Source organism: Arabidopsis lyrata (assembly GCF_000004255.2).
Source record: "Arabidopsis lyrata subsp. lyrata unplaced genomic scaffold ARALYscaffold_2, whole genome shotgun sequence".
NCBI classification, from domain to species: domain Eukaryota; kingdom Viridiplantae; phylum Streptophyta; class Magnoliopsida; order Brassicales; family Brassicaceae; genus Arabidopsis; species Arabidopsis lyrata.
The window spans coordinates 4,325,906-4,469,231 of NW_003302554.1; the positions used below are offsets into that span (position 1 = coordinate 4,325,906).

Below are 143,326 nucleotides of genomic sequence, written 5' to 3' on the forward strand. Positions count from 1 at the left end.
CTCACCGGGAGAGTCGCAGCCTTGAACCGATTCATCTCGCGGTCCACTGACAAATGCCTTGCTTTCTACGATACTCTGCGCAGGAACAAGAAATTCGAATGGACCGATCGCTGCGAAGAAGCTTTCCAGGAACTGAAGAAGTATTTGGCTAATCCACCGGTGTTAGCAAAACCAGTCCCGGGCGAGCCATTATTCCTGTACATCGCAGTCTCTGATACGGCTATAAGTGGAGTCATAGTCAGGGAAGACAGAGGGGAGCAGAAGCTGATATTTTATGTCTCGCAAACTTTCACCGACGCGGAAACACGCTACCCGCAAACTGAAAAGCTCGCCCTCGCCGTAGTAATGTCAGCTCGGAAGCTACGGCCATATTTCCAGTCTCACTCAATTGTTGTCATGGCGCCCGTATCACTCCGAACCATCCTGCACAGTCCGAGCCGATCCGGACGCTTGGCCAAATGGGCAGTAGAACTCAGCGAGTATGACATCGAATACAGAAACAAAAAATGCGCGAAATCTCAAGTCCTGGCCGATTTCATCATCGAGCTGCCAACAGAGAACGTCCGAGAAGGGTCACCCAACGCTGTTTGGATCCTCCACGTCGTCGGCTCATCCTCAAAACAAGGTTCTGGCGTCGGAATCCGCCTCGCATCACCAGAGGGTGAAATCCTTGAACAATCCTTTCGGCTAAATTTCGACGCGACTAACAACGTGGCTGAGTACGAAGCGCTGATAGCAAGACTTAAGCTGGCTCGGGGACTTAAGATCAACAAGCTGCGAGCCTTTTGCGACTCCCAGCTCGTGGCTAATCAATTCAATGGGGAATACGCGGCTCGCGACGAACGAATGGAAGCGTATCTTACTCTCACGCAAGACTTGGCGAAACAGTTCGGAGAATTTGAGTTAACCAGAATCCCACGAGGTGAGAACACATCGGCCGATGCCTTAGCGGCTCTAGCTTCAACCTCCAACCCAAATCTGAAGAGGATCATACCGGTTGAGTTCATCGAAAAGCCGAGCATAGAAGATAATAGTAAGGATCAAGTTCTAACAGCTCGGGAGACAGAAGAACCGGAAGAAATGGACATCGAACAGCTAGACCAGCAAACTACGGACGCAACCGAGCCCGAATACGGAAGCGACGCCAAATGGATCGGAGCCATCCGAAGCTACATCGCCGATGGAGAAGTTCCTACTGAAAAGTGGGCAGCTCGGAAGCTTAAGGCCGAAGCGGCTCGGTATACTCTGATCGACGGAGAGCTCTTTAAATGGCGATTTTCTGGCCCCCTCCTTATCTGTGTCAAAGGAAATGAAGCTCGGAGAGTCATGGAAGAAGTACACGGCGGATCATGCGGAAACCATTCTGGCGGGAGAGCCCTGGCTATAAAGATCAAACGCCACGGATATTTTTGGCCGACGATGGTCAAAGACTGCGAGAAATTTTCTCAATGATGTGATAAATGCCAGAGGCACGCACCAACCATTCATCAACCCGCCGAGCTCCTCTCTTCTATAACTTCGCCTTATCCATTCATGCGATGGTCCATGGACATCATCGGACCTCTGCACAACTCCAAGCAGAAGAAACTCGTCCTCGTACTGACAGACTATTTCTCCAAATGGATCGAGGCGGACTCTTACGCCAGCATCAAAGATGCGCAGGTCGAGAACTTCGTCTGGAAGAACATCATATGCCGCCATGGGATACCTTACGAGATCGTTACAGATAACGGATCACAGTTTATTTCGTCTTGGTTCGAAGGATTCTGCGAGAAATGGGGAATTCGCCTCAGCAAGTCTACGCCTCGGTACCCTCAGGGAAACGGTCAAGCCGAAGCAGCCAACAAGACGATTCTCGACGGAATAAAAAAGCGTCTTGACGCGAAGAAAGGCCGCTGGGCGACGAATTGGAAGGAGTATTATGGTCGCACAGAACCACGCCGCGGCGGACCACGGGAGAAACACCTTTCGCCCTTGTCTACGGCACGGAATGTGTGATTCCCACCGAAGCCGAGATTCCGGGACTGAGAAGACGTTTTCTCCCCGAGCAGGAAAATTCCAACACTCAGATGATGCTGGACGAGCTGGACTTAATTGACGAGAGAAGAGATTCAGCTTTGATCCGTATGCAGAACTATCAGAATGCAACGGCTCAGTACTACAATTCTCACGTGAAGCATCGCCGCTTCCACGAAGGAGAGTTCGTACTGCGCAAAGTTTTCCAGAATACCGCCGAGCAGAACGCAGGTAAGCTCGGTACGAATTGGGAGGGACCTTACACGATCGCAAAGGTAATCCGTCCCGGCGTCTACGAACTCATCAACATGAACGGCAAAGCGGTACCTAGATCCTGGAACGTAATGCATCTAAGGAAATATTACCGCTAAAAGCCTAAGGTACGCATGTACTTGAACTACGGGGTGGCTTGATCCCTGAAAAGGGTACGTAGGCAGCTCGTCCTCGGACGAGTTCAGCTACCCCCCTAATTAAAAAAGGGGGGAGTGGGTCCGTATACTTATATACTCCCACTAAAATTTTCAAATTCTCTAAGTTTTTACCCTTCGGGTTATCAATCTTATCCACCTCGGAGATTTTAACGGTCATCTTATCGACCTATAAAGCTAAAAGTTCGTTCGGACGATGGCCACGTCCTCGGACAGAAAAAGCTCTTTTCACCGCCTCGGTTACAGCGCGCTATATAAACAGTCGAGACGATTCGGTCGGAGATATCCTGCCATAAAGAAATTGTCTTCAGAAAACCCAGTTGACTTCGACACTGGTACCCCAGTTCGCTTCTAAGCACTGGCTTCGACTATATCAGCTCGGGTCGCAACCGATAAAGATTAGTCCTACTTAACCAAAACCCAGTTATCCTAACACTGGTGCACGATTCATTTCACTTTCGGCTCAAAAGTTAAGACATTTGGATTTAACTTCTCAACGAGCAATTCTTAAACCCGGTTAACTTAACACCGGTGCATGATTCTTTTTGCTCTCGGCTCAAAAGATAAATCCAGATATTTGACATTAGTTTTGGATTCAGTTCGGAAAAATTTTTAAGAAAAATACTTGACATAATATTCAAGGGATAAAGCCGTCCAAGCATGTCTTACAAAAAAGAGAATAAAAAGACATCTCGGGATCAGATCGAGTCTTGGGTAACCGGCGAAACTTGAGCTACCTCGGTACCTCGGTTCGAACCAGACTGGTCGGCAACGCCTATCGCAGCCGCGGCACCTTCGATCGAACGGTTCCCAAAGCTATCGTCGACAGAGTCCGGGGAAACCGGAGGAAGCTTCAAGTCCTCTCGCAGCTCGGTCCCGAGACAGACGTACTCATCCTCGGCGTCCCCATACTCAGCCGTCCATTGAAGGACCTCGGCCTTCTCATCTTCTACCCTTTTCCCTTCCTCCGGCTCGGCTATCAGCTCGGCATTAGCCCGCTCTTGCACCAAGTACATGTAGCGCGTGGATACCTCCCCGAACTGGTCCATCTTCGCCTCGATAGCCCTGACCTTCTCGGCAAACTCTCTTTTGGCTGCCCTCCTTTCTCTGACAATCTCCTTCTCCCGGAGAGCCTTCTCCTCATTAAATAACCGATGGAGTCGTTCGACCTCGGCCTCAAGCTTTCTCTGAGTCCGCAGGCTATCCTCAGAAGCTTTCAATCGCTCCACCTTCTCGGCCTTGGCCAACGCCTCAGCTTCCTGTTTGGCCGCGATCGCCTCGGACAACCTAGCTTCGACCTTAGCTCGGGACGTCTCTGATCTCTCACGGGCCAGCTCGGACTTCCGAGCTCTAGAATCATAGGCCCGAACCATAGAATTCATCGAACGGAAGGCCTGAAATAGAACGAGAATCATTAGCAAGCAAATATGGAAACGATAGTAAAATAGGTCAAGAACAGATCGTTGATACCTTCAGGAATCCGGCAGCGGTTTCACGGTAGTTTTGAGCCTCCAACAAGGCATCGGGAGTAGACAGTGGCGGACCCGAGCAAGAAGCGACAAAGTTCGCCGAAGCAATCTTGTCCTTGTACACTGGAGTTTCGCTACGACTCCTTTTCTCCTTCCTAGAAACTCCCGAGCCATCACCTCGGGGTCTTTTTCCCCTAGTTTTGGATTTCGCCTCGGCGGCTGGAGCAGCAACGACCAGAATCCCTACCACCTCGGGGACGTCGGTCGTAGGGGAGATGTGCCCGGCCACCTCGGGAACGATCGAAACCATATCCCGAGCTTCATCAGTTGCCTCGGCACCAATAACGACCTCAGGGTTGGCCTCGGGAGGAGTAGGAGGTCTGAAGTTTGCCTCCAAAACGGCTTTTTCCTTAGCCGCCTTCTTTTCAGCAGCCTTCCTGGCTCTCAGAGATTGCGCAGCTCTTTGCATTTCAATGAGGTGATCTAGACGGTGGTCGGATGATTCTGAAGAAGACTGGCAGGGAGCTCCGTGCAACAAACGCAAGGCTCTCTCGATTCTTTCCTGGGAGAAGTGTTTTGTCCAATCGCACTTCCGAGCAATTAGTTCGTCGTGGAGATCTAGAAAACCTTCAGGAATGTCTTCGAGAAACGACGGGTTCCGATCTGCATGAACAAGAAAAACGGTCAGTAAAAAGGTTAAAGCAAAACAAGAGAGCAAATACGGCTTTGGGCGTAGTACCGATTTGTCTCCACTTTCCAACAACTTTCCCTAAGTAGTCCTCGTGGACGCTATACTCATTCAAGGCTACGGAGAAGAAATGGTCGGTGTATTTCTCATCCTTGCTCGGGAAACCACCGATAACCCTCCTATTTGGCCTCGGAGATATGTAAAATCTCTCAACAGGGCCCGGTATGCGCCGGATCTCTAGGAGATTCCTTAAGTGGCTCAGGTCGACAAGATTGACCGTCTCAATACTTCGGACTAAAATCCCCACTAGATGCCGCAAGCCTCGGGTCGTTATCTGGGATAAAGCAATCTTGTACGACCACAAAAACGCCAAAATCGGCCTCAGGATTGGAAGCCAAAGGTAGCAATGATAGAAGAACCCCTCGTAAAGGGTAAAAAACCCCTCGGGTGGATCATCGGCTCGCTCATTTGGAGTTGGAAGTCTCAGTTCAACCCCCTCGCTAAAACCAAATCGAGCCTTGAGATCCCGAAGGGAATCCTCCGTGCATAAAGTAGAACCCTGGGGATCAGGTTTCCTAGCTTTCTTGGCTCGTTTTCTCTTCTGTTGACCCTTGGCTGCTTGGACTTTAGCTTGGAGCAACCTAGCCGCCTCGTCAGAATCGTAGTGAACCTCCTCGGCCTTAATAGGAAGTAGAGGCGCCTCGGGGGCATTTCGCCAGCACGATACTTCAACTTCACCAGCTGCCGGTGGATGGATCCTCCTTCTACTCAAAATCGCCTCGAGATCATCAGGCATATCCTGATCCCGAGCCACATTTGCAATCGCGTCTTCCCGAACGATGAAACGGCTCGGGTCTTCTTCCCGTGAAGCCGACTCTGCATCACTACCATGGTACAACACGATCTGATGGTCCGTGGTATCCGCCTCGGGGTCGTTCGAAGAACTCTAGACCATCTTTCTCTTGTAGACGGGGAGATGAGTGTCACCTCGGGGCGAGTCGCTGGAATCAGAGAGAGACATTTTTTGGCTCGGGAGAATGAAGAAGTTGATCGGAGGAACAAAGTTTGACAGATCGGAGGAATCAACCTAGATCTAATGACGGTGGCGCTATGACGGAAGTATTAACGGAAAAAGTAGAAAATGTAAGAACTCAAGATCAGAGAGAAGAGAACGAACCTTGAAAATTTTCCTTTGCAATTGCGAAATGAAAAAATGAATCGGAGGCTTAACATTTATAGAGATTTGGGGCGCGTCGGGTACGAACGAGCCAAATAAAACACATCGTATCCGCGTCTGAGGCGCGTCGGGCACAAACGAAGTGAGTAGGATACTTCGCATCCGCACGAATCTCGGGAATCAGCGAAAGGACCTTTCCACTTCTCGAGAAGGAATCCCAACCGTCACATGCCAAGAGAAGATGAAACGACAGAGGAATTCGAATCGCCAAAAACTTTAAAGGGACCGAAATGTTCAAAGTAAACGGCTCGGCCTAATTGTCATAAAGCTCGTCACGCTTGGTTCTCCAAACTAACGAGCTGGGGGTCTAACTGTTGGGGTCGGATTCCACCCTTTGGCGCCGAGCCAGACTTAGAACACTTCGGGAGTCTTTCAGTGATCACCTCGGGGCATCGCATCATTCACCTCGGGATATCCATCTAATCGATTTAGTATACCCGAGCCCATCGCCTCGGGGATACTTTAACAAGACGTTTCAAGCATCCGAGCCCATCGCCTCGGGGATACCCTAAACAAGATGTCTCAAGCACCCGAGCCCAATTGCCTCGGGGGTACCCGAGCCTGGTCGCCTCGAGAGTTTCTGAGCCCATCGCCTCGGGGACACCCGAAGAAGCCATCCTAGAGTGCCCGAGCCAGTCCTTCCTGTGTACCAGAGCCGATTGCACAAGTTTCTCCGAGGTGAAGTCTTCATCATCGCCCGAGGTAAAGACTTAGTAAATATTCGCTTTCAAAGTACCATTTCCAAGCAGGGTACCATTTCCGAACAAGAAGGATCATTTCCGATATACCCGGAAATGATAAGAGAGAATTTAGAAGGATCGATTCAAATCAGGAAATCTCCCAAAGATTCCGAAAAATAAGGAAACTATCCTAATCCGCGATATTCTGAGCCGACTTCAAGATAAATGGAAATCTTCCGAGAATATCGCTGGAGAGGCGGTTTATCACCTATATATAAAGAGACTCAAGGCTCAAGCAAAGGACAAGGAATATCGCTCTAGAATTTACACTACGCAAAGCTCTCACAGCACAAACATCTTTTTCCTTTTACGATGAAACTCTTGTACGATCAAAGTCATCTTTTTCTTAATAATATCAAGAACACCATCTTTGGTTACAATCGTTTCTGTTGTTCTTTGAGAATTCACGATTATCGTATCCCTAAAATAAAACCCTAGACAAATCTTGATTGTGTTAGTTTCGACTTCCACACATATCTACTGAAAAATACCCGTTACAGAGACCGCTGGATTTACATTCGTACCTGAAGCCATCGAAGAACTGAAGACAATATTTACACTCGAAAATATCCCCCGGCATATCCTGAATCTGTAGATCAAGCTTGTGATTGTGCAGAATATTACGTTTTTTCCGAGGAAGAGTAGCACAAACTTTATGAAGGAAAAACTTGCATTGCACACATTTGAAGAATGTATCAGAATTGATGGGAAAAACACAAGCGTGGCACCTTTCATAATCGACAGCATTGTCATCACCAAGTCTTAGATTATGTTCATGACTGAAATGAATGATTTCTTTTTCATTAACTACCTTGTATGGATCTTCAATTTCTTCCTCTTCAGGCTCATCTTCTAGTTCTTCTCCCTCCCACACATCGTTCCTTGTTGCACACTTTGAATGAACAGCATAATTAGGACAACGCTTGCAAGAGAAAGCTCCATTGGTCCAGTCTATCTGTTTGCGACAAACTCCGCATTCCCAATCACCGTGACCGAGATGATACGTTCGAGAAATGCGGTGGTCATGACGATTGATGTTTATGACTCTGGGCAAATCGACACAATCTTTGTGTAGCATGAAATCACATTCAAGACAAACGTAAGGATTACGATCACCAACCATCCCACATGCGTTACAAGTGAAAGAGTCCTTTCTCGCCATGAGGGTGAATGTATGGTTGTGGCTCTTTGATTTAAAAATAGTAAGTGGTGGGGGATATATCCAACATCTTAAATCTATGCTGATATTACATAAGGAACAATGATACATCACATCATCAAGTGGGCTGCGACAAAAATGACATTTACCATCTGTATAGTCAATTGTCTCGGCCAAGACTTTCTTGAGAGGGTGTTTGGAGTGACACGGGTGGTTGATGATGTCTGGCTGGATGATGCATTCGAAATGTGCGTGGAATTTGCAGATTTTACAGTAAATGGCGGTGCCTTCCGTGTCACCGCATCCATCGCATGGAAGGTACTCATGGCGGTCTCCACCTCCAGTATGCATCAGCCACCAGGAAACTAACGGATGACTGCAGGATATCTTCACTCTAGGTCTACGAGATAGTTCTAACATAGTGGGTTTGGGATCGGTTTTATATTTGTTGGGTGGAAAAACTGAATACCAAAAAGCACAAGTTTGTATTTTTCTGACTTGGTAACTCGGACTCCTTTATGTATTTGAGTTATACACGAATCATGTAACGAGTGACCTGATACCAGGTCATATACATAATACTACTTTAGTATCAACCAATTTGTATTGATTGATACTCATTGACCTTACCGACACAACCAGCTCATCGTGACACATCTCAATACAGTTAACTGTTTAATAGACCATACTTTCAATTTTAATATGATCGCCGTTAGCTGCCCCTATATAAAACTATCAAATTTTAAAGAAGAAAGAATAACCAGATACAGCTACACTAATAAAAAACAGGTAATGTAAATTGTAGATCAATTTTTTATAGAAGAACATGACTTGAATGTTATTAGTTCGGATCATAGGATCATTGATGTACGAGTTAAGCTTGGATCACAACATTTTTTTGTTTCTTGTGTCTATGGTGATCCTGCTACTCATTTAAGACAAGGAGTATGGAATAGTTTAATTGATATTGGAGTTTCTAGAGATGATCCTTGGTTGGTGTTGGGAGATTTGAATGAAATTCTTAATAACACAGAAAAACTTGGTGGACCAGCACGGGCGGAATCATCATTCTTTCCTTTTCGGAATATGATAAATGATTGTCGTCTACGGGAGGTTCCAAGTATTGGTAATAAGTTCTCATGGGCTGGAGATCGCAATAATCAATGGGTACAATGTTGTTTGGATAGAGCACTTGGAAATGAAGCTTGGTTTCACCTTTTCCCACGGGTTCAAGCTGAATTCCTAGAGCGTATCGGGTCAGATCACCGTCCTTTATTTCTCCGATTTGTGAGTGAAAATATTTCTAGAACGGGCCGGTTTATGTTTGATAAAAGATGGACGTCTAAACCGGACCTCTTAAATATAATAAAAGAAGGATGGAATAAGGAAGGCAATGTAGGCCAGAACGATGTTTTGCATCGCATCTCCGAATGTAGGAAGCTCATCTCGAAATGGAAACGCAACTCTTCTCAAAACTCTAAGGACAAAATTAAACACCTCCGGAATCAGTTAGATAACGAAGGTATGAAGCTGCAACCCCATCACGGTTTAATGCGATCGCTTAAGTGGAGTTTAGCTGAGGCTTACAGGGAAGAAGAGTTGTATTGGAAACTTCGTAGTAAGGAAAAATGGCTGCGGGATGGTGACCGGAACACAAAATTTTTCCATGGAAGTGTTCAAAGAAGACGAGTACAGAACCGGATTCTCTCCTTATTTGATGACAATGATACGGAGCAGTTCACGGAGGGATCAAAAGGAGAGATAGCGGTTGAGTATTTTAGGAAAATGTTCGCAAGCTCTAACCCGGCTCTTATTTTGGAAGCCTTGGATGGCATGACACCAAGAGTTACGGAGAGTATGAACAGAGATTTAACCAAACCGGTGACAAGTGAAGAAATCAAGAAAGCAGTATTTAGTATTAGAGGTGACAGTACTCCTGGGGCGGATGGCATGTCAGCTCATTTTTATCAAACATATTGGGACATTGTTGGCCCGCAAGTGGTTGAAGAGGTGCAACAATTTTTTCAATCTGGTATACTTCCATCTGAATGGAACTTTACACAGATTTGTTTGATCCCAAAAAAGGTTAATCCTTCAAGAATGACTGATTTACGGCCTATAAGCTTATGTTCGGTGATTTATAAGATTGTATCGAAGGTTTTATGTGCGCGCCTTAAGGTTTTTCTACCTAGTTTAATCTCAGCAACTCAAGGCGCCTTTGTCTCTGGAAGACTCATCTCTGATAATATCCTACTAGCCCACGAAATGGTCCATGCGTTGAAAACAAATGCACATTGTGACGAGGATTTCATAGCCATCAAAACCGATATGTCAAAGGCTTATGATAGAGTAGAATGGAATTTCTTAGAAGAGTTGCTTCTCCGGCTTGGATTTAATATTACCTGGATACAATGGATAATGAGCTGCGTTAAATCGGTCTCCTATTCGGTACTCCTCAATGGCTCCTCTTATGGTTTTATTAAACCAGAAAGAGGTATCCGTCAGGGAGACCCGCTTTCACCATTTCTTTTCATTCTATGTGCTGAAGCGTTAGTACATATAATGAATAAGTCTGAACTTGAAGGCCGATTAACAGGAATGCGTCTAACACCAAGCTGCCCGTCGATACAACACCTTCTATTTGCGGATGACAGTTTGTTTCTTTGCCAAGCTACCTTCAAAGAATGCTCTGAATTTAAGCGTTGTCTCTTACTCTACGAAAAAGCATCAGGGCAAATGATCAATTTTAATAAATCTGCTATAACGTTTGGGAGGAAGCTTGACCCATATATGAAGCAGCTCATACGTGATTTTACCGGTATTGAGCAGGAAGGTGGTACTGGTAAATACTTAGGTCTCCCGGAATGCTTTAGTGGATCAAAGAGCGCACTCCTTGGGTATATTAGTGATCGCTTGAAATCAAGATTGAGCGGATGGTATGAGAAAACTCTTTCATTGGGAGGGAAGGAAGTTCTTATTAAATATGTGGCTTTAGCATTACCGGTCTATGCTATGTCTTGTTTTCGATTGACTAAGTATCAATGTCAGCAAATTACAAGTGCGATGTCAAGCTTTTGGTGGAATGCGAGTGAAGACAAACATAAGATGCATTGGGTTTCTTGGGAAAAAATCTGCAAGTCTAAGACAAATGGTGGCTTGGGGTTTAGAGATATAGGTCGTTTTAACCAAGCCCTCCTAGCGAAGCAAGCTTGGCGCCTCCTTGATGACCCGCAGTCACTGCTCTCTAGAGTATACAAGGCTAAATATTTCTCGAATAAGAGTTTCTTGGAAGCTAAGATTGGCTATAGACCCTCTTATGCATGGAGAAGTATTTTATTCGGCCGAGAACTTCTTGAAAGAGGTCTTATGAAGACCATTGGAGATGGCCAGAACACAAGCGTGTGGGTAGATAAATGGATCTTAGACACTTTTCCTAGAAGACCGATAAACAAAGATCTAATGATGGATTTGAATCTTAAGGTATCTTCCTTGATAACAACACAAGGTGAATGGAATGTTCTAAGGCTTGCGGAACTGTTTCCTCCCGATGATGTCACCCACATTAGATCATTCCCTCCAGAGGTTAGTGTACCGGATAGATGTGTATGGGCTTACACAAAGAATGGCAAGTATTCAGTCAAGAGTGGTAATTGGGTTCTAACAAGGGAAGCAAGTTTACTGGAGATTGTAACGGCGGACGCTCAAGCCATTAATAAGACCAAAGAAAGAGTCTGGAAGATTGCCACTGCTCCAAAAATTAGATTATTTCTCTGGAGAGCATTATCTGGTGCTTTGGCAATTGCAGATTGTTTGCGAACTCATGGCGTTGCTGTTAACCCGGGCTGCCAACTTTGTGGAAATGGGAATGAAACAATTTCTCATGTCTTGTTTGATTGCACCTTGGCTCAAAATGTCTGGCTCATCACAGGCCTTCCTAGGTGGTCACAGGGCTCGACGTTTTCCATTCATGAACAGGTTGAGTATATTTTAAATCTAATGGAAAAACAAGATATCGATAGAGAGTTGAGAGAGGCTATTCCCTGGTTGGTTTGGGAGATTTGGAAGGCGAGAAACTCCACCTTATATGCGGAAAAGACAAATTCTCCACATTTTGTAGTAGCCAAGGCTTTGGAGGAAGCAAAGGAATGGTTGCAGCAACAAGCTCTCTCTCAACAGGAACACTCTCAAAGTTTGCAGCGACAAGTTATTGGTGAAAGATTCTGGACTAAGCCGGCGACAGGTAAGCTTAAATGTAATCTACATTCCTCATGGCTCACGGATTCATTCCACATAGGAGGAGCTTGGATCCTACGAAATCATGAGGGTGATGCAGTCTTTCACGCTCGGGATGCTTTTCTCCCAATGGTGAATCGATTAGCTGCGGAACTTCAAATTATACTTTGGTGTCTTCGGAGTTTAAAGGAGCTGCGGATTGTTTCTTGTGAAGTATGGTCAGACAGTCGTGCGGCCATTGATGCGTTAACTTCTCCGGAAGCGTATCCTAAATATCGTTCTCAAATCATCAAAATTCAACAAGTAATACGGGTGATGGGGGAGGTTAGTTTTCACCTCTCTTCACCGAAAGCCAACTCTTTGGCCAAGGATATTGCTTGTAGTGTTACTCGAGAAGGACGATTCACATCGTATTTAGCACGCGGCGGTCCGGCTTGGTTACATAATCGGATTGAAAGTGAACGGCGAGGTCGAAGATGAGTCTAGTTTATTACGTCTTCCCCTGTTTTTGTTGCTTTCCCCTGTTTCATTTTACTCTGCTTTTGTAAACTCTGGTTTTGCATTTTATTAAAGACGACAAAAAAAAAAAAAAAACATGACTTGAATCTTTCCATTACGATTTTATTTATAATTGGTTATACAAAAAACTCATCTATTTCACAAAAAAAAAACGGTGATTCCTTTTTTTTTCTTAATTTTGTAAGAGTTATTTTCTAACTTAATTGTACGGTTGACAACCAGGGAAATCAAGTAGTATCCAAATGGCATCTTTTTACACATGTTCATCCCGCAAATTTTGGTGGAGTTTGCTCATGATTCGAGTTTCCTTTCATAGATAGCAAATTAAGTTCATGAGTGTTGCGGTTTGCCTTCTTCAATAAGAAGATGGATCATAGCTTCGACAACTTTGTTGTGGACAATACCTGATTTCTGAAAACAGTCAAACACACAAACGTGAAGAGAGATTAGGCATGAGCTACTTCACCATGTGGATCCAACAAAGGAATAAACATGCAACCTCGGGTTTTCGGATGAGATCCTTGAAAACGGAATGCAGGGTTAACCGGAGCTCTTTTAGCAGAACCGCGGTTTGAGCTGGTGCTGTTAACTTTAACCACCCACCAATGGTGACTGATCCACTCAGTGCCGTGCCTTATGCCTAGTAAAACAGGCAATTGCTAAGGCCACATCAAAAAACAAATATTTGAAGGCCAGATTTTGTTCAAAATTGTGCCTATGTATTTAGATTGATATGATATATGTAGGTTATACCCTTTAATATATGCATGACAAGTAGGGGTGTCAAAATGATTTAAAACTGATGGATCAATCCAAACCAATCCAACTCATGGATCTAATGAGTTGGAAATTTGGATATTAATGGATTAATGGATTGAATGGGTTTAATGAGTTTCATGAGTTGGATTGAAATGGTTTGGTTAAAATGGATTAATAGGTTATCCATAACCAAACCAATAAAAATTAAATAATTGAATATCAAATATGTAAACCAAATATAACCGAATTGAATAGTTAAACCGATTTTAGTAAACCGAAACAAACATAATTTTCTTAAATCGCTTAACCTTCAATCTCTCTCGGCGTCAAATCTCTCACTGTCGATCTCTCTCAATCTTATGGTTTCACCGGCAAATCCATCGACAACGTTAAACGACGAAGCCAACAACGCAGTTCACCGGCAAAGCCACTGACACTCGAATCTCTCATCGCCACTCATGGAGTCTTTGGTCGTCGTTTTGGGACATCGTGTCGAACTGTCGATTGCATTAGTGTAACCGTGTTGTAAGCGTAAACCTTTTTTTGTGATCAATTTATGAACCAATGATCATAGATACAAGTATTTCGATGGCATTAATAATGACAATTTCGACTACACTCTATGACGGAATTTCACTATGGTAAGTGATAATCAAATTAGTTGATGATGTTGATGACGATGACGATGACGATGACGATGACGATGACGATGAAGATGACGATGACGATGACGATGACGACGACGATGATGACGACGACGACGACGATGGCGACGATGACGATGACGACGACGACGACGACGATGATGATGGTGGTGAATTGATGACGATGGAGTGATGAAGATGATGATGGAGTGATGATGATGATGGTGGTGGTAACATGATAGTTACTAATTATCAATTAATTAGGATTTGAATTATAAGAAAACTATGTTATGGATCAACTCATTAAATCCATTAATCCATTCATTTAAATGAGTTATGGGTTAATCCAAACCATTTGCTAAATGAATTGGATTGATTCATTAACCATTAAACACTAAATCAATATGGATATGGGTTGGTTTGGTTTGGTTTAACTAACTTGACACTCCTAATGACAAGTAAAGTTTTGTAATGACAGGAGATGTTTAATAGTTTAACTATCATAGTTATAGTGAGGAAATTGGTTAGAAATTAGAAGATATGAATTTTGAAAATTAAAAATAACAAAAACAAACAAAAAATTCGTGTTTTTAGTTTCTATAGTATAAGTTTTAGTTATTGTTTAGTACGTTTGAATGATATAGTTCTATAAATATTTTTTATAAACGCCACAATTTTTTGTTTTGCCTTAGGCCTCTCTAAAGCTATGCACGGCACTGGATCCACTCTGTAATAAAAGATAAGGTTTTTAAGTAAAGAGAGTATAGATTAACTATCCAACACGCATTGTATTGGAAATTAAGACCCAATGATTTTGTGTGATAATGATAGCTTTTTGATTCCTTGTTCGGGATGTTTGCTGTCAACAAGACATAATTAACAGTACCTGATGATGAACATTGACCGAGCCGCCAAAAAGTAGAATGGAGAAAGGAGAAACAACGGTTGTATCTCGCAGATATACTACTTTCTTTGTTTCAACCTACAAGAACAAGAAAGTTGATTTTATTATCTGTGATATAGAGGTTGGATGAATATGGACTTTTCTTTTGCCATCATGCCATACTGCATAACGCTGTGTTTCTTTTGTTGGCTTTGTTAAACGGTTATCCCTCTGCAATATTAGGACATAGTCCCGCGCATAATATAGCCTGTACAAATTGGAAACTGAACTCAGCTACTGACCAAATATTAACTGATTATCCACCAAAATAGACGAGTAAAGAGCCAAGGTTCATAAAAAATTCTCATACTGAATAAACAGGATTTCTATTGGGTAAACAAGTTTTACGTTAGTTTTCTCTCACATACAATCTTCTATTGAAAATAGAGATAAAGACAGATGCTTTGCAAAACCTACATCAAAGAAAAGTTCGGAGAAGTAGAACAACAGGTGTACTTTTACCTTAACAACTTCAGGTTCTTGTGAATACTGCCCTGTTCGTTTACTAGTCGCCAGCGACCAGCGACTTCGATCAGCGATTGCTTCTGTTGTTCGTTTGACAGTAGCTACGTTGTTCGTTTGGTAGTCGCTGCGACCAGTATATTTTTCTTTTTTTGATTTTTTTTAGCTTTAAAATTATTATTTAATAAAACTTAAGTTATATAATTTACATTTTTAAGAAACTAATTATTAGTTTTTTCAAAGAAGTTAATTAAATAATTCTTTAATTCAAAATTAAAATCTAAAATTTTAAATACATATTTTAAATTTTTTTAATTTTAAAATTATTATTTTATGAAAATTTTAATTTCAAAAAAACCAATGTACTTAAAATCAAGTTTATTTTATTTTTATTTAATTTATTTTACAGTATTTTGTTTTGTTTTATTTTGTTTCATTTTATTTTGAATTAAATTAATTTTAATTAAATATTTGTTTTATATAAATTTGTAGTCGCTATATTGTTCGTTTCGCAGTCGCTGGAGATCGCTGAAAATTTTAGCGACCAAAAATTTGGATCGCTGATCGCTGCGATTGGTCGCTAGATCCAGCGACTGTCAAACGAACAGTCGCTGGTTTTTTTTTTTGAATGAATGTTAAATTTATTCACACCAAAAAAATACCATTGTTTACATTAAATGCATCCTTATTTTGAAATTAATTGAAAGATTTTAAAGATGAAAAGTTGAAGCTATAACAGTTGAGTTTGCCTACCCTTGATTACCTCCGAAGTGTTCTCGTTGTGGTAAATGGGGACATGTCGAAGACACATGTGTGGCAAAGGTGCGTTCTCCTACAAAGGTAATGGCAGAGATTGAAGAAGGCGAGATAGTGGTTTTTAAATCAGAGAAGTTAACTCAAAATGTTCCAGAGACTCAAGTAGAAGAATCCCAAACCAGAGCAGCCATGGTGAATGATGATAGTCAAGTAAAGGTAGCAAATGAAACGGTAGAGCAGTCTGTTACTCTTATCAATGAGACGGTTAGAAATCAGATAGTTGATGAACACTGGTCAGTGGTCTCCCCGGGAAAGGGTTGCAGAAGTGGTGAAAAAACGCTGAATCCTTTAACTTTTGGCCAAGTGAAGATTCTTTCTTCCTCACGTTACTCTGTTCTGAATGTGGAGGAGGAAACTGTAGACAATGAAACAGGTAGTGATATGATCAAAGAGACAGACATTACAGGGACAAGATGCAGAGGCTAGTGAACAGAGTTTATTGGAGAACGATAAGTTGGGTCAGCTCCAGAAAGAGGTGGAGAATTCAAGTCATTTGAGGCCTGTTCTTCCACGTATTTCAAAAAGCTCCCACAAGGTTTTGGAAATGGGTTCTCAAAAAGTAAGGGATCGCATCCCAAACACATCGACCAAAAGAAACTCCAAAAAACCTCATTGATGACAGGGTTCTTCTGGAATGTGCGCGGTTTCAACAAGTCAAATAAACATTTAGTAGTTCGTGATTGGATTCAAAAGGACTCTCTATCTTTTGGTTGTTTAATAGAGACTCGGATGCAAGAAAATAGAGCTAGTCGAATAATTTCCTCGGTGTTTCGAGACTGGTCTTCTATGTCAAACTATGAATTCAACAGACTGGGACGAATTTGGGTGGTGTGGAAGAATAATGTTAGAATTACACCGGTTTTCAAGAGTAGTCAAGTGATTACGTGTTCTGTTTTGGCCGAAGGTAATGAGGAAGAGTTTTTTGTCTCTTTTGTTTATGCTTCAAACTTTGTAGAAGGAAGAAGAGAGTTTTGGGAAGACATTAAAAATCACCATGAGGCACCAATGTTCTGTGACAAGGCTTGGCTAATTCTTGGTGATTTTAATGAAATTCTAGATGGTGAGGAACATTCAAACTTTGAGGAAAGCCCTTTTATTCCACAGGGTATGAAAGATTTTCAAGAAACGGTTAGGCATTGTTCTCTCGTGGATATGAGTTACCATGGGCCATTATTCAGTACTTGGAGTAATAAACGAGGAGAAGGATTAGTACGAAAGAAGCTAGACAGGATCTTGGTAAATGAAAATTGGAATAGTCGGTTTCCTTCGTCGTACATCGTTTTTGAATCGGGTGGCTGCTCGGATTATCTGCGATGTAGATTTAACTTGGGTTTGAACCAGCCTCAGCCGAGAGGTCCTTTCAAATTTTCAAATGTCATTGCTACACTGCCAGAGTTTTTGCCCACAGTGCAGTCTTTTTGGGACAGTTCACCAGTTCTCTATCACTCCACCTCCGCCATGTTTCGGTTTTCAAAAAAACTCAAGGCTCTTAAGCCAATTCTCAAGTCGCCAAGTCGTAGAAATCTCAGCACTCTATCGTCTCGCGTAGCAGAAGCTTTCTCATCTTTATGTGAAAATCTGACCCGACACCTAATGCAATTAGTGAGGAGAATCAAGCCTACTTAAAATGGGATGCACTAGCAGATTTGGAAGAAGGGTTTTTGAAGCAGAAATCCAAGCTACATTGGCTGGACGTGGGGGATAAGAATAATAAATACTTTCATAATTGTGCTAAAGCAAGAGTAGCCAAGAATGCTATTCGGGAGATACAATGTTCATCGGGAAACATATGTACAAACCAAGAAAAAATAAAGGCTGAAGCAGTGAACCATTTTGAAACGTTTTTAACAGACCAAGACAAGATTTTGAGGGTTCTTCTGTGTCTCAAATTCAGGAGTTGGTAAAGTTTAGAAGTTCAAATGAGGACCATGCTAAGCTACTGAATGATGTTACGAAGGCTGAGATTCAAAAGATACTTCTCTCTATGAAAAAAAACAAAGCACCAGGTCCGGATGGATACACGGTCGAGTTTTTTAAAGAGACATGGTCAATATTGGGTAAGGATTTTGTTGTTGCGGTCCAGTCCTTCTTCTTGAAGGAATTCCTACCTAATGGAGTTAATACAACAATTCTGGCCTTAATACCAAAGAAAGATGAAGCAAGGTCTATGAAAGATTATCGCCCCATATCATGCTGCAATGTTTTGTACAAGGTAATATTGAAAATTCTCGCAAACAGATTGAAAGAAATTCTTCCTTCCTCAATTGCTCCAAACCAGTCCGCTTTCATTAAGGATTGATTAATGATGGAGAATTTATTGCTTGCTTCGGAGTTGGTTTAAACATGATGTGCGTGTCAGGTTTTAAAATCCTTAAGAACACAACGAATAAGCTGCAAGTGCACAGCGAATCAATTGTAGTACTTAGGGTATCGAATCCACAGAGAGAGAAGTAGTTCGGACAAGTCTATTAGAACAAGTAAAGCTAGAACGAAACAATAAAGAGGGGTTGTTGGTTGGTGTCACGATTGCAAGTAAAAGTAAATGAAAGCAAGTAAGTAAACGCAGGAAAATAAACGCAAGAAAACTATGAGAGACAAACGTTGGGCATCAAGGGTATCGCAGGGGGTTCAATGATCGCTATCTAAGAAATACTACTATTAGATTTGTTTACTTCCAAGTCTAGGACATACAAAACACTAAGATTCGGCTTATACTAGGTTATAGGATAAGTCAGCTAAAATCCTTATACTCCGTTACTCAACTAACGCAGGCAACGACGCATATATCAAAGCAATAAGATCAAGTTCGATTCTAGTCCATAAAGCCCTATAACTAAGTGGTGTGTGCTTGTTATAACACGATACACATTCGCAGGCCCGACGCATGACATAATCAAGTGAAGCCATGGCTTAGGGCATCAAATTAAAGGGGGCATAATTTTTAAAAAAAAATTTAGGTCTTTTATATTAGAGAAAAAAATTATAAGTTTTTTTGTGAAAAACAAATTTTTTGGTCTTTCCTTTCATTATATTTTGTGGGCATTATGCCTTTAAATTAATAGAATTTTAATTAGAGAAATTGTTAAAAATGCCCTTTTTTCAATACCCCTTTTCAAAAATGCCCCCTTTGAGAGTCCATTTTTAAGTTTGCCCTCTTTTAATTTTTAATGACCATTTTACCCTTATTTGAAACAAAATTAGGTCCACAAAATACAAAATATTTTTTGGCGGGAAAAGTGATTCCGCAATTTTCCCACCAAAACACTTGTAAAAACCTTTTAAATACCTTGTAAAATTTTCCCGTAAAAATTTTCCCGCCAAAAATTTTTTTTTGCGGGAAAAGTGATTCCGCAATTTTTTTGGCGAAATTTTTTTGGCGGGAAAAATTTACAAGGTATTTTAAAGGTTTTTACAGAGTATTTACAAGTATTTTGTAAGGTTTTACAATGTATTTAAAAGGTTTTACAAGGTACTTATAAGGTTTTATAAGGTATTTATAACTTGTAAAACCTTATAAAAAACTTGTAAAACCTTATAACTTGTAAAACTTTATAAAATAGCTTGTAAAATCTTATAATATCTTATAAATACCTTATAAATACGTTGTAAAACCTTTTAAAATACATTGTAAAACCTTATAAATACCCTGTAAAAAACCTTTAAAATACCTTGTAAATTTTTCCCGCCAAAAAAATTGCGGAATCACTTTTTCCGAAAAAAAAAAATTTTGGCGGGAAAATTTTACAAGGTATTTTAAAGGTTTTACAAGTTTTTACAAAATCAAATTTGTAATTTTATTTGTGCACATTCTCATGTTTTTCTTATATATTTGTGATATTTTTTTATTAAAAAAGGGTAATTTAGTCATTTTGTACATAAAAAGGGTATTTTTAAAAATGGACAGCCAAATGGAGCATTTTTGAAAAGGGGTATTGAAAAAGGGGCATTTTTGTGAGTCTCCCTTTTAATTAATGTGTTGTTAATGAATTTTATTAGTAAAATTTTGGTTTTAAAATAAAATAAAACCCTAAACATTTACAAAAATATTTCTTTCCATTGATTTATTTCTTTTTTTTTTTTTGTGTGTGCTTGGCTGCTAGCAAGCTTGATTTGATTAATCAAGTAAATATTTAAGTGACTAAGTTTGAAGTTAATAACTGTTTTTTATTTTAGTTTTAGTATGATTTATATTAATCTTATTTGTGATGTTAGGAATTTTTTTTTACAAAGGGCATGATTTTCTTTAGTGGCGTAGGGCATTTAAAGCCCGGTCCTGCACATTCTTGAGGTAGGTCTAGCGTATTAAACAACCTTGTGAGCAATTTAAACACTTGGGATCACGAGTTAGGACATGAATCTAACTACATGCATTAAGAAACAACTTACTTAGAAAGAATACAGTGTAAACGATCAAACAAAACCCTAAGTATCGCCACTTAAACGATCGATCATATTCCCCCCTTTGATTAACCCTTTAAACCCAACTAGAAAACTACTCTAGAATGGTTAAAGAGATCATCAAAGTTAGGTTTGATAAACTCATAAGAAAGAGAAGAATAAGAACTGAATAGGGTTTAGAGATTACTTCTTTGAATGTAAAATACAAGAGGTAAGACTTCACCTTAATAGATCTTAGAGTAGACAAGAGAAAAGAGAGAGAGAGATTTGGTGATTCTTCAAAGCTTCAAGGAAAGACGGCTGCAGCTCTTCGGCGAGGGCAGGGACGAACTATAGGGTTTCACGGCAGCTCTTAGAAGACTCTTCGAAGGCACACCTAGGTTTAGGGCTTCCAACTTGTATTTATAGGTTTTGGGAACTAAGGGTTAGGTTTAGGGGTAAAAACGTCTTTTCCCGTGGATTAGGTTAAGTGAAACTCGCGTCTCTGGACAGGGTAGAGGCCTTAGTGACCGGGGTGGAGAGTAGGAGGCAGCCCGGGCTCGGCCCTTGTGACCGGTGCGGTCTAGAAGCTCCGGAACGGTTGCATAGCTTCTGGCCGGTCTGGACATGTCTTCACTCTTCTGGTCATAACTTCTGAACGGCTCAATGAAAAGCTCTGATTCCACTTCGAGGAAAATCCTGACTTTTCTAGCTTTCCACAGCCACCGAGATATCTTGATTTAGTAACCGGAAATACCTCGAACGGATGCCATACTTCTGACGTACAGAAACTGTCTTGAAACGGGTTTTGATCGCCTTTTGGTCTTTAAAGCTCAAAAACTCTTAAAACCTTCTTGGCTCCATAAATACTTGAATAACTCCTTATTACATCTGAAATCACTCCAAATGCTCCCTAAAACATAAGAAAACAATAACAAATATGGGCGAAAATCCCATGTTATCAAAAGACTATCACAAGGTCTCTCTATCTACTCGGTGTGCTCTTAAAATAGATATCTCCAAAGCTTTTGAATCTGTGCAATGGCCTTTCTTACTCAACATTTTAAAGGCTATGAACGTTCCAGAGACATTTATTCACTGGATCGAATTATGTATTGGGACAGCCACGTTCTCAGTTCAAGTCAATGGTGAGCTTGCGGGGTTTTTTAGGAGTAAGCGGGGTTTGAGCAAGCTTGCTCTCTGTCTCCATACCTCTTTGTAATTTGTATGAATGTTCTCTCTTGTATGCTTGATAAAGCGGCGGTAGAAAGACATTCTGGCTACCATCCACGGTGTCAGAATATGAGTCCAACGCACTTATGTTTTGCGGATGACATTTTGGTATTCTCGGATGGGAAATCAAGATCTATAGAGGGCATACTAGAGGTTTTTGATAAATTTGCGACGATGTCAGGGCTGAAAATAAGCTTGGAAAAGTCGACGGGTTTTTTGGCAGGGTTATCACCACCAAATAGGGCTGCTTTGCTTCATCGTTTTCCCTTCGAAGTGGGTCCTCTATCTGTTCGCTATCTGGGGTTACCTCTACTAACAAAGTGTATGGCTGCATCTGACTACCTTTCTCTTTTGGAAAAAATAAGAGCCCATATTGCCTCTTGGACTAGTAGATTCTTATCTTTCGCTGGCCGTCTTCAATTGATTAAATCGGTCCTCTCAAGTCTCACCAATATTTGGCTTGCAGCTTTTCGGTTACCAAACTCTTGTATCCGTGAGGTGGAGAAGATATTTGCTGCGTTCTTATGGTCTGGTCCAGAGTAAATTGGGCGAAAAACCAAAGTAGCTTGGGATATAGTTTGTCGACCAAAACAAGAAGGGGGTCTGGGCATACATTCACTTAAAGTTGTGAACATGGTAGCTATGTTAAAGTTGATATGGAGGTTGGTTTCTGCAAAACATTCCTTGTGGGTTCAATGGATGCATAAAAATTTAATGAAAGGTGTTACTTTGTGGTCAGTGAAAGCAAACCCGACCTCCAGTTCATGGATGTGGCGTAAACTCTTAAAGTATAGAGAAAAGGCGAAGGGACTACATAAGATAGAGGTTAAGTCCGGTAAGCATACTTCTTTTTGGCATGATACTTGGTGTCATTTGGGGAAGCTCTATGATATCTTGGGTGTTAGAGGAGCGATAGAATCATAGGAGACGAAATCATCGTGTGAGTATTCTCAATCAAATAGAGGACCAGATTGACGTAGTTCGTTTGAATAGAAAGGAAGAAGATGATCGTTCCCTATGGAAATTTAGAGAAGATGGGTTCAAGAATAATTTCTCCTCGAAACACACTTGGAATCTAATTCGAGAACACAAACCGATCAGTGACTGGCACAAAGCAGTTTGGTTCTCATTCTCTACTCCTCGTCACTCTTTCATCACTTGGTTAGCTTACCATGATCGTTTAGCAACGGGTGAAAAACTCAGGAATTGGGATGCGGCGGCTCGAGTATGTTGTGTTTTCTGTGGAGAAACAGTGGAGACAAGAGATCATCTTTTCTTTTCTTGTCCTTACTCATCGCAAGTGTGGTCATCTCTCACAAGAGGTATTCTTCAAAACCGTTATGCAGCAAGTTGGAGCGTAGTCTCTTCTCTTTTGCTCAACACTTCTCAGCCTAAGCTACATACTTTCACATTAAGGTATGTCTTCCAATTAACTATTCATACTTTGTGGAGAGAGCGTAATGGCAGGCATCACGGCGAGACTCCTACGCCATCTACAAATCTCACAAAACTCATTGATAAGAATGTAAGGATCGCTTCAGCTCCATTCAAAGGTCAAGAACAAACGCGTACGTAGGAGGGCTACAATACTAGTTTAGTACTCGCACGCGTATCATTTAATTCTTTTTCTTCTGTTTCAATTCGTTTAAAATCTCCAGTTAGCTTTCTTTCAAAACAATCAACTCTCAAAGTTGCATTCATTGTACAAACTTTTTTTTTTGGTGAATAAATTTTTCATTCATACCCAAAAAAAAAAAAAAAAAAAAAAAGAAAACTAAGAGGGTGCCAGGGAATTGGGTCTTGTCCCAAACCAAACCCAGAGTGTGTCCTCGAACTGTGAGTTACCACGAAGCTTGAGAGTGCTTAATCTGTTTCGGACGTGGCGGTCAATGACCTACATATTGAAAGGTTGAGTTTTGTTAGAAAACCAAACATCAAGATTCTCCTTCCGTCTCCCCTAAGCAAAAAAAAAGGTTCATTCATGATCAGATTTCCTTACACGAACATGAGCTTTCTTTCTGCCCAAGCTGTATTAACATCATGGAACTTGATGGCGTTGTATCCAAAACTTGAGAACAATCAAAACACTGTTTTGATGCATGTACGATCAACGACATCAATAGTTCAGATGTTGTAAGATAAGTTACCTCGCCTTTAGGAAGATTGGTGAGCCCAATGTCGGCAAGCAAAGTGCCAAACTCTACTCTCCTGTCTCTGATATTTTTGAAAAGTCAAATATAAGACTTGAAGGATGAAGATAGAAAGATGTAAGCATTTTTTTCATTCTAGGCTATTGAGGATACTAGAGGATATTTTCCTAATCTTGTAGATATTACCAAATCTCTATTATGTATATTTACCTTTTCCTTTAGCTAGGGTTTTGAATGAGAGTTCTCTTCTCTTTGTATAAATACAAGACCTTTGAGTCTAAGGAATACAAGTCATTCATATATTCTTGAGTTTGACATGGTATCAGAGCCCGACAATCTCTTTTGAAATCTCGACAATCTTTTTCTTCTCCACGCCTCTCGGCATCTCTGTTACAAGCCTCTCGGCTTCTCTTTCTTTTCCACACCTCTCGGCATCTCTGTTACAAGCCTCTCGGCTTCTCCTTTTTCTCCACACCTCTCGGCATCTCTGTTCTTTCTTCTTTTGCTCTGTTTTCTCGGCAATCTCTTCTTAAAACAGAGCACTTACGATGGCTTTGACGACAACAAATCCGAAACACAAGACTATCTCTCCATACGACCTTACCTCTAATGATAACCCAGGGGCAGTGATCTCTCAGCCTCTGCTCACTGGTTTCAACTACGATGAATGGGCTCTTAACCTACGGATGGCCTTGAGCTCTAGGAAGAAGTTTGGCTTCCTCGATGGGAGCATATCACAACCGGCTGCGGGTTCTCCTGAGCTTGAGGATTGGACTGCAAACAACCACTTGCTTGTTGGATGGATCAAACAGACGATTGAACCAAAAATTAGATCGACGATTTCAACAAGAGAAGTAGCCAAAGATCTTTGGGACATCAACAAAAAGAGGTTCTCCATCAAAAGCGGGGCTCGACTACAACAGCTCCGCAACTCTCTGGCTAACTGCAAGCAAAACGGGTCAAGCGTGGATGATTACTTTGGCCGTCTCACGAAGTTGTGGGATGGAATCGCTGAGTGTATGAATTCGAAAAAGTGTAGCTGTGGAAAGTGTGAATGCGACCTCAATTCTGCTCGTGATAAGGAAATTGAAACTCTCCGAATTCATGATTTTCTCTCGGGCCTCGATGACTCTACTCATGGAGTTATACGTTCCCAGATTTGTGCTATAAGTCCACTCCCTGATTTGGATACCGTTTATCAAACCATTACTCAAAATGAAACGTTACGATCCAATGTGACGAATGATGTGGCTGTGATGGGTTTTGCTTCTCAGGTTTCTGGTTTGAGCTCCTCTCACAATTCAAATCCGGTCTTCACACGAGATGTCACGAAACGCAACAACAGTTTTTCCGGCCCATCTCGCTTTGGACCTGGCAACAAAGATCCATCCCGACAGTGTTCTGCTTGTGGCCGTATGGGCCATGAAGCTTCTTCATGCTTTAAGGTTGTGGGTTACCCAGAATGGTGGGGTAATCGACCACGCAACCGGAATGATACCCGGAGCTCTCCGAGTATTTCTGCTGGCCGAGGACGTGGTGGTGCTCCTCGAGCAAATCTCACGCAAATTGTGAATGCTAACTCCGCTGCTATTGGATCTTCTGAGATTACTGAGGCTGATCGACAAGGATTGTTGGGAATGACTGATGAACAATGGAAGATAGTGGAAAAAGTTATCAATGCTGGCAAAGGATCCTCTCAACTAAGTGGTAAGAGTAACGAAGTTGTTTGGTTTTTAGATACCGGAGCAACACATCACATGACAAGTCGCTTTGATCTCTTGACGGACCTTCGTGACATAGCTCCGGTCTCGGTTTCTCTTCCAGCCGGCAAAGACGCCATTGCAACGAAACAGGGGACCGTGAAATTAACCTCTAAATTGTCGATTAATAATGTTTACTTGGTCCCGGGTTTTCATATAAATTTGATCTCTTTTGGCCAGCTAGTCACCGATAAAAATCTTGTGGGACAAGTAACTGACCGACTTATGATTTTACAGGACCGCATCACGAGGACGCTGATTGGGTCGGGTGAACGAGAGGGAGAGGGGTTGTACCGGTTTCGCGGGATTGAGACAGTGGCGGCATTACAAACAAGTGTTAAAGATGATGTGGTTTTGTGGCATAATCGTCTTGGGCATCCGTCTTCTCGTGTTACTGGAATGATCCCTGATGTTCGTGGGCTTTCTAATACTAGTAGTGAGTTTTTTAAGAATTGTGATGTGTGTTTACGAGCAAAGCAAACTAGACAGTCTTTTTCCGACAGTTCTAATAATGCAAAAGCAATTTTTGATTTAATTCATGTTGATTTATGGGGACCGTATCGTACTACGGCATTTTGTGGCTCACGTTATTTTTTGACCATAGTTGATGATCACTCTCGTGCGGTCTGGCTCTATCTTCTTCTTGACAAGACGCAAGTCTCTCGATACATCCGTGAATTTTTGGCATTAATCGAGCGCCAATTTTCCAAGAAAATACGATCCATACGAAGTGATAATGGAAGTGAGTTCATGTGTCTCACGAAGTTCTTTCGAGAAGAAGGTATTATTCATGAAACTTCTTGTGTGTATACTCCGCAGCATAATGGCCGTGTTGAAAGAAAACATCGTCACATTTTGAATGTTGCTAGAGCTTTGCGATTTCAAGCTAGCTTACCGCTTGATCATTGGGGAGAATGCATACTCACTGCTGGGTACCTTATCAACCATACACCGTCTTCATTGCTTCATGGTTTAACACCGTTTGAAAAATTATATGGGCATGCTCCGTCTTATACACATTTACGGGTTTTTGGTTGTCTTGCGTATGCTCATAATATTGATCACCGAGGAGATAAATTTGCTTCAAGAAGCCGACGTTGTATTTTCTTAGGGTACCCTTACGGTAAGAAAGGATGGAAGCTCTATGACTTGGAACGAGAGATATTTTTTGTTTCTCGTGATGTCACATTTCAAGAAAATATTTTTCCGCTGTCTACTACAAATACATCTCCTCCCTCGGCTGTCAATGACCTTCCTCCTCCGATCGTTGGAGTTGTTTCCCATGATGATGTCGATGCTCCGGATTTGTCCCATGACACAGGTCGTGAAGAATGTTCCACGGTTTTGCCAACTACTCCACCGGCTCCTGAAGCTGGTACGGATCCGGTTGTCCCTAATGTTCTGAGTACGGCTACAATACTAATAGTTGAAGAGCTTGGCCAGGGAAAGAGAAAGAAAACACCAAATGTTCGCCTTGATGGTTATGTTGTTGGTTCGGCTTCAGTTTCTTCACCCTCTCTCCCTCCCTCGTCATCCACTCTTCAGCCTTCCTCAGGTTCATTATATCCTCTTTCTGATTATCTCTCATATGATAAGTTTTCTACTAAGCATCGCAGTTACTTGGCGGTTCTCTCTACTACCACCGAACCACGTTCTTTTCATGAGGCCATGAAATACGAAGTTTGGAAAAATGCTATGGGATCTGAGATTGATGCCTTGCAACGTAATCATACGTGGGATCTTGAAGAATTACCACCCGATAAGAAAGCTCTTGGCAGCAAGTGGGTTTTTACAATCAAGCTTCGTTCGGATGGTACTCTTGAAAGACATAAAGCTAGACTTGTTGTTCTCGGTAATCATCAGAAAGAGGGTATTGATTATACGGAAACATTTTGTCTGGTGGCCAAGATGACGACGGTACGTATGTTTCTCGATTATGCCTCCAAGAAAAATCATGAGGTCCATCAAATGGACGTTCACAACGCTTTTCTCCATGGTGATCTCCATGAAGAAGTCTATATGAAAATTCCACAAGGTTTTTCTTCTCCTGGTGATACGCGTGTGTGTCGTCTACGCAAGTCGTTATACGGTTTAAAACAAGCTCCTCGGTGTTGGTTTGCTAAGCTTGTGGATGCTCTTCTCAAGTATGGTTTTTCCCAAACTCGTTCGGATTACTCTCTATTTGTCTACTCCAAGAAAGGTGTCTCTCTTCGGATATTGGTTTACGTTGATGATTTGATTATTTCGGGAAATTCCCCAACGGAAATTGAGAGTTTTAAGCATTACTTATCAACTTGTTTCCACATGAAGGATTTGGGTTTCTTAAAATATTTTTTGGGTATCGAAGTGGCAAGAAGTCCTGCGGGTATTTATTTAAGTCAACAGAAATATGCAACGGAGATCGTTGCGGAAGCTGGTCTACTTGGATGTCAACCCGCAGGCTCTCCTATAGATCAGAATCATCGGTTGTCTCTTGCTACGGGTCCCGAGCTCGCGGATCCTCTGACTTATCGTCGCTTGGTTGGTCGCTTAATCTATCTTCTTGCTACACGTCCGGATCTTACTTATGCGATACATATTCTCTCTCAATTTATGAATCAACCAAGAGAAGAACATTGGCTCGCTGCTCTCAAAGTTGTACGATATCTCAAAGGGACGCTTGGTCAAGGGATTCTCCTTCGCTCCGACTCACCATTACACATTACGGGCTGGTGTGATTCCGATCTTTCTGGCTGCCCGTTGTCGCGAAGATCACTCACGGGTTGGTTTGTGCAACTTGGCTCTTCTCCGATTTCATGGAAGACTAAGAAACAAGACGTTGTTTCCATGTCTTCTGCGGAGGCTGAATACCGGGCTATGAATGAAGTTACTAAAGAGTTGAAATGGCTTAAAGAACTTCTTCAGGATCTTGGTTTTGATCATCGTGAACCCATGACTATTCAATGTGATAGTAAGCCGGCTATTCACATCAGTTCCAATCCGTTTTTTCACGAACGTACGAAACACATTGAACGTGACTGTCATTTTGTACGGGATGAAATCATTAAAGGGGTCGTCAAACCACAGCATGTTTCTACCACGGAACAGCTCGCAGATATACTCACCAAGGCTTTAGGACGCAAAGAGTTTGATGCATTCCTTCTCAAGTTGGGCATCCGGAACTTGTACGCTCCAACTTGAGGGGGGGTATTGAGGATACTAGAGGATATTTTCCTAATCTTGTAGATATTACCAAATCTCTATTATGTATATTTACCTTTTCCTTTAGCTAGGGTTTTGAATGAGAGTTCTCTTCTCTTTGTATAAATACAAGACCTTTGAGTCTAAGGAATACAAGTCATTCATATATTCTTGAGTTTGACATAGGCCCGAACGAAAAAGAAAAACTTCAACTAAGACATATATTTAAGTTATTGGACAAGAAACCAAAACAAAATAGTTTCATTTTCAATCTTTTCAGTGTTATTTTGGAAATCTTTTGTTGACAAGTTATATCATCAAAGTACAATGTACCTCATCGTCCGCATCACTGAGCTGTTCAAATGAAGTACCCTGCTTTTGATTATCAAACTTTATTAAATAAACATAAAATACACAATATTTTGAGTGTCCCGACAGAGAGATCTTCTGATCTCCAATCTTCATTTCCGGCGAGAGCTTCCGATTTCCGACTGAACTTACATGGTCTGATGCTTCAATGTTTTCTATTTGAGAAATTTGTGGAGCTGTTGTGCTCGTGTATCTCTCACAAAGAAATGCATTTGGTCCTTCTAGTAAACTCACTCGGCTGAAGGCTGATTGCAACAATGGAACAGACCAAGGATCCAAAGACGAAGAGCCAAAGGATATCTTTGAATGTCATACTTTAGCTTCATCAAGTTTGATGGCACATTCTTCTTGATCGATGGCAACAACACAATGAAAGCATCTTTTCAACATAGTTTTCATGTACCATTTTACTTCATTTGCTCATACTAATTTTTTTTTTTATCATGTCAGATGCGACTTTGCTGGTCGTTATTATCTCAACAATGTGATGGTAAAAGATGAATCAAATGAAGCATCCACGAAGAGTCTGGAAGAGAGAATATGTGAGAATCCATTGCAAAAAAAAATACTATGTGCTCTTAGCTTATCTTTTATACTGTTGAACTTATTTCGATTCTATAATATTTAATTTCTACTCTACTAAGTTTATGTGGGTTGATAACTCTCTTAAACATGCAGTAACCCCTCAAACTAATATTTAAATAGTTTCAGTAGGTGATAAATGTTTATCTAATTCTCTCACAAAAATTTTAAACAATATGGAGTAACTCAACATTTGGCCCAAGAAAAAATTTATTTCAAAAAAACATAATAAAAATTAATTGGCCCAACTAAAATTAGTTATTTATAGGTTTTGGCACCTCTATAATTTCTACATGTATAATAAGAAAGGTACTAAATTAGAAATACTTAAATTATATATAGCATATTACATGTTTAAGATGGATTACCACACTAATTTATAATTATATATTCTTATCTATTGCATTTAATGCATCTTTTTGTTTTACCAAACTTAACCCCTCCAAAACCCAACTATTTTTTACTCCCTCTGTTTCAAAATATATGATGTTTTGACTAAAAGCACATATTTTAAGAAATTAATTTTTGCTTTTAAAAACTATCATTTAATATTTAATTTAGTACAATTCAACCAGTGATATAAAAGACTGCAGAACATAAATAGTGATAAAATATCAAATGCATTTAAAAGTTATTTAAAAGTTGCATAGAAAATTGTAAACATCCTATATTTTGAAACAAACTAAAAACTCTAAAACATCCTATAAAATGAAACAGAGGGAGTAATACATATACACACAAACATCTTTTAAATATAGCTTACATTGGTTTTCCATACCATATTATTCAATAATATCATCTCTCTCAAATATAATCACATTTACATAGTCATGTCAAACTTTGTTTCCCAAACAAACACACAACCTAATGACATGAATTTTTAACTCGGAACTTTGTATGTTATCATAACCCCAGACGTACGTCCGGGTCCGATTCTAGTTGTCTTGTAATCAACCTTGTTTTAAAAAATATCAACCTATTTTTTCACAAATTAAGAAACTTTTTTAAAAATACTCGTCATCTTCCTCTAAGTTCAAATAGTGTTATAGAAAGATCTTCTAACTTTTGCATCGAAAATGTTCAACAACACTATTTGTGATACAAAAAACAATTCTATAAGGACACTTAATTTACAATCGAGGAAATATTTAGATAGTTGAGCACCGTTGATCTGAATCCACCTCCATAAAATAGTAGTTACTAAAATAAAGAGTTATTTTCTAATTTACACACAATCCGATCTTCATTTCGTGGAACAATATTAAGTTCATGAGTGTTGCGGTCTGCCTTCTTCTATAAGAAGATGGACCATAGCTTTGACGACTTCGTTATGGACTATACCTGATTTCTGAAAAACACAAGAGAGAGGAGAGTTTAGTCATGAACTACTTACTTAACCAAGTAGATCAAACAAAGGCTTAAATTTTTAACCTCGGGTTTTCGGATAAGATCTTTGAGAATGGAATGGAGGGTTAGTCGTAGCTCTTTGAACAAAACCGCGGTTTGAGCTGGTGCTGTTAGCTTTAACCACCCATCAATGGTTACTGATCCACTCTGCAATGAAAGGTAAAGTTTTAAGGTAAAGATCACACAGGACAAACCAAAGGCCAATTATAGAGTAACCAAAAAGACTCTGGCAAAGAGTCTTGAGACATAAGATCATTCAGCTCAATGACTTGTTTTCGATTGAAAAATGATTAACAGTACCTGATGATGAACATTGACTGAGCCGCCAAAAAGTAGAATGGAAAATGGAGAAACAACTGTTGTATCTTGAAGATATACCAATTTGTTTTTTTGGACCTACAAGAACAAAGAAAAGTTGAATATACTATCTGTGATTAGCTATGTTTAAAAATTTACACCATAATCTACATTCTAACAATCAAATGCAATGATATAATAAGAAGCTAAATCTGAAATTCTGAGGCACATAAGTCAGAGATATAAAAACTAAAAAGTCACCTTCTCGAGGAACACAATGAGAGGATATTGAAACGCTTTGCAGTTTTTGTTTATAGAGGTTCGATCGATATGGACTTCTCTTTTGCCATCATGCCATACTGCATAACATTCTGTTTCTTTTGCTGGCTTTGTTAAACGGTTAACTAATCCCTCTGCAATATTAGGACATAGTCCCGCGCATAAAATAGCCTGTACAAATTGGAAACTGAACTCAGGTGCTGACAAAAGATTAACTGATTATCCAAAAAACTTGATAACATTAGAGCCTAAGGTTCATAAGAAATTCTCATAGTATATAAAAAAGATTTCTTCTATTGTGCAAAACAAGTTTTACGCTTAATCTTCTCGCAGAATACAATCAGGAAGTTTACCAGACTTGAAAATACATAAACCAATTTATTATGCCATTTTGCTTTCTAGATAATGGCATTGAACTTCTAGCGCAACTAGAGATGAAAACATAGATGCTTAGTAACAACAACAAAGAAAAGTTCTGAGCAGTAGAGAAAAAGATGTAGTTTTACCTTAACAACTTCAGGTTCTTGTGAATACATATTGAAAGGTTGAGTTTTGTCAGAAAACCAAACATCAAGATTCTCCTTCCTTCTCCCCTAAGAAAAAAAAGTTCATTCATGATCAGATTTCCTTAGACAAACATGGGCTTTCTTTCTTCCCAAGCTTTATTCACATCATGGAACTTGATGATGTTGTATCAAAAAACTTAACAATCCTAACAATGTTTTGATGCATGTAAGATCAGAGACATCTGTGCTTTGTGCCAACGCCATCAATACTTCAGATGTTTTAAGATAAACTAGGGGAGGTCCCCGCGCCCAGCGCGGGGTTGTATGTTAATTAAAACCAGAATTAATAATTAATATTTAGGGTTATCAAGTTAGGGATATTTATTGAATTAATTTTGTCAAGAGTCTAATTTTTATAACGACATTAATATAGAATTATGGTAAAACGCTATAACTTTTGATATATATTATTAGTAATCAACAATTAATAGTGTTTTTGAATCACAAACAATTATTAGTGTTTATATCTTGATATATATAATAGAATTAAATAAAAAAATCTATATATTTAAACCAACAATATATTAGCAACGTCCCGACCGCCACTGTCCATGGGTTCCCATGTCCAGTCTCGGTCTTTAGGCCCATCTTCTTTGTTTTGTCGTACTCTTGATTTTATGACATATTCATGCTTACTCGTTTCTTTCATATTAGCAACGCCCCGACCGCCACTGTTCGTGGGCTCCCCACGTCCAGTTTCGGTCTTTAGGCCCATCTTCTTTGTTTTGTCGTACTCTTGATTTTATGACATATTCATGCTTACTCGTTTCTTTCATATTTGTAATGCCACGAACGCCACTGTCTGTGGGTTCCCACGTCCAGTTTCGTTCTTTGAGCACATCTTCTTGGTTTTTTAGTACTCTTGGTTTTATGACATATTCACGCTTCCTCGTTTCTTTCATATTTGTAACGCTCCGACCGCCACTGTCCGTGGGTTCCCCACGTCCAGTTTCGGACTTTAATTTGGGCCCATCTTCCTGGTTTTTGTTGTATTCTTGATTTTATGACATATTCATGCTCTTAGATTGTATGTCACTGGAGTTTTTCGTAGTTGGAAACAAATAATTGAAAAATATAATCTCTTACCATATCTCTTACCTATCAAGTAAGTCATCTTGCTCTTTGAAGTAGTTATGTACGTAAAATTTCAATGGTATAGAAACAGGCATCTCCTTTGTATATATCGTGTCATATTTATCGTCCCTATTGTAGTATCTTTGTCTCTACCTTCGCCATTGGTCGCTGCGTAACCCTTCAGTTGATCTCTTGTTTATAAAACCCATATAAAAAGTTGTAAGAGAAATATCATTTTCTTAACTGTATCGTATATGTATTTGTAGTATATTGATCTGAGATTGCAAAGATGTATGCCTATCAAGAAGCTCTTAGCAAAGTAAACACTGAAGATAGGTACTAAAAATGAGAGGGTTACAGAGAGCAAGTATCTATCCCTTAGAAACCACTATGTGCAACTGAGAATAATTCATATATGTACATACATACACATGTATACAACGTATTGAAGCTTTTAAATTTAAATATCGAATGCTACAAAACTGGAAAATTGCTTGTGGAGAAAGCAATATGAACATGGCCACATATATAACAAATAACCGATTATGCTTGTCGTAGATCATTCTCTTTCAAACCAAAAGTTTTACCTAAACAACATATCAAGTGACTCACAAGATACCAAACTGGAGAGTAATTCGGCTACAAAGAGAGATGTGTTGGCTTTGAAGAAAAAGCTAAAAATTTGAGTATTTACCAAACTGGAGAGTAATTCGGCTACAAAGAGAGATGTGTTGGCTTTGAAGAAAAAGCTATGTGATGCTCTACCTTTTATTTATGAATTTTATGCTATGAATATATGTTTTTGTTAGGGTTCAACTTCAGTCTCTGGATTAGAGACTTATATTCATCCGACAAACAATTTGATGTCACAATCAACGCTACAATTTACTTTTATAAATCCTAGGGAAGAACCGATCAAGCTAAGATCAATGGTTGTGGTTTTAGTACCGTATACTTCTCAAATATACCCGTTGAATAACGGAAATCCGCAAGACGGGGAGGAGACGAAGTCAACCTAGCTGGCAAAGGAGCTAACCCAGCTCCTTTGGTCTTATTTATGGTCATATGTATTTAGCAAAATATGGTATACAAACCGAACCAATCAACAACAAAACCTGGTTTTAAATTGTTGTATATTTCTCAAAAGTCAAAACCCATAATAACCAATGGAACAGAAGAAGCTAATGCAGAGCATACTTACGCTTGGAGTAAAGAGTGATGCAAGCTTCCATTGGCACACCCGAAAACGCATCAGAGCATGGAAAAAAACCTAAAAACCAATAAATTAAACAATAATTAAATCTTAGTGCATGGAAAACGAATCCTATACATACCAAAGTCCGAATCTCAGTGCCTTAGAATGACCTCGATACCAAAAACTTTAAGTTACTACTTCCATATATGTAATATTTTAGTTTGGAGAGAGAGATTGGCAACGAAGAGTAATTCCTGAATTTAACAGCAAAGTTTGTTATCCCTAATCTAAAGAGAGGAATACTTAAATTGTATTAACGACAAAAATTAGCCTCCTCTGAAGATTCATCCCTGAAATAAGTCATCTTTCTGACTTTGTGGCAACTGTGTTATCAAAAGTTGAGTGTTTCTTCTGAAAAAAGACATATTTGAAAATAATAAGAACATGTACCTCAACAAAATCGGGAGGTACCTCATCTTTTTACAACAAAAAGAAACATACCAAACCATTGATGATTACCTTCTCAAAAGTTGAAACCAAACTTTTTGATTATAAAAATTGATTAGTGGTGAAAATAGTGAAACCATAAATACAAAAAAAAAATCAAATTTGTACATATAAACTATAAGATCACCTGTTTATTCATTGAATTAGGTCCAAATTTTCCATACACCAGTTCACATCGTCCCCTCCATACATCCACCCTACAATAAAAAGAAAAATTAAAATTAGGTAGAAGCAAAAAAAAGTTTGAAAAAAAAGAACAAAAAAAACAAGGGTTAGTTATGATCTGAAATTGAATACCATGAGCAAGGTATTTATATTGAATAGGAGGCGGTGCATGATTTAGGGTTTCTAAATTTTTCGACGATAAATACAAAAAAAGAAAATAAAATTTACATATTTTAATAAGCAAATCACTATCATAATAATAAATATTTGTAAAACTGCCATTTATTCATTGTTATCCATGTTTATTTAAAATAATATTTACTTTTTTCCGTAAAAATATGGAATAATAACAACTATTTTAGATTTACTACTATATCTGATACTATCTTATAAAATATATTAAAATTTAAGGGAAAATTACTTTCTGTTTCAAAAATAAGGCGGAACAATAATATAATTTTTAATTTACAATAGATAGACATGCATGGTATTCATATGCGTCATGTCACGCTGATCCATATTTTTTTCCAAAACTCGATCTAATTGCTATTATGTGCAAAAATCACCGCCGTCCACGTTCATGTTCACGTTAGCACTCCATACCTTAATTCACATGTAAACCTCTCTGCCTATCTCTGACTTCAGCTCTCTCATCTTCGAGTCTCCCCAAGAAAGTTTTGACACCACACCAACATTTCATTCGTCAAAATTAAATCGAGTTTGCACAAGGTTACAACCGATTAATAGGTGGTCTTCTACCTTCTATTTACGATTTTATGCTATGAATATATGTTTTTGTCAGGGTTCAAGTCAATCTCCGGATTAGAGACTTATAATCATCCGACGAACAATACGATGGCGTGATAACCGTTTCTAAATTGGTGGGTTCTCTTTCATTGATCTACATATTATTTTTTTTGTTCGTTTTTTTTTCCAAATATTTAGATTGAAACGACGACGAACACGACGATAATACCAAAAATTTCATCTATTCCGGTACGTTTGATTTTTATTTTAATTAGTTTAACAATTAATAGCCGTTTACGATTAATTTCGGATATCTAAATCTTATTAATTTGAGTAAGATTAGAATAGTATTCTTTTATGTTTATATTAATGCTCCGATTAATAATTTTCGGATATTTGACATTATCATCTTAAATATATCAATATTATAATAAATATTTTCCTTTTCCGATTTTTTTTTTTGGTATAATTCCTTTTCCGATAAATTATGAAACAGATCTGTTTACACAAAAGGTAAAAAAAAAAAAAAAAAAAAAAAAAAAAAAAAAAAAAAAAACCATCAACCGTCTCCACTCACACGTTTCTTCATTATGATCACGAATTCACGTTCATGGAAGCTTCATCATACATTAACACTTACAAGTTTCTTCGTCGAGTTTTTATCCAAGGTTTCTTCGTCAACTCTGTATCCAAGGTAATAAATATTTGTTCTTTTCATTGGTTAGAATTATAGGGTGCAGGATAGTATTGACGTCTTAAAGACATAACATGGGCAAGATACTATGAGAAGCTTGACTATTCTGCTTCGACAGATCAACAGGTGAAATTCTATCACTAAATTATTAGATCTCTGTTATTGCTATGAATATATGCTTTATGTTAGGATTTCAAGTTTTGCCTTCGTTTAGAAGAATTATATTCACACGACGAAGAACACGATGAATTCAATTAAAGCTTCCGAACTGGTACTTCGTTGTTCCTTTTTTTTTTTTTTGGTTAATTATCATGTTTATTGTTTCCAAAATTATTTTTTCCTGGTTAATTCCGAAATTCAATTTAATTTTTCCAAAATTAATTAGATTTCATTAAGGGTAATTAAGTAATTACGTAAAATCAATGACTCAACAAGAGCCGAGAGTCCGACACGTCAGCAAAAACACTTCTCAAATATTGTTATATATAGATTACCTCGCCTTTAGGAAGATTGATGAGCCCGATGTCGGCAAGCAAAAAGCCAAACTCTACTCTCCTGTCTCTGATATTTGTGAAAAGTCAAAAACAAGAAGTATATTTAAGTTACTTGACAAGAAACCAAAATAAAACAGTTTCATTTTCAATCTTTTCAATGTTATCTTGGAAATCTTTTGTTGACAAGTTATAGTATCAAAGTACATTGTACCTTATCGTCTGCATCATTGAGCTGTTCAAAAACTTTGATTCACAGAACCTCTCTGCAGCTTTAAATCCTTGCTGGAGACATCACAAACACAAAATACACGTCAGTTTGCAGACTATTCAAGCTTATGGACTATGCAATCACCATAAGGAGGTGGCAGACAGTAAGAGGCAGCTAGTGATACCCTTTGATCACATACCTCATGCAGTATCTTCACCCATTTCTCATATGCAACCACCACAAGGAGGTGATCAGATTGTCTGTCATTGTTGTTTAAATTACTCGAACTCTCCAGCTTATCAGACAAAAGAGCAAGTTTCACGCGATCGACATTTTGCTTTTAAGAAAAAGAAGAGCAAACATAGAGTCAGTTGAAAACCCCTTGCGCAAAACAGCCAAGTTTCTGAGAAAGTAAAAACATACCTCATCTTTGGAATATACAAATGGCGATTTGCAGCTCAAGAAAGCAGCAATCGAGAGAATAGGTGATAAGGAACCAAAAATGCCACCATATAACAGCATCTGCATTATTTAAAAGGTGTAGTGATGATAAACAAAACATATGTTTGAGAGGCCACTTTTAGTACAGCAATAATGTTACTGAAACAAACCTTTCCAATCAACAAATCAACAGGAAGTTTTGCTAAATGATGTCCTAGTGGTGTCAACTCTTCGTCCCCTTCAAGAGCACCGACCTAAAAAGACAGGGTTCATAAAGAAGGCTCAGCACAGAAGACACAAAGATATACACACATAGTGGTTGAGAAAACATAAGTAGAGGGAGTTCTAAGTGTAACAAACCCTAAAGAACTATACTTAAACAATGGAAATGAGACTGACTACCCACTTCAGGACAACGGTAACACATCAACTATATGTCTCATAACTTTTGGAGGTATCAAGAACTAATAGTTTTTACAAAATAAAGACTTATATCCAATACAAGTACATTGTACCTTTTGCAACAATAAAATTGCAGAGTTTATAGCACTTTCACTCGGAGGTTCCAGAGCCTAAAAACAATAAGTGAAAAAAGAGTAAGACGAATAATAATGTTATTTCTTTTGGCAGTAAAAGTTGGTGTCACTTGCCTTGGACAGAAACGGCTTAATGTGACCCAAGCCAAGTAATTTGATATGTAAACACAACTCTACTAAAGGCACACGCAGCATCTCAGGAACCTAGACATCAAGATGACACAGGTGAGTTTAAGGGAAAATTCCAAGTGATCGAGAAACCAGCGAAGAAAACGTTTAAAAGAAAGACACCTGATAGGGACGCATGAGCTTCTCGAACCTATGACGTGTGTACAATGAAAAGCAATGTCCAGGTTTGACACGTCCAGCTCTTCCCATTCTTTGTCTTGCATTTGCTTTAGATACCCAATCTTCCACCATGCTTGACAATTTCTGATAAATATAATAATTGAGCACCAAAAGATGACATCTCAGAGACAAAACACAATAATCATGAAGCAACTATATTTCATCAATAGCGTTAATATATCCAAAGTAATTTAGAGATACAGATTATTAGATATACACAAAAAACGGACATCAATCTTATAAAACGGTTTTGCAAGGAAATGGAATTTGTAACCATAACTAAAAATTGGTGTAATGTTCACATCATTTTCAGCACAAAGGATTCAGCTTAAATGGCTAAAAAGGAAGTTTTTTTTTTTTTTGCTGCGAAATCTTTCACTTTAATTTTAACTAGAACAGTTAACAGTTTTTACTAAACATGACACTCTTATCCTTCTATCATTAAACCTATATCCACCAAGGAATTTACTAGAATTTGGAATACCTTCTGTGGATTATAGCGATTTTCCTTGTGTTTTCCACTGTCAATCACATAAACCACATCCTCAATTGTTATACTGGTCTCGGCAATATTTGTAGCTATGACAACCTGAATATGAAATACGACGCAAAAGGCGAATCAGATCGGCTTTGCAGTTATGGAAAAGATCATAATATTTTCATTCAGAGTGTATTATCAGCTTATTTAAAAGAAGATAGCTCAAGAAACTCTTATAACTATATTACCTTCCTTATGCCTTTAGGGGGGCGCAGAAACACTTTTCTCTGTTCTGTAGATGCAATAGAAGAATGTAGAGGAAGAAGCCAATCTCCACAAGGTCCACGAAAATGATAGGAAGCAGATAACCTATTGAGTAGCATGTTGATTTCTGCCATTCCCTGTTATTAACCAAACAAATGTCATGAAAAAGTGATAGATGATTAATTCTCAAAATAACACAAAAGATCTCAGTATCAACTTACAGGCAAAAACACAAGAATGGCTCCTTCCTCACAAGTGTCATCAATGTGGCATATCAACTCTTCAAGAAGCTCATAGTCAATAATATCCTCATTTAACCTTTTCTGCACAGCACTTGCAATGTATTTAACTCAAGAAAAACTAGGTGAATAAGAGAAACAGAAGCTTAAACTCGAAAGGCAAAGTACCAGATTTTTTCGCGTATGGTCACTGTAAGATTCGTAGTTACTGGAATCGTAAGACGAGTTAAGACCGTCCTCTGAAACCAAATAACTGTCTCCCCAGCCAGCCAACATAAGATTCTTTTCCCCCTACGGACGTTTACAGAACCAAGCTGCAGATATTGGTCAATGTCCTGTTATCCAAAGTTTCAACAATACATCTAAATGAAATTTTCAGTATAGCATCCAAAATATTATAATACCTCGTCTGTAATGGATGCATCAGAACTTAGAGCAGCAGGTGAATCTGAAGCCAGAAGGTACTTAGTCCTCTCATAAATGTCCTCCAGAAAGTAAGTAGTAACCGGGTGAGTTCGTCCTTGAGCAGTAATTATAGGACATTGACCAAAATATCTTGAGAACTGATGTGCATCAACAGTAGCGGACCTGAAAAGGCATCACAAGCATGAATACACACGAAAGTAGTGTTTACTTACTTTATTATATTCTGTCATCGAAAAACGAAAAAAAGCTACAAATACATACATAAGGATAACTTTCAGTTTAGGTAATGCATTATCCCAGGATTGCTTCTCAATCAAGATCTTCAAAATAATGAGAAGAAAATCACCCTGAAATGAAGTGAAAGGCATTTTCTGGTGAGATTATTCAACACTTGCAAAATGACTGTCATTCTAAGTGTGTCTATTTTGCTTAGCAATGATGCCAAAATATATTTATTTTGACATGAAATTCATTAGTGCGTTAATGAATACTCACCATAAGAGACCGCTCATGCACTTCATCGACTATAATATGTGTAACATCTTTCAAGGTCTTATCCCCCTGAAAGGTTTGCACAAACGAACAAACAGATTTATAAATGTGAGATTGCTGATTAGTTTTTGCTTATGCCCCTGCAAGTTCTGTTCAGGTATTGCATGCACAAGGGCTTACTAAGAAAATAGGGACGTACCACAAGTTTTCTCAGGAGAATTCCTGTAGTACAAAACAGCAGCCTTGTCTTGTCACTCCTGAACAAGTACACAAGGAAATAACATTACGCCCAAATTCTACCAAAACATAGATAAGAAAAGAAGAAATGTTTCCAGTCATCCATTTCAAGCCCCATAGCTATAGAAAGGCATACAAGAGGCAGACCTTGCATTTTGATGACGAACTTGATAAGCAACCAAAGAATCATCAAAGCCTGGAGGAGGTTCACAGCGCTCATCAGCAACTCTTTGAGCAACAGAGATAGCCTAAACCATATTACACAGTTACAAACAGAAACAAAAAAGTAGAAATAGTATAGAGCTAGCTAGGCTAATTGACATCACTAAGCTTTGCAGAAGTAAAAGGATTAACGAGAATTAACAGATCACACAGTTTATATCAGTATAAACCAAACAAGCATTTCCTGAAAACATGATATCTTAACACCGAGATACTCACTGCTAACACCCGAGGTTGTGTGCATATAATATTACAGTATCCACCATGCCCCGAGTCGATCATATCATCCAGTATAAATTGAGGAACCTGGAATAATGTATCAATTAGAAATGACTCAAAGCTTATAGCTGGAAGATATGCTACATAACAGGGAGTAGCTGACGAGACCAAACCTGTGTAGTCTTTCCGGAGCCTGTTTCTCCGCATACCACCAAGACATCTTTTTCTTTAAGCTTCTGCAGTATATCCTTCTTCACTTCTGATATAGGAAGAGCAGCTCTAGTTTTTAACATTTCCTACAAAATAATAATAGGATTACTAGTGAAGCTGCAGTTACCATGCCAAAAACAAAATCCTACATTCCTAAATGGAATAAGCTAACTAGTCTGTGAAGTTTTAAGCATATAACTGTAACGCGTAAAATTAGCTACATGAACTACATTGTTTACCGTCGCTAGAGCCAAACCTTATGTTCAAGCATAAACAAGAATATTATACCTTGTACTTCGGCATCTTCTTCTTGTTTTCTTGTTTTTGTTTGAGAGAAGAACATTCAGTTTCCATGGAAAAGTTTCCTGTAACATATCATACAAAAGATTACACTTCCCGCTTATGATTTTGGCAGTAAATTCCAGGGTTATATTATACAATCTGTGAAAAATTGAATCCAAGAAACATACTTTTAGCTCTATGGTTAGATTTGACAACATCCAAGTCATCGTTCTCTTTGACACAGGAGTCTACCATTGGAAGTGCATTTTGTATGCCACACGAAGAAGTGGTCAAGCTGAAATTGTCTGCCTCAAGCAAGCTTTCAACAAATTTTGCTCTTCGTTCTTCTTCTCTGGTTGGTATACCTAACGATTCCTCTGCGAAACCTCAAAGAAACTCTTTTAAGAGTGATTATAATATTGCAACCATTAAAGGTCAGAACATATGAACGATGACATCTTAAACATGTCAAAACATTTAGCAAATAATTATGCCGTACTTCATCCACTAATGTTTTTGTAGAGTTACCATGGTCTATATCACAATTCCTGAACTAGTAAGACGACTTTGTAAACTAGGTCAATCATTTGAAACTTTAATGAACATTGCTGGAATTCTCACTGCAAAATTTGTTTTCAAAAAATAAACAAAGAGCAAATTATCAAAATTACCTTGTTTCCAGATCAAAACTAGAGAGGCATAAGGTTCAGTAATTGCAAAGTGAACAGGCAAATCAGAAAATAGCTTATGGAGAGCAAATGCCGCAACTCTGTTTTGTGCATCCTGTCACACATAAGTGCACAATAATTAGCAAGCTGAATATATAGTAAGCATATAATACATGCACAGATAATTATTAGCATGCTTATTATATCAACAAATTATACATGCATTGATGATTATCTCCAATCAATAGCTTACAACTTCTTTATGGTTCATAATCAGAAGTTTCCAAAATTTTGAGCAATGTTGTTAAGCAAATTATAGTACACTATAGACCTTTCTTTCTAGGTTTCCTACAATATTTTCCTCAGAACCATCAAGGAATTAATAAACTTTAACTTTCTTGACAGAAGATATTATCCCTAATAACATTTACTCACAAGAGCCTAACTAAACACTCGTTTAGCATCTTATAATAGATTATCTAGTGTTAAAATACAGATCAAGCGAGTACCTGGATGGATTCAAAATCCTCAACTTGATGAGGAAGTTGAATAGTTACCAGACCCCCAGCTTGTCTGCTTTTACCAAATCCACTAGATTTACGCATAACACTTATGGTATATGAGAAGTTGCTTCCTTCCCCAGTTACTTTATTGAACTTTGGTGCTACCCACCCTGCCCTTTGACACAGCTGATGGAGCAAAGCCTTTGGGATCTTTTGCGCTTCACCCTGTAAAACTTTTACATGTTAAAGATATAATACAACAAAAGAAGCAAGCTATGTGACAAAGTGACTAGAACTAAGCAAGAGGAGAAGAGCCCAGAGAAAAAAAATATCAAACTTACAAAATGTAACTAGAGAAAGAAATTCTATGTCTATCGAACATTGTTAGAACTCAACTGCTTGATCATAATGTTAGCATATGTGGCAAAGTGACAAATGAAAAGCATCAAACACGTATTACTTGCAATAGTATTTTATGAGCTAAACGGTTTTTTCGCATAGGATCTTGTTGGGTGAAGAGTTACCTTCTTTCAGATACCCTTTAGTTTCGTAAGATTTTTCTCATTGCATAGTTCTCTCATAATTTCCTTCTTCTGTAATTCCAGGATTTCATGGGAAGAAGGTACATAAGGCGGAACATCTTCTACGAACAAATCACCAAGGTCCAAGCCATCTAAACTATCATTCGAGACAACTGATTCTTGCCCCGAAGAACTTAAGGAAAGAGCTTTAGGTTGAGTTTCCTCAGATTTACAGCTCCCAACAGTATTTGGATCCAAGGTCAAGTCATCAAACAGCTGAAAAAAGAAAGCATCAGCATTTACTGACTCATGAACGTCATCAGGCATGGGGAAGGTTACTTCTTTTTCTTTAGCGCCTTCACAATCTTGACGATCACGCTGAAACTCAGATTCCAATATTGCTTCTGATGGCCCTGAAAACAAACACAGATATCTCATGACATACTGCAGCAAGTCATAATCGCCAGATTGATTACTAAAACGGAATAAACTTTACCAAGAGCATTCATCTCTTGCTTGAGCTTGCAAATGGCTAGGCCTGCTTGCCTCTGTCCACTTTTATCACCCTTTCTCTTTGCTTTTATAGCATTAGATCTTTCTAAACAATAGTCTTTGGCAATCACTTCGAAAGGCCTTGGACCAGATACCTAATACAATAAGTAACAATATTGTCAAGTCTCCTAACAAATATATATCACTACAGAGGGAAACAAGCAAATTAATATTTTATCTCCAAAACTTAAGTAAAGTCTCTAACGCCAAAACATATTAATCATTAATTAATATGCTTCACACATTCAACCGACCCGAGTGATACCTTTTTCAGCACAACAACCAATTATGCTCCAAATTCAAAATCTTCAAGATACTCATAGTTTTGCCATCATTCTATAACATATAACCGCATCTACTAGGTACCCTGGTAAAGAATTGTGTTACCTTATCTCCTTCATCGTCCGAAGATTCCAATTCTTCCTAAAAATTTATTTCAAAGAGAAAATCCGTTGTGATTTTCCGCCTTGAGATAAAAGTATTAGGCTTTTGGAAAATGGTTAACGCATTCTATACTTTATTAAGTACCTCTTCCAGTCTTTTCATATACTGACGGATCCAATCAGCTTGAGATGATCGACAAGAACTAAGACTATCTTCTTCTTCATCTCGCTTGCTCTTCACTCTAACTAAAACTTCAGGCTCAGGATCCTCCTCCTTAACCTGGACTGATGATTCAGCAGATTCAGCAGACACATTCCAATCTTTCCTTGAGGTCGATATCACCGCCACAGAGCGTCCTGAAAACATCAATAGGAAGGTATATACATCATCAGTGCGCTACAAATCGCGTAGATTTCACCGAGAGAGTTACAACAACATTACCTGTGGTAGGAACGCGAGAAGCTCCGTTAGAAAAGTTCACTGGCAATTCATGACTCGGCAAGTTCAAACAGAGCCAATCAAGTGAAGTCTCAAGCGTTGCTCCATTCTTAAACAAAAACAAACACTTTGTATTACGAATCGCCTCAAAAAAACCGAGAAATGTACGGACAAATGCGAGAGTGACCCTAAGAGAGGACAGAGCGAGTTCAATCTGATCATCTAAAAACCCTTCGCAAGAGAGATTCTCGTAGAGACTATTGAGTTTCTTTCTCTTCTGAGTCACAGATAGCGACGCCATGACCGGAGAAGGAGTCCGGCGAAAGTTGAGTAAGAGCCGTCGCAAACGGTCTTCATTTTCCGGCGAAATCAAAAGCTTTGGGGATTTAGATGGTTTCTTGTGGCCTGAATTTGGTATTGAAGAAGAGATAACTTCATTGTTGCTTTGTTTCTTCGTCTGAGGTTTTTTCTTCGGAGCCATTTCTCTTCGTCTTCTCTTCCCCGATCAGCGGAAGAAGAAACTGTTCATTTTTCAATTTTCGAGTTTCTTTCTTTTTTTTTAGGGCTTTTTGTTTGGAGCCAAAATTTTAAATTGCATTTCAACTTTGCCCAAATATTATAACTATCTACAAATTTGCTATATAGTTTTAGAAATACATTATTTAACCCAATCAGAATAGGGTGTTACCCCGTTCTAAAAATCCCCGCCTACCCTGATTACTCTCCTCTTAATCACTAGGCCTATCCTCTCTTTCTCGATGAATAACTAATCCGTTAAAAAAATTAGTCAGCCGATTATTCTCCGCCTAATCCGATTAATTTTCGCCTAATCCGATTATTTTCCGTCTATTCTTACATATCCCGATTATTTTTTGATTGCAAGTATAAAACAACTCTTTTTTGTTATTTAAACATTTGAATTGGAAGTTTGTGATGTTTTACAATAATTTATGTTCAATTTTTTAATAAAAGCCATAATTTTTAATAAGAAATCATAAAAATTTGCCTTAAAATATATTTTTATGTGTTTACTATAATTTTGAAAACAATATTAGATTAATATATTTTTGAAATATTAAAATAGGCCTAAAACTAATCTTCGATTAATCCTTGATTTTAACCCGATTTTCCAATTAATCGCTAGGCCCATACCGAACGCCCGACTAGCGCCTAGCGATTTTTCAAACAAGGGGTGTTACTACTGTTATTTCCGATTATTGATGATTTTTTGACATTTTCCCAATAATATTTCAGTATTTTAGTTATTAAATTTATAAATTTATGTATATAAAGTATCAATATTTGTTTGCGATATTACATTTCTACATTTATTTAAGTTAAGAATTTTCTTGTATAATTTTAAATAACAATAATATGATATAATGTTGCTCCTTTAACAAAATTCTATATTTTTTGAAATTGCCCTTGTTCTTTTGAAACATATAGATTATATATCCTTTATATATATATATATATATATATATCTTGTTATTTAATTTCTTTTTTTAATATTTAGAAAGAGGAGTACCTATAATATTTTGAATTGTTAAGGAACCAAGCCAAAATTATTTTGAGCCATGTGACCTAGTGGTAGAGTTTAGGATGTCGAATGTTGAATGCCGCATGTTTACAAGCACGGCGAAGTGATTAATATGTAGTGATCAGTTTGCATGGCTGTGATTTGACGTCTCATTGGTTGGGACGTTGTGTCTAAACATTGTTAATGTAAATGTTGGACAAAATCGTAGTCGATTTTTAGAACATTAGAGCAAGATTATTGGTGGGACTCCATTAGGGAGTCCAAACCATATTTATAATTGTAAAAAAAATGTAAAATTTGAAATTTACACTTATTTGGTTTTCTCTAATATCTTTCCACCAATAAAACACCGCCACCTATGCGAGTCCAAAACATTACAAAAAATCCATTGTTGGATACGAGTCTATTGTTTTTTGGTATTTGTGATTAAATTTTTGGATTTTTTGGCTTTGGATACACACTTGGATATGCCGTTAAGGATGATCTTAGTATTAACTGCCCATTGAAAGTGTCCAAAGTATGACTTCGTTGAACGACCTTCATGAATTCTGTTATACATGATTAGTCGTTGAATACAATTATTTACTAACTTTTTCAAAGGACCGTAGAGTTTAGCGCTTTTTAAGACGATTTTGATTTGGTGAAGCCATCTTTATTCGTAAAAGGAAATTCACCAACAACAATGTTGATTTCAAGTTATCTTTACCAATAATTTTTAGTTACAACCATTAAAATTTGAAACATAAAAAAAAAAAAAAATTGGAAACAGAATTTAAAATATTGGGAGAAAATCCATATTTAACTATATATAGTAGGTAACGAAATCATTCTCTTTATTGTTGTTTTGACTATAAATAAGTGGAAATATATTGAAAGATTCTTTCTTTTCACCATTGACTAGAAGATTAGCTTTTATGTATGTTTGTGTTATTATATAATTATTATCCCAAGTGAAATAAAAATGTAAACAAAAGATAAGAAAATATCATACAAATGAATACCACCAAGAAAATGTTAGTTGCATTTGTTCTCACTGTTCTCTTGGTCATATCTTCTGTTCACTGCTCCGATGACACTCGTGGTACTCTCCACTTTATAATTATATCACTCTCCACTTTTTAGTTATCGACATATTCTTTTACTCTTTTTACATATATGTTTGACGATTAATGTTTAATAGGTTTTGGCATAACGGAAAAGGAAAAAAGATGCTTTACACCATATATATGTACAAGGGGAGAGCAATATTGCCAGGTGTTTTGTTCAGGATTAAGTAGTGTATTGCTGGGTAAATGTATTTCTGGTATATGTTGTTGTATTTTGAACAAAAAATAATCTAATCAAAAAGTGGTATCTTCTAAAATAAAACATCAATTGTCTTCAAAACGATTTGGATATCTATGAAAATTGTGATACAACATAAAGAAATATTGGAATCGTCATCACATGTCTTGTGGATGAAGGAATCACAAGTTTTGCAGTAGTAGCCATCATTAATAGCATCAAAACGTTCACAACAATCACCTTTCCTTAGATCATTCCAAGGCATCATAAGATGCTCGAGGATAGGTACTAACACTACTTCAAGCTTCATGGTTGTATACTTCGAGATTGGAAGAAGTAGAAGAAGAAAGAATGAAAGAAAAAAAGTTGTATCTAAATCGGGAAAAATGTCATTTAAATCATCAGTTTACCATTTTCGTTGGTTTAAAGCATGAATTGAGGACCTGGTGATTTAAATCCTCAATTTTATGTGGATCTAGTGATTTAAATCCTCAATTTTATGTTGACTTTCAACTTAATCATGAATTCTCGTTGACTAAGCTAATTAAGGCATCATTAACTGGCTAAACGGAGATGTCCTTGCATAGTTTTTGAAGAGGAAGATGAAAACCCTGTTGGTGTACAAGAAAAATTATGTGATCGCTTCGAAATGCCAGTTATGCGATGACATCTTCTAATTGATCTGTTTGGCTAGTTAACGATGTGCCTCAATTGGCTTTATCAACGAGAATTCATGATTAAAACGAAAATCAACATAAAATTAAAGATTTAAATCACCAGGTAAAGAAGAAAGTCTTTGTTAAATTGTTAACCTCAATTCTAAACGATGCTCTTGCTAGATCTAATATAATAATATACTTAGGGATAAAGGTTCGCACAGCTACGCGCGATCATGAGGAACCTTTTAAAACTTCAACAAGTAAATTTAGACGATGGAGCAATTAGATGATGATGAACCCATAGACTTAAACATGTTTGACTTTGCCGATTTTCTTTATGATCAAATTCACTCTCATGTAACATTTTTGGCAGTAATATATTTCTTACTGTCTTGTAAATTGTTATAGACAATTGAGCTCTGGGAATATCAATTGGCCTACCTAAAACTGAAAAATATTGGCTATGGAAGTCATCTTAGTATCAACATTGTGACTTATACATGTTCACCTACAAATCCTGGTGAATTACACACAATTTTCCCCACAATGTGATACTATTTCCTTTTTAAGTTCATGTGTGTTGCGGTTTGCCTTCTTCTATAAGAAGATCGACCATAGATTTGATGACTTCGTTGTGAACAATACCTGATTTCTGAAAAAATAAACAAAAGTGAAGAGTGGGGAGAGATCAGGCATGGGATTACTTCACCAAGTGGATCAAACAAAGGAATGAACATGTAACCTCGGGTTTTCGGATGAGATCTTTGAGAATGGAATGAAGGGTTAACCGGAGCTCTTTGAACAAAACCGCAGTTTGAGCTGGTGCTGCTACCTTCAACCACCCATCAATTGTGACTGATCCACTCTGTAATAAAAGATACGGTGTCAAGGTAAAGAGCAGACAAAATCAAAAATAAGCAGAACATTCCATCTTTTGTTTTGCTAACAGATATGGCTAATTGTACCTGATGATGAACATTGATTGAACCGCCAAAAAGTAGAATGGAGAAAGGAGATACAACGGTTGTATCTCGCAAATATACTTTGTTCGTTTCGACCTACAAGATGTATAATATTTACCCATGATTATATGGTTAAACAATTAACACCAGAATCTGCCTAGTAACATCAAATTGAATAACAAGTTAACAACAAACTACCATTTTTGTCCAATATCATCAAATGATAGCTAAGTCTGAAATTCTCATCTCAGGCACGTACATCAGAGGGATAAATAACAGTAAAATCAATTGCTTCAAAAATTAAAACTCAGGTTACCTTTTCAAGGAATACAAGGAAAGGGTATTGAAATGCTTTGAAGTTGCTGTTTATAGAAGATGGATGGATATGAACTTCTCTTCTGCCATCGTACCATGCCGAATAGCTCTTTGTTTGGTTTCCTTGCTTTGTCAAACTGTTAAACGCTGTCTCTGTAATTCCCTTATCATTGGCTGCAATATTAGGATATAGTCCTGCGCACAATATCGCCTGTACATATTCACAGCTTATTTCAGTTACCCACCAAATAGATAATGACATAGAACCTCTTTTACAATTGTAGTATAGATTGTTGGCAACACGAGAGCACCAGATGTACTTTTACCTTAACAACTTCAGGTTGTTGTGAATACATATTGAAAGGTTGAGTTGGGTCAGAAAACCAGACATCAAGATTCTCCTTTTTTCTCCCCGAAAACTATGATAACAAAATGAGATTCCTGATCAGATTTCATAAAAAAACCTACAGCCTTCTTTCTACCCAAACTTACAAATATGATGGACCTCATTGAGCTGTATCGTAAACTTGAGAACTATCATTACTATGTTCTGGTAAGATCAGACTCATGCGTGCTTTATGCATATGCAAAATGTTTCAGATGGGGTTAGATAAGTTACCTCTCCTGTTTTAGGAAGATTGATGAGCCCGATATCGGCAAGTAATGTGCCAAATTGTACCCTCATATCTCTGATAATTGTGACAAAACAATAATAAGATTTGAAGGATGAAGACAGAAATAGTGTAAGCATTCGTTCAGTTTAGAAAAAAATTTCAGGGACTCGTGCATAAAATGAAAAAGTTCCCACTAAGACGTAGGTTAAGTTATAACAAAAAAATCAAACAAATGACTGTTATTTTCCGTTGAGCCACTTATACAGTTTTCCCACACTTGAATATCCTTAGTCAAGCTTGCAAGGCTAAAGCATATTAAATCATGTTTAGATAAAGTTAAATGTATGGAGATCTGTTGTAGACAAGTTAAATGTACCTGATCATCCGCATCACTGAGCTGCTCAAGAACTTTGATTCACAGAACCTCTGTGCAGCGTTCATTCCTCGCTGAAGACATCACAAACACATAGAGCATGTCATTATGCCGATAAACGCTGTGCTAAAATAAATCGGACATAAACCCAGTATCAAGGGATTTCAATCCATCCATGCTTGATTCAGTTGTTCAATAAACAGCTCATTTATTATCCCTTTTATCACATACCTCCTGCAGTATCTTCACCCATTTATCGTATGCAACCATCATAAGGAGGTGATCAGATTGTCTGTCATTGTTGTTTAAATCGCTCGAGCTCCCCAGATTGTCAGACAAAAGAGCAAGTTTCACCCGGTCGACATTTTGCTTCTAAGAACATAGAGTTACTTAACAACCTCCTTGTGCAAATCAGCCAAGTTCTGGGAAAGTCAAAATGTACCTCATCTTTGGGGTATATAAACGGCGATTTGTAGCTCAAGAAAGCAGCGATCGAGAGAATAGGTGATAAGCAACCAAATATTCCACCATATAACAGCATCTGCAAATTATCAAACATGTAATCATGATGGTGGAAAGAATTATACGATGCACTCTCTGTTTACCAACATCAACAACCATGTTGAAACCTAGGCAAAATGTAGTGAGGAGAGGAATAAAACATATATATGAGAGTCAGTGACCAAGGCCTCCAACTCGGAAATTTTAGTGTAACAGTAATGTTACTAAAGCAAACCTTTCCAATTAACACATCAACAGGAAGTTTCGCTAAATGATGCCCAAGTGGTGTCAACTCTTCATCCCCTTCAACAGCACCAACCTAAAGAAGACGGGGTTCATAAGAGAGAGCTCAGAACAAAAAACTCTGAAAGGTATGCAAAACTCTCTTTACTAAGTTGATATTCCATCAATCGGAACTAAAATGAGGGGTTCAGAAAGCATAAAGTATACCCGAAGGCTACAATGTAAAGAAGATAAATCAGCCACACTGCAGGACAGCCTCAAACACATCAACTATATGTCCAAATGACAGGTTGGATGTATCAAATATGACTGATCCCAGGAACTTAGAGTTCTACAGAAAGAAAAGACTTATATCCATTACATATTACCTCGTGTAACAATGAAATCGCAGAGGTCATAGCACCTTCACTCGGAGGTTCCAAAGCCTAAAGACAGTGAGTGTAAATCAGAATCAGATGGATGATGGTGTTATTTGTTTTTTCACTAAAGATGGTGTCACTTGCCTTGGACAGAAAAGGTTTAATGTGACCCAAGCCAAGCAATTTGATTTGTAGACATAACTCTACTAATGGCATCCGCAGCATCTCAGGAACCTTAAAATAAGTGTGGAATCGATGAGTTAAATGGCTAAAACCAAGTGAACAAGTGAGCAGGAAAGGACCTATTGAAAACACCTGATAGGGACGCATTAGCTTCTCGAACCTATAGCGTGTGTACAATGAAAAGCAAATCCCAGGTTTGACACGTCCAGCCCTTCCTGTTCTTTGTCTTGCATTTGCTTGAGATATCCAATCTTCCACCATGCTCGACAATTTCTAAGATGATAAAATAATTGAAAATCAAACTGGCATCTCAGAGACAAAACACAATGATCATGAGGCAATCACGCAGAGATATACAACAATGTAATCAAAAAGAGCTTATATATATCCAGGTAGCTTTCGGTTTCAATAGGGAGAACTGAAAAGAAATTTCAAGATACAGGTTAATAGATATATCAAAATGACGGACACCAATCTTCTTAATAAACAGGTTCATAGTGAAGGGGTAATAAGCAACTAACTATAAAATGTGCATAATGTTCAATTCATATTCAGAAACAGTTATGGAGTTCAAAGGGGGAAAGAAACAAACATAAAAATGGGATATTGGTCTACAAGCATCGTCGTACAAGGAAAATGCAACTGAATTCATTAGAATTCTGAATACCTTCTGTGGATTGTAGCGATTTTCCTTGTGTTTGCCACTGTCAATCACATACACCACATCATCAATTGTTATACTGGTCTCTGCAATATTTGTAGCTGCGATAACCTAAACATAAGAGATGATGCAAAAGATAAATCAGATCAGCTTTGCAGAGGTCCATGCAGCCTTTACTGTATATTATATTCACACAATACAACTTTCAACAAAACCAATACTGATGATGTAGTCCTTTTGTTAACATGATGGCGGTACGGTAAAAAGTTGTCTCCAGAACATAATTACTTTTCGATGTTATTTATTGTCAATATCACTCGAATTCATTTGCTAGTGGGAATCAAAGGAAATAAGTAGTAGCACGAAATGAGATGAAACTCTTATAACCAAAAGAACAATGCATCAATATTCAACACACTCAACCTAGAGCGCCTAACAACTTTAGATTGATTTCCAATAGAGAACATGTAAAAGCAAGGCATTAAACTACTCATCTGCAAAAAATTGATGAAAAGTAACTCATCTCCAGGAGAGTAGACATCATAACCAGAGATAGCAATAGTGCAACAGATTATATGGATGTCACAAGAAATTACCTTCCGTATGCCTTTAGGGGGACGCAGAAACACCTTTCTCTGTTCTGTAGATGCAATAGAAGAATGTAGAGGAAGAAGCCAATCTGCAGCAGGTCCACGAAAACGATAGGAAGCAGCTATCCTATCGAGTAACATGTAAATTTCTGACACTCCCTGTTATCAACCAAATAATGTCAAGCCAAAACGATAGAGAGGATGAGCGAATCTCATTAACATAAAATATCTTAGTATCAGCTTACAGGCAAAAATATAAGAATGGCCCCTTCCTCACAAGTGTCATCAATGTGGCATATCAACTCTTCAAGAAGCTCGTAGTCAATTCTATCCTCATTTAACCTTTTCTACACAACACTCACAAGTTCTTTGGACTCAGAATAACTAAGTGAATAAGACGACCAGGATAACTAAGTGAATAAGAGGAGCAGAAGCTCAAAGTGAGCGTACCAGATTTTGTTGTGTTTGGTCACTGTATGAGTTGTAATTACTAGAAACATAAAATGGGTTAAGACAGTCCTCCGAAAGCAAATAATCGTCGCCCCAGCCAGCCAATACAAGATTCTTTTTTCCCCTACGGTCATTTACAGAACCAAGCTGCAGACATCAAAACCATTTATTAACTACACAGAATCCATAGTTTCTCCAATGCAAGCTAAATGAGAGTACAGTATATCGACAGTACACTCCAACTTTCAAAATCATATAACACACATGTGATCAAAAGGCATTCACATATTACAATCATGGAAATGCAAAGGCCATTCAATGTTAGGCCCCAAAAAAAGACGAAGATAATTTTGTACAAGTCCTTTAACGTGGACGTGTACTTACTCTGCAAATAGAATAAGATTATCCATATAAATGAAACATCCCCATGGGTAAAAAACTTTCCCAGACACAAAATCGAAAGAAAACTCATAAATCAAGAAGTACAAGTGCCTAAGCAGCTGAATCGATCTAATTTTAGTTCTGCTAATGAAGAGCTCAACTGATACAGGCCTGTAAAGTAAGTGAATGGAAGAGATCCCCAAAAAACATGGGAGACAGTTGCTGGTCAAAGTGAAGAAGGGGCTAACAGAAGTATATAGATGATGTATTTGATACGAATAATCTAATACCTTTTCTTTAATAGATGAATCAGACCTTAGCGCAGCAGGAGAATCTGGAGCAAGAAGGTAGTTAATACTCTCATAAATCTCCTCCAGGAAGTGGGTAGTGACTGGATGTGTTCGTCCTTGAGCAGTTATCACAGGACAATGGCCAAAATATCTTGAGAATAGATCAGCGTCAACAGTAGCAGACCTGAACGGGATTAGAAGCATATATTAATATGATTTTTACTTACTATTTACATCTACATTCAAAAATAAAAGCCACAGATACGTACATAAGGATAACTTTAAGTTTACGTGATGTATTATCACATGATTGCTTCTCAATCAGGGTCTTCAAAATAATGAGAAGAAAATCACCCTGAAATGGAAATAAGAAAAGTAGTTCTCACCCACAAGTTGATTTTTGAAAAAAGATTGAAAGGTAGTCTCATGTCAGATCGTTTGACGCTTGTAGAATGTGAAATAATCTAGCATTCTTTATGGAGAGAGGAGATTGGGATACTAAAAATGCTTAACATAAAAAAAAAAAAAATGTGGAAGCAAAATGACTAGCTCCATTATTATTAAGTAGAGTCAAAGAAGCCAGAAGAGGAGAAAATGTGGTGAAAAAGGTATAGACTACCGAGGATGCAAGCTTTTGGTCTTCACCATTGTAAAAGTTTAAATACATAGTGGAGCGTCACTCTAAGAGCACATTTTAGAAGTTAATGCTAAAATCCCAGTTTTCATTGCTAACAGGTTCTTGTATTCAAGTGATGCATTAGATGATGTTGTGTAGATTCTCAAACAGAACCCTTTACTGTGTATCTATTTTTCTTAACAATGATGAGCTAATGAAGACTCACCAAAAGAGACCGCTCATGCACTTCATCGACTATAATATGTGTAACATCGTTCAAGGTTTTATCCCCCTGCAACGAGCAAACGGAAAACACAATTAGAGAGAATGCTGATTATATAATCTTATAAATGTGGCGTCCTTCACTATGCTATAAAAAATAGCATTACAGTGTCTCAACAACTGGAATTGCCAATTCTTCATATTGTTCCGCAGAAAAAGAAAACTCTGATACTACTAATGATGAGCCAACTACATAAACTATTGGACTTCTAATGTCCCCCCTTAGTTAGCAGAGACTCTATTTACATAATACTTTCTGCAAGGTCGTGTTCTTTAGAAACCATAATTTCTGTAATGCAGCTATGATAGTTCACTTTTGTCCACATCACCAGAATGTTTGAGCAGCATAAAATGTTACTCTTTCTCAGTAGCATACAACACTATGACATGTAAAAAGAATTATTTGCTGGAAAGAGCTTATTGATCAAATAGAGGACTTACAGCGAGTTTCCTCAGTAGAATGCCAGTAGTACAAAACAGCAGCCTAGTCTTGTCACTCCTAAACAAAGATAAAAATATGCCAAGGTAAATTAGCTTAATTTACAACTCCAAGGAACACTATTAGTAAAAGCCCAAAAATCATAAGGCCATCATCATATTGTACTGTCAAAAATGAATATGTGACAATAACAGATGCAACCATAAACTAGTGAAGCCAAAAGAAAAAATAAACAGGCGAGATTATGACTACAAACCGATGTTATCTTTGCAATCATGTTCTGCATAGAAAGTAACAAACAATACACATAAAAATATTACAATTCCGTTTCAGCACAACATTGAAGAAAAAGAACTGTTTCTAGGTATTCATCTAACACCAATTTATCATGGAAGTCTACTACACCAGAATCAGCCTGGAGTCAGTTCAGAGAGAATTAGAAAATCCAGCAGAAATCACATCTGACATAATAGTAAGTGGAATTTTGTGATCACTAACAGTGGGCCAAGAAAAGGAACACATATGAGAAGATATTTTTTTTTTCTTTTTTTGGTCACGAAGGTATTTCAGAAAATGAAAAAAAAATGAAAAGAAAATCTACTCATTTGACAAGTGTAGGCCCAGTGTCCTAATAGTTCGGCCTTTGGTACTAAATTGCTCTTTGCTCTTCCTTAAAAAACACGCCAAACTTTTACACAGCATACTACTATACTACTTATATTTCTTGCTACAGATAGAATTCCATGATCATTTAACTTGGGTCCTTGAGGACAGTGAATGAAGCAATAGAAATGCGTATAAGCTAAATACAGTAAAATTTACTAAGCTCGTAAATCAATACAAATACAAATCTCAAAATTAAGGAGCAGACCTTGCACTTTCAAGACGAACTTGATACCCAACCAAGGAGTCATCTGAGCCTGGAGAGGATTCACAACGCTCATCAGCAACTCTTTGAGCAACAGAGATAGCCTAGACCATATTAACCAGTTACTAGAGAAGCAAAAAGTAGAAAGAAATCTGCATGGCTACACTAAATGATATCATTACTCTTTGCTGAAATAAAAGGATCAAGAAGAATTAAAGGAATCGTTGTCTACGTCAATATGAACCAAACAAGAAATCCAACCATGCCCCAAATCGATCATATCATCCAATATATTACAGTATCACATCTTAACACCGAGATACTCACCGCTATCCGCCGAGGTTGTGTGCATATGATATTACAGTATCCACCATGCCCTGAATCAATCATATCATCCAATATAAATTGGGGAACCTGGAATAATATTGCAGAGTTAGAAATAACTCAAAGCTTTAAGCTGGAAGATAAAATCAGTAATAAAAGGGCAAACAGCAAATATTGTATCAACAGTAAGTAACGGGAGTAGTTGGCGAGACCAAACCTGTGTCGTCTTTCCAGAGCCTGTTTCTCCGCATACCACCAAGACATCTTTTTCTTTCAGATGCTGGAGTATGCCATTCTTAACTTCAGATATAGGAAGAGCAGTTCTAGTTTTCAACATGTCCTGCAAAAAAATAGTAGGATTACTGTGAGAGCTGCGGTAACAAAGATTTGACAGTGCTGACAACGCAGTCCTATATTTTTTACCGGAACGAACTAACTAGTCTGGTAAGTTTTATATATATAACACTGTAAGGCATAAAATTTGCTACATGAAAAACATTCCAGAGCCAAACTTCTGTTTAAACATAAGAATACTCTACCTTGTACTTTTGCGTTCTCTTTTTGTTCTCTTGTTTTCGTTGGAGAGATAAACACTCAGCTTCTATATAAGAGTCTTCTGTAACACAGCAAACAGAGGATTAATGGATTATATATCCTGCTAATGAATTTTTGGCACTAAAATTCAGAGTTATATTATTTAAGTAACTAAATACACCACAGATACAATCTGTGGCAAACATACTTCTAGCTCTGTGGTTAGATTTGACAACACCCAAGTCATCCTTCTCTTTGACATAGGAGTCTACCAATGGAAGCGCATTGTCAATGCTACTTGACGAAGCGGTCAAACTGAAATTGTCCTCCTCAAGCAACTTATCAACAAAATTAGCTCTTCGGTCTTCTTCTGTGCTTTGTATGGTACACAACAATTCCTCTGTAACAGCTCAAAGCAACTATATTAGAGTGATTAAAATATTTCCAAACGAGAACCTATATATGATACTTTAGAATGCTCACATTAGCGATACACTAAACCTCCATTTTTATTCATGTGTTAAACTTTCAATTAATACCGATGCTCTTCTTAGCAGTCAAAATGTTTTGAACATAAATACCAAAATCATGCAAAAATAAGTGTTATAGTGTTACCACAGTTGATTTATAGTCCCGCAATTTCTGGACTAGTGAGAAAACTTTGTTTCAAATAAGACATGCCAATACTAACATAAATAGAAGGTGGTAATAAACCAGGGACATCTTACTGCAAAATTTATGGAAAAAAAAAAATAGAGACCAGGTACTGAGACAAAATAAATGATATCACCTTGTTTCCAGTTCAAAACTAGAGAGGCATAAGGCTCCGTAATTGCAAAGTGGACAGGTAAATCAGAAAATAGCTTATGAAGAGCAAATGCCGCAACTTTGTTTTGTGCATCCTGTCACACACAAGTGAAAAAGATTTTAGTACACATGATCGACATATTAATCTAGCACCAACGATTATTTCCAATCAACAGCTTACAACTTAGATAAGGTTCATAATCAGATCCAAAACTTTGAGCAACGTTGTTAACCAAATAATAGCGCGCTAAAGATTCAAACTAGCTGTCCAAATTTATTTTTCTCAGAACCTTGCAATCAAGGAATTAAACTGGAACTTTCTTTGGAGAAGATATATTCCTAACAACATTTAGTCACGAGGACCCTCACCAGATACATTTTCGCATCTTACTAAAAGAATATAAAATGTTAAAACATGGATCAAACGAGTACCTCGATGGATTCAAAGTTATCATCTTTAAGAGGAAGTTGAAGAGTTACAAGACCCCCGGCTTGTCTGTTTTTACCCCGTCCACTGGCTTTGCGCAGGATACTTACAGCATATGAGAAATTCCTTTCTTCACCGGTTACTTTATTGAACTTAGGTGCTTCCCACCCTGATCTTTGACACAATTGATGGAGAAATGCCTTTGGGATCTTTTGCGCATCACCCTATAAATTTGTATATGTTAAATAGATAGTCGAACAAAGACGCCGGCCAGTAATTAAGCTTACAGTAAAACAAACCAAGAAGAAAATGGAGCAGGGAAATAACCAAGCTTACACGTTAAAGCTAAAGAAGGAAATTCCATATCTATTACGGATAGTTAGAACTCACTTTACTCGATCATTATAGCATTTGTGACAACATGAAAAATTAAGAAGCAAGCATATGCGCAATAAATGCATTAAGCACTTTTTACTTGTAATAGCATTTTGAAAATTAAATATCCTAGAATCTTGTTTGATGAACAGTTACCTTCTTCCAGATACCATCTAGTTTCCCGAGATTTTTCTCACTGCGTAGTTCTCTCATCTTTTCCTCCTTCTGCAATTCCAGGAGTTCATGGGGTGAAATTTCAGAAGGCGGAATTTCTTCAAAGAATGTATCGCCAAGTTCCACGTCCTCTGAATCTTCATCCGATGCAACTAAATCTTGCCCCGAGGAACTTGAGGGAAGAGCTTTAGTTTGAATTTCCTCGGACTCACAGCTCCCAGCAGGATTGGCATCTAAGGTCAAGTTATCTAACTGCTGAACAGAGACATCGTCAGCATCAACTGACTCATGAAGGTTATTGGAAATGGGACACGTTGATTCTTGTTCTGTAGCACTTTCAAAAGCATGTTCACGCTGAAATTCAGATTCCAACATTGCTTCTGATAACCCTGCAAAACAAACTCAAATAGCTCATGACATGCTGCACCAAGTTAAATGATTGACTGATTGATTACTAAAGATTAAACCTAACCAAGATCAGATATCTCTTGCTTGAGCTTGCGAATTGCTAGGCCTGCTTGCTCCTGTCCTCTTTTATCACGCTTCTCCTTAGCTTTTATAGCATCTGACCTTGCCGAATAATATTCTTTGGCAATCACATCGAATGGCCTTGGACCAGATACCTAATATGATTTGTGAAATCAAGATATCAGAACAGAGAGCAACATAAAAACCAGGAAGAAAGACCAATATGGTGTTGCAAAACTAATTGATTGAAGTCTGTAGTTTCACATAATCATCATAAGCAGATGAAACAAGGTGCCACTTCTACCAAATGTTGCCACAAACACTCCGAAAATCCGAACAAAATAGCTTACTAAACTTCTGCCATGATGGATAAGCTTAATTCATGTAATTCCCTTTTCAGCAAAAAACAACAATTCATGATCCAAATTCAAGAGCTTCCAGATATGCATAGTTCTGTAAAAGTCTAAAAGTATGAGGGAATATTTACCCTTGAGCAAGATGCATGAAAGCTAACATGCAAGGACATTGCAAAAGTGTACCACATCCACATCCATGACGGAACTGGTCTCACTAAGTAGTCTACTATATTCCATTTTGTTTATATAATGGAGGAAACAAGCTGAATTACCTTCTTTCCGGGGTCAATACCATCTACCTCATCTTCCCAACATTCCAATTCTTCCTGCAAATTTAATTCAATGAGCAAACTCATCCGTGAACTGAATATTGCTTTGAATAGTGCTTCATGATTGAAGCATTTTATATGAGTACCTCTTCCTGTCTCATCATATACTGACGAATCCAATCAGCTTGAGACGATTTGCCGGAATTAAGAGTATCTTCCTCATCTTGTTTGCCCTTCACTCGAACGAAAACCGCAGGCTCCTCCTCCTCTACCTGGACTGAAGAGTCAGCAGATTCATTCCAATCATCCCGTGAGATCGATATCACACCCACAGTACCTCCTGCAACACCAATAGGAAGGTACACGCATTGATACACAACAAGTATAAGCGTCTAATGGTGCGCAACGACGTTATGCATACCTGTGGTAGGAAAGCGAGAAGCTCCAGTAGAAAACTTCACTGGCAACTCATGACTCGGCAAGTTCAAGCAAAGCCAATCAAGTGCAGCCTCAAACGTAGCTCCATCCTTAACATAAAGATACACATTGTATCAGACATTTTCAAATTGAAATCGAAACTAATAATTTCAACAAAGTCTCGAGAATGGTGAAAGAGTTATACTCTAAGAGAAGAGAGAGCGAGCTCAATCTGATCATCAACGAAACCTTCGCAAGAGAGCTTCTCATAGACATTATTGAGTTTCTTTGTCTTTTGAGCTTTGGAGAGAGAATTACTGATTGGAGCCGGAACCGAAGGACCGATGCGGCCAGAGTTGAGCAAGAGCCGCCGCAAACGATCTTCGTTCTCTGCCGAAATCTGAAGCTTAGGACCTGAAGAAGGTTTCTGATAATTTGATTTCGACGATGAAGAAGACGAAGCAGCTTTGTTGCTTTGCTTCTGAGGTTTCTTCTTCGGAGCCATTCTCTCCGTCTCTCTCGTCCGATCAAAAAAACGGAACCTGGAAGACGAAAAAGAATACAGAAATTTGGGCCTCATGGGCTTTATTCTTGAAGCCCAATTATTTTTTTTCTTTCCAAATATTGTTTTTATACTTATGGAGGTTCTCCCTTCTCTAACCAAAATTCATCAAAGAGAGAATCCGAATCAAATTTTACAATAACTCAAAACGATGTATAACAAGTTTGTACTGAACCGATTCATATCACATATGTAAATAATATTCTAACAAGTTTTGAAAATTATACTGAATTTTTCGAAATCGAATCGTTTGACAAAATTCACTAAAACATTAATGATTTAATGTATTTAATTAAATATATTCAATATTAATCAAAATTAGTTAGTTATGTTTATTTTTTGGGAAAATTAGATATAAAGGATAAATAATTAAATTATTGTCCATCTATGCATTTTATATTTATAATTGATCATATATGTTTTAATATTGGTCATATATGCTTTAATATAATTAAAATCCCATTTTGTCCCTAGTTTCTTTAAATCTTTCTAAACTATAAAAAAAATTCCAAAATTAATTAGATTTCTTTCTAAAAGCAGTTGGAAAAATATAGGGCAAAAACAATATTTATTTACTTTCCAAATTTTTTGCCTAGATAATTCCAAATCTTTTTTTGTTTGATTTTTTTTTATGGTAACATCTTCTTCGATTCTTTTGACGTCAAATTCTTCGATTTTATCTTTTGGTAGTTTTTTGGATTTTTTCAATTCTTTGGAGCTTGTATATATATGTAAAATTCTAGATTTCTTTGCATGTGTTGGATTATTGTAGACGTAAAATTTGTAGACATAATACATTTTTTAAAATTTGTAGACGTAAGATTTCTAAACTAATTAGAATACATGTTCTAAAATTTGTAGACATAATCTTAACCTTAATATTCAATTTTATCATATTTAATATTAAAATATTCAATTTCTTTATTTAAAGATTTAGTTTCCTTTTTTAAAAAAAGAAATTCTAAATTATATAGAATTTGTTTTCTATTTTTTGTAGAATAAAAAAAATATATAAGAATGTGTTTTCTAACAATTTTAGAACATGGGTAAATTTTAGAAATGATGTTCTAGTTTTTCTAGAAAAAAGAGCAAAGTATAGAATATGTATTCTAAATTTTGTAGAAATTAGCTATCTAAATACCGTAGAACAGAAATATGTTCTAAATTTCGTAGAACATGTAAAGTGCATAGAATACATTATCTAAATTTAATAGAACATAAGCAATGTGTAGAATACACATTCTAAATTCAGAATGTGTATTCTAAACTTCGTAGATCATATTTTATCTATCCAAAACTGTAACAAAAACGATATATTTTCGACATTATAAGAATCTTCATGACTTCTTTTTCATTTGCCTACAAATTGTTCTAAATTTTATTTGAAAAACTAGTTAAACCAACTACAAAGGGTAAATTAGGAATATATGGTATTTAGTCATAGAATGCATTGATCGACAATAGCTTAATTATTTATCCTTTATATCCAATTTTCCCTTATTTTTATTACAAGTTTTTTTTCTGAATCGAACCAAATCCAAGTTTTTTTTCTGAATCGAACCAAATTCAAACACTTAGTTTTGAATAAACTAATATTCTAAAATTCGAAAAATCCAAAAACCGAACCGAATTAAATATCCGAATGTCCACACTAATTAATTAATTAGGTTTAACGAAAGAATTGTTTCTATATATTGCTAGAAAAACGCTAATTTTGTCATTAAAAATAACAAATCGCCGATTCCTCTTTCTCCTACGTCTCTGATTCTTCAAGAAAAAGAAAAAGAAAAAGAAAACCCTAATTAGCTTGTGTTCTAGTTGTTTAGCCATGGAAGACGAAAGCAAGATCGTCCCCAAGTTGCCAATCCTAGGCAAGAGAAATATACTAATCACAAGTGCTTTGCCTTACGTCAACAACGTACCACATCTAGGAAACATCATTGGTTGTGTTCTAAGTGCTGATGTCTACGCTAGATATTGTCGTCTACGTGGCTATAACACAATCTACATATGTGGAACCGATGAATATGGAACTGCAACAGAGACAAAAGCTTTAGAGGAAAATTGTACACCGAAAGAGATTTGTGACAAGTACCATGCAATTCATCAAGTTTATGATTGGTTTGATATAAGTTTTGATAAGTTTGGTCGAACTTCAACTCCTGAGACAAAAGTTTGTCAAGAGATTTTCAACAAGTTGTGGGAAAACGAATGGATTTCTGAAGATACTATGAAACAACCTTATTGTGATACATGCAAGAAGTTTTTAGCTGATCGTCTTGTTGAAGGTTTTTGTCCATTTGAAAATTGTAATTATGATTCTGCTCGTGGAGATCAATGAGAAAAATGTGGAAAGGTTTTGAATCCTATCGAACTTAAAGATCCGCGGTGTAAGGTAAGCTTAGGCATGCTTCTTTCCTTTATGATTTGTGTTGGTTATTGTGAATTAATACTTTATGTTTTGATTTGTCTTACAGGTTTGTAAAACCACACCCGGGTTTCGCGACACGGACCATTTGTTTCTTGAGCTTCCCTTGCTGAAATATAAGTTGAAAAAGTATATTAAAGAGACATCTAGTAGTGGATCTTGGAGTCGGAATGCTATTCAAACGACGGATGCATCGCTTAAGGAAGTGCCTAACGATAGCGAAAAGGACGGGCTTAAGAAGAGATGCATCACAAGGGATTTAAAGTGGGGAGTTCCAGTTCCACATGAGAAATATAAGGAAAAAGTCTTCTACGTTTGGTTTGATGCTCCTATTGGTTATGTTTCGATAACTTCATGTTACACATCGGAATGGGAGAAGTGGTGGAAGAATCCTGAGAATGTTGAGCTTTATCAGTTTATGGGGAAAGATAATGTGTTTTTTCACACTGTCTTGTTTCCTTGTACGCATCTTGGAACTGGTGAAGATTGGACTATGATGAAGACAGTTAGTGTGACTGATTATTTAAATTACGAAGGCGGAAAGTTTTCGGAGAGTAAAGGTGTTGGAGTGTTTGGTAATGATGTGAAAGATACAAATATCCCTGTCGAAGTATGGAGATACTACTTGCTGACCAACAGGCCAGAGAAGTCTGATACAACATTTAAATGGGATGATTTCCAAAAGAAACTTAATCACGAGTTGCTAGCGAACCTTGGAAACTTTGTTTATCTAGTTTTGAGTTTTATAGCAAAGCCTAAAAATAAAGGAGGTTATGGGTGTATCCTGATGCTACTGATCCTGAATCTCATGATTTTACGAGATCACTTGCTGAATATGCTGGAAAATTGGTGGAGGACTATGTTAAAGTTATGGAAAAAGTTAAGCTCAAGAAAGGGCTTCATACCACAATGCTCTTATCGAATGAAGGGAACACATACTTGCAGGATACCAATTTTTGGGAACTCTACAAAAAAGATAAACCGTCTTGTGCAGTTGTTATAAGAACTGCTGCTGGTTTAGTACACCTTCTTGCACGATTGTTAGAACCTTTCATGCCATCTTTTTCTCGTGAGGTCAGTTATTTTTCGAAAACCTTGATTCTGTTTAGATTTAATAGTATGTATGTCAAGCGTGATTAGTGTTGTCTCTTGTTTTTGTAGGTATTTAAACAGCTGAATTTGCCACCACATTTTTCACTCTCCGAAGAGAAAGGAGAGGTATTACAAGCAAGTAGTCTTTGGGAGATTCTTCCTTCCAACCACAGGATTGGAACACCTCAACCATTGTTCAAGAAAATGGAAGAGGAAGAGATGAAACATTACAGAGAAAAGTTTGCTGGAAGTCAAGCTGATAGACTTGCTAGGGATCGCGAAATTACCATGGCAAGACTTGATATTCGAGTTGGTAAGATTGTGAAGGCTGAGAAACATCCTAAAGCAGATGCATTGTATGTGGAAGAGATTGATGTTGGAGAAGATCAACTTTACACTGTTGTTAGTGGACTAGTTAAGTATATACCTCTTGAGGAGATGCAGAACCGTTTGGTTTGTGTTCTTTGCAACTTGAAGCCGGCGAAAATGAGGGAGATTGTGTCACAAGGAATGGTTCTTGCCACTTCTAGTAGTGATGGTAGCAAGGTAAAGTACACAAAACTCTCTAACTTATTCGTAGTTCCATTGTTTTCATTTCGGTTATATAAAGTTTTGTTTTCTGGAAATTTTTATAGGTGGAGTTAGTTGAGCCCCCTGAATCTTCTAAGATTGGAGAGCGAGTTAAGATTCCCGGGTTTGAAGGCGAGCCAGACAATGTCTTAAACCCGAAGACGAAAATATGGGAGAAACTTGTAGTGGATCTACACACAAATGAGAATTTAGTTGCTTGCTACAAAAATTTACCCTTCACTACATCTGCAGGTGAATGCAAAGTTTCATCCATTAGCAATGGCACAATCCGATAAAAAGCTTCCTTGAGCCATAAGTCAATTCTCTATCTTTCTCTTTAAGGAGAGGACTCTGTTTTTTAATTGTCTTCTTTATTCTCTTTGGTATTTGGTTTGTGTCTTCTCTTGTTTGTGAGATTACAAAATTAGTTTAGTAATCTAATTTTTTTATCAGAGGACAATTAGTACTATTTATCCACATATTTCACTGCCTTTCTTTTGTTGACAACACATGTCACTGTCTTGATTAACAAAATTGACACTTAAGATTTAAAATTATAATTGGTCATGCAATTAGAAGTTCATACTGTCTATTAATACTAACATTGTAAAGAGATTTGGACAATACTTAAAACTGATTAAAGTAAACAAAGAGTAGTTGAGAAGTCAACTTTTAAGGAACTTGGTATGGTCTTGACTTCACCTTGACACAACGGTAATCAAGTCTCTGCCTATAATTTGCTGTAAAAGCAAAGAAACCAAGCCGATTCTACCCAACAAACCAACAATACCAATACCTTCTTCTCTCTCTACCGTTCCTCCATGGATATAGACAAGATGGAAGGAAATAACCAAGTAGAGCAGCATCATGTCGACACTTCACGTCCTTTTAGCTCGGTAAAAGAAGCTGTTGCCATATTTGGCCAACGGATTATGCTACCGGTACAAACTCATACCTTGAACTCTAAACCGGTAAGTCCTATTGCTAATCGTAGCATCAGCCAGACCGATAAACCAAGAAGTCCTATAGCTAGTCCTGGACTCAGCCAGACCGCTAAACTGGTAAGTCCTACTGCTAGTCCTAAAATCAGCCAGACTGCTAAACTGGTAAGTCCTATTGCAAGTCCTAACATCAGCCAGACTGCTTCGTCATCTTCTCCATGGAAGCAACGCTCCTTGTTGCCCTCTTCTCCTCAAGGTCCAAAAGATGAGATCATGGATGTTTTGAAGAAGCTTGAAGCCGAGATAACGGAAACAAAGACAGAGGTGAAGATGTTGAAGGAGAGAGAATCAGAGACAGAGGTGGCTTTGGCTACTTTAAATGCCGAGCTACATAAAAACATGTCAAAGATAGCGAAAGCCGAGGCTGATGCTGCAGGGAAGAGCGCGGCAGCCATGGAAAAATCAGTTAGATTCAAGGACACACAAGAGAAGGAAAATAGAGAGGACCAGAGGAGGAAAGAGCTGATGAGGAAGATGCAGAAGGAGTATCCTTCATTGGCTCAGATACTTGACAGTAACAAAGGAGACAAAGATGGGTATTTTGCAAAGACTAAGAAGACGAAGAAGAAGAAGAAACCTATCATTCCTCTGGTGGGAGATTTCTTCTTCTTCAGGAAGAAGGGGCCTGCAACTGAAATTTCTGGACCTCTTTACACCACCTCTTCCACCCTGCACTTTTAGCTGATACACCCATGATCATGTACTCTGCAAGTGTATATATATGTATATGTATATATGTATGCACATCAATATTCGTAATATCTATGTATGTATGTGTTTTTGTGTGTGTGTGCGTGTGAGTGTATTCTTTATTTGTTTGTTTGTTTGTTTCTTTGTTTGGATTTTGAGGGCAAACCATCAGCGTGTATTCTCCCCTCTCCTATAACAATTACCTGTCAACTATTAGATTGTGAATATACAATTTTACGCTACTAATAGCAAAAGGAATTGGTTTCTGGAACCAAAACACCTCCCAGGTTAGCAAAACACACAGAAAAACAAGTGATAACTATTAACAGATGAGTTCTGCAAAGATGTATTATTAAAAAAGACTTGTTTTTATTGTTCCAACGGGATTAACAACAACGAATAGGATTCAGAAAAGAGATGTAAAAATTACAACAGCAAAGAGGATGACGACTGCAGCAGAAAAGGGAAAGAAAAAAGAGAGACACACAAAGGTACCAAAACTCAGAGATTTACACCAAAGAGTCTTCTTAAAACTTGTTCAGCATATGTATCTTCCTTACCAAAGCATTTAAAGCCCGAGGTTTCTCAGGAGCTGACCCCATCTTGGAGTATCCTCATCAAAAATGTAGGTCAGAGGTGAAACTAATACCCCACTGCCTCCGACCTGGAAAAACATTGCTGAACATCAGTTTTATGTGGAACGTGGTCAGTGCAAAAGTAGAAAGAGGATCAATAAGTTCTACAATGCCAACTATGGGTGAATTCCACACAACTTATTTGTTGATTCAGAACTTGAACATCACCATTTAAAGATCAGGGTGGGAGTAAGATAAGTGAGAAAGAAATGGCAGGGATTACTAACCGCTCTCAGTTGCTTCACAGAGTCATATAGGGCCTTTTTTGGAACACAAATCACAATGGCATAGTAGTCAACCGATACTTTTCCATTTTGTGTACAGTACACCGGGCTTATTGTTGGTCCCTGCTCGTTATAGGAGAACAATCAGCGAGAACTAAAAACCTAAGGCTTACGAACTCCCACATTGAAACATTACCTGCAATCCAGACAATGATGGCTGGCTCAGCACACGCTCAGCCACTTCCTGAGCACTATTACCTCTCATGTTTGCAACAACCTGAAATAAAACTATTAGACAAAAGAAAGCAAAAGGGTTGAGTAAGGAAAAAACATCATAAGAACCAAGTGCATACAGTGAATTGACCATCCGCCTTTAGATGGGCCTCCAATCTCTCAAGAATCTCGTGTACTGTGTTTAGTGCTCCTTTTCTCTCAGTCAAAGCTCTTCTGCTTGCCACAAGTGCTGCCTGAAAGGCAAAAAGGAAATATTCAGGAATAATGGGCCGACAGATTCTAAGCAGACAGTTCATGGCTCCAAGAACTTTACATCACCTGACTTTCCAGCACAACACCTCCTTCAATTTCTTTTAAGTTGTTCTCTTTGAGTGTTGTCCCACTACTAACAAGGTCCAAAATGGCATCAGCAATCCCCATCTAATTAACAAGAACATATGAGTCAACAAATACTGATGGCAGAGTACAGTAAGACATGAAATCAGGACACTACAAGCTGACAACATTATCCTTCACAGAGCATGTAAGTTTAACACTTGTTTTCAGAAAAGAATACAAGCAACCTAATGCCAAATGTTTAAATTTTCTTTGACGATCAAGAAAACTCCTTCCACTATAGGCAATTCTAAGTTCAGACTAGACAAACAACAAAGGTTATAGATAGCAACCGTGTTGACTGATCTAACACATTAGTACACCAGATGCAACCATGAAGATGCAGAAAACTATAGTTTCACAGAAAAATTGATGTCTATCCCTATGGAAAAATCGTTGTTTGACATACAGCATAGCTTCACCTAGTGTTGAAGAAAGATTATATGGGAGTAAAATAGTGTAATCTCACCGCCGGAGCTGCCTCCAGGGCTCCGTCTGCAGTTGAAAACACCACATGCTTTATGCCGTTTTCTTTCATAAACTTAGGGCCGAGCTGCAATAACCAGTTGAATCACTCCCAAATATTATATTGAAGCTAAATGAATTCTGAGAGAAAGTAGATGGCAACGGCGCACCAAAGAAGAATCTGTTACTCATCATACATAAGTGAAGCCAGTAGCTAAGCGTAAGGGTCTCTCTACACTCCATTGGGGCATTTGTGCTAGCTCTTTCAGAGAATTTATATTCTCAAATATCCCATAATTAGGTATCTGAGACCATTTGAGATGCAATTTAGAAACCATCCACAGTAATGATATGAAGACCCTGACCACTATAGATTAGAGCATACCGCAATGGACAAGTGGCAGTCTCCAAAGTTGAGAGCTTCATGGACAATGATAAGATCTTCATTTTCCTAGAATGAACACTCAAACATCTTAATTATGATGCAAACGAGACCATCCAAAGAAAATTTACAGAATACAGTGTAAACTCTATATTCTAAACCATATAGGCTAACACACCAATAGGGCTTATTAATGTCGAAGAATCGAATAAGAGAATGGATTTTTAATCTCCACAATGAGCATAATGATAATAACCACCACATCTAACTTACATTCTGAACATGAAATCAAAACTCTTCAAGAGAAAAGTATTATGGTCATCACTTACCTGACCATATTCACTAAGTGTATCAAGACCAACGATACCTAGATCCAAATCTCCAGAGAGTAACTTCCTGACAATATCTTTTGGCCGTTGAAACCAGACTTCAGTGTTTGGTAACTGAAGGACATACACAAATACCAACATAAGTCATGGTACACAAAACCATAAAACACACTGTCGTTTTAAGTCCAACTTCGAATCCATACCTGTGGAATCTGTGCAACATATTGCCTAGGATTGACTTGTTTAACAAACAGTTGACAGTCCTTCATAAAAAAGAAATCACAAATGACAACAGTCAAAACAAGCTATGAAGCTTTGGTAACGATTCAAGAAATCGGAAAAAATGGAAAACTTTGTGTCAATAAAGTGATCATCAAACGCAAACAACACTTTATTTGCCTATGATTCAACAACACAAACCAAATCACCTATGATTATATCACTTAAAGATCCCAACTTGCTCCAATTAAATTAACCAAAACTCAACACTAAAAAGCACAACAGAGTATAGTATAAAAATAAGCACTTCTCAATCACTATACAAGCAGAGACTGAGAAGCTAAAAACTTTAAATCTGAGATTAATAATCACAATGTTAACCTTGAGAAGATCGATTGCATCGGCAGCCATACGTCCTTTACTAGGAAGACCAAGACGAATCTGGTCTCGTTCAACGACCACGGCGGCAGGAGCTGGAGCTGGAGATGAACCGTTTGTTGCGACGGAGCTTTGAACGGTGGAGACACAAGAAGTGACTAATCTGAGACATCTACGGCGAGGTACGAAGGCGGTGGAGGGAGGCGGAGATAGGAGAGGGGTTGAAGATGGGAAGGAGGAAGAAGAAGGGTATTGTTGTAAATTCGTAGGGAGAAGGAGAGACATTGTTGTGTTGTGTTGTGTTGGGTTGCGTTGCGTTGCGTTGTGTTGTGTCTTGTGGGTGGCTTTTGGTAAGTGTAAGGGTTTTTTTTTTTGGACCGGAGAAGGAATTATATTATAGGGAAAAAAACTAGTTTAACCAGAAATAAGGTTTAATTACTAAAATAACTCATAAAATATATGGGTTAATCTAGTTATTTTCTTGACCAAAATACCCTTTGTCTCATTGTTAGGAAAAAAAATAATATTAATATTACCTTTTGATTTTTTTGGAAACGTGGGTGAAATTTTTTCAAAAAAAAAAATCTGCCGTTAAAAGTCTGTGGGCGTCGTTGTGACAGATTTATTTTTCCCGACAGATTTAATAGTCTATGACAGATTTTCTGTGGCAGTTTTTTTCCTCCCACATACTTATTTGAATATGGTTACAACAGATATTTAATTTGCAGCAGATTTTTTTCCTTTGTCAAACTTATTTTATGATGACGCCTCAGACTTTCGTAATTTTGACAGTTTTATTATAATATATAGCAGATTTTTGTTTCTAGTGGTGTCAAACTTATATTTTTTTGGAAAAAAACTGTCATAATACAGCAGATTTGTTAATAAAAAATAATTAATAGTTTGACTTTTTAGTGCTCACAGATTTGTTTTACGTTATGACAGATTTTTTAATATTAACAAAAAATCTGGAATGTTATAGCAGATTTGTTTTAAAAAATTAAAATTGCTAGAATGACATATAGTCGCAATCGATATGTTTAACGTTATGACAGATTTTTTTAATGTTATGCCAGATTTATGACAGATTTTTTTAACGTTATGTTTAACGTTATGACAGATTTTTTTAATGTTAGTCGCAAGAAATCTGGTGTTTCATAGCAGATTTCTTGAATTAAAAATAAATTATTGAAATGACTTATCTAGTGACAACAGATTTTTTCATGTTATGACAGATTTTTATTTTATCATGACAGATTTGTCGATTTTATCACGACAAGATTATGTTTGGCAATTTTTTAAAAAATCTGTAAAATTAGGATACGGCAGACTTAATTTTAATGTAACAGACTTGTTAAAATTAACTGCCATATTTGATTTTTAATTAAAAAAACGAATTTAGTTTTTATTTTTAAAGGAAATGGCTGAAAGGTTAAATAGTCTTTTTACATAAAATTTGGGTTAGTCTAGTTATCCATTTGGATCGAGAGTCATTCTAGTTATTTTTGCTAAGTTTTGAGTCAAATTGGGTAAATTTAACTATATTATATAACGAATAAGACAGGCAGATTCTGACTATTAGATTCTTGATGCCATTTTAACACTCAAGTCCTGATCCATGCGTTTTTTTTTTTTTTTGGTTGTCGGGACTTTTCTTATTTTAGTGGAACCTTTATGAGAGAAAACGTGAAAAAATGAATTAAAAATTAAGGAAAAAAGGAAGTGGGTGTAGGATTTGTGCGACATTTCAAGAATGAATTGGACGGTGTTGATCGAACGAAATAATAAGTGTGGTATGTGACGGCTGGACTGGACGGACATACGAGAGTCACGAGACTAACGGTGTAGATTGAGTGGAACAAAAATTGAATGAAGAATTGAAGATGCAAAACCGTTCTCCAATCATTGAATGAAGATACCAAACCGTTCTCCAATCATTGAAACGTAAGAGAGATTAATAGTATAGTATTTGATTTCAAGATCAAAATATAAATTTACTTACCACAAAAAATCAAAAAGATCCGCGAGTTAAAGATGAAATTAACTCATATGATTCTTTCAAACAGTTTAAAAAAAAAGCAAATGAAGCACATTTTGGACCGTCATATATATTTTGGGGTTCGGTGTGTAATCTAATTGCGTGGTTAATAAAAACATGACAAAAGAAAATCTGATTGTGTCGTTTTTTCACCGCATCACAAATAGAAAAATTCTTAAATTGTGACAAAATGTAGATCGAACCGTTCAACCGACCGCATATCACGTTTTCATGTTACTTTCGTTATCGAAGAGAAAAAACTTTCTTCAAAAAGCTCACATATAGCAAGAGTGTAACTAAGAACAACGTTTATTTTTTAGGCGATGTCTCGCTCTTACGTGTGAGTTTATGTTTTGGTTTTGAAATTTTGAATATAGTTTTTCTAGTGTTTTAGCATAAGTGTGTAGAGAAACCCGGTAGTAGTACTCATTATTCATCAGAGATATAGTTTTCTATATCTTTCATCTAAATCATTGGTTTATTTCGTGTGATTATGTTATCTAACGATATTATATTTAAATCAATTTTTTTCTACAAGTATGATCTGCCGAATATGTATGTTGTTCTACATATATAGTCCTAGATGTGGCGGGGATTAATCAAGTTGGCAAGAACCATAGTCTTAACCCGAGAGCCTAATCTCCTGAAATAAGTGAAGAGAGTTTAAAAATTGTGAGAATATACTGTTAATCTGATAATGGCACTAATTAGATATTTAGGTAAAACAATAAACTCGATCCAAAGGTTAATCTCATGAGAAACGAAACCAAAAATGTTTTTTGTGAGAGTGTAAGGGTTTTCTTTTGACCGGAGAAGGAATTATATAATGAAGAAGAAAGTTCACAGCAGCCAAATATAGGACAGGAGAGACACTGATCCATGCTTTTCATATTTCTTGTTGTCGTGACTTTTATTTTTTTTTTATAGAAATTATTTTCGAAAACGTGAAAACTTAAAGACGAATGAATAAAAAACTAAGAAAAAGATGAAATTAACTCATATGGTTTAATAGATAGTGATAGACAAGTAGGGTTTGTGGAGTGGACGGTATAAGCGAGATAAGTGTGGTAGATGGGTAGGAAGTAGGAACAAAAACTGAATGAAGATAATAAATTGTGTGGATAAAATAGTTATCAAATTTTGAACTATTTTTTTTTTTTTTTTAATTAATGCTCCAAATGAGTATTTTTTTTGTTGTTGAGAATATTGTATTTATAGATGCAATTAACTCATATGATTCTTCAAAAATTTACTTCTAATTATTTTGTTTTAAAATGAAACAGTTGAACTGTCATATTTTGAAGTTTGGTATGTATACTGTGTACAGTCCAAATGTGGTTCACAAAATATGACAAGAGAAAATTTTAAATGTAATGTATTATTCTTTACTGCACCACAAATGAAATTTTTTTTGTAAACTATTACAGTGTGGATCGAACAGTCCAACAGCATCGCACCACACTTTTTCATGTTACTTTCAACATCGAAAAGAAAAGCTTTCTCCAATTTAGTCTTTCTCTACGCGTGAGTCTATGTTTTACAATTTAGTTTTGAAGTTTTGAGTTTGGTTTTACCTGATGAGTAGAACGATCTTATAGATCTCATTTGAAAACGTAAACGCCTATTTATGTAAATTGAAACTGAGAGAAATATTGTAAAAAAAAAAAGTAAAATTTTTAATTATCTCTTTGTTATTTGATGTGAGAAAAAAAAAAGAGAAATGAATTTGATATACCAATAAAAAAGAAGAAGGATGTGGAAAACAAGACCTGAATTCTCTACACCTATTGAAAGGGATGTAGGGCAGCTTGGTAGTGCGTTTGTTTTGGGTACAAATTGTCAAGGGTTCAAATCTTGTCAAATGGGATAACACCCAAAGAGAACAACTTAAAAGAAATTGAAAGAGAGATTGTGCTGCAATGTAAGGTGATGTGTAGTTCTTGGAACCCGAAGTTATTTGCTTATATAATATGTTGGTCATGACCATTATTCTTGAACACTTCCCTTTTAACTTTCAAGCATTACTTGTGGCAGGTAGAACCGTAGAAGAGCATTGACCGAGAGAAAAGGGGCACTAAACACAGTACACGAGATTCTCAAGAGATTGGTGCCCATCTGAAGGCGGATGGTCAAATCACTATAGGCACTTGGTTCATATGATTCTTTTTTCCTTTTTCATCCATTTTGCTTTCTTCTGTCTAATAATCTTATTTCATGTTGTTGCAAACATGAGGGGAAATAGTGCTAAGGACGTGTGTTAAGCCAACCATCATTGTCAGAATGGCATGTAATGTTTTGTATGGTTCTTAGGGCTTATCTTTTTAGTACCTGTTGAATGTTTATGACTTCTCTAATATTGGGCAGGGACCAACAATAACCTGTTTACTGCACACGAGATGGAAAAGTATCTGTTGACTACGATGCCATCCTAACAATGATGGCTTGCTCAACACACACTCTTCCACTCCCTCGGCACTTTTTACTCTCATGTTTGCAACAACCAGAAATGGAAATATCATTAGAAAAGAATGTGAAAAAGAAGAATAAGAAAAATCATCATAACCAAGAGCATATGTAGTGAATTGGCCATCCGCCTTCAGCTGGGCCTCCAATCTCCTGAGAATCTCATGTTACTGTGTTTGGTGCTCGCTTTCTCTCGGTCAATGATCTTCTGCTTGCCACGAGTACCGCATGAAAGAAAAAAGAAAAAAAAGTATTCAAGATTAATGGTCACCAACAGATTCTAAGCGACCCTCCAATATCTATTAAGTTGTCCTCTTTGAGTAATATCCTACTACTCAGAAGGTCCAAAACGACATCAACTATCCCAATCTAATTAACAAGAATATATGTGTCAGCAAAAACCTGCACAAAAGAGTGGCATATATTATTAAGTTCCCTGGCTCATGCAGCTTGCTCGGCTAGAAAAAACTTGCACATCACAGTCTAACAGTGAGATATGCAAGCAAGACACTATAAGCTAACGACATTATCCTCCTCAACTTAACGCAAACTATAGATTCCTTCTTTTTTTGGTTAAGAGTGTTGTTGATGATCAAAACTTTAAAATAAAGACGAATTTCTCCTCAACATATAAGCAATTTTAGTTAAGTTCAGCCTAGAATAACAACAAAGGTTTAAGGAAAACCATGCTGATCTAATCTATATTTTGATTGAAAAAAAAAAGTGTTTTCTATCTTTATAGTTTAGCCTAGTGTTGAAGAAATTAAGGCCATAATAGATTAGAGCTTACCACAATGCAAAAATGGTAACCTCCAAAGTTTAGAGCTTCATGGACAACGATAAGATCTTCATTTTCCTAGAAAGAAAACTCACACATATTTTCCTTTATTCACCATATATTCCAAGAGGACAACTTAATAGATATATATTCCTAGATGCAAACCAGGCCATCTAGACACAATTCAAAGAATGACATGGAAAACTCTATATTATGTGTCCTATAAGCTAACACAACATTATGGCTTACCCATATATATCGAATAATCAAATAACAGAATGAAAGTCAACTGTGAGTAGAACCGTTTACGACAGAGCTTTGATCGTAGGAGACGCAGGAAGTGACCAATCTCAGGCATCTCCGGTTAGGTGCCGGGAGACGGGGAGAAGGCGGTATAGAGAGATGGGAGAGGAGAGAGATGGAGGAGGAGGAAAGGCATTGTTGCAAGTTGGCGGGGAGAAGGAGAGACATTGTTGTTGTGGCTGTTGGTGAGAATGTAAGGATGCGTACATATATATATAAGGGTAAATTGCATGGCATGGCATAAGACCAAGTTTTAATTTTATGTTTTGGCAAAGTGAGAGTTGGCTTTCAAGTTTTGACAATTTAGCCAAAATCTGACCATTTTACCCCTGCCAGCGTACCGATGTACTGTTCACTGTACGATTCAGTTATGCGGTTCAATTACGTACACTGTTCCGGTTCAGTTATGCGGTTCAGTTATGCGATGTACTGTTAACTTTACGGTTCAGTTACGTACACTGTACACGGTTCAGTTATGCAGTTCAGTTATGCGATGTACTGTTCACAATTTTCTTATAATCTTTTGTTTTTTACATTTAATTTATTTATTGATTTTGTAAATCTAGTTTATATTAGCGTATTTTGAAGTCGAAAAACTAAAATACAAACTCTATAAATATTACGTATACCGTCTCCACAATAGTACATGATATAACTGAAGTACATATCCATTTTATAATCAATACTGTGTATACCATAAACTACATACACGTAAATAGAAAAAACTCAAATAAGGACATATTTCTACCAAAAATATCTTACCAATTTCATACAAGTTTTCTATGAACTCAATTAAAAAAATATTAATAATTTGTTTTCAATAAATAATTGAAATCAACTATAATCAACACACAAATTGACTCTAATGAGACTCACAAAACTCCAGCTCTGTTACGCAATTTACATAATCATATGTCAAATACGAGAAGCAGTAGAAACAAACCTCACAACTAAAGAAAAACATTGAGGAATAATATGTTTTAACGTGACACAGAGCCGTGTGTGGTTTGAAAATCTTAAACACTTGTCAGTAGATGATTCGCTTTTCCATTTTATAAATATTTATTGTTTTTATATTTTTAGTTAAAATTCTTTTTTTTTCTATCAGACCCATTTTCATATTTTTATTTCTATTTTAAATAATATTTTATTTATTATCATCGAAGACTATTCACGATTAGCAATATCATATACACATATGTGCGTAACGGTAATAATATATACGTACACGGTAGTAATGTGTACGTACACGGTAGTAATGTGTACGTACACGGTAGTAATGTGTGTGTATATATGTACGTAAATATCTAAATAATTTGTATATTTACGTTTCAAATATTTTTTAACTATAAAAACAAAACATTCAAATCATGTATGAACAACATATGAAAAAAATACAGTCATACAAATAACTGACATAATAACTTAATTTTGATGTCAAAAAATTAAATTAATGTTGTACCATGTACGCTCCAATAAATATTTTTGTGTACGTACATAGTATAAGACTTATGTGATTTAGACATTTTTAGGATGTAACTGTTTGGAGAGGTCGTATGATGCGGACATAAAACATGTTGATGGACTAGCTGAGCTATTTGCTGAAGGACTCCCTGAAGGACTCAATGAAGGAATCGCTGATGGACTCGCTGACGAACCATTCTTACACTCAAGACATCTAAGCCTCCTTTTCAACCAGAAGACTCAAGCCACGAGGTTATTTCTCCTTCTCCAAGACGTCTCCCACTTCTTTCCATAACCGGCACCAACGCATCACCACTACTTATTCCCAACGGCTAGAAGATCACATCCTCTCCAAGTTATCATTTATTTCGCATATTTGTTTCCTTGTTTTCATTTCTTGACCATTGGAGGTCTCTTTGTCTCGAGCCTATATAAGCTCTTCTTCCTTGTTCTTTTCATGCACGCAATTTTCAAGTAATAAAAGTTCAGTTTGTTTGCTTTCAAAGTTAGAGTCTTTGAGCATTTGTTTGAGTCATTTTCTTGGTTAATTGATTAGTTCTGGTTACTATTCGACTCCGTCACCACCGTTATAACACTTCCGCAAGACGTTACGCGTTGAATTCTTGAACTACCTCTTGATATAGGAAAGGAGTGACTCCGATCGTGTATCATCTAGTATCAGAGCTTAAAACGCTCCTATCTATCCAGGTTTACTCTTTCCTTTCTACAAATTTCAATTCTATTTTCAAATTCATAAACAAAAAAAAAAACCAAATAAAAATCGTTTTGTTCATTTTCTTGTTCAATTTTTATTAAATTAGAAAACCAAATAAATATTTTCCTTGCTTTTGTTTCATTTTCTTGAAGTCAAAGGTTTTGAGGTAGGGATTAGAGGGTCATTAAGGAGCATTTTCATGTCTTACTGGACTAGTGTACGTGTACATAATATATGTACACCATATTATGAATTTAATGTGAACACGGGTAGTAGATGCAATTTTATTTTGAAAAATATATTTGTCGTATAGTTGTATAAGATGTAAAAGCGAAGAACATCACAAGAAAACTTACAAAAATCGAATATACATATAAGATTTCATAACACTCTCAGATTAATGTAGTGTATGTTTATGTGTCATCTTCTAGTCGTGTACATTTTCGTTTGTAGAATGATGTACATTTTCGATTGTATGATGATGTACGTTTTTAATTTTGGATACGTCACCAATTTTGAAAAATACTTTACGTTTATCTCCTTATTACTATGTTCATCTTGTCTTATGACCGTGTACGTTTACCCTCACAAACTATCATCTGTTTGAAAATTGCGTACGTTAATCTTCAAAATAGCTTCATTCATTCATACATACATCAACTACATCATAAAAAATATAACAAAATGGATATCAACATATTAGTTTTTTAATATAACAATTCAATGTTACATTAAATGGATTCTTTCCAAGAACCGATTCTACCTATCGCGGATCGGAAGGATGATGTCATCCCACAAGATATATCGGATATGATACTGATTCCTCCATACAGTAGACGACCACCAGGGAGACCAACCACCAAAAGGATGGTGATACCATCCAGGGGTGAAAACCGGGTAAGTTTTAACATTCTAACATGTGCACTTATTTGCCTATATCTATATTTAGAGTATAAGATGCGTTGATTGTTAACTTATTGTTGTTGTCACTACAGAAAAAAAAAAGACAGAAAGACTCTTTCTGAATCAGTGTAAAAGATGTAGACAAGCAGGAGGTCATAACAAGAAGACTTGCAAAAATCCTATTTAGTTTTATGTCCTTGTTTTTTGTCACCGTGTAGACAGTGTACGTTTATGTCTGGACCATGTGTACCACATTTTTTTTCGGTGTACGTACGTTTAAAGTTTGCCATCATAAAACTATGTACGTTTCTGATATGTCTGTGTACATAAAATAATTTATCTTCTTGATTTACAAAGTTTGGAACCAAAACAAGCATTGATCGTGTAAGTAATGAAATTGGTTAAGAAGTTTTTTGTTATAACACACTAGGATCTTGATTGTGTTCGAAATCAACATTGTTTTTATATAAAAACCCAGAATATTGTTATTTCCAATTTTTTTAGTTGAAAATGCTAAATGAGGATATTTTTATGTATATAAGTGTGTAGTTAGGAATTCTTTTTGTTTTTTGTAGATATAATCATGCTTTCATTTGCATTTAATGGGGTTCTGCTGAATTTGTGATGCAGGTGGGTAATGGATATTCCCGTATTTACTATGGTGGATGAGTGGAGATTCAAAGAAGAAGAATTGAAATTTGAACCATGGGAAGGCTTGTTAATTTGGTCGTTGTGTACGTTTAATGAAACCATGACGGACACTGAATTTGTACGTACATTATGAGAGGTTTTCAGTTTGAAGTCCACCGAATGCAATCCAATAATTAGTTACTGAATGCCGGGAAAGATGTCAGTGATGATAGAAAGTAAACGCCCTCCTGTCTACATTGACAATCAAATGAGCCTGGATTCCTTCTTTTTGATTCGTGGTGGGGATCCTAGTGTCACTTTGTTTGTCTCTTTTATTACAAAGGCACTCGGGAATACTGTCCTTAGGACCGATGGTGACGATGGTGAGAGTTACCGTGTGTGTGTGAGTGCAACGACACCAAATCCCATCGTAGCGGCTTCAAATGTAGATGGAAATAATGAGGCCGTAGATGAGCAAGACGACGTTGAAGACGATAAAACAGATGAGAATGAAGAAGAGGAGGAGGACAACGAAGATGGTGCTGGGTATGATGATTATCAGGGTGATGATGGATCTATGTGGGGGGGAAGTACCCTCGATCCTACTATAGACGGTAGTGAAGGCAGTTGCGAAGATTACGATTACAACAAGTGGAACGATGTAATTGTTGAAGAATATGGAATATGGAATGTTGAGGAGGACGTCATTCTCACTCAACAAACGGTTCAACATCCAGGAGAATTCAGTCGTCTATTGGCAGAGTGTACGTACACAAGTCATCGTGTACCTGGCGAAGATAACTTGGTTGACCGTACACCAACCGAGTCTCCAAGACGTACGTGTCAACATGGTTTGTACCAATGTACGTACACAACAGAATGTGTACAAGATACATGCCGCGAAGGTAACACCGATACCAATATTAATGGTATAGACAAAGTCTCTGGGAATGATGTTATCGACCATGGTATTGGAGCTTCCCCAAGTGGGACACTGAATGATAATCGGCTAGTTACTGCACCTGGCGGAGATAACATTTCTCATTCGGGTGACCGTACACCAACCGTGACTCCAAGACGTACGTGTCAACATAGTTAGTGCCAATTTACGAGATGATGAGACACAAGTTGAACTGAGTACGACAGGTGAGACTTTGTATGTGGGGTGTGTTTTTAAGAACAGAAAAGTCATACGACAAACAATGTATAATGATAGAGTTCATTCGAGAGGTCCTAATGCGATGGTTCGCAGCGAAGAGAAAAAAAGTGGCTAGGTGTAAATCTTTAGTGACGCCTGAGGTTGATGAGCGTTTTCTCCAAGATTTGCCTGCATCGAGGAAATACGCGGTGAAGATGTCTGGACCGTGGAGTTATCAAGTTACAAGCAAGTCAGGTGATCATTGCCATGTTGTTTTGGACGAGTGTACGTGTACGTGTCTTAGGTACACAAAGTTAAGAATCCCATGTGAACACGGTCTAGCAACGAAAATAGAATTTGGAATTAATCTGAAGGTTGTTGTCGGTTGGTGCTATGGCATTCAAACGTTTTCTGATTCTTTCCAAGAACCGATTCTACCTATCGCGGATCGGAAGGATGATGTCATCCCACAAGATATATCGGATATGATACTGATTCCTCCATACAGTAGACGACCACCAGGGAGACCAACCACCAAAAGGATGGTGATACCATCCAGGGGTGAAAACTGGGTAAGTTTTAACATTCTAACATGTGCACATAGTTGCCTATATCTATGTTTAGAGTATAAGATGCGTTGTTTGTTAACTTATTGTTGTTGTCACTACTAGAAAAAAAAAACAGAAATACTCTTTCTGAATCAGTGTACAAGATGTAGACAAGCAGGTCATAACAAGAAGACTTGCAAAAATCCTATTTAGTTTTATGTCCTTGTTTTTTGTCACCGTGTAGACAGTGTACGTTTATGTCTGGACCATGTGTACTATATTTTTTGTCGGTGTACGTACGTTTAATGTTTGCCATCATATAACTATGTATGTTTCTGATATGTCTGTGTACATAAAATAATTCGATATTTTTATGAGAATTGCCCCTCCCTTGGTACAATACTTCTCTTTTCCTGATTCCATAAGCCAATCACCTCTATAAACTTTTGTTGGGAAAGAAACCCTAAAATCGCTTCCATCGCCTTTCTCTCACTACATGAATATTGATCTTTCGCAGCGTCCAAAAAACGCTATCTAACGATACTATAGCGCTTTAACAAACGCTCTATCATCGTCCGTTATAGTAGATCGAAGACATAACATAGCAGTTTTTTTCATTGCTATCATATTTTCATTAAATATAGCGTTTTTTTTTTTAATATGCAATTATATATTTTATATGGATCTGATTTTAATTTATATTTTTAAATTTTGATTTTTATTTTGAATTACGAATTCAAAAAAATCTAATTTTAATTTATAAATAGAAAAAGTAATAATTTAAAACAAAATTTAGAAAATATTTTTTATATGAGAAATAATAACTAAAATATCACAAAAAAACAAAAAAAAAACAAAAAATATCTTCTACTCTTTCTCTCCGAATCCCTTTGCCTTCTCTTCAATTCTCTGCAGATCTTCAAGTCTTTGAATACCCTTTGCCTTCTCTTCAATTCTCTGCAGAACTTAACTCTTTGAATACCTGAAAGACTTCCATATTCTCAGATTCCTCATCCTATCAATAAAACTTAGCAACATATAAATCAAAATCTGTAAATAACAAGATTTCATTGAAAAGAACTCATACAAATCAATCATCACAAAATCAGGAAAAATTGAGACACTAACCTCATCAAGGCCTTTAGGACCAAAGACTAACAAAGCGACAACACCAATAACTAAAGCCTCAGGTGCTCCAACAGCAAACAAAGACGCAAAATTCATCGTACACTTACATCTTCTCTTCTTCTCTGTACACAATTACCCAAATCTCAGAAAAGTGAACATCTTTACAAATACCCAGAAACAAAAAAGAATCAATTTTGTGAAATCGTCACCTGGGTTTGAAGATTTGGGAGAAGAACCCATGAGAGAAAACCATGAAGAGAGGTTAGGCTTCGAAGCTTGAAACTTTGTAACGGTTTCGAAGATCTGGGTTTAGAGGAAATTGAACTAAGAGAGGATCTCCTTAGTGGATATAGGATTAGGGTTTCAAAGAGGCGGAGGCGGCGGTAACTGAGATTGAACAGAGGAACGAAGGCAGCGGAAAACGGAGAGGAAAATAGAGCGATTGGGAGAGACCACAATATTGGTCCCTTCCCATGACCAGAACCTTTCAAACGGGTCACCGAACACCACCGCAATCAACCCAAGAACCCTAGAATCCAATTGATACCCACAGATCCGACCATTGAAACTCCATGGAGGACCAAAAATAAACCGATCCAAATGCCTCCGATCGAAAACCATCATTGTTGGGAAAGAAACCCTAAAATCGCCTCCATCGCCTCTCTCTCTCTCTCTCTCTCTCGTTCTTCTTCTTCGTTTCTGCGCAAAATTTTTTTTTTTTAATTCAAAACCAAACCGTAAAACAAAGAAAAAGTAACTAAACCGAAACCAACTATGCCATTTGGTTTAAGTCATTAGGGGTATTTTCGTCAGATTTTGGCTTAATTATCAAAATATGAGAACCAAATCTCACTTTGCCAAACACTGAGAGAAAATCTTTTTTTCAGCATAAACGTGAAAATTTCTTTATATATAATGTAGAAGGAAGGTCAAATAGTAATAAAAGATTATTGATGCAACTTAAACAAACATATAATGAAGAATAAAGATCGCAACAGCCCTGGTTGGCCTTTTCCCATACGTTTCATTTTTCTTTTGTCATGATATTCGTTTTTCTTCTGGTCAAGATTCTAATCTAAAAATATTGGTAAAAGAAAGAATTGTTTGTTTAACCATCGCCATGTATGATTGAGAAATGTTACTTTAAAAAAAATGTTCAAAAGGTTAATTAATAAGTAATAACAATGAAGAACTTTTTGCAACCTAAGATATCAACAGAGAAAAGCAGTTAATCAGTTGGGAGCAACAATCGCAACAACTAGTATGTGGAGATATTCAATACCATATAACTAAGTGCCTGATTGGTTGGACTTTAACTATAAAAAAATTTATGCAAGATTTTGTTGTAGCTGTGTTGGCTGTAGCTGTAACTTTTGTTGTTGTAGAAAAGTTACATCTACAGCCAACACAGCAACAACAAAAATCCTACAGCAAAATTTTTACAGTTACAGTCCAACCAATCAGGCACTTAACACATCAAAAATACGGGCACAAGATCATGAGACCGTCGTAAATGTGACATTTTCGTAAAACTTAAATAGTAGTGTTGGGCATGGATTGGGTATGATTGCGATGAGCCAGAGTATAATGATCAATGGCTTCAGGAGAGGAGTAATAGAAATAAGCATCATTTAATGGCTAATCGCTTACTCTATGACAGTTTTTAGGGATTTGAGGATGAGTCATTTGTAAAGGGGAGGGAGATTTAATAACCCAATTGCGACAAGGGATAGGCTTTTAGAACTTTCTACTGATACTGCACTAAAAACTGATTTAAGTAAACAAGAAGTAGTTGCAACTTGCAAGCCAACTTTCCAAGAGACTTAGGAAATTAAATTACTGCACTGTATACACAAATAGGAAACTTAAATAATATCTTTTGAAATCATTTTCCTTGAAAAAATTTGTTGTTTCTTTTGTTTCCTTAAGTTGTTCTTTTTTCTTCTTCAAGAAACCCAAATAGAGTTTCTAATCAAATCTATTATTAGTTTAAGTGTGTTTTCTTATTACAACAGCAGCAGAAGAAAATACAAAGGTAACAAAATTCAAGAGATTTACATTAAAGGGTCTTCTTAGAACGTGTTCAGCATATGTATCGTACGTCCTTACCAAAACATTTAAATCCCGAGGTTCCTCAGGAACTGACCCCATCTTGGAGTATCCTCATCAAAAATGTAGGTCAAAGGTGAAACCAATACCCCACTGCCTCCCACCTGCAATAACATTTATGAACATGCATGACTAGAGAACCAAGAGAGGTAACAATAGACGCGGATTTGTGAGAAAGTATATATGATTTTGAAGCAGCTTATTTATTAATCCATGACTAACCGCTCTCAGGTGCTTCACAGAGTCGTATAGAGTCTTTTTTGGTACACAAATCACGATCGCATAGTAGTCAATTGATATTTTTCCACCTCGTCTACAATAAACTGGGCTTATTGTTGGTCCCTGCTCATTATTAGAGAAGCCATAAACATTCAGCAAGAACTAATAATTGTTGGATAATTCTATTACTTGAAGAAGAAGTAATCTCTTTGTAGAAGATGCTAGAAAAGGTAAAAAAAAAAAAAGAATTACAAATGAAAGTCAAGTAGGATAAGTTTTTGTAAGATTTCCTTTTCATAATAGAACTAGGAGTAGCTAAGTTCTATATAAATAAGAGGCTTTGGAGAGTTGTTCCATAAGACTAAAACATAGATTATAGGCTTTGGAGAGTTGTTCCAAAATACCTAAGACCTTGAGAGATTAAGTTTTGAGAAGGTTCTAAATCAATAAAGAAAAGTCGTTCTTTAATCTTACAAGTTCTAGTTGAATCGTTGAATTACTTCTTAAATCATTCAGCGACTACATCAAGATAAGGTGATCTTGATTTGAATAATAAGCTAGGGCTTAAGAACCATTCCGAAACTTTACCTGCCATCCTGACAATGATGGTTGGCTCAACACACGCTCAGCCACTTCCTCAGCACTACTTCCTCTGAAGTTTGCAACAACCTGAAATGGAAATGTTAGAGAAAGAAATAAAGAGGTGAATAGGGAAAGTGCATACAGTAAATTGGCTATCCGCCTTCAGATGGGCCTCCAATCTCTCGAGAATTTCTTGTACTGTATTTAGTGCCTCTTTTCTCTTGGTCAATGCTCTTCTACTTGCCACGAGTACGGCCTGAAAGTTAAAAAGAAGTGTTCAGGAATAATATTGGTCTTGAACAAATTCTAAGCAGCTCCAAGCTAGAACTACACATCACCTTACATTGCAGCACAACACCTCCTTCTATCTCTTTTAAGTTATTCTCTTTGAGTGTCGTTCCACTACTCACAAGGTCCAAAACGACATCAGCTATTCCCATCTAATTAACAAGAACAAATGTTTCAACAAAAACTGCACAAAAGAAAGATCCCTCGTCTCTGCCACGCCACATGCATCCTAATAGTGAGATATGAAAGCAAGATCCACTACAAGCTAACAACATTATAAGCAACCATGTCCATGCATATGTTATACATATTTTGATTGAAAAAATAAAAGTGTTTTTCTTTATAGTTTAGCCTAGTATTGAAGAAAGATCATATCGCTTAAATCTCACCGCCGGAGCTGCCTCCAGAGCTCCGGATGCAGTTGAAAACGTCACATGCTTTATGCCGTTTTCTTTCATAAATTTGGGGCCAAGCTGCAAAAATCAGTGAAATAGTTCCCAAATGTTGTATTGAGAAGCTAAATTATGTATTTTATGATAAATTAAACGACAACAGCTAACCAAATGGGAAGCTGTTACTCATCATACATATGTGAAGCCAGTAGCAACGCGTAAGGGTCTCTCCTCACTCCATTGGGGCATTTGTGCTAGCTCCTTCAGAGACTTTATATTCTCAAAAATTCCATAGTTGGGTATCTGAGAACATTTGATGCAATCAGAAAATCTTTCGAGATAATGATATATATAAGGACCCCGACCAAAATAGATTATAGCATATATACCGCAATCGACAAATAGTAGCCTCCGAAGTTTAGAGCTTCATGGACAATGATAAGATCTTCATTTTCCTATAAAAAAAACAAACTAAAACATCTAAGTTATGATGCAAACTAGGCCATCTCGACACAATTCATAGAACCACAGAGAAAACTTTATATTCCAAGTCCTATAGGCTACACCCTTTAAAAATTCTATTATCTCTATTGTCAGTCAATAAAAAAAAACCATGAAGTCCATAAACTTTATATCCAAGAATCGAATATAGAATGAAAGTCAACTGTTTTTTTTATCTTCACAATGAGCAAAATGATATCAAAGCTCTTCAAGAGAGAAGTATTATGATTGCCACTTACCTGACCATATTCACGAAGTTTGTCCAGACCAACGATACCTAGATCCAAGTCTCCTGAGAGTAACTTTGTGACGATGTCTTTTGGCCGTTGGAAACAGACTTTAGTGTTTGGTAACTGGAGGACATGAAAAATTTACCAATACAAGTCTCAAAAAAAAAAAGAAAAAAAACTGTAGTTCGCTGCGAATGCGTACCTGGGGAATTTGTGCAACATATTGCCTAGGATTGACTTGTTTCACAAACAGTTGACAGTCCTTAATAGAAAAAATAACGAGGTATGAGATTACAATTTCACTATGCTTAGTTCACTCAAAGTGAGAATAACAACATTTCAGAGTAAATCTAATGCGCTTTTGGATTCAATAACCCTCCTCTTACCCAAAATCTATTGTAATTTTGTTTGCATCTTTTTTGCCAAGATTACTCTATTATAGGTATTGCCTCTGTAATATCTTTCATTTCATTTCTAATGATATTAAGATTCATAGCAAAAGAAAACAACATTCCAGAATAAAAGTATCAAATGAAACTTTGGCAACTCATTGCTCATAACTCCTAATTAAATCTATATTATTAATTGGGAATCACTCAAAACTAACAAACCTTATTTTGGTAGATTAATTAAAATGAATGCCATTAGAATTATTGAATTTAAAAAACAAAAGAAAAAAATTCAAAATATATATATATATATATATTGTTGAGCACTTTTCTTTTGGTCAAAAATATATATTCAAAAAGTATATATATTTATTTCGTTGGAGCATTAACAATACATATTCAAAAAGATTTTTTGTCTTTTCTATCCAAAACTCAAAAAAACTAAATTTTCACTATTATAATTTAATAAGATTTCCATAACAATTGACAATAATAAATTTGAAATAATAAAAATAGAAAATACAACTGTTTACGATTAAATCAAATCTTAAATTAGTTTACGAAATCATATCACAACAGTTATTATACTTGCTAAATATAACTCTAATTATAGATTTTTTTTTTTTAAATCAAGCATATAACTCAAATCTATATTTAATACTTTGATTCGTAAACATATTGTTAAGATTATAATAGTGTGTTAACCTTAAATATTGAAACTGACTTTTTGAACGAGATGGGATGAGAATTCCTAAAAAAATGTCGTATAACATATTACAATTAAAATAAAACATTGCTTGCAATCATATATTTAAAATGTTTCTTTCAATTTATCTAGCATAGCATGTGCCAAATAAAAGATTTTGGGACGGGTAAAGTTTATTTCGTGATGAAAATTTTGAAAAATTTGGGTATGTTCTAAAACATAATAGTGAAATATTGAGAAAATAAAGAAAATATGGATAAATTCAACTAATAATGTAAAAATTAAATACCTAAACAAAAATACATAATATACGGGTATTCCATCTGAATCCTAGACCTACACGATATACAATCACAAACGAATAAATTAATGCTTATGTGATTAAATGTGTGTGTTACATATGTGACCATACAGATTTTATGTCTCATGAATTGATATTTCTACTTTTTTCTCTCTCTTTTTAATTATGTAATTGTCTTTACGGTAACCAAAAACAAATCCGATTAGTTATTTTGTCTAAACCAAATTGAAATTAAACCGAATATCAAACTAATATGAGGTGTGATAATGAATGTTATACCAAATAAATACATCTACAAACATAACCCCGCACGAACGTGCGGGTCCGAATCTAGTTACCAATTAATTTTGAGTTCAATACATATTGGAGTTAAAAAATCACAAAAAAATAAGAATCATAAGAGCATATTGTAAAAGCATCGCTAACACCAAAACATACAACTAAATGAGTAACCTACTATATATTAAAGGAAAGTATTAGAGGGATTATTAGAGGGGTTTTAAACTAAACTATACAAATACAACTTATGCATATTCATATGGTTAATTTATTAATTTTAGATGATAAATATATATATATATATAGATATATACTTTATGTAGATTTTTAATATTTCAATAATTAATTTAATTATATTTATTATTTTTATGAAAAGTTATTACATACTTGTCCAATAATTATTGTGGGTGTTATATCATCTAGTTATATATAAATGTAAATTAGCCTCTTCCGAAAAAAAATTACTAAAATGTATTCATCTTTAACTAAAGAAGGATTTGAACTAAGTATAAAACAAAAGATAAATTATCCTGAGTACTTTTAACAAGTTGTGCTAGATTATACATTTATACCTATACGACAATCTTTTTGTAGACTATGTATCTCCGGTTTGGATTTCTAAACTGTCTTAGTTAATAATAAGCTGTGGACAAAAAAAAAAAAATACCCCTTGTAACATGCTAAGTACTTAAACATCTGGGATACTAAGCTGTAGAATGGTTATTACATTAACGGGATAATAATCGTATTATAACCTTGAGAAGATTGAGCGAATTGGTGGCCATGCGTCCCTTGCTAACAAGACCAAGGCGAATCTGGTCTCGCTCTACGACAACAGCTTTGGGAGCAGAACTGTTTACGACAGAGCTTTGATCATATGCGACGCAAGAAGTGACCAATCTTAAGCATATCCGGCAAGGTGCGATGGCGGAAAAGGCGGTGGTTGAGGAAGACGGAGAGAGGAGAAGGAGGGAGGAAGAACGGCATTGTAGTAAATTGGTGGGGAGAAGGAGAGACATCGTTGTTGTGGCTGTTGGTAAGAGTGTAACGATTTATTTGACCGGCGTACTAATATATAATGTAGAAGGAAGCTCGCAGCAGCCATAGTTGGGAGATCAAATAGTAATAAAAGATTATTGATGCAACTTAAACAAACATATAATGAAGAAGAAAGATCGCAACAGCCATAGTTGGCCTTTTCCCATACGTTTCATTTTTCTTTTGTCATGATATTCGTTTTTCTTCTGGTCAAGATTCTAATCTAAAAATCTTAAAAGAAAGAGTTGTTTAACCATCGCCATGTAAGATTGAGAAACGTTAAAATTTTGAAAAAGTTAATAATAATTATTAGTAACTTTTTGCAACCCAAGATCAACAAAGAAAACATGCCAATCAGGTGGGAGCAACAATTGCAACAAATATGTTGAGAGATTCAATACATTATGACGAACTATAGATGACAAGTGGAAAAAAAAACAATCATATCTTTAGTTTGTTCGTTTACTTTTGTGTTTAACTTTTAATCTTTACATACGTATGTATATATACATTCAAATATATACATTATAAGACTAAATTAGAAATCCAATTGGTTGATTGACAATAATCCACTTGATTAATGTTCAAATCCACTTGTTTGGATTTTATAAATCAATTAGTTCATCAAAGATTTCTAAATCCATTATAATGCACAACAAACCAACAATTCCACCGGTTTTTTTTTTAAGTGAACAAAAGGTAAGAGATAGGTCGTATCTTTCGTATAGAGACGAAGAGTATGAAACTATGGTGACAGCGACTAGGAATATCTAATAACTAGATAACAACCCGCACTATGTGCGGGACAAAACGATTATTAAATATATTTTAATGTATTGATGATATTAAGGCGTCTAAGTTCTATATATTAGACAAACGATAGTGTATTATTAATTATCAAGATTAGTGAAATTTTTATTTATGTATTAATATTTTATGTTTATCATGATTTATGATATATATCTTGTTATATTAATAGTTATACAAAATATTTGGTACTCCATTTTTTATTTCTTAATTATATATTTTAATTATATTTTCGTTTTAATTAATTAAGAAAAATAAAAAAGCATAAATTAATTGGAAAAAATACACATAAGTAAAACTAATGGCAAAATCTGTAAATATCCTAATAAATTAAATGTTGGGTCTTTACTTAAATAGATTGAGAAGCTTTGTGAGAACGACACATCAGCATGGCATTTTCGTTAATCACACATGAAAGTAAGGTTATTTTTTAACAATGCTTCTCAATTAATATATAAGGGATTAAAACTGATAATCCAAAAAGAAAGTGGTCCCCTTTATATAGTTTGTGGTAACAAAATTAGCTAATCTTTAACTATCAACATCAAAAACAACCAAATTAAAATATACAATAAAATAAAGAAATGAAAAAGAGGAAAAAAGGAAAAGAAAAATAAAGTGACATATATAAAAAGAAGAAGGAAAAATAAAAGGAAATTTCGTCAAAAATACCATTTTGACCAAAAAACTTACAAAAAAAATCTCTTTTCCAAAATGCCATAATTTTGAATAGTGTGGTTTGAGTTGATGAAAATTTCTCCTACATTAAACAAGTGGGAAGTTGATAGACGAGAATGGTTATTTAAAAATTATTGTCTACTAAGCTATTTGGTGGACAAGAGTTTGAAACAACATATTTCGAAAAAGGGATTTTGGTCTAATGTGCCATTTACTGTAGCAAAACTTATACAAATTACCACAAAAAGTTTTCTTTTCTCAATCTGCCATTTTTTCACTTTATGGCAGACAGACAAAGACGAAAATACCTTCAGACGAAAATATCTAAATATCAGATATTTGGTGGACAAAACTTTGTTTCGGAAAATTTTGGTAGACAAAAAATATTATCCACATTTGAAACAACAGATTGGGATGATATTTGGTGGACAACAAATATTGTCCACATTTAAAACAACAGACTTTAAAGAAATTTGGTGGACAAGAATTCAAAACGGCATATTTCAAAAATTTTGGTAGACAAGAAATGTTGTCTACATTTGAAACAATAGATTGAGAAGATATTTGGAGGACAACAAATATTGTCCACATTTGAAACAAAAAAGACTTCAAAGAAATTTGGTGGACAAGAATTCTAAACGAAATAGTTCGAAAATTTTGGTAGACAAGAAATGTTGTCTACATGTATCTTCTTCCTTCTCAGATTTAGATTCGCTTCCACTTTCCAAACCAGATTCAGACCCAGATTTTTAATCTCGCTAAATCGCCAACGATGTATTCCTAGATCGAAAACGTGATGAACTCTTATATCTAGGGAGATTGAGCTTCACTTTTTAGAGAAAAAAAGAGAGAGATAGAGAGAGATGAGAGAGAAATGAGAGGAATGGAGATTGAACAAAAAAGCTTTCTCTCTAAAGGGTAAATTGGACTTTGCAAGTTGGGTTAGAAATTGGATTGTGGCACAATTGAAAAAGATTTGTGGGCTGTGGCAATTTTGGTAAGAATTGCTACATTGTGTGGCACATTTCTTAGATTTCTCTTCGAAAAAATTTGATCGACAAGAATTGTTGTCCATATTCAATGCTACAGATTTCAGAAAAATTTAGTAAACAAAAATATCCAACTTTTTGTCCACAACAACAGATTCAAAGACATATCCATACAAAATTCATTTCAATTTCGAATTAACATACGTTAAAAAAAATACGTCATTTATCTTACAAAATAATAATGTTGCCGGAAATATTTGGAAAAATATTATCCACGGTAATTTGTAGACATAAATATTTGGTTAATTATTGTCCACGGCATGACGTGGCACTGTCGGAAGTCATGTCGTTTTGACTTTGACCGAATTAGAAAACCTTTATTTGAAGGGCAATTTGGACATTTCACATAAGAGATATGGCACTCTTGGAAAGGAAGAAGAGCTTGTTGCAATTTTGATAAATTTTGAGATAGTGGCATGGCACATTTGTTAAAAAATTTTTTTAATTTTTTAATTTTTACTTTCCATTAAAACATTAAAAAACATACATGGCCAAGAGCCCAACAGGAGCACGCAGGCCCGAAAGAAAGAAACAAGGCTGAGAAGCCCAACATGAGCAGGCCCGAAAAGACAAAAAGAAACAAGGCCAAGAAGGCCAACAAAAGCACACATGCCTGAGAAGGAAAAAAGAGACTACAGAGGAAGCAAAAAAACAGAGAACCCCCGAAGCTGAAGAGAGAGTACTTAGACCTGAAACAGCGCGAACCAAGTGACGAGGAGAGAAGATCACAGAGGTCCAGAAGATTGTAACCTAGAAAGAGGATCCAGCCGAGCTCTAACAAGCAATTGAATCTCCTTTATGATTTGAGGAGGGTTACGAAAGTTGTTAGAGTGGATCCTAAGGTTTCGTCCTCTCCAAATAAGATAAACGGAAGCTTGGAAGAGGAGTTTAATGATAAGCGAGAGATTTTTAAACGTTGAAGCTGACTTCAACCAGAGTAGAGAAGCCATAAACTGCGAAGGAGGAGTCAATCCAGCCCTAAGGGTGCAGAAACGCCAAACCTCTCCACTGAAATGACATTGAAAGAACAAATGATTATGAGTCTCATCCACAACATAGCACAAAACACATACCGAAGGAGTGTTGAGTCCCCAACTCCGGAGTCTGTCCCTTGTGTGCAATCTATTCCAAGCCACAACCCAACAAATGAAAGCGTGCTTTGGTACCCGATCCTTGAACCAAACAGACTTATGCCAAGGGAAAGGAACACCATTTGGATGAAGAGCAGGCCAAGTTTTTGCCGCAGAGAACATGTTTGAAGGAGCATGATGATCAGCCTTCCACAAATAAACATCATCATGCATACAATCAATCATACTCTCCGGATCCAGCACGGAACTTCTTAGCAAAGCAATGATCGGGTTTCTACTTCTACTAGAGGCAATCCACCAGCTTCTTCCCCTTAAAGCATCACGAACCACATCAGTCAAGGGCATACCAACCGTGAGGGGACCATTATTACCAGTCACATGGATAAGAGGACCAAGTCTCGTCCAATTATCATGCCAAAAGCTAGCTGTTTCGCCAGAACCAACATCACAAACAAGAAAATGTCTGCCAATAAGGCGGAGTTTACACAGTTTTTTCCAAATCCAACTACTAGAGGAAGATGGGGTTAGCTCCCAAAAATTTATGTGACTGATGAGATTGAGCCTAACTCACGAGACCCATAATGAACCTGCAGACGTAAACAGCAGCCAAATCAACTTTAGAGCTAAAACTTTGTTCCTATCCAAGAGTCTTTTCGGACCCAGCCCTCCGCACTCCTTCGAAGTACAAACAATATCCCAAGCAATCTTAGTCTCCCTAGCTGAATTAGGCGCCCCTTTCCAAAGAAAACCATTGCACATCTGTTCAATCTTGCTTAAACATTGATTAGTAGAAGGAAAATCGACATCCAGAAGTTGAGAGTAGAATAAATCACAGACTTTAACAACTGTAGGCGCCCAGCAAAAGAGAGATGTTTCGCAGTCCAAGAGGAGAATTTAAAATTGATTCTGTCCAGAATAGGTTGATAGTCATGCTTCTTCATCTTTTGGGCCATAAGAGAGACTCCCAAATATCTGACAGGAAGAGACCCGTGTTTTACTCCGAAAGAGTTAGACAGCGGACAGGTTCTATTAATAAAAAAAAAAACAAAAAGGTGGCCCGTACATAGATGTAGTTACGTGACATGAACCATTATTATTTTTAATTGAAAATTATTATTTAGAAGTTTATGGTCTGAAATCTATTAGGTATAAAAACATTATGAGCCTCTTTAAAAAAACAAAGTTGGTAGCCCAAAGTCTTTTAGCCTGCCCAATCCTATGGTTTATATGAATTAAGCTGATCGAATTGTATAAGTGGGATGATTGTGGTTAGTGCATGACGGGTGACACAAGTTTCTTTAATAATTCAAATAATTATTTTTCCGTTAGAATTGTTAACTAATATTACTAACTCATACAATTGTCTTTTAAAAAAAGTCAAAAAGAAAAAAAGAAAGAATGTGAACCGCATTTGATGCATTTGAAATGCATTTGAAATCGCCCTATTTTAGGTTTAGTGTGCGGCCTAAGTTTGAGCATGAAAAAATATTGTATCGTCTCACCATAAATAAAACAAAATTTTGTGAGTGAACAAAATACAGATTGATAGTCTAATAGCACCACACGGTCCACACCTCAAAGTGACTCTCAAATCACTAGATACATTGTGCACCACTCTTGTTCGGCCACGTATAAACTTAACCACTCTCTTCTCCTGTTCTCCTATACTATTTTCACATCTCTCCATGACTCAACTCGTGGTCCTTCTTGCCCGTTATTTTTTGTTTTCTGACTTGAGCGTCAAAGAGGCGTTGAAAAACACCATACCATCGTGTTTCATGACATCTTATAACACCTAATATATTTCTGAAATTATTTATTAAAAATTTTAATTATAATTTTACTTTAAATGATTAAAAAAAACAAAGACAAAATATATAAATATTTTTTGAGTACTTAATTAAAAAAGTGGTCACATGTCATAAAAAGAAAGTGTCAAATGTCATGATAATGAGATTGTTAGAAGAGAAACTTTGTTATATTATACAAGATTTACATAAGGACTAGATTATACCCAGCGGGTCGATTTTTTAACTAAAAAAATTAAAATTTAAGTTGTATTTTTAATATTGTTTATTTTGTTAAGTGCTTAAGATTGTATAATTGTATTTTGATTGTTAATTTTAGGATTTGATCCGTGATATATATACCATCTCGTACTAATATCGATCCAAACCCGTCCCATCATATAACCATGTCCCGTGAAAATAAACATCATTTTGTTATTTATCTTTTAAATAATATTTTATTTAATAGATATATAATTTGAGTCAATTTAAAAGTTTTCTTTTATAGATAAACATATATATATATATATATAAATTTTGATAGAGTTCTAATATTATTAACGTAATCGATTATAATTTATTTTTTCTTAAAAAAGTGTTTTGATTAATTTAAAACAGAAACGTAAAAATAATTTAAAAATTTTATGCAATGAATATTATTTTGAAATTTATTAAGTTTGTTAATCGTTTAAATTTTCTAAAATCTCGGTAATAGTTATAGACGATTCCTATATCATTTATTTACCCGATTTGGATACATAATTATTTAGGTAAAATTAGTTAACTTCATATAATAATTTACGAATTAATTGCGTATGACTTGAGCGTCAAAGAGGCGTCGAAAAACACCATACCATCGTGTTTCATGACATCTTATAACACCTAATATATTTCTGAAATTATTTATTAAAAATTTTAATTATAATTTTACTTTAAATGATTAAAAAAAATAAAGACAAAATATATAAATATTTTTTGAGCACTTAATTAAAAAAAGTGGTCACATGTCATAAAAAGAAAGTGTCAAATTTCATGATAATGAGATTGTTAGAAGAGAAACCTTGTTATATTATACAAGATTTACAAAACAATGATGAAAAAAACGAAAAAAAAGGAGGAAAGATTTCCTTTTCGTGAATATATAAATAATATTAATCTAAAATCCAATTCCTAATTTTTACTCCATAATACAGTATATATAATTCTCCCCTTCCTTAATTACAAAGGCTTCCTACCAAAAAAAAAAAAAAGAAAACCCTAATGGTGGAGAGAAAGCTTCCATTAGATCTGGAAGAAGAGATACTCTTTCGAGTTCCACCTCGATCTCTCCTTCGCTTCAGATCCGTTTGCAGAGAATGGAACACTCTTTTCCACAATAAGAGATTCATCAACAAAAACTTTGCTTGCGCTCGCCCAGAATTCATGTTAAAGACTTATTCCCATATTTATTCGATAAGCGTCGATCTCAACGACGATCCAACTATAAAGGTGCGTGATTTACGCTTTGATCCTTTACGCGGTCGCCATTATAATCTCGATGGTAACTTCTTCTTGTATGACTTTCATGACGGAGGCGGATGCGTGGTTTCGAACCCGTTGTTGAGACAGAATAAATGGTTTGCAAAGGCTAAGAATATATGTGGCAAGTACATGGGTTACGATGGTAGTAGACCCGAAAAGAGTTACAAGATTATTGGGATGTGGGAACGTCATTCGCTGGATGGAATTACTACGACATATTTAGTCTCCGAATTTGCAGCCAATGCTTACTGGAAGGTTACTGATCATACCAGTTTTTACGAAGAGCCAGCATTTAGGAGTGACTCGTCCGGTAATAATAGGGTCTCCCTGAATGGAAATTTGTACTGGACAGCTCATACTTATCCCGAAACTGGTCAGTATTTCATCAGAATGCTCGATTTTTCGAAAGAGATAGAAATGTGTCAAAAGACATTCTGTGTTTTACCGTGTAAGGAAAAAAAAAGTACTACACATACTCGTGTCCTCTCGATGTACAAGGGAGATCGGTTTTCAGTGTTAGAACAATCCAGAAAAACAAGAGAGATTGAGATTTGGGTGACAAAGGATAAAATTAGTAATGCGGATAATGGAGATGACGTGGTGTGGATTAAGTTCATGACGGTCTCAATACCTGACTTCCCTATGGTACTTAGTCACATGTCTACAAAATATTTCGTCGATAATAATATCTATGGAAAGAGCTTTGTTCTGTGTTGTCCAAGCAAGATACCTAAAGCAGCTTGGGTGTATATTGTGAGGGGAGATCTGTGCAAAAAGATTAAGATAGATCAAGTGCTATGTGAGTTTGAGTCCTCTGTCTATGTTCCAAGTTTGATCACCATTCCTTGAGAGACTTTCGCCTAAAGCTAGTGATCACAAGAAGATCTTTTACAAGTTTGATTTCCATTGTTGCTTTCTTGTTTTATTCATTTATTTCATAAAACTTTTGCAAGATTGATTTCCACAATTTTGTTTGGCCTACGTCGTGAGCTTGGGAAGATATTCAAAGTCGTTTCTCTGTCAGTGATTCTTGTTTATATATAGCTTACAGAGAAGAAGTTTATTTACTGAAAATCCCCAAAGCGTTGATCCAAACAGCTTAGAGAGAAGAAGAGAACACCAATATTTTGTGAAGAAAACATGGAAGACTCAAGTCAAACTGGAACACATACTGCCCACCATAGCTGCAGGTCCGGACGTACCGATGTGGAAGATAGGAGGAGAAGATGATATCAAGTCAAAGTTCTCGGCAACAAGCACCTGGAGTCAACTTAGGCATGTGAAGCCAACTCAAGTAAGGCACTGTATAGTATGGTTCTCTTAAGGATTACCACGCTACTCTTTCATTACGTGGCTAGCCATAAGGGACAGATTAGCCACTGGAGCGAGAATGCGTAGGTGGGGTTTCTCCCAACCTTGCTTATTGTGTGGTGAGCCAAATGAGACAAGGGACCATATCTTCTTTGCTTGTCCTTTCTCTTTTATGCTATGGATGGAGGTCGCAAAGCCGCTGCTAGAAAGAAGGATCTCTTGGGATTGGAGCCGTATACTCCTTTCTTTGTCACCAGCTACGTACAACCTTACGGACTATACTCTCCTACGATTGTGTTTTCAGGCAGTGATTTATCACCTATGGCGTGAACGAAATAGACGCAAAGTCATCAACGACACCACTCCTCCCATCAGTTGGCTCTAAACATCATCAAGATTAATTTCATGTCGACTCATAGGTCTTAAATATCCCACAACTTTAAAGTTTGGAGATCTAGTCTCATTTGCATCCTCTGTAAATTATCTATGGATTTGGCTCTGTTTTGCCATTTTATGGTTTTAAAAGTCACTAGGACTCTGTTTTTGTTAAAGTTCAGTTTGGTTGAGTTACTATTGTACATACCACCTTTGATTTTTTGATCTATAAATTTCACATTTCATCAGAAAAAAAAAACATGGAAGACACTTACGACTTACGAGTGTAATGCAATGAAGTGGTTCTGCTTGAGGGCATGTTCAGGGACAAGACGGTCCATGGTTTCAGTAGGGATGCAAGAGAGTTGTGTACGACACAAAGTCTCAATCAATTTATGCAACACTTTACATCAAAAGAGCTGATCAAGGACACAGATTCATATTTGCATTGTACCTTGCGGTTTTAAAATTAAAAGTGGAGGAAGTGGCCGACGAGTGTTTGGGTCTCAGACGGGTGGATACAAGCTTGTACCTATCAGAAAACGATAAGACATATTTATTAATGGCTTTAGAACTTCCGATGGTGATTCCAAACAAACTATGAAAGTATCATCAAACGTAACAAAGTCAGAGAAAACAATTGATGTGCATCTCAAATTAGGAGAATAGTGGAAGAACCTACAAACAAGATCTACTGCTTTAGGTGGCAAACATTTTTGGAATACCTGATAAGCACAAACACATGATTCTTGTGCTTGTAAGAAGATGACTAGAGAGTCAGAGTCGCAAAACAAAGGTAGTTATCACATAAGCCAAAATCTTAGCACGGAGTACAAAAACAGAAAAATAACTTAGCCCGAGCCACAGAGTTATAAAATGTCAAAACAATCGATTAATTAAGACCACAGAAATAATTCAGTACCATCCCACAGTACTATGTCATTAGGTCATGTCTCTTAGACCACACGCAGTGGTGCAATTTTAACTCGGGTGTTAGTAATAAAAAATAGAGAAATAATAAAATAGTGGGTATACAGATAACACACGGGTGTTAAAAAAAAAAAAAAAAAAAAAAAAAAAAAAAAAAAAAAGATAACACACGGGTGTTAAACAACACACATGTGTGAGTATTATTTTTATGTTTGATGTTTCATCTATCTCTCTCTCCACACAAATCTTTCTCTTTTAAAAAAAATTATAATAAATATATTGGTCACACCCAAAACTAAAGTTTCCCACCTTAGTATAGCTGACACCTTTGTTTTGTTAGCCAGTTAGCCAGAGAAATTATATATGAAGTTAAGATCAACGTTTATAAGATTTAAATGATTATGTTTTTTTTTGGTTAAAAGCTAAAATAAAGTTGTGGAAATCTCCTTAGTCCAGTGGTTTGACTTAAGATTTATTAATACTTTAACACTAGTTCTGTGGTTCGATTTTCAAAAAGCGTAATTTCTTGCAAATTAATAGTGTTCAACTTATTGGAGGTATAAAATATCACAAACAAAACCGTTCATTATGATCTTGTACGTTGCAAGGAGAAAATGAATGTCGTACAAACAAAACAGTAAGTTAGAAATCCGAGTGTTGCATGAGAGATGTGCTCATCATAATCGCATATGTTGTAAGTAGTTGAGTATCATTAGATTAAATATTTTTAATGATGTAATATACGGAAAAAAAATAAAATAAAATAAAAAAGAGAAAAAAAGATAAATTAAAAAGGTTTCCTTTTCTCGAATATTAGTTATATACTTATATAAAATTTTACTCTTTATATATATAAAAACTTCTTCTCTAGCTTCCTTTACAAAGAAAACCCTAATGGTGCCCAGAAAGCTTCCGTCAGATCTGGAAGAAGAGATACTCTTTCGAGTTCCGCCTCTATCTCTCCATTGCTACAGATCTGTTTGCAAAGAATGGAACACTCTTTTCAACAATAAGAGATTCGTCCACAAAAACTTAGCTTGCGGTCCCCAAGAATTCATGTTAAGGACACATTCCCATATTTATTCGATAAGCATCGATCTCAACGACGATCCAACTATAAAGGTGCGTGATCGCTTTGAGTTACCCGGTAACCGTTATCATCTCGAAGGGACCTACGATGGTAACTTCTTCATGTATGACTTTCATAAAGGAGGCAGCGTGGTTTCGAACCCGTTGTTGAGACAGACTAAATGGATTCCCGCGGATGAGATTATATGTAGCATGAGCATGGGTTACGATGGTAGTAGACCCGAAAAGAGTTACAGTATTATCGGTGATAATAGTTATAATACTGATCATTTGGCGGGTAAAGTTACTAGGAGATTTGCAGTCTTCGAATTTGCAACCAATGCCTGGAAGATTACTAACCATACCAGTTTTCTCAAGGAGTCACACTCAGAATTAATAGTGTCCGATAGTAACAGGGTCTCCCTGAATGGAAATTTGTACTGGACTGCTTATAATTATAACGAAACTGGTCAGTATTTCATTATAATGCTTGATTTTTCGAAAGAGATAGAAAAGAGGAGGATCTTTTGTATTCTACCGTTTAAGGGAAAAAAAAGCGTGTACTCATACTCGTGGCCTCGCGATTTACAAGGGAGATCGGTTTTCAGCATTAGAACAATGCACAATAACCAGAGAGATTGAGATTTGGGTGACAACGAATAAAATTGGTAATGGGGATGATGGAGACAATGTGGTGTGGATCAAGTTCATGACTGTCTCAATACCTAACTTCCCACTGGTTCGTCACAACATGTCTTCAAGTTACTTCGTCGATAATAATATCTATGGAAAGAGCTTCGTTATGTGTTATCTTAACGTGAAACCTAAACAAGCTTGGATCTATATTGTGAGGGGAGATGTGTGCAAAAAGATTAAGGTTGATGAAGTGCTATGTGAGTTTTTATCCTATGTTTATGTTCCTAGTTTGATCACCATTTCTTGAGAGACTTTAGCTGAAGCTAGCTAGTGTGCAAGAGGAACTTTAACAAGTTTTATTTCCATTGTTGCTTTCTTGTTTTATCTATATATACATTTTTGGATGACTTTTAGCAAATAAATCCTGAAGTTGAGAAGTATTTACAAGAGAATGCCATTGTCATTTATTGTTTAGATATGCAAAACTAAATCAAAGATATTACCTTCTAAAATCGTGGCCAACAAATCTTTTACAAAATATATAACCCCAACAATTTTTTTTATTTTGTTTCATGGATTCTGTTTTCTAAAAGAGTTTACGTAAGTGAATAATTAAACAAACGTGATATGTGATTTATTATGGTTTGGAACTTTGGCTTCTCATTTAAATTAATTCTCAAAGACAAAAATAAAACAAAATGTTATCCGACGTTCTCATTTATTAGGCGTTAAAATTAAAAGTGTTATCCAGTTTACTCCGGTTCTTTATTTTAAATAATTAAAAAAATTTCAAAGTTTCAAATATTATAAATATTTACTCTATAAAAGAAATATTATAATTGTTTAAACTTTTTAAAAAGTTAAACTTTATAAAACGTTTTAAATATTTATAATATTAAATTTTTTTGAAGTTTCAAATATCGTAAATATTTTAATTTTATAAGAATTTATAAGAATTTTAAACATTATAAATATTTAAACTTTATCAGACGTTTAAAAGTATTTATAATATTCACTCTATAAAAAGTTTATAATATTAATAATATTTGAACTCTATATAAATAAATAAAAAATCTATATATTATGGTAACCATTTAAAGCAAACTTTTAAATTGACCCAAATTATATGTTTTTAAATAAAAGTATTATCAAAAAGAAAAATAACAAAATAATGTTTAGTTTTACGGGGTAATATGGTAGAACGGGTTAAAGTCGATATTCATACGAGACGGTATATTACGGATGAAATCCAAGAATGTATATATACATTTTTGGAGTATCTTTAGCAAATAAATCATGGAGTTCCATCTAATTTACGAATTCATACAATTGACACTTATTATTTAGTTTTACAAAATAATCAAAATATTCACATAGAAAAATTATATAATTTATATGATAAAATTTTAAATATATATTAGTAGTATAAATTTGAAATCATTCAAGGAAATGTATACCACGGGTGAGATCCTAAAATTATTGGATTTTATAACAATAATAATTTATTATCTTGGATTTTATAACACTAATAATTTAGGTAACGGAATAATATAGACAGGTTTATATGGGATGACTGGTTTGGGTCGATATTAATAAATAACGGTATATCACGGATGAAATTCTAAAATTAACAATCAAAATACAATTATACAACCTTAAACACAAAACAAAACATACAATATTAACAAAACAAATACAACTTAAAATTTAAAAATTTTAGTTATACAAGTATCGACCCATGGTATACCGCGGAGTAAATTATTCAAAATTTTAAAATTGATCATACTTCGTTACTTAAAAAATGTATGTTTTCGTATCTCTATTTCAAAAATTGAAACCTAAACAATAGTAATCATACACTAAATAATACGGGAAAACGGCCTTTTTCAACCTCGACTATTTGCTGGCGAGTTTTTTCAACCCAAACTATGACCCCCAGTCGATTTCAACCCGAACCCATAAATAATACAAAATCAAAACCTAAACTAATGTAAATGAGCCGATTTCAACACGACGTGAAACAATGTTAGTTCGGAAATTAAGAGTTCTCAAAGTTATTTGATTTTATTTTCAAGGTTTGATGAATGTTGTAGAGAGAGAATTACCCAAGGTTTAGTAACCGTTAACTTCCGAACTAACACCGTTCCGCGTCGTGTTGAAATCGGCTCATTTGCATTAGTTCAGGTTTCGATTTTGAATTAATTTTGGGTTTGGGTTGAAATCGACTAGGGGTAATAGTTTGGGTTGGAAAAACCCGCCTGCAAATAGTTGAGGTTGAAAAAGGTCGTTTTCCCCTAAATAATACATAGATAGATATCTACATTTAAAAATACAAACTAATATGATATATCTTCAGTTAATCTTTTAAAAAATAACATTACATTTTTTAAAAAAATATAGTCCCGCGGTGTACCGCGGGTTAAATTCTAGTTTTGTTACTTATTATTTAATAAAACTTTTACAAGATTGATTTCCACAATTAGTTTTGGCCTTATTTGGTTAATTAATAATAGAGGTTTAATTTTGTTTAAAATCTAGTCGTGAGCATGGGAAGATATACAAAGTCGTTTATATATAGCATATCGCTCAAATTAGGAGAATACTGGAAGAATCTACAAAACAAGATCTACTGCTTCATATGGCAAACATTTTTGGAATGCCTGATACAAAAACATGATTCTTGTGATTGTAAGAAATGGACTAGAAAGACGCAAAACCAAGGAAGTTATCACATAAGCCAAATTTTTAGCACGGAGTACAAAAAACAGAAAACTAATTTAGCCCCAGCCACAGAGTTCTTAGTGAGTAGATGTATACATAACCCTCCAGACATGTTATAAGAATATCTATCATGCAAGTATCCAACCTCAAATTTTTACAGTAAAGAACAGTGTCTTATATTATGTACATACTAGTGCCTTTAAAATCCTTGTGCCAGAAAAAATAACAGTGGCATAGACCTTGCTCGATCGAAAAAGAAATCAAACAAAAGTAGCATACAGAAATGAAGTGAGAACTGTCACCAACTCCAAATCTGTACCCATTAACAGAAAAATCCTCAAAAATCACTGGAGAATGTCCAACAAACTATCAGGCCCGATTAACACTTTCGAGCTCAACAAAATATTGAGCCATGCAAAAATACAATCAATTATGTTTGAACGGTTGCAACTACTAATGGACTTTGCCTTCAAGTTTTCAATCTATCTACCAAGACAAGAGGAAGTCTCCACCCTATCAACACGAGAAACTAGGTAGCTGACACATATCATTAAAGAAACTGAATATCTTTACCAATTTTTTTGAGTGAGTACTTATGATGTTTACATAAAGAGATTCAAGAAATAATAACGATTAAATCCAGAGAATAATCACCTGATAAGTGTAGAGTTCGATATTGCTGATGCAATGTAATTAAGAGTTCTGGAAAATATGTACATATATACAAGTTTTATGAATATCAAAACAAAAATCTCCATAACATAAAATTAATAACAAACATAAGGAGAAGTAAAAAGCGATGAAAAAACAAAAATTCTATCATATAAAGTGTAATGACAAATGTGTAAAGAGATTACGACACAAGAAATACAGAGCTTCTAAAAGAAAAAGAACCAAAAACAGAGACATAAATAATACGAAGGACAAAACAAAAACAGAGCTAATTTGTAACAGAATCAAATGAAAATCTTTGTCGTTTTTCAATAAATTTGTAATAAAATTGTGGTGTATATTCGTCATTGCAAAACTTGTTAAAAACTTTTAATGAATACGATTGTTACAAAAATTATGTTGCAAGATTACTATTTTATTGTAGTGATATATATCTTTTAGTAGTTTCTTATTTATGCATGTCGATCGTATATGTAATTATGTATTACATACCAAAGTTAATTTTAGGAGAAAGTTTCATGGAGTCAAAGCGGAGATAAATATGTGGAAACTTAACATACAAACGCCATGAGAGTTTAGCCTAGCGAAAATGTGACTTCTAGTTGGCCCTAATTGTTATGTATTTAATATATACGATTGAATTTGGTTGGTCGGTCTTAGTTTGTTCTTGCAACCCATCTATATACATAAGTATTCTTATATTCAACTCTTTTTTTTTGTTTCCATTTTTATTCATTAGGTGTACCAGAAACGTTATCGTGATGACAATCCTTGATACTTAATTTATTGGAATGTGAATTATTTTCTCGAACATTGTTAATCTTTCCCTTCTTTTTTTCTTCTTCGTAATATGTGTTTATTAGTCAACTTCTATATATATTTTTGAGTGAATTAGTTCAGAGATAAAAACGGGAAATGAAATTAGGAAATCGACAATAGGGTTGGTTGTCTCCGACAACATCTAAATAAGAGTAAAAAAAAGCCTTCGTTTTGCCATTTATTACAATAATACAAGGACATATATTACAACTGCGAGTGGGGAAATAAACTTGGTTTTACACAAATTGAAAGAACAATCTGACACCTAATAAAACAATCTGACACTTAATAAATGTCCAACAGTTGAATTGACATTTACACGTCAACATATAGAACGAAGTTACGGTCATTAAATGTGACCAACTTTAGTTTGAATCTATAACAAAAACGTATAGGCGAAAATTAAAATTTTAAACCACTAACCTAATTGAGTAGATTTCTATTAATAAATTTAGCACTATATAGTTCGAGATATGACTCTATGAAAATGTATAGACATATAACTAAATTTATAGATAACTATTAATTTCTTATTTAATTGGGACATGTTTATCCAAAAAGAACACATGAGGTTTGTATTGTCCATCTCCAAAGAAATGTTGCTACAAAATTTAAGAAACGAATGCTTGTTTCACTCATTTTCAAGGATTCAATATCACTGGAAAAAATTATAACCTTATCACTTTTACACCCTAAAATTTGTAATGTTATCATTAGTTTATCTATCTAATTTTCTTTATCAATCTCCACAAATTTCTTTAAATATGTATCTATGTTTTGTAGATCTATTTGTGGAGTTCTAAAACTTGTTATAGATCCTTATTTATATCGTAAAAGTTATCTCTTCGCATGGGATTATCTCCAAGTAGATCTATGAATAGAAAGTAGAGATCTACAAAAATATGTGAAGGACTAAGAAGATCTATGAATACAAAGTAGAGATCTAAAAAATATGTGAAAGACGAAAAAGAAATAGAGATCTAAGTAGATCACATATGGGAAGACGAAGAATCAAAAGCGGAATGATTATGAAAGTGTTTGAATACATAAAAAATGGAGAAAGACACATACAAAAATAAAACCAGAGGCGCGTAGGGGCAAATAAGGGCAAAAAATGGACTAATTATTTTTGTTGTTTTGGATCCTACAACTTTTTACCGAAAATTTTATTAGACCAAAAATCTTTGTCTATCAGCTAATTATTTCTATTTTTTTCATCAAATATTCTTATCGGTATATATAATGACATGTTAAGATTTCTCAAGATTTGTTTAAACCAAGAAAGAATTTGCCTTAGGTGCGACATGTAGTTAAGTTTCCATCTTGGATGGACTAGAACATGAATTTCCCATAGATATACGGAAGGAGGCCCGGCTCAGGACTAAAGCCCGACATCACGAGGTTATTAACGTTTTAGGCATCACATCCTAGTATACAACGCTCTTTGACTGTTCCTAGTATACAAAGTTCTCCACAACAAACAAAACGGATATGAGTAAGGCTTACGACAGGGTGGAATGGATTTTCATTGAGAAAGTATTAAGAAAAATGGGTTTTTTGTGACAGATGGATTAATTGGATAATGTGGTGTATCACAACAGTCCAATATAAAGTTCTATTAAATGGACAACCAAGAGGTCTAATTATACCTGAAAGGGGATTACGACAAGGAGATCCACTCTCACCTTACTTATTCATCCTCTGCACGGAAGTGCTAATTGCAAATGCAAGCCCTCTGGTTTCACATCTGTTATTTGCGAATGATACCTTATAAGGAACAGTGTGAGGTAATTTTGGGAATTATACAAAAATATGAAGCGGTCTCAGGACAGCAGATAAACTTTTTAAAGTCATCAATTCAGTTTGGACATAAGGTAGATGATAACATCAAGGATGAAATAAAATCTACCTTGGGTATCACTACTATCGGTGGTATGGGCTCTTATCTCGGACTGCCGGAAAGTTTAGGTGGCTCCAAGACAAAAAATTTCTCTTTTGTTAGAGATAGATTACAAACAAGAATTAACGGATGGTTGGCCAAATTTTTATCGAAAGGAGGAAAAGAAGTGATGATTAAATCGGTACCTGCAGCATTACCAACGTATGTAATGTCGTGCTTCAGACTACCGAAAACAATCACTTCAAAACTCACTAGTGCGGTTGCTAACTTTTGGTGTAGTTCGAATGAGGATTCTAGAGGTATGCACTGGTTGGCCTGGAATAAATGATGTAATAGTAAATCGGACGAAGGATTAGGATGTCGGAATGTAGATGATTTTAATTCAGCCTTATTAGCAAAACAATTATGGCGGTTGATTACGGTTCCTGATTCTCTTTTCGCAAAGGTTTTCAAAGGGAGGTATTTTCGGAAAACTAACCCTTTGGAGAATATAAAATCATACTCCCCATCTTATGGGTGGCGGAATATATGTTCAGCTAGATCTCTGGTTAATAAAGGACTTATTAAAAGAGTTGGATCTGGGGCTTCTATCTCAGTTTGGGATGATCCCTGGATTCCAGCTCAATCCCCGAGACCAGCAAAAAGCAATGGGTCATTTATTGATCCATCCTTAAAAGTTATCAATCTTATAGATAGTCGGTCAAAATTTTGGAATATTGATCTCTTACAGGCGATCTTTGATCCAGAAGATGTCGCGCTAATAAGTGCCTTACCAGTGGGTGCGCCAACTAAGGAAGATACTCTGGGTTGACATTTTTACAAAAACAGGTAAATATACTGTTAAATCGGGATATCATACTTCATGGATAGAACAGTCGGAAACTAATATATCTCAAGTGGGGCCAAGCATAACAACGCTAAAAGCACATTCTTGGAAAGTGCAATGCCCACCTAAGATACGACATTTTTTGTGGCAAATTTTGACGGGTTGTGTACCGGTTACGGAGAATCTGCAGAAAAGAGGAATTGATTGTGATTTAGGATGTGCCAGATGCTGCGCATCTGAGGAAACAATTAATCAGACACTTTTCCAGTGCCACCCGGCACGACAGACTTGGGCGCTGATGAGGACATAAAATCTAATCCTATTCAAGAGGAGAAAAAGGTAATCCTTGAAGAATATATCCAAGAACACACAAAGGTATGTTCCAACAAATCGTGCATAGACAGTTTTGATGAAGAAGACGTACGGACCAAGATTGAAGAGCACAAGCCCAACCACGGTGAACTAAGCCAAGACCCTCATTTCTCCATATTCTTGACCCATCAAGGATCCACTAAGAAGCAAGAAACGGCCCATAATGGTTCAAACCTGACTAGAACCGAGATCACAAACCGGGTGGTCCAAAACTGTCCAAATTCGGCAATTTCCTTATTTGGATCACTACAGACTTACCTTTGGCGACCAGGAGACTTTTCCTATGATTTAAAGGCTCCTAATAGTGTTTTAAGGTGTACTATCAAGCATGAGATCAATTGGACCAGTCCACACCTCGACTTTCCATATTCGGCGCTAAATCAAGCAATTAATGTCGCATGGATATAAATTCTTGATTTATTCGACCAGCCTGATTTGGAGACCTTCCACACCATAAAGACAACTCCAAAACGTCACTACTTCATGCCAAAGTTGTCTAGATACAAAGAACTCTCACATTTTCCTCATTTGGCCCAAAATCGAGCATTAAAGGCCATATCAATCAGACCTTTGATTGATTTATCATTTAGTTTAATTTATTTGTATTTATGTTGATTTATTTTCTCATTTATTGTTTTAAAACATTTGTGTACGAGCCTATATAAGCTCATCTCATGTCATTGTAAAAGACACCCTTGAATTTGAAAGAAATAGAAAAACTGAGAAGTTTTCTCACCTTTAAAGCTTCGGCTTTGTTTGCTTGTCTTTTCTATTGTGTGTGATTCCCTTAGAAAGCAAGTTTGATCTTTGTCTTTGTGTGTGATTCACATAGACATTGATTCGTGTTCTTATCGCAAAGTCATTCCGCAACTTTGTGTGGCGAACTTCGATCCATTCAAGCCGTAGGCCTTGAAACCGTGTGATCAATAAGTTTGGTGTGATTCCAATCTTATATCATTTGGTATCAGAGCTAAAAGCTCCTACCTTTTATAGTTTTCAATTTCGTTTTCTTTTGTTTCATATTTAAAAAAAAAGTTCAAAAAAAAAGAAATCGTTTTTAACATTTTTTATTTTGTTTCTTTCGTTAAAAAAAAAAAAAAATCATTTTTCCTTATTTCAGTTTTCATGTTAAGACCAAAAGTTTTTCAAGGAGGATATGGACCTGAAGCATATCTATCTTGGACCGCACACATGGATAGTTGTATTTGGCACCACCGAATGCCTGAACACGAGAGACTACCACTAGTCATCAAACAATTACGAGGTGAAGCCGCATCATGGTGGAATCTAGAAGAAGAAGAACGTTGGTACTACAATGAGCCACCCATCAACACTTGGGAAGAGCTCAAGCTTTTCATGGACGAGAGGTATATACCCAGCGATTTTCCTGAAGATATCAAGGAGCGCTATGGCAGAAGGCCAATCCGCAAGCGTGCACCAAAAGTTCAACAAGAACACCCCACACGTGCACACGTCCATCACAAGCCATGTGAACAAGTTTTGAGGACAAAACTTTTTGAAGGAGGAGGGTATGATGAGGACATAAAATCTAATCCTATTCAAGAGGAGAAAAAGGTAATCCTTGAAGAATATATCCAAGAACACACAAAGGTATGTTCCAACAAATCGTGCATAGACAGTTTTGATGAAGAAGATGTACGGACCAAGATTGAAGAGCACAAGCCCAACCACGGTGAACTAAGCCAAGACCCTCATTTCTCCATATTCTTGACCCATCAAGGATCCACTAAGAAGCAAGAAACGGCCCATAATGGTTCAAACCTGACTAGAACCGAGATCACAAACCGGGTGGTCCAAAACTGTCCAAATTCGGCAATTTCCTTATTTGGATCACTACAGACTTACCTTTGGCGACCAAGAGACTTTTCCTATGATTTAAAGGCTCCTAATAGTGTTTTAAGGTGTACTATCAAGCATGAGATCAATTGGACCAGTCCACACCTCGACTTTCCATATTCGGCGCTAAATCAAGCAATTAATGTCGCATGGATATATCTTCTTGATTTATTCGACCAGCCTGATTTGGAGACCTTCCACACCATAAAGACAACTCCAAAACGTCACTACTTCATGCCAAAGTTGTCTAGATACAAAGAACTCTCACATTTTCCTCATTTGGCCCAAAATCGAGCATTAAAGGCCATATCAATCAAACCTTTGATTGATTTATCATTTAGTTTAATTTATTTGTATTTATGTTGATTTATTTTCTCATTTATTGTTTTAAAACATTTGTGTACGAGCCTATATAAGCTCATCTCATGTCATTATAAAAGACACCCTTGAATTTGAAAGAAATAGAAAAACTGAGAAGTTTTCTCACCTTTAAAGCTTCGGCTTTGTTGCTTGTCTTTTCTATTGTGTGTGATTCCCTTAGAAAGCAAGTTTGATCTTTGTCTTTGTGTGTGATTCACGTAGACATTGATTCGTGTTCTTATCGCAAAGTCATTCCGCAGCTTTGTGTGGCGAACTTCGATCCATTCAAGCCGTAGGCCTTGAAACCGTGTGATCAATAAGTTTGGTGTGATTCCAATCTTATATCAGGCGCTTTCATAGATTCCTACAGTAATGGAGAATTTCCCCACGGAATCTATTTATGTGAATTTGGATCACTTATTCTGGGGAATACCTTCGGAATTCGACTCATCAGCTTTCCCATGGATTATATGGTATATTTGGAAAGCAAGAAATGAAAAAATATTTGAAAATATAGATAATGATCCATTAGAAGTATTACGGTTAGCGGAAAAAGAGGCACAATTATGGCTTTCAGCTCAACTAGAGCTTACTAATGAAACTTAGGGCCATGTGGAAGTGGTAAATCGATATCGAGTGAGGGATGCCTAACTTAACCCGACCTACTCGGGATACCGTTGTTTTGTGGACGGATCATGGAAAGAAAGCGACAAGTTCTCCGGGACAGGATGGTTTTGTACATCATCAACTGGAGAACCGCCAACAATGGGAGCAGCGAATCTCCGTAGAAGTCTATCTCCATTACATGCAGAAGTCGAGGCCCTTCTTTGGGCAATGAAGTGTATGATTGGTGCAGATAACCAAGAGGTAGCGTTCTTTACAGACTGTTCTGACCTGGTGAAGATGGTGTCTTCCCCAACCGAATGGCCGGCATTTTCAGTCTATTTGGAGGAATTTCAGAGCGACAAAGAAGAATTTTCAAGTTTTTCTTTATCTTTAATTTTTCGTAGTGCTAATACAAAAGCGAATAATCTTGCACGACAAGTTCGTACAGAACCGCTTCATATTACGTATGTAAACAACATTCCTCAAGAATGGCTTTGATCTCTAATTAATTTTGGAAAAAAAAAAAAAAAAAAAAAACAAACTAACCATTCGAGAAGATCCGCAATTCTTACCCGAACAATCGCTCATAAACCATTAGTTTTTTTTTTTTTTTTCAACCATTAGTTATAACTTATAAGGGAATAATATCGTCTTCAATTATAATTCTCCAAATTCATTCTGAAAGAATCGATGCTGAGTTTGCATATTTAATAGTTAAAAATTTCTGCGCCGATACTACCAATGTCTCCAACCACAAAGATCATCTATAAAAAAACATCCCAAAAACATTTCGGAGAATTATATAATTGAAGATAAAATGTGTTCTCATTGTTGTTTATAATCAATTTCACGAGTTAAAATTTTTGAGGAAAACATGAGAAGAATTGCAATTAATTATGCATTTTTATTTTTTGGTTTCATTGCAAAATAAGTCCTACAAAATATACGAAACTCAACAATGAAAATAGAAAATAAATGAAGGGTCCTATCATTCCTTCTATACATTGAAAACATTCTCTACCCACGAGAGTCCATTTGGACCCAAACCTAACAATTCCTTCACACACAAATTCTTGTCTAAACAACAACACACAAACTCTCACAAAAAAAACAATCAACCAAACCGCTACAAACGCTTAAATTCAATTTCTTACCAAATTCAATGCTTCCACAAGATTAGTTTACATCACTCACTCAGAGCTATTTGAGTTCTCCTCTCTACTATCATCATCATGATCACTCTGTTGCTGCTTCTCTTGATGCTCCACCGCATTGTTCGCTTGTTCCGCATCCGCGTTTGCGTTTCCGCCTCTCGAATAAGCCGCGTTCAAAGCGGCTAACATCCCGAGATTCGAGTCTGGCATACTTAGACCTAAGTTCTGAGTCGGTTGCGGCTGAGCTAGAAACGAACCTAATTGAAGTGGACTTCCTCTGTACTGATCCATCGGAAAACTAAACCCCGTTCCCGCCATAAAATGAGTCGCTGCTCCGCCTCCGCCACCCGCTCCTCCGCCAGCAGAGTTCACAAATGGCCACATAGGAGGAGCACGGTGGCCTGCGGTGGTGGTATTGTTACTACTACTCTCCATTTGATTACCGGTCGTTGTTGGTACCGGAAGCATCCAAAAAGTATTTGCAGCACCAGACCTACTCGGCGGAGCAACCGCCCACATCGGCGCCGCCGCAGGACCCGGCGTTTCACTTTCTTTCAAAGATTTATTCTCGTTCTGTTTCCGATCATCGTTTTCTTTAGACAAATCAACCGATCTATACCGTTTCCTAGAGAAATTCTCACCTTCAGGAATTGTTTCCACCGGATCTTGATTCTGATTCTGATGATGGTGTTGTTGCTGTTGAAGATGATGATGAAACCCTAAAAGCGGCGTCGTATGAGCCGCAAACACACCGCCGCCTCCTTGTTCATCATACTGATGAGTCAATCCAAGAGCACCGTAGAGCGGCACCGATTTCGACGGCGGAGCAGAGAGAGTCGAACCGCTACTTCGTAAAGAAACACTTAAAGTAGAAAAGTTCGCCGGAATAGTTCCTGTACCTGTAGCAGCAACAATCGCTGGCTCAGCTTGTTGAAGAAGCCATTCAATAGTTTCACCATCAGATTTATGACCTAACTCTCTCGTTAACTGAAAAACCCTAGCTGCACAAAGCGCCGGCATACGAATCCGCCGTCCTCTTCCGTCGACTTTCGTGTGACGGTCTTTAGTCGACCGCTTCGTTGTAGTCGTCGTAGATGAGGTTGTTGCGAGTGTTGAGTCTTCTAATGGTGTAGATCTGGGAACGATTGAGAGAGATGCGTCAACTAGTTGTCTTGCTCCTCCTCCGGTGACGGCGGCGGTGTCGTTGTTTCGATCCATTTTCCGGTGTGAAAGAAGAGGACAAGAAGATGAGATTGAAATTAGGGTTTGGTGGAAGATGAAGAAACGGCCATGGAAGGTCTGATTGTCGCCTTCAAGTTTTGACTCTTGTCTTCTTCAGAGAGATGAGGAAAAAAAGGGTTTGATGATGAAAAAGCAGGTGGATGACTTTTCCAGCAAGAGGGAATTATTATTAAATTAAATATATATGCCGTCATTAAGATCATTGTTTTGATTATTTACGAAAATTAAAATTAGGATAGAAAATAACTTGACCTTTCACAATTTATATAAGTGTTTTTTTCCACACCAAATTCTGTTATTTTTCATTTACATTATTTTATTACAACATTATTGTTTACTAATTTTAGGCACCAATGAAAAAAAAGTTAAAAAAGATTTGTCAAGGGATTGAGAAAGAGAGATAAGCATCTTTTAGACAGTGAAGCGTGCGTATTTTTGCAGGTGGGGACAGCTCATCCCAATCCACCTCCGTATCTCCATTTCACTTTTTCTTATTGTATTTTTAGTTTGGAAAAATTAGATATAAAGGATAAATAATTAAATTATTGTCCATCTATGCATTCTATATTTATAATTGATTATATATGTTTTAATATTGGTCATATATGCTTTAATATAATTAAAATCTCATTTTGTCCCTAGTTTCTTTAAATCTTGCTAAACTATAAAAAATATTCCAAAATTAATTAGATTTCTTTCTAAAAGCAGTTGGAAAAATATAGGGCAAAAACAATATTTATTTACTTTCCAAATTTTTTGCCTAGATAATTCCAAATCTTTTTTTTGTTTGATTTTTTTTTATGGTAACATCTTCTTCGATTCTTTTGACGTCAAATTCTTCGATTTTATCCTTTGGTAGTTTTTTGGATTTTTTCAATTCTTTGGAGCTTGTATATATATGTAAAATTCTAGATTTCTTTGCATGTGTTGGATTATTGTAGACGTAAAGTTTGTAGAGATAATACATTTTTTAAAATTTGTAGACGTAAGATTTCTAAACTAATTAGAATACATGTTCTAAAATTTGTAGACATAATCTTAACCTTAATATTCAATTTTATCATATTTAATATTAAAATATTCAATTTCTTTATTTAAAGATTTAGTTTCCTTTTTTTAAAAAAGAAATTCTAAATTATATAGAATTTGTTTTCTATTTTTTGTAGAATAAAAAAAAAATATAAGAATATGTTTTCTAACAATTTTAGAACATGGGTAAATTTTAGAAATGATGTTCTAGTTTTTCTAGAAAAAAGAGCAAAGTATAGAATATGTATTCTAAATTTCGTAGAAATTAGCTATCTAAATACCGTAGAACAGAAATATGTTCTAAATTTCGTAGAACATGTAAAGTACATAGAATACATTATCTAAATTTAATAGAACATAAGCAATGTGTAGAATACACATTCTAAATTCAGAATGTGTATTCTAAACTTCGTAGATCATATTTTATTTATCCAAAACTGTAACAAAAACGATATATTTTCGACATTATAAGAATCTTCATGACTTCTTTTTCATTTGCCTACAAATTGTTCTAAATTTTATTTGAAAAACTAGTTAAACCAACTACAAAGGGTAAATTAGGAATATGTGGTATTTAGTCATAGAATGCATTGATGGACAATAGCTTAATTATTTATCCTTTATATCCAATTTTTGGGAAAATTAGATATAAAGGATAAATAATTAAATTATTGTCCATCTATGCATTCTATATTTATAATTGATCATATATGTTTTAATATTGGTCATATATGCTTTAATATAATTAAAATCCCATTTTGTCCCTAGTTTCTTTAAATCTTGCTAAACTATAAAAAAAATTCCAAAATTAATTAGATTTCTTTCTAAAAGCAGTTGGAAAAATATAGGGCAAAAACAATATTTATTTACTTTCCAAATTTTTTGCCTAGATAATTCCAAATATTTTTTTTGTTTGATTTTTTTTTATGGTAACATCTTCTTCGATTCTTTTGACGTCAAATTCTTCGATTTTATCCTTTGGTAGTTTTTAGGATTTTTTCAATTCTTTGGAGCTTGTATATATATGTAAAATTCTAGATTTCTTTGCATGTGTTGGATTATTGTAGACGTAAAATTTGTAGACATAATACATTTTTTAAAATTTGTAGACGTAAGATTTCTAAACTAATTAGAATACATGTTCTAAAATTTGTAGACATAATCTTAACCTTAATATTCAATTTTATCATATTTAATATTAAAATATTCAATTTCTTTATTTAAAGATTTAGTTTCCTTTTTTAAAAAAAGAAATTCTAAATTATATAGAATTTGTTTTCTATTTTTTGTAGAATAAAAAAAATATAAGAATGTGTTTTCTAACGATTTTAGAACATGGGTAAATTTTAGAAATGATGTTCTAGTTTTTCTAGAAAAAAGAGCAAAGTATAGAATATGTATTCTAAATTTCGTAGAAATTAGCTATCTAAATACCGTAGAACAGAAATATGTTCTAAATTTCGTAGAACATGTAAAGTGCATAGAATACATTATCTAAATTTAATTAAACATAAGCAATGTGTAGAATACACATTCTAAATTCAGAATGTGTATTCTAAACTTCGTAGATCATATTTTATTTATCCAAAACTGTAACAAAAACGATATATTTTCGACATTATAAGAATCTTCATGACTTCTTTTTCATTTGCCTACAAATTGTTCTAAATTTTATTTGAAAAACTAGTTAAACCAACTACAAAGGGTAAATTAGGAATATGTGGTATTTAGTCATAGAATGCATTGATGGACAATAGCTTAATTATTTATCCTTTATATCCAATTTTCCCTTTTAGTTTTATAAGATTTTATTAGAAGTATATTCACTAGGTGTTATTCGATGATGGATTCTAATAGATATGAAATCCAACACTAATCCTAGGTCTGGACGTTTGGGTATTCGATTCGGTTTCTAGAACCGAACCATTCGGTTCCTAGTATTTTGGTTCTGAGATTTAGAAACCATATTGGAACCAAATTAAAATCGGTTCGGTTCTGGTTCGGTTCGGGTAATAAATTTTAGAACCGAATAGGAACCAAATTGTTTCGGGTATTTTTGGAACCGAAAATCTTTATATAATAAGTGACAAGTCAATTCACAAAAAACTACAACCTTCTCTTTCTGACATGTGTCTTAAGTCTCAAATTTTAGTCTTTCAATTTTTTTTTCTAAACATAAACCTAATTATTCAAAAAGCAAAAGAGAAAAAAAATTAGAAAAAAGATGATCAATCGTTTCTTCAACTGCTTCGTTCCCATGATCTCAAAATGCTCCACTTCGCCTCTCTTTTTCAACAATAAGAGCAACAACATGATTTTCTACAAAAAAAAGCCTCCACATCTCTTCCTTTTTCAATCAGATAAAAAAAAATTGAATTTGTCGTTCCATGTTCTAATTTGAGGGTTATCATCAATCACATGTATCTTCGTCTTTGCAATTTACAATTTGTTTTCACATTTCTTGAATCTGGCTTATTTTGTTAATCGCCGTTTTTATAATCATCAAATTCTTTATTTCTCAATTTGTTCCCGTCTTAAATGATTGATTTTACTTTTGGATTTGCAGGTTTATGTTCAAGATGTTCCTAATTACGCCGTCGTTTTTTGAATCGAAATTCGTTCCGACAACTTTCAGACAGAAATCTATCACCCCAAACAGATGTTCTTATCTACAGGTACTTGAATCTCAATTAGTACCAAATAATGTGAAGCTTATTTATGACCCGAAGTGAATTACTCTGCTCAAACCTTCGATAGCAGAGCCTCCTTTTGATTTATGATCTATACAGTTTCATCCAATTCTATTTTCTTTTATTGTCAAACCAATAGTTGGTTTGTTCAACTCTATAAAGATCTATTTCTGTTACCATCCTGTCTATTAGTATGATGCTAAGATGTTAAGAGTTTAAAACTTAGCAAAGTAACAAACAACAGATATATCCTCGACGTTTTTTTTGTTGTGTTCAAATAAATTGCAAGTTTTAATTGTGGTGGTACATGTAGTAATATGAAGGTTGAAAAACATTAATAAGAGCGTAACTTTTGTCTGCATTTAGACTTTGTTTAAAACACACAACTTTTGTCTACGTGAATACTTTGTTTTGCAGAGAAAACTCTTTCTACAAGTGATGTTTGCTTGGAAAAAATGATTTATAATAACTCATCCGTTTATATTTTCATTGATGTTTTGTTTCAGGATTACAAGAAATGCTAAAATTTTTATAGCAGATCAAGATGCATTTAACAACTCAAAACATAGCCTCAATAAGAGCTTAACTACAGTGAATTCATAAACTTTGTATTTAATTGGTGGTGCCATGCTTCAAACTCAAGAACACAACACCATGGCCACGACGATGAACTATACTGACCAAAACACCACCAATTATCTGCACTCCTAAACTCTTCACGCTCTCTCAAGAACAAACCCACATTTTAAGGTATACATTAAAATTGATTTTCATTTTGTTAATATAACAACATGTGACAGAGATTTATATTTTAAGATTGAAGTGGTAAAGAAAAAAATTAGTTGGTTTATCTGTAAGTTTGATTAAAGTTTTGCCCGTACTAGTAATAATATAATCATAATGCAAAATTCAAATGCAATTATGTAAATATGCAATAAACCATCACATATTAGTCATTATACCATTACAAATCCAAAAAATAGTTGAAACTTGGAAAGTATTAGGTCAAAAGACACCCAAAGTTTTAAAGATACCATAAAACACAAGAGAGAGTTTTTTTCTGCTCTGTCTTTGAGAAAGAGTGAACAAAATAGGTTTCTAGGTTTGGGGCGCAGAAAGGAATATATAAGAGGCTAAGAGAGACTTTGGGTTAGGTTTATGGTAGGCTTTTGGGCTTGGGTAGTTAGGTTTAGGATTTGATGGGTTTGAAACTTTGGGTTATATAAATATAGGTTAACAGGCTATATTTTTCGGGTACCCGAATGGATATCGGTTTCTACCCGAACCGAACCGATACCCATGAATATTTGATTCAAGATCCAATCGATATTTTTACTAGAACCGGAACCGAACCCATCAATTTCGGTTCGGTTTGGTTCGGTTCTATGTGGATCCATATTTTTGACCAGGCCTAACTAATCCAGTGTTATTCAACTAATGATTCTAAATCTAACTTTAAAATCTGGTGTTATTGGATCTTATACTTCATTAGATTTTAATAGTTTGGTGTTATTCAGCTAAGATTTAAAATACTTCATTAAAATACAGTGTTATTCAAAACTAAAAGACTTTTAAAATCTTTGTATATTAAATTATTTGAAATGAAATCTCTTTTGAGTTTCATGAGTAAATTATTAGAATCAAAATCCAAGATATACTGCAGAGATTTCGAAATCCACACAAACAGATTCTTAAAAACAATATTAGAAATCAAATCTAAACCTTAAAGAATTGACTTTAACTCCATGATTGAATAACACCCCCTAAATAATTTTATTGTTTTTAGGGATTTGTAAAAAGTGACAACAAAATGAAAAAAGAATTAAAAATCCTTCTTTTTTTTCACTCTTTTAGCGTAGCCTTGAAATTGAAAAAGCTAATTAATTATAAGAATTAATATTTTAAATAATAAATAGTAATTGATTATATACACAAAATATCTTTGTATTGAATATAGAATGTATTTTTTAATTATTGTTCCGCTATTTTAGTCAATAAAATTATTTTATTATAGTTGTTTTTTAATACTTTTTAAATATTTTTATTCGTCAACATGGGACAACACCAAATTTCGTCGAACATTGTATTGGGATATGCAGCTGGGAGCATAACGGCAAGAGAGCTAGGGACCTCCAAGGTTCCATATGATGATGTCTGCACTGGCTCGTGTACCGCTCCCAGAAATACTTGACCCCTCGATGAGCGAAAATCCAGGTTAGGTGTGATAGCAGAAATATTGTCTCAGGTACGTAAGACTTGGATTAGATCAAGTTTATTTGACTGTTAGCTTGGATCTGCGAACAAATGGCTGAGATTTGAAGCTCTTTTTCGTGAGATATTCAAGTAGAAATGCTGGTTAGGACTTCAGCAAGATAGACTACGAGTTTGCGTCCTTTTTGATTGATGGATATGCAATGTTTTCTCGGTTCGGATTTGGCAAGTTAGGCTGCGGAGTTGTGGACCTGGGAAACAGAGTTTGGCGGATTAGTTTTAGTTGAGCTCTATTGAGTCAAAAATTCGGCATGTCAGACTGCCTGTTTGTAGACTTTTAAAAGCAAGATCATCGAGTGGATCCGCCAATTTCGAGGCATTGGGCTTGTTGGATCGCAAGATTGCGAATGAAACCACCAGATTCTCCTTGACCAGGTTCTTTGCCTGACGGAATTTATGCAGGTCATGCTGCATATTACGGACTTTTGGAAGCAAGATCATCGAGTGGATCCGCCAATTTTTAGTTATTGGGCTTGTTGTATCGCAAGATTGCGAATGATTCTGCCAAGTTCTCTTGGTTTGGACCGGCGGGTTGAGCTGCGAAGTCGCAGACCTAAGAGATGAGTTTTGACATGGTTGTTCTAGGTGTGCAGGTCATGCAGCGTATTTGCGGATTTTTGGAAGCAAGATCACCAAGTAGATCCGCCAATCGTATAGGTATTGAGCTTGTTGTATCGTAAGCTTACGAGTGAATTAATCGAATTGTAAATGCTTTTTAGTCGCGAGCTGATCAACTTTTATCTTAGTGGCATCCTTAGCGTTCTTGCTGCTCGCTCGGGGGCATGGATGTGATTGGTGGTGGTGGTGGGTTCGCTCTTGGGGGGAGCTGCCTACGTACCCTGTCAAAGGATCAAGCCTTATCATAGTTCGATTGTTTTGAGTACTCAGTAGTAATAATTTTTTGAAATGCATGACATTCCAAGATCGTAACTCTGGTACCTCGTTTATTACTTTTTCGAGCTTGTAGATGCCGTCACGGACTATCTCGGTAATCCAGTAGGGACCTTCCCAACTGGTGCTTAATTTTCCGGCGTTTAGCTCTCTCGTGTTGTTGAATACTTTTCGGAGAACAAGCTCCCCCGCACAAAATCTCCAGATTTTGATCTTGGAGTTGTAGAAGAGGGCGGCAGCTTATTGGTAATTTTGGACTCGGATCATTTCATGTCTATTTTCTTGGCGTTAAACAGGGTATTCTGCCCTTTTGATTCTCTGAATTTGAGAGCTAGATAGGCGGTTTCCTCCTCGGCTCGAGTAAAGTAGAGCGTTTTGTGGAGAACGTTATCTAAAGTGGAAGTTTACCAGACCGTGAGTTCCTCGCGGAATCTCTAGGAGAACCATAAGCCATTGCGGAGGGCTTCTAGGGCAACCTCTTCGTTTAGATTGGCGATCCTTGATTTGGTCGTTTTGAACTTTTCGATGTAGGATCACAGAGGTTCGTTCTGGAGCTGAGTTAGGTTCCATAGGTCAGCTTTGGATGTTCTGTTTACGATCAGCACCGAGTACTGTTTAAGGAATGCAGCTGCTAGTTTGTCGAAATTATCGATCGAGTTCCCTTCGAGGCTCGCGAACCATTCTAGGGCGTGACCTACAAGGTTTTCTCCGAAGAAGCGTCAGTGTCCTGCTTCGCTCTCTTCGTCGGTTAGGTATGCTCTTGTTATGGCTAGGCGAAATGCCCTCAGGTGAGCTTTCGGATCGGTCGTGCCGTCATATTCTGGAAGCAGAACTTTCCGGCATCGCGTATACGGAAGTGAGCGATTCTATCCGTGAACGGAGTTTGTCTCATTCCTTCTATTACTCGATCTATGTCAGGAGCATAGCTCACCGCCATCTGCACCTTATAGTGCATTTGGGCCATATTAGCATTGGTCTCGCAGCGTAGTTGCGGAAGGTTTTCATATCAACGATGCCCCTAGGATCGATTGTTTGTGTTTGCTTCGAGAAGTACACAGGTGGGATGCTGCGTCTCGCATTGTTAAACGGCATTTGGGAGTTTACGGAGCCGTTTTGAAGATTTCTCGTCGAGGTCCATAATTGGGTGGGACTAGAGGGGAGATCTCCAACTGGAGTTCGTAACTGTGGTAGGTTCTCGGGGGCGTGGGAAGTTGATGCGGGTGTTTGGTTCCGTAACCACGTGTACCTGGGCGGCGAGTAGCCTCGTGGTATGAGCGGTGGAGACGGTAACCTGGGAAAGGTCGGTGTGATTCGGGTCTCTGTTTCTGCGGATGGGTTTCCCAGGGAAGAGGGTGTAGGTGTAGGTCGATCGATCGTAGGTATGCGACCTGTCGATTTACGCGAGGAGTTACCTCTATTCCCATAAAGTCGAGGTGAGTTCGAGGGGTCGATTCCGAGGGGGGAGTCGTACCGCTAGGGCGGATGGAGGAGGATTTGGGGTTGCCTAAGGAAGGAGCCTCCCTGCTTCAGGTAACACGTTGGTGAGCTCGTGCTATTGCTATTCCATCCGCGCGACTAGGCTTCGGTGTAAGATTTCCTGTGTTTGGCTTCTTTCGACCAAGGTAAGGATCATTTTGAGGAGTTCGGCCAGTTCGTCGGCGGATCTTCTGGCGATTTGCTCAGTGATGCCGATCTGGTTGTGCAATGGCAGTTCGATCTGGCTGGGAGATTGCGATGTACTGCAATCTTCTCTCCCTCGACTTGCGTGGGGGAGGGGAGGAGGTTGTTCCGAGTCGGACGAGGTCGAATTTTGGGGTAAGTTCTCCGTGTTGTTTTCACGGGAGTTTGTGGTTTGGATTCCCAATGGGAGATCCGTCGGGAGGCGTTGCTCCAGGTCGATGACGTTTTAGATCAGAGCTGAGGAGCCGGATATCGTGGAATCGGAGGACATGGGATCCATTTTCGTTGTTTTGCAACGGAGGCGTTAGCTTCGGTGTCAGAAGAATCTATTTCTTCTCCACAGACGGCGCCAAAATGTGGGTGCTAAAATCCACACTCAAAATTTATTCTTAGTTTTTATGGGCAAAGAGGGCTAGATTTTTAATGATGCTTTGATAATTGAATTGCTAAAGAACGAAAGGATTTTATTGATGAAGATCAACAGATTACAATGGAAAGTATGAGAATACAAGTATTTAGAGTATTCGGTCTTAGTAGGAAATTAGGCGATGATCCTCTTTAGGTCGTCCTCCTGCTCCTATATTTCAGGTCCGTTCCGAGATTCCCTCTTGACTGGTTCTTGATCTGCTGGTAGATGCGCATGTAGTGACCCGGTCGTTGACTAGAAGTTCGACCGCGGTACGTAAATTTTGTCAGATTAATTTTGGCCTTATTTTTGTTGAATATAACTCGGGAGGTTATTTAGATATTTTTGATCGGAGAAAAAGTTGTTTACGGTCAAAATATCAAGTTTTGGATCATGCGGGTTGATTATTTACGATTCCGAGTGTGCGGTTTCATACCGTTAGCACGTTGGTGCGAACGGAGAATTTTTGGTGGTTTTGGGTGAACAAAATTGCGGAAATCTAGCCATAAAAACATGTTGGGATTATGGGGAGCATATCTCGGATTTTATGGAAAAGTGAAGATTTTGTTGTTGGGAGTTTGGGAAGCAAATCCCACATTTTAGGGAAAAAGAAGATTTTGATGTGAATCTAGATTTCGTAAATCTAGACTAGATTCGGTGTATCTTTAGATTCGGTGTATCTTCCGTAAAACGGACCGGATTCGACGGATCAACACCGTAATGCGCACGGCGATGTGTCAAACATTCGGGTGCATGATCGCCGTGTGTCGGCCATGCGAGCGCATCATCGCCGTGTGTCGGCCATGCGAGCGCATGTTCGCCGTTTGTCGGAGCAAGTGCATGGTCGCTAAGTGTCGTCCATGCGGACGCATGTCCGCCGTGTGTCGCGAAGTCTCCGCCATGTGTCGCCGGACATTCGGCACTTGTTTCGCATGCGTGGGAGGTCCTCACCTATAAATAGAGGTAGTGGCTCTTCATTTTTGGGAGAAGGAGGAGTTCCCGAAGGTGAAGAAGTTCTGCCGGAAGCCGTTTGCCGTTGTTCTGCCGTTGCCGAGAAGAATTGCCGAGAGATCTGATTAGCCGTCAAGATCTGTGAGTTCCGAAGCGTGTGTGGTGGCACACGAACTTTCTCTTCTTGATTGTTTCCTTGTTTGTTTGTTGTTATTGTCGTGGTTTGGCTCCCGTTGTTTGTGTGGTTGTTGTTTAGAGTTTTGTAATGTTCGAGTGCGCTTCCTTGTTTGTTTTGGGGGTTCAAAGAGACTGGGTCGCTCCCAAGGGCCGAACAGTTACCTGACGAGGTAACGGAGATTACCTGTCGTGGAAAGCCCATGTGGTACATCGTTTATAGACTTCGTGGTTATAAACGGACTGTTCACTTGTTTGATGGGAAGGATCGTTCACATGGCCATAAGATTTGTTGTGTTGTAGTTATTGTCTATTGCTTGCTTGTTTAGGATTGCATGTTAGATTGATTGTTCCGTCAATGGTTTTGCTTGCTTTCTTGTTAATCTATTTTCTGTTGGGGACTTTGGGGTGTTTAATTTCCGAGATTAGGCGCCGAACTAACTAAGTAATTAGTACTCACGATGCCACTATTTTGTTGCAGGTTACCTTAGTAGGAAATGCTTTAGAGGGGACATGGACTCTAGGAACCCGGTGCAGATTTTATTGCCTTTGTAAAGTTGGTTTTAGGTGGTATCAGAGCATGGTTCATGATGCTCATGGGACACAAGTTTTCAAATGTTTTAACGAGTAAATATTGAGTGGCAAAGGCAATTAAGAAACCGGTTTGTCCATGTAGGGTAGGTAGATGGGATTAGGATTGACCCTTTGTGTTGGTTGCAGATCGTGAAGTGAAAGAAGAGTGGGTGGCCGTTACCAAGCGTGGAGAGAGCTGAGAGACTTACCACAATATTTTTGGGGCGTTAAAAATGTTCAAGGGAAGAGCATGACCCAAAGTTTGTGTAAGTACTCGTTTGATCTTTCTTATGTAGCATTCAGTGGTGCATCCGTCCGGCGTGTCCAAGGATCGAGGATCCTAAGAAGCAGCGAGTGATTGTAAGTTGTGTATGCCTTTAGATTTAGAGTCCCTAAACTTTCATGACCGAAAGGTTCCGTTCCAGGTAAGTATGGGTTTTAACTTCTCGTTTTGATTGAGTGTTTTTTTGTGCTTTTGTTTATTTATTGCTTGCTTATTGTTTTAGTTGGTTAGTTAGTTGTGTAGTTAGTTATTGTTTGTTAGTCTGTTGTGAGGAGCATTACATGGTGGTGGTAGTTCCACGTATGTTTTGTTTGTTTTGGGAGGATCACACAGTCTTGTGACTCCTCTGGTTGAAGCTAAGTTTGGGAACTTATGCTGAAAAGAGTGTAGTATTTCTATACTAACTCATGGAATTCGGATTTTGGGAGCGGAGAATCTCGTGGTATAAATACCCGTGATTATTGTGAAGAAAACATTTCCGGCTAACGTGGTTGTGCTTCAAATTGTGGGATTTGAAGTGATTCTCGGCATGGATTGGCAATCCAAGTTTAAGGCAAAGATTTTCTTGTGGATGAGGTAGGATTACATTTGGAGATGAAGAGAAGAATATGATGGCTTACTACGGTTTTGATCTAGTACGAGAGCATCATATGTCTTGGCATTGTGAATGCAGAAAGAGTTGGAAGAAAGTGAAGTGTATAGGGTCTAGCTCATGGTTATTAGAGGAGATTTAGACGATACATTGAGTGTTGAGGCAATTCTGATAGTTTGAGACTATCTAGAAGTGTTTAAACCATTGGAAGGATTATCTCCATGCTGGAGTAATCAATTTTTGATTGAGCTTATGCTTGGAGTATCACCGATAGCAAAGGTGTTTATCGGACGGTAACATCAGAGTTGGTCTGCGATTTTTTTTTTAGAGTTGGAAATTCTATAATTTGCTCTTAGAACTGCTATCACATTAACAAGTGATTGTCCTGTGCGTAAGGCAGGCTTAGATCCTGTTCCTATTGGCGACAGCGATTCCTTGTTAATGGTGAAGCAGATTCATCTGTGGTTGAAGCTATGCATGTGGTAGTAGCCCATGTATGTGTTAGTCTCAAGTAAGAGAAGCCTTGGTTGGCAGAGAGAATTGTGGCAAGAGGCCATGAGTGTGTTTGGAAGTGTCATGATGATATTTCTAAATTGTTGACTGGAGTTGAAGATTGACTTGAAAGTTTTGATCAAGGAAGGATCGGCTTACTAAGTTCAACGTCATGGAAAGGAACCTACGTTGACGTACTATGGGATTAACCCTAGTTCGAGTGTGTCTACTGTGTTCGCTTTGAGAGTCAAAAAGAGTTGGAAGAAGGAGAGGCATATCTGGTTACTCTAACTGTGGTTCGGAGTGAATCAGATGATGCATTTGAAATTGAGGATATTCCAGTAGTGCGGTACTACCAGGATATTTTCAAACCGTTGGAAGGATTACCTCTACCGCGGAGTAATCCATTTACGATTAAACTTGAGCTTGGAACGGCCCCGATAGCGAAGGCACCGTATCGGATGGCGCCGGCTGAGTTAGCGGAGTTGAAGAAGCAATTGGAAGATTTGATGGAGAAAGGTTTTGTGAGATCAAGTTCTTCACCATGGGGAGCCCCTGTTTTATTTGTGAAGAAGAAGGACGGGAGTATGATGTTAGGTATTGATTATCGTGGTATCAATAACATTACTATCAAGGATAAGTATCCGCTTCCCCGGATTGATGAGTTGTTGGATCAATTGCGTGGTGCAAGTTGGTTCTCGAAGATTGATTTAGCTTCGGGCTACCATCAGATTCCGATCTTAGAGACGGATATTTTGAAGACGACGTTTAGGACTCGATACGGGCAGTATGAGTTTGTAGTAATGTTGTTTGGGCTTACTAACGCGCCGGCGGCATTTATGCGTTTAATGAATGAGGTATTCCATGATTATCTTGACAAGTTTGTCATTATATTCATAGAAGATATTCTTGTATGTTTTCAGAGTGAGGAGGAACATCGGGATCATTTGTCTAGATTGTTGGCAAGGTTGAAAGAGCAGAAGCTTTTTGCTAAACTTAGTAAATGTAGCTTCTGGAAAAGAGAAATTGGATTCCTTGGGCATCGTGTCTCGGAGAAGGGAGTGTCCGCAGATCCAGAGAAGGTTGCAGCAATTCAAGATTGGCCGCGTCCTACCACCGTAACTGAGGTACGAAGTTTTCTTGGATTGGCTAGTTATTACCGTAAATTGAAGCCTTTAACAAAGTTGACAGGGAAAGGAGTTCCTTTTGTTTAGAGTAAAGAGACCGAAGAGGCCTTTACTAAGTTGAAGGAGGCATTAACTACGGCGCCTGTACTGACTTTACCGGAGCCTGGTAAGCCATACAGTGTGTATGCTGATGCTTCTCGTGTAGGGTTGGGCTGTGTTTTGATGCAGAATCAGTAAGTTATTACTTATGCTTCTCGTCAGTTACGAAAGCATGAGGAGAACTATCCAACCCATGATTTGTAATTGGCCACAGTAATGTTTGCGCTAAGGATTTGGAGATCGTATTTGTATGGTGAAAGTGTGGAGATTTTCACGGATCATAAGAGCTTAAAGTATTTATTTACACAAGCTGATCTCAACCTTAGGCAAAGGAGATGGATGGAGTTCATCGCCGATTATGATTTGAAGATCCAATATCATCCCGACAAGGCAAATGTTGTTGCAGATGCCTTAAATCGGAAGAAAGTTGATGTAGCTGTGGGAATAGACTTGGAGTTGCTTGGTAGTGAATTCAAGAAGATTAGCTTGACAGCATTAGAAGGAGAATCTAGTGAGCCTTTGGGGATTCAAGCGGTGAATCAAGCTAATTTGCTTCATAGAATTCGAGAAGGGCAAGGTTTGAGAGAAGAAGTTCTGAAGGTGGCTCATAAGTATTTGCTTAGTATTCACCCTGGGAACAATAAGATGTACAAGGACATTCGTCAGTACTATCATTGGCCAGGAATGAAGAGGTCTGTAGCACAGTGGGTAGCTCAGTGTCAGACGTGTCAGATTGTGAAAGCTGAACATCAGAATCCTGCTGGTTTACTTCGAAATTTGCCGATTCCTGAGTGGAAGTGGGAATCTATCTCGATGGATTTCATCACTGGAATGCCAATGGCAAAGGGAAGAACGAACAATACCATTTGGGTAATTGTTGATAGGTTGACTAAGGTGGCTCACCTTATACCAGTTCAAGGAAAGGATAACACTAAATACTTAGCCGATGTTTACATGAAGAACATGGTAAAGTTGCATGGAGTGCCTGCTAATATTGTGTCAGATCGTGATCCAAGGTTTAGTGCGAAATTTTGGAGAACGCTTCAAGAGGCTTTAGGGACGAAAGTGCATATGAGTACTGCTTTTCATCCCGAGTCAGACGGTCAAACCGAGAGAACCATCCGGACTATCGAGGATATGTTAAGGATGTGTGTTTTGGAATGGTCTACGGAATGGAAGGATCATTTGCCATATGTGGAGTTTGCGTATAACAATAGTTATCACTCTAGCATTGGGATGTCTCCATTCGAGGCTATGTATGGATGACCCGGTCGCACACCGTTGTGTTGGACGGAAGTTGGTGAAAGAGGCATTGTTGGGCCAAAAGAAGTTGAGGAGATGACAGAGAAAGTCAAGTTGGCTCAGAAATGTATGAAGAAAGCCCAAGATCGGCAGAAGAGGTACGTTGATCAAAAGAGAAGAGAAGTGATCTTCGAAATCGGAGATTTTATTTATTTGAAGATAGCTGCTAAGAAGGGCAGAGATCGTTTTGGGAAAGTTGGAAAGTTGGGAGTAAGGTACATTGGACCTTATCGTGTGTGTGCACGGATCGGAGAAGTCTCATATCGCCTGTAACTTCCGGAAAATATGAAAGCGTTACATCCGGTGTTTTACGTGTCTATGTTGAGAAGACATATCCGAGATCCTAATGCGATCGAACCGGAGAGGATCGATGACCTACAGACGAATTTAACTTATCCTGAAGGACCTTTGAGAGTTCATTTTTAAGTTTGCCCTCTTTTAATTTTTAATGACCATTTTACCTTTATTTGAAACAAAATTAGGTCCACAAAATACAAAATATTTTTTTAGGGGAAAAGTGATCCCGTAATTTTCCCGCCAAAACACTTGTAAAACCCTTTAAAATACCTTGTAAATTTTTTCCGTACTAATTTTTTCCGCCAAAAAATTTTCCCGCCAAAATTTTTTTTTTGCGGGAAAAGTGATTCCGCAATTTTTTTGGCGAAATTTGGAAAAATTTTGGCGGGAAAAATTTACAAGGTATTTTAAAGGTTTTACGGAGTATTTACAAGTGTTTTGTAAGGTTTTACAATGTATTTTAAAAGGTTTTATAAGGTATTTATAACTTGTAAAACCTTATAAAAAACTTGTAAAACCTTATAACTTGTAAACCTTATAAAATAGCTTGTAAAATCTTATAATATCTTATAAATACCTTATAAATACGTTGTAAAACCTTTTAAAATACATCGTAAAACGTTATAAATACCCTGTAAAAAACCTTTAAAATACCTTGTAAAGTTTTCCCGCCAAAAATTTTCCCGCCAAAAATTTAACGCCAAAAAATTTGCGGAATCACTTTTCCCGCAAAAAAAAATTTTTGGCGGGAAAAAATTTAACGGAAAAATTTTACAAGGTTTTTTAAAGGTTACAAATTTTTACAAGTGTTTTGGCGGGAAAAATTGCGGGATCACTTTTCCCGCCAAAAAATATTTTGTATTTTTTGGACGTAATTTTGTTATATTTCCTTATATATTTGTGATATCTTTTATTAAAAGAAGGGTAATTTAGTCATTTTGTACATAAAAAGGGGTATTATTAAAAATGGACAGCCAAATGGGGCATTTTTGAAAAGGGGTATTGAAAAAGAGGCATTTTTGTGAGTCTCCCTTAAATATAGTTAAATAATTGTTTCGATTATATAAAAGAGTGATTAGGGATTTGTTTATAATTAAATATTTTTCATTTTACTTTTAGTTAGGTAGTAGATTCTGATTGCATAAAAAGGTTTACTCTTATGAGTGAACCTTATAATTATGTTCAATTTTTTTTTTTTTTTTTTTTTGTTCCATTAATTACAAGAAACTTGAAGCTCTAAAGCTTCTAGTCTTCTTCTTGTAAAACCCGTCCCGCCTCAGAGGATGGGACTGCTTATTATTCATCCGGTCTTGCCAAAACAATTCTCTCTTTAAAATTCACCAACGAATAAACTTCAAACCGTAACTTTTGAACTTACTAACCTAGAGAAAAAGGGTAAAAAAGGGGTGAGTAAAACAAGTTTACTAAGTGAGGAGATCAACTCTGCCCACTGGACATACAGTAATCACGTTTCAAACATAATCGACAACCATTACTTAGCATAGATTCAGAATGTCTATCAATCAAACAAACAACTATTCGTCTTACTCACAACAAGATATTTTACTTTCATTTTTAGTTTTAAGTATTTTACTTTAAGGCTTCACAAGCCTATAATAACTTTGGCTACTCAAGCCTATTTATGGAAGACCACGGCCCGTAGCTCGATCCTTCTCCTTATTGCTCGTCAGCAGTTAATGACCTGTATATGAACCCGTCGGTCCATTACAGTCCAACATCCTCAAGTATCTTTCCCATACTCTTTAGTTTTATATTCTCATATACATAATCATTTCTATAATTTAATATATATATATATATATATATATATATATATATATATATGTATATATTAAACTTGATATCAAATCATGTCACCAATGCATTTCACATATCATGTTACTAACAACCTAATTTTACAAAACCCGTCGGTCCGTCCAACATCCTCAAGTATTTTTCCCATACTCTTTAGTTTTATATTCTCATATACATAATCATTTCTATAATTTAATATATATATATGTATATATTAAACTTGATATCAAATCATGTCACCAATGCATTTCACATATCATGTTACTGACAACCTAATTTTACATAAATTCACACAAATCACCAAAGACAACTCGAGCCTATACTCAGCAACTATCAAAGAGTATATAAGAAAAGAAGTTACTGCATATCCGCAAATACCACCCTCACCTTAGCATAATTGTAGATGAAGAACAACTCTCTTCTCCTTTCTCTTTTAGAAGAATTACTAGCTTGCCTCAAACCGCATACTATTGAACTCCACCTTGGATTTCCATCAACCAAGAACTAAAACCCTGAGTCTTAAAGTCTCCTGCAAAGTTTAGGCTCAAAACAATCTTGTTTGTCCAACCAAACAATAATACTCGTCACCATTTACTCTAAACATATGTGCTTCCCAAACAGATGAATAAATCCATTACTAACCATTAGAATCTGAATCTCACATTGGATATGGAGCATATAGTACCGTGAAGAACTCCACCAATTTACAGCTAGATCGGACATCGTTTCGACCTCCAAACGCCGCCTTGAAGAAGCCCACTCGGAACTGCTTTTTAGGGTTTCAGATTTGATCAGCTTTAGTTGTTACTTGACCCGAAAGCAACGATCATAAATGCTTGAGTTTGAATCTGATTGACGCTCCGTCAGTTGCTATGGATTCTTGACAACGTTTTCTTTGCAGTGATGCCTTATTTGTGATCTAGTTCCTTCTGGTCCGACCAGAAGAAGCCTCACAAAACCCCAACTTGAACTGCTCCTTTTTCCTGCATCTTCTTCCTTCTTTTCTTTTGTTTAGCTTTGCCCCTGCCTAGGTCTACTCTGTTCTTCTTCATCTCAGCTTCTCCTTACTGTCACAAACCAAATCTCCCTCTCCCAATACTTCCTTCTTGTGGTGGTGATGATTTGTTCACGTCCATGACGTTGCGCCTCCATCTCCGTTTGTTCCATCTCTTCACCTCTTCTCTCTCTTTCTTAATCTTCTTTTCTCACCTCTGATCTGAACCGGCTTTGCTCCTCCACCACCATCTAGGGTCGCAACAGCCATGACATGACTACTCAGACCCGCTAATGGTTTCCACCATCTCCGCTACGTTACTTTCTCTCTGCTCACCTCATAGCTCTCTTTCTCTCAGCTTTCTTCTTCCTCTCTTCTCACTCTCCAATCTGATTTTCTTTTTCTCCACTCTTGAACAGAGCTTCTCTCATGGTTGCTTCTCTATTTATTGCAGATCTCAAGTCTCCCCGCACAAACAACGACAGATCGACTCCACACAAGGCATCAACGACAATAACACAACAACGACTCAAACTATTTCCTCACAATGATAGTGGCTGCTCAACTCTCTCTCTAAATCACGGAAGTGGTGGCTGTCTCATGACGTTGGTGCTCCGGTGACTCTTTTTCAGCTCACGACCTCTTGATAATTGGTGGCTATAGGGTTAATTGGTGACAGCTTACATATACGCATATACATGTCGTTTCGGTCTTTCATTCACATGGGCTTTAAATGGGCTATATCATAATGTATAAAAACAAAATAGCCCAATAATTTGGGAAGGTGTTACTGTTACACTTCTTTTAGACAACTCTCTCAAATTCTCAGGTACTGGTCTCTTCCTCACAAAACTCCAACTCTTGTTTTCTTTTCAGTTGTCTCCGAATCTGCTTCTTGTCCCTTCAATAGCTCATCTCTTCCTATAATCTCTTTGTGGATGTTCCTGATTTTAGCTGTAAAATTAACCTATTTTCAAGAATGGACTCTTTTAACGGTTTATAATCTGTTGAATAATTGATTCACAAAACTGATTAAGAAAGAGAAGAAAAAGAGTAAGAGATAAAGGATGACCTCTTCTCTTTTTAAGGAAGAAAAATAAACGAAAGAACTTTTCATTGAATCGGAAACATGTTATTTACATTAGGACAAAATTGGTTTATATAGAAAACAAACAGACTAGTATCATGACTTAATACATCAAACCTTAACATAATTAGAAACTTAATCATCGACCAACACTCCCCCTTAATTGAGTTTTATTATGGGTCTCACTCGTATGTCAGAATTATAGCGGAATAACTGAATAATAGTTAGCGAACAAAAATAAACTAGATTAGGTTTCACAAAAATAATTTTTAGTAGATTAATCACATTTTATTTTTGTTAGTCATATTTTCCAGCTAGTATATAGTGGACTCACTTTTCCAAAATATGAAAACTTTAAAACTTGATGAATATTGTAAATGGTACTAAAAATAGCAAAATTACATTTTTAAATTGTGAAAACGCAAATAAGTAGTATAAAATTCATTCTATATGATTCAAACTAAAACAAATTATGTTCATCAAATTCGTAACTTCAGTTTTCAACAAGCGATATTCATGTTTATTAAGAAGTAACATGATTTAAAAACTAGATTATAGAATTCCGTAATAAGATCTATATATAAATCATCCCTCACCGTATTCCAAACTTCCTTTTAAGAAACAAGGACCGTTCTCATGGAAATCGTTACAAAATTCTTATAACATGCATGTTCTCTCACAATCTTATAATCATATGTTTAAGATTATTTCATGAATTTTATAAGATTATAACATACAAACAAATTAAGCAAGAAATAATAACGTCCATGACACAGAATTTGATTCCTCTCCTATTTATCAATACTAGAAATGGACCCACGCGATGCGTGGGTTTAATAATATATACTCAATTTTGTTATAGTTTTGTAAATTACATTATTTTACATATTTTTTTATTACAATACTGTTTGAAAACTATATGTAATTCTATTGGTAAAAATGGTTATATATATAATATAAATGTTATAAGTGATAATTATATATATTTACACGTCTACTTATAATATACTACATATATTAAACGTTTTTTTTTGTATTGACTTAGTATCGTATGATTGTTCATTATATATTTTCTCTTTAAGTGCATGAATTCTTATGCATAACATTTTCTTTTATAATTCTAGAAACTCAAGTGTGATCTCTATTTTAAATCTGGTTTATCTTTTCCAAATTTATATCTTTTTTTTTTGTCATCAATTTATATCTATTGTATTTACAAACAAAAAAGAAAAGATATATATATATATATATATATAATTATATCTTATTTTTAATATATTGTCTTTCTCTTTAGAAATTTAGCTTTCTGAGAATAATTTTGTCACTCAATTCCGATATTTTTATATTCTCTTATTTTTATTTTTATTTTTTGTTTCTATCTTATTAAATTTAATGTTGTAATTGTGCTCTTTCTACCTATATTTGATATTTTTAAAATAATATTTTATAGTTTTAATAAGTGCATAGTGTTTGTATTACTATCAATTGCATTTATAAAACTTTATATTGTATTTTTGATAAGCTAAAAATTAAAAGTATACATAATTTTATTTTAGTTTTGTTTTCAATTATTATACACGATACTATCAAGCTATATTTTAACATTTTGTTTACTATAATTTATAAACTAATCAACTATTATTTTAATTAGTAATACTAATATGTCATAAGATATATCATATATCTCTAATTCACTATATATTAGTAATATGTCATAAGATTCATCACTAATATGTCATAAGATTAATCACTAATTCACTATATATCTAAAAAATGTATGTCTTTTCAACTTTCATACAATTTTTAGAAATACCCAACATATTGATTTTTAAATATGTCATGATTCATTACTATATATATTTTTAAAGCTAATAAATGTATGATCTTTCAACTTTCATACAATTTTAGAAATATCCATCATATTGATTTTTAATATATCAATTTTAAAACTGAAATGTTTATGAGTTTTTAAATATGATTTATCTTAAACATTTTCTCGCTAAAATTCAAATTATATTATTATGTATAAATTTATATTTCTTTTTTTTTTACTTATAATATTAATTCATTTGTATTATAACTTAAATATTTTTAATCATAAATAACAATAAGTAAAAATAAGTATGTATTGAATGAACATTTTAAATAAATTTTGACTTTTAATTTTTAATTAGATGCATGCTTAGGTGGATGATGATGTGGATAGCTTATATGGAGAGAAGACTCTCCCATTATATATATAGATTCAAATTATATTATTATGTATAAATTTATATTTCTTTTTTTTTTTTACTTATAATATTAATTCATTTGTATTATAACTTAAATATTTTTAATCATAAATAACAATAAGTAAAAATAAGTATGTATTGAATGAACATTTTAAATAAATTTTGACTTTTAATTTTTAATTAGATGCATGCTTAGGTGGATGATGATGTGGATAACTTATATGGAGAGAAGACTCTCCCATTATATATATAGATTATGGTAAATGGGATAATGGACCGGCTTGTTGTGGCCCAAACCCAAAAAATATCTATTAACGATGTCCTCCTAAATTAATACCAATCTATTTATGAACTTTCTACTACACTTCCACAAAATGTAGCCGTTTCAGCTCTAAAACTAAACCACAACACTGGAGATGTGTCTTTAGTCAAGTGGTTAAGTCCATTTGACTCCGCCTTCCCCATCGGAGTTCGACTCCACTAAGTCGTGTTATACACCATATAAACCCTTCAAGAGGCTTGACAAAGAGCAATGAAACAATTGTAAATGTGCATACAAGTTAAATGCAGATCTGAAGCAATCAAATCTTTTGACACTTGGGATAGTACTACAGACAATGTCATCAACTTTACATGAAGCATTCACTCCAAGGGAATGCACCATTTTACCAGTAACATAAATTACAAACAGTGGAGATCATAGTACAACTCCAGATATGAATGTTTTATTTTGTCCGGGTTCGAATATTACAAGTTGCTACGACAATCGATCACCAGATAAATGAAGTCCAGGTGTCTGATCTTCGAACTAAACCACCTCAGGCAAGCCATCTCCTGGAAGTAATATAGGTTTCCAGGTGCACTGGTGAGTTAACTTGTCAACCATAAGAAAAATAAAAGACGGGGGAGTTAAAAAACGTCTGCGGTGAGGCAGTAGATTAGGGCCTGATCTTGTTGAAACGCCAGGCCCTTAAGATCTAATGAACCAGTGGGTAGAGGGACATTTACTAAAAGTGGAATTGACCCATCACAGATACAGAGTCACGCCTACAGTTGGAATCCTTGGTGTTCAGTGAAAGACTCGAGAACTGAGAGTCGAGATCTTTGCTAGTAGCACGTCCGCGACTTGCTGATGGTTTTTGAGTTTGTTGTTGTTGCTGATACAACACTCGTAGTCTTCCAATCTCTTTTTCCAACACTTCTTGTTCCACTAGATAATAGAGAGAACTCATGAGGTATACAATCTTAAGAACCGTTGAATCTTGATAACTAGCTAATATTAACAAACTCATACTCTAGACTACAGTTTGAATCTAAAGAACCTCAAAGAAACTTTTTTCAGATGGGTGCAAGAAACTTACACTGTTTGATAAGCTTCTCCTGAGCTATAGTTTCAAGTCGCTGCTTAAGAGCTTTATTTTCCATACTCAGAATAAGATTTCTCTGGTTGAGAAAATCAAGTTCAGCTGAAACTTTGGAGCCTTCTGCCTATAGACACAAAAGGAATTCCTACTTCAGTGCTTCAGAAATTGTAATCTGATACATATTTCACTTACTCTCTCTTTAAATGTAAGATTTTTTGAGCCTTACCTGCAATGTTTGTACATTTCTTTCTAGCTCAGATATGTACTGGAGCTTACGGACCCGTGATCGTTGTGCAAATTGCCTGCAGGAAGCAGAAACTAACCATGTTATGATACAGAAAAATTAAAGTCCACAATTACTAATCATTTTTCAGAGCTATCAGTATAGTTAAGAGATCACATACTGTTTGGCTCGTTTTGTGTTGTCAGCTTCATAAGTCACAGGCGGTGGATTAGAGTTGTTTTCCTCAAAAGATAACATTTTCGGGTCATGAGAAAGAGGTTCGGCATAGTTCTTTCTTTCTGTTATTACTGTTGCATCTTGAGACATATATAACGATCCCATGTTTTTCCCGCCAGCACTCTCTCGAGCGAAAGGTAGCCAAGAAGGACGAGCGCCAGATGCCACCAAAGAATCCCGCTGTCGACTCTTCTGTTTCAGAAAATTAGCATCAGAGTAGAAAGCGGCATCCTGAGCATTTTTATTCCGGTCAAGCTCCTGAATTCCTCTGTGCGTGGAAGAAACCGTATTCCTATAACTGAAATCATTTTGGAGAGTCAAACTTATGTTTGTAGCATTAGCCACATCTAGATACGCGTAAGAGTCACTTGATGAACGCCGATGACCACATTTCCGAGCAGGGCTTTCTGGCTCATTGAGAAGATCATCAAGCCAAAAAGGAAGCTCTTCTACCAAATGGCTCTCAGAGGAAGTCCGCTGGTGGTGCGTTTTCTCATCACTAAGCTTCTGACCATGCCTTGAACCAATCAAACCACTTGGAATATACTCAGAATACGATGCTGAAACACTAGGAAACGGTATTTTTGGTGGGAGCAAAGCATGCTTTCCCGGGTACATCAAGTTTCTAACACTCTGTGATCCTTTAGAGCTAGCCATTGTCACCCTTGCCTGCCAAGATAACAGTAAAGATAAATCTGACTAATTAAACCATTGCATCAAAACCCACAAAGCAGATCTTTTTAAGCTTGGCCTAAGAACCTAGTAGCAGATACAGAACAAAACAAGCAATCCGAAAGCTAAGAATGCTCTTACTTGAAGGGAAAAGGTTTTAAGACAAAATCAAGCATAGATCAATGCAACAAATCTATAGAGCCTAAAATGTTTTATAAAACTTTAGTTTCTTTGTTTGGAAATGAAAAGCTCACAACACTATAATAACTGACCAATTCAGACAAACCAGACCAGACCAGACCAGCTCATCCCACTTATGTTGCTTTATCATTAAGCTATATCAATATAAACACTTGTCTTAGACACATAATTACAAAAAACTAATCATCTATCATCTTAGGTAATCAAACTTCTTACTCATCCAAGTTCATCAACAATCTTTTTCCATCTTCCCACATTTTCCCACTTATAATATCAAGAATCCATAAAAAGTAAGTCAAATCCAAAAGTTTCTTTTTTTAGAAACTATGAGAATCAGATAGATACAGATTTGATAATTGATTCTACTTCCAACTAAAAGAAGAAGAACAAACTAACCAGTCGGAGACAGATCCAAATCGGAGAAAATTTCAGAAAACAGAAGTTGAAAATGGTAACTCCGGCTTGTTTCTTCCACCGGAGATCTTCTCTTTGCTTCTCTGTCTTATCGTTGATGGAGAAGAAGAATCTCTCTTGAGTCAGAGGAGGAGGGTGATAGAGAGAAATTTTGGAGAATTTAAGTCCTTAAAAGTAAAATAAAAGCCTTCTCTTTTGTTTTTCTTACTTTTAGTATTTAAAAATTGTTTCAAATACTTTATTATATTTTACAATTTGACCCCGATGTTTAATTTCCGCGGATTTTTGATTCAAAATCAAAAGTTTCAAATACTAATTTAAATTGGAACAAGCTAGAAAAAGTCTATTTATTTCCCTTTTAGTTTAAGGCATAACTTGCTTTTTAGTAATTGTCTCATTAATCATGGAATTCTTTTTTTTTTTTTGGCCCAATTGAAATGTAAAATTAAGTTATTAGAGGTACAGATATTCTAGTTTCGCTATAAAAAATTTCGTTAGGATGAAAAAAAAATAAGAAATTTTGTTAGTTACTGTTAACATACTCGTTTCGTTTGCTGTAGTTGGCTTTGATCATTTGAAGCGGGGAGGTTTTGTTTGATAATTCTATTTCGTTAGAGATCATGTTTTATAGTCTTTGCTTCTCGTTTGCGTTTTTTTAGCATTTAATTTTGATATTTTATTAGTTTTTTTATAATTTAAAATCTTGTTTCCAATAATATTTAGTTATTCCATTATTAATATTATATTTTTGTGGTATGTAGAATTAGTACTAGAGAGAAGCTGAATTGTATTCTCAAACAATGGCATAATATGTTTTTCTTTTCAATAATTTATTATATTATAAAGTTGTCGTGATTAAAAGTTTTATCTACAAAAGAAAGTTATAATATAGAAAAGAACATAGATAGACAAAGACATTAATCTAGTTACAATTTACACGTCATAAACACTACCCAAAATGAAAGAGGATCTTTTGTCGAAGATCATGTTTTTAGCATATGGGCCATTTATTTATTAATTTTATTTATTTATATAATGATTGGTGAGTTGGAATTGATCTGTTACCTAACTTAAAAGTGCAACAACATGGGCCAACTTGTAGTTTTTTATTACATTTATAAGTTCACAAAACATTTATATATTTATAAGTTCACAAAATGACAAAAACAAAAATGTAGTCTCAAATTTCTATTTTCTCAAACATGTCTCTCATTAACTTATTTAAATCCAAATCTCTTGTTCCCAATCCAGTCTGTGGCGGCCCCAATCTTTCCACAACCTTATGATGTCCATTATTGTTAATCACTGTGTTAACTAATCATTAATCACTTCAATTTTTAAATATTCCTACTTGTTTAACCACTTTATATAAATAATAATCACATCTATATCAAAGACTTGACCAATAATTTTCTACTACTATTCTTAGCTCCTTGCATATATGTATTTATGAAGCTTGCGTGTATTATTTAAAGAAAGTGGGACGAGAAATAGACCATCACTATAAGAAAATTATTGCATGTTGATGAAAAGTAATAGATTAGTATGAAAAATAAAAAAATAAAAAAAGTGTATTGATAATCCGTAAAAACTAATATAAAACGTGTAACAAACTGTAGCGAAGTAATTCGTAATGGAAGATTTTTAATAACTACATAAAAATCGAATTTAGCCACGAAAATTTATGTGTTAAACACTTCTACATCTATGATCTATGTGGTTAAAATGTGAATCGTTACAGATTTGTGAGCAACAACAATGGGCAACAAAGTTTTGGAGCACTAAATGGGCAACAACAATGGCTAATAAATATGAATCCTTCGATATTTGTGGATAGTAAGAAGCTTATGATATCTTGAAGAAGCAAAAGTTTTTATTGCAAGATGCGTTGATGTGGACGACCATCGATTTTCTGGCCTATGCTGGTGGTATCCAAGTGGATGATGTATGAATTATGAGACATATCTTTTTAACTATCCTGCAATGGGAAAAAAAAAATTGATTAATTTGTTTTAGAATGCTTAACACAATCTGTTTAGATTTTATCCCACGGTTTTTCATATATGTGATCCGCCCTTATTGTAGTATTATCGAGACAATGGATTTGGATTGTTTCCGTTGGGTCGGTTATGTTTACCCATATTTCGAATAAACCTATTAGAATGTTAAGAATGTCCCATATATATCGGAGGACGAAATATTTTATATGGGACATATGGTCTAACATTTTATATGAGTTTCTCCACTTATTACCAATTGCTTTTAGTCCATGATTCCTAACAATTTGTTAGTGTTTTTCCTTTCGAAAACTATCCTTACCTGTAAATGTTAGACCATCTTTATTGATGGTCTCTTAACACAACTCTTAAGTTAAGAGATATGTCTTATAACTAACAAAAGTCTCTAAGTTAAGAGACTTTAAGAGACTTTTGTTAGTTATAAGACATATTTCTTAACTTAAGAGTTGTCCTAAGAGACTATTGATAATGTTGCTCTTAGAACTTTCCGAACAAACACACCCGTGAAATAATCCATCTTCTTAATTTACACGTAAGGAGGTTCTCTACAAGCGAATTAACCAAATTGAAAGGCTTTGTATATACGACAGTCCACTATGAAAGTAATGAACATGAAAATTCATTGAGCTCAATTGATGGATGTGGTGATTACCATAATGAATAAAGAAGAGTATACTTTGGTATTTGTTGTATTGGAAAGATCAACTCAAGCCTAAAATGATGGCAGCATGATTGCATATATTTATACAAATGATAAGTAATAAATGTATTTTTATACGAAATGATTTAACTACTTGTAAATGTGCAACGAGTTTATTGTTTCACCAACCCTAAAACAGAGTCAAAACAAATAAGAACTGAAATGAGTTAGCACTGATGTGGCCATACCCTAATAAAGGATAATGGTGAGGTTACTTGGAAAAGAAGTTAAAAGCCCCCATGAATTTAGAGGAAAATATCTTAATATAGATAGAGGCATGGCGTAAACAGAGGCTCAAACAAAACAGCAAAGCCCTTTATATTTTCAATCTAACTCTCTCTCATCTATTGCGAGAAACAAAGAAAGCTTAACCCTCAAGAAATCAAACCCACAAAAAAATCAAATTCAATAAAACCTCTTTCTGCTCTTCCTCTCTTTTTCATTCCCATATGTTGCTTCCTTGAATTCATCTCTTCTCTTCCGAAAGAATGGGGAGCAACATCTGAGGATCCATTTGATTACCATACATAACTTATATTCAAAACAAAAACATATCTTTGTGTGTGCGCGTTAATGATGAAATAGCAGATTGAGAGCAAGAAAGAGGTAATAGCTGATAACCGCAATGGAGATTCAGAGGATGAGGCAGTTGATGTCTCTTTGGTCTAATTTGAAGAGTAGCCGCGTTTCTCTCACCGGTGGGAATCATACAGCCGCAAGGTTCTGCACTCGCTAGGCTCGCCTCTTCTCTCGCTCGCTTTTTTCTTTCTTCTTTCTCTTCTTCTTACTTCCTTTTGATTCTCTTTTAGCTCTCTATTCTATTCTCTTCTCTTCTCTCTTTCCTTTTCTTTAACTTTCAACTGTACATTTTCGCGCGCTCTCTTTGTCTCAGCTTTTAAGACATAACAAAAAGATATGGTGTTTGTTACTGTCCAAGACTTTCACTCCATGTGCCAAAAGCATTTTCACTACCTCTTGAAAAAGAGAGACTGCCCGAGCTCCTCTATAAGCTCTGCGGATACTTTCCTCAAGGCTTCTCGCTCTGAAGTCTTGAGTCTCTTTATGAGATCAACGCTTTTGGCTTTGTTGTTTCTGTCATTTACTTGGTTAAGTCTCCTCAAATATGGAACTTCTGCAACCGCTCCATCTAAGTCGGTTGAATCTGACCTTCCTGAATTACTGCCTTTGCTTCTCAACGATTTGGAGAAGGAAGGTCTCTTTAAGATGGGAGATAAAGCACTCTTCCTAAGTGGAGGAGATGATGAGGTCACTGTTTCTTCATACTCTCAAACAGTGATCGAAACTGATATGGTTCTTGTATCTGCAAGCAATCAGGAGATGCAGAGCATGGTCCCAGATGAGACCTTTGATTTCGCCTTTGCGCATTCTCGTCACATTGACTCTGCTGAATTTATAGACAGGACTCTTAAAGTTGGCGGCATCTTTACCGTCCAACTCAACCTTCAAGATCTTCCTCCAAATTTCTTGAAACATCCAAACTACGAAATAGTCTACGTAAAGAGCTCTGAGTACACGGTAATGACGATGAGGAAAACAGGGGAAACAGAGCATAAACAGAGCTTAGTCGCCCCCGGGAGAAAGCTTCTCGGTATCACAGAAGAAGAGGCCAGGGAAAAAGCTTTGAGAAAGCTAGAGGATGTTCTCCTTGAACCACCAAGAGCAGCTTCAAGGAAATCAAGAACTTACTTCAAACGGACACGGTACCTCCCGGACCTTATGGGAGACAATTTGGACCTCGAGAGCTACTCAAGGCGGGTATTTATCGATGTGGGAAACGGAAAAGGAAGCAGCGGAATGGAATGGTTTGTTGAAAATTACCCAACAAGGAATCAGAAGTTTGAGATGTACAAGATTGAGACGGTGAACGATGAGATGAGCCTAGAATCTGAGAAAATGGGCATGACGGAGTGGCTGAAAGAGAATGTCAAGGAGGAGGAATACGTGGTGATGAAGGCGGAGGCGGAAGTGGTGGAGGAGATGATGAGGAGCAAGTCGATAAAAATGGTGGATGAGCTTTTCTTGGAGTGCAAGCCAAAGGGTTTAGGGCTAAGAGGAAGGAAGATGCAGAGTAAGAGTGGTAGGGCTTATTGGGAGTGTTTGGCTCTTTATGGCAAACTAAGAGATGAAGGTGTTGCTGTGCATCAATGGTGGGGTTGAAGTTAAAGAACATGGAGACAGAACTGAGAAGAATATTCATCAAATCAGTCTCTTTTTATTCTATTTTATGATTTTTTTCCCTCTGTTGTCTCTTTTTTGTTTTTGTGTGTTAATTTGTAATCATCAATATGTTGTTTTGTTTTATGTATTTTGTGGTGTTTAAGTTTGGGATCTGATGAGCTTAATTACATATCTTTCGTGTTTTCTTGTTGAAAATTTTCGTTTCTTTTTCATTCCACTCACGTTTTGATTTCAACAAAAAATTATTGTGGCTCAACAAGAGTTAACAGATTTTTTTTTTTTGGTAGGGAGAATTAACAGATTTTGACTGTATAATAAAAGAGCTCTCAAAATCAATTATGCATTTAAAGACTATATATTTATGAAAATAAATTTTAGTATTTTTCTATTCAATCGATTTTATGCAAAGTTTTCAAAAATTTTGTGTGCTCATGTTATTTTTATGATTATATATTTATCTTTTTTTTTTCCGAATATTATTATTATTATTATTATCACTAGGTTATGAACTCCCGCGATATCGCGGAGGAACTCATTTTCAACAAATATATTTGATTGTGTTTATGTATTAAATTATTATGATAATATATTCAAATATAAGAATTATTATATAAAATTAACTATGTTTTAAAGTTATATCATAAATATTTTCCGAATATATTAAAACAATTTATGAATAAAAATGTAAAAAAGGAGAATTATGATTAAAAACACTTTTGAAACATTTTTTATGAATGCAAAATTATTTATAAGTGACAAAATACATAACAAAGAGTTATAATATAAAGATGAGAAATTCTAGCAGGTCATAACCTAAAAATTTGGATGGAGTCGGTACTCAGAATGACCTGTGGGCGACTAAGAAATTCGTCCGAGAATTGGTGTTTTTTGTTTGCCCACTATTTTTTAAATGTAAAATTAATATTTATTCTATTATATCTATTCAAAAAAATTATAAAATTTGGTAACATAAATTATCTATAACAAACAAATAAACATTTACAAGATCTCATAAATTTACATTTATATTGATAAATTAATTGAGTAAAAAAACTTCTTCCTTATATATACATGTGACGAATTGGAATCATTGTTATTTTTCCCAATAATGAAGAAGATTTCTGGATTACTATACCATTTCAAACGGTTCATTTGTCGCTTACCATATATTTCGTATATGTAGCCATG

The 143,326-nt window shown here is 36.3% G+C and overlaps 13 protein-coding genes, 2 long non-coding RNA genes and 3 pseudogenes across 18 annotated transcripts; 8 read left to right on the top strand and 10 right to left on the bottom strand.

The window, feature by feature from the left end:
• Positions 1–3,142: 3,142 nt before the first annotated feature.
• LOC110230888 (uncharacterized protein At3g60930, chloroplastic-like) lies at positions 3,143–4,382 on the bottom strand. The gene is made up of 2 exons (XM_021035109.1): positions 3,915–4,382; positions 3,143–3,838 (listed from the first exon to the last, which is right to left on the bottom strand). The coding sequence occupies exons 1-2, from the start codon at positions 4,380–4,382 to the stop codon at positions 3,143–3,145; spliced, it is 1,164 nt and encodes a 387-aa protein (XP_020890768.1).
• Positions 4,383–7,032: 2,650 nt separating this feature from the next.
• On the bottom strand, positions 7,033–8,363 carry LOC110230889. Its single transcript, XM_021035110.1, has one exon. The coding sequence runs from the start codon at positions 8,155–8,157 to the stop codon at positions 7,033–7,035; it is 1,125 nt and encodes a 374-aa protein (XP_020890769.1). The 5' UTR covers positions 8,158–8,363.
• A 4,426-nt stretch (positions 8,364–12,789) lies between these two features.
• Positions 12,790–24,358, bottom strand: LOC110230890 (annotated as a pseudogene).
• Positions 24,359–25,394: 1,036 nt separating this feature from the next.
• On the top strand, positions 25,395–25,959 carry LOC110230798. The gene is made up of 2 exons (XR_002333960.1): positions 25,395–25,580; positions 25,871–25,959. It is a non-coding gene; the product is annotated as an uncharacterized LOC110230798 (long non-coding RNA).
• A 4,858-nt stretch (positions 25,960–30,817) lies between these two features.
• LOC9322762 (DExH-box ATP-dependent RNA helicase DExH4, chloroplastic) lies at positions 30,818–45,589 on the bottom strand. The gene is given in 34 exon segments (XM_021034721.1): positions 30,818–31,112; positions 31,196–31,318; positions 31,472–31,567; positions 31,730–31,918; positions 32,254–32,340; positions 37,190–37,256; positions 37,401–37,471; positions 37,597–37,734; positions 37,821–37,919; positions 38,009–38,092; positions 38,354–38,410; positions 38,489–38,578; positions 38,666–38,806; positions 39,207–39,311; positions 39,449–39,601; positions 39,686–39,787; positions 39,872–39,990; positions 39,993–40,017; positions 40,108–40,291; positions 40,391–40,476; positions 40,625–40,690; positions 40,821–40,878; positions 41,006–41,106; positions 41,300–41,386; positions 41,473–41,595; positions 41,798–41,874; positions 41,980–42,168; positions 42,463–42,574; positions 42,969–43,187; positions 43,487–43,896; positions 43,980–44,130; positions 44,423–44,458; positions 44,564–44,775; positions 44,861–45,589. Coding segments are annotated over 34 exon segments (4,416 nt in total). The 5' UTR covers positions 45,339–45,589; the 3' UTR covers positions 30,818–31,031.
• Positions 45,590–47,221: 1,632 nt separating this feature from the next.
• Positions 47,222–47,741, top strand: LOC9324288 (defensin-like protein 117). The gene is made up of 2 exons (XM_002886650.2): positions 47,222–47,478; positions 47,578–47,741. Exons 1-2 carry the CDS (start codon positions 47,391–47,393, stop codon positions 47,730–47,732), a joined length of 243 nt encoding a protein of 80 aa, XP_002886696.1. The 5' UTR covers positions 47,222–47,390; the 3' UTR covers positions 47,733–47,741.
• Positions 47,742–48,693: 952 nt separating this feature from the next.
• Positions 48,694–61,219, bottom strand: LOC9324289 (DExH-box ATP-dependent RNA helicase DExH7, chloroplastic). Its single transcript, XM_002888180.2, has 34 exons — positions 60,824–61,219; positions 60,623–60,728; positions 60,348–60,541; positions 60,205–60,258; positions 59,581–59,731; positions 59,091–59,497; positions 58,565–58,783; positions 58,116–58,227; positions 57,534–57,725; positions 57,331–57,407; positions 57,009–57,131; positions 56,795–56,881; positions 56,471–56,571; positions 55,602–55,659; positions 55,105–55,170; positions 54,532–54,617; positions 54,263–54,446; positions 53,592–53,738; positions 53,387–53,488; positions 53,148–53,300; positions 52,558–52,662; positions 52,023–52,163; positions 51,852–51,941; positions 51,717–51,773; positions 51,341–51,424; positions 51,047–51,145; positions 50,836–50,976; positions 50,608–50,678; positions 50,237–50,306; positions 49,944–50,036; positions 49,619–49,828; positions 49,306–49,398; positions 49,083–49,205; positions 48,694–48,992 (listed from the first exon to the last, which is right to left on the bottom strand). Exons 1-34 carry the CDS (start codon positions 61,196–61,198, stop codon positions 48,912–48,914), a joined length of 4,452 nt encoding a protein of 1,483 aa, XP_002888226.2. The 5' UTR covers positions 61,199–61,219; the 3' UTR covers positions 48,694–48,911.
• Positions 61,220–62,918: 1,699 nt separating this feature from the next.
• Positions 62,919–65,761, top strand: LOC9324290 (annotated as a pseudogene).
• A 69-nt stretch (positions 65,762–65,830) lies between these two features.
• Positions 65,831–67,207, top strand: LOC9322764. Its single transcript, XM_021035434.1, has one exon. It carries the CDS (start codon positions 66,092–66,094, stop codon positions 66,950–66,952), a length of 861 nt encoding a protein of 286 aa, XP_020891093.1. The 5' UTR covers positions 65,831–66,091; the 3' UTR covers positions 66,953–67,207.
• Positions 67,208–67,291: 84 nt separating this feature from the next.
• On the bottom strand, positions 67,292–70,554 carry LOC9322765 (ATP phosphoribosyltransferase 1, chloroplastic). Its single transcript, XM_002888181.2, has 12 exons — positions 70,536–70,554; positions 70,206–70,505; positions 69,809–69,868; positions 69,606–69,719; positions 69,280–69,345; positions 69,092–69,199; positions 68,899–68,982; positions 68,373–68,474; positions 68,174–68,287; positions 68,017–68,097; positions 67,824–67,943; positions 67,292–67,625 (listed from the first exon to the last, which is right to left on the bottom strand). The coding sequence occupies exons 2-12, from the start codon at positions 70,485–70,487 to the stop codon at positions 67,530–67,532; spliced, it is 1,227 nt and encodes a 408-aa protein (XP_002888227.1). The 5' UTR covers positions 70,488–70,505; positions 70,536–70,554; the 3' UTR covers positions 67,292–67,529.
• A 13,716-nt stretch (positions 70,555–84,270) lies between these two features.
• Positions 84,271–89,359, bottom strand: LOC9324293 (ATP phosphoribosyltransferase 1, chloroplastic). 2 transcript variants are annotated; one of them, XM_002888184.2, is made up of 11 exons: positions 89,062–89,359; positions 86,834–86,893; positions 86,641–86,754; positions 86,290–86,355; positions 86,096–86,203; positions 85,898–85,981; positions 85,559–85,660; positions 85,363–85,476; positions 85,227–85,307; positions 84,642–84,761; positions 84,271–84,523 (listed from the first exon to the last, which is right to left on the bottom strand). In XM_002888184.2, exons 1-11 carry the CDS (start codon positions 89,323–89,325, stop codon positions 84,428–84,430), a joined length of 1,209 nt encoding a protein of 402 aa, XP_002888230.1. In that variant the 5' UTR covers positions 89,326–89,359; the 3' UTR covers positions 84,271–84,427. The 2 variants fall into 2 exon arrangements, with proteins under 2 accessions (XP_002888230.1, XP_020889920.1); XM_021034261.1 differs by lacking the exon at positions 86,290–86,355.
• A 2,972-nt stretch (positions 89,360–92,331) lies between these two features.
• Positions 92,332–94,656, bottom strand: LOC110230891. Its single transcript, XM_021035111.1, has 2 exons — positions 94,509–94,656; positions 92,332–93,535 (listed from the first exon to the last, which is right to left on the bottom strand). Exons 1-2 carry the CDS (start codon positions 94,654–94,656, stop codon positions 92,604–92,606), a joined length of 1,080 nt encoding a protein of 359 aa, XP_020890770.1. The 3' UTR covers positions 92,332–92,603.
• A 1,246-nt stretch (positions 94,657–95,902) lies between these two features.
• On the top strand, positions 95,903–98,179 carry LOC9324294 (putative F-box protein At1g58090). The gene has a single exon (XM_002886653.2). The coding sequence runs from the start codon at positions 96,017–96,019 to the stop codon at positions 97,124–97,126; it is 1,110 nt and encodes a 369-aa protein (XP_002886699.1). The 5' UTR covers positions 95,903–96,016; the 3' UTR covers positions 97,127–98,179.
• Positions 98,180–99,787: 1,608 nt separating this feature from the next.
• On the top strand, positions 99,788–100,937 carry LOC9322767 (annotated as a pseudogene).
• Positions 100,938–111,620: 10,683 nt separating this feature from the next.
• Positions 111,621–113,356, bottom strand: LOC9322768 (transcription factor TCP8). Its single transcript, XM_021035675.1, has one exon. The coding sequence runs from the start codon at positions 113,100–113,102 to the stop codon at positions 111,921–111,923; it is 1,182 nt and encodes a 393-aa protein (XP_020891334.1). The 5' UTR covers positions 113,103–113,356; the 3' UTR covers positions 111,621–111,920.
• A 3,010-nt stretch (positions 113,357–116,366) lies between these two features.
• Positions 116,367–117,637, top strand: LOC110224287. The gene is made up of 3 exons (XR_002328965.1): positions 116,367–116,575; positions 116,722–116,830; positions 117,352–117,637. It is a non-coding gene; the product is annotated as an uncharacterized LOC110224287 (long non-coding RNA).
• A 17,033-nt stretch (positions 117,638–134,670) lies between these two features.
• LOC9322770 (uncharacterized protein At4g06598) lies at positions 134,671–137,456 on the bottom strand. Of its 3 annotated transcripts, none has more exons than XM_021035917.1 (6): positions 137,204–137,390; positions 135,879–136,603; positions 135,701–135,776; positions 135,472–135,598; positions 135,119–135,320; positions 134,671–134,944 (listed from the first exon to the last, which is right to left on the bottom strand). In XM_021035917.1, coding segments are annotated over exons 2-6 (1,119 nt in total). In that variant the 5' UTR covers positions 136,592–136,603; positions 137,204–137,390; the 3' UTR covers positions 134,671–134,943. The 3 variants fall into 3 exon arrangements, with proteins under 3 accessions (XP_020891576.1, XP_002888232.2, XP_020891575.1); XM_002888186.2 differs by having other exon boundaries at positions 134,671–134,984; XM_021035916.1 differs by having other exon boundaries at positions 134,671–135,320; positions 137,204–137,456.
• A 2,229-nt stretch (positions 137,457–139,685) lies between these two features.
• On the top strand, positions 139,686–142,333 carry LOC9324296. The gene has a single exon (XM_002886658.2). It carries the CDS (start codon positions 140,855–140,857, stop codon positions 142,115–142,117), a length of 1,263 nt encoding a protein of 420 aa, XP_002886704.1. The 5' UTR covers positions 139,686–140,854; the 3' UTR covers positions 142,118–142,333.
• The last annotated feature ends 993 nt before the right edge of the window (positions 142,334–143,326 follow it).

Bases quoted from the DNA above. Each gene is read 5' to 3' on its own strand.
- LOC110230888 (XM_021035109.1), bottom strand. From the start codon at position 4,382: ATGCAAAGAGCTGCGCAATCTCTGAGAGCCAGGAAGGCTGCTGAAAAG. The intron at 3,839-3,914 runs GTATCAACGATC...GTTCTATTTCAG, and splicing joins CCGCTGCCGGATTCCTGAAG to GCCTTCCGTTCGATGAATTC.
- LOC110230889 (XM_021035110.1), bottom strand. From the start codon at position 8,157: ATGTTAGAACTATCTCGTAGACCTAGAGTGAAGATATCCTGCAGTCAT.
- LOC9324288 (XM_002886650.2), top strand. From the start codon at position 47,391: ATGAATACCACCAAGAAAATGTTAGTTGCATTTGTTCTCACTGTTCTC. The intron at 47,479-47,577 runs GTACTCTCCACT...AATGTTTAATAG, and splicing joins CTGCTCCGATGACACTCGTG to GTTTTGGCATAACGGAAAAG.
- LOC9324289 (XM_002888180.2), bottom strand. From the start codon at position 61,198: ATGAGGCCCAAATTTCTGTATTCTTTTTCGTCTTCCAGGTTCCGTTTT. The intron at 59,498-59,580 runs GTTAGGTTTAAT...TTTGTTTTGCAG, and splicing joins GCAAGAGATATCTGATCTTG to GGTTATCAGAAGCAATGTTG. The intron at 58,228-58,564 runs GTACTCGTTTGA...TGTGTGTGACAG, and splicing joins ATAACTTTGAATCCATCGAG to GATGCACAAAACAAAGTTGC.
- LOC9322764 (XM_021035434.1), top strand. From the start codon at position 66,092: ATGGATATAGACAAGATGGAAGGAAATAACCAAGTAGAGCAGCATCAT.
- LOC9322765 (XM_002888181.2), bottom strand. From the start codon at position 70,487: ATGTCTCTCCTTCTCCCTACGAATTTACAACAATACCCTTCTTCTTCC. The intron at 68,098-68,173 runs GTATGCACTTGG...GTTTTATTTCAG, and splicing joins AGGCGGATGGTCAATTCACT to GTTGTTGCAAACATGAGAGG. The intron at 67,626-67,823 runs GTTAGTAATCCC...ATGTTTTTCCAG, and splicing joins CTGTGAAGCAACTGAGAGCG to GTCGGAGGCAGTGGGGTATT.
- LOC9324293 (XM_002888184.2), bottom strand. From the start codon at position 89,325: ATGTCTCTCCTTCTCCCCACCAATTTACTACAATGCCGTTCTTCCTCC. The intron at 85,661-85,897 runs GTGAGATTTAAG...CTTGTTAATTAG, and splicing joins CTCTGGAGGCAGCTCCGGCG to ATGGGAATAGCTGATGTCGT. The intron at 84,524-84,641 runs GTTAGTCATGGA...ATGTTATTGCAG, and splicing joins CTGTGAAGCACCTGAGAGCG to GTGGGAGGCAGTGGGGTATT.
- LOC110230891 (XM_021035111.1), bottom strand. From the start codon at position 94,656: ATGGAGAGATGTGAAAATAGTATAGGAGAACAGGAGAAGAGAGTGGTT. The intron at 93,536-94,508 runs GTATTTTGTTCA...GGGTCTCGTGAG, and splicing joins TGCTATTAGACTATCAATCT to TTAGGCTCAATCTCATCAGT.
- LOC9324294 (XM_002886653.2), top strand. From the start codon at position 96,017: ATGGTGGAGAGAAAGCTTCCATTAGATCTGGAAGAAGAGATACTCTTT.
- LOC9322768 (XM_021035675.1), bottom strand. From the start codon at position 113,102: ATGGATCGAAACAACGACACCGCCGCCGTCACCGGAGGAGGAGCAAGA.
- LOC9322770 (XM_002888186.2), bottom strand. From the start codon at position 136,591: ATGGCTAGCTCTAAAGGATCACAGAGTGTTAGAAACTTGATGTACCCG. The intron at 135,777-135,878 runs GTATGTGATCTC...TGCTTCCTGCAG, and splicing joins AACACAAAACGAGCCAAACA to GCAATTTGCACAACGATCAC. The intron at 135,599-135,700 runs GTAAGGCTCAAA...TTGTGTCTATAG, and splicing joins GAAATGTACAAACATTGCAG to GCAGAAGGCTCCAAAGTTTC.
- LOC9324296 (XM_002886658.2), top strand. From the start codon at position 140,855: ATGGTGTTTGTTACTGTCCAAGACTTTCACTCCATGTGCCAAAAGCAT.